Consider the following 113,384-nt stretch of genomic DNA (forward strand, 5'->3'; position numbering starts at 1 on the left):
CAGACAAATGTTGGCCTTAGGCTAGACAGGCTGGTAGATCGAAAAGTCCACTCAACTCCTGTCTGGACCAGACCACACAACAGGTTCTAGTTAGAGTAATCTGTCCTCTCTTTCCACACTTAATACCTTCCTTCCAAACAGGCGTTTGCATTACTTCTTCAGCTGGAAGCAGAGTGAGTCACACAAAGAAAACTGGCTAGAATGCTCATGGAAGGATTAGAACCTACCCCCTGGACTTCCTGTGGACTTGGGAAAGTTTCAGGGTCACATAAGCCACAAGAGGACTGGAAGAAAATAAATGTGAGTTTGAATGCTGCAGGGTAAGTAGAGGTCAAGACACTGCCAGAATGGCACATTCAGTGATAGGGGACCCAAGAGAGGCCAGGGTGGTAGAGTCTGCATCCGTCAACAAAGCCCTTGAGGTCAATTAAGTGGCCACAAACCAGCTCTAACTCTGTAGCTCTGACTGTGAGACTCAGACGACCACCCAGGGAGAGGAATTAGAGATGGGGGGCCCTACAACTGGCACTCACTGAGAAATCCAAGGATTTTCACTCCCACTGTCTTCAACATGGGAGTCAAAAGACTTCAGTTACCTAAAGAATCACACCAACTCAAAAATAATTTCTGCAAGCTTTCTGGTTGTTTAAAAACAAGGAGACTTTAATTTATATAAAACAAAACATGTATATCACAGCTGAATTACATTTACTGTACAAAGAAATAAAAAGTCAAATAGAACACAGGAATGGTACAAGTGTCAAAACAGCAGCCTAAGAATAGTGTTGATATCATAAATGCCAAAACCTTTCAATTCCTCAAACCTTTCCTCCCCATGCCACCCCACTCCCAATCCCCAAGTCAATTGTTTTGTTTGAAACTTCCAAAGAATAGATCCCATTTTGGCAAAGCATCTGTAGGATCTTTCAGGTTTGACTTTTAGCACAGAAAAGCTAGGGAAAGGGTCAGAAACAGGAGAAAGAGGTTATAATGAGCCTAAACTATCATCTCATTTCCCTCTGCTGCTATAAAGGCAAGAAACCCAATCCCTGTTCCCACATATCAAACTGCAAATCAGTTAGTAGATGGGTGTTTCCCAAAATTATAGAATGATAACGACTCAGAATTCCCCAAGAGGCAGGGAGAGAATCTGTTCCAGAAGAGGCTCCCCAACTCCAAAAACAATTCCCGTGGCTATTCCAATTCATTCATTAGCCCATGTTTCCCTCACTATTCGGTTTTGAAGATGATGATTGTCTTCTGCTCCACTGAATTTGATGAGTTGATGGCTATGGAATTCTTAAATATTGGCAGCCTTCATTTCCTAGGAAGGCCCAGTAGGAGACCATTTGCCCATAAATGCTAAGCATATTTTACCCTGCCCATTAATTGCATGGGTTTCTAAAAAGCAGTGGGACTTGATTTGGGAAATTCATGTTTGGGATTTGTTATGAAGTCTTTGGAGAAAGGGAAAGGAGATGAAGATGCAACTAATACACTGAAGGATGTTCCTGGCCAGCTACCACCAGCTGTCTGTGGTTGCCGAGTGCTGTCTATGCTCTTGGAAAGGTAGGAGCAGCTGCTGTTTGTGGCCACACCAACACTGAATTGGGAAGAGGTAGAATACAGCACTGATGTGACTCAAGCCCAACACACCTCCCAGGCACAAATGTGGATGAGACAGAACTCGGCAGGAAAGGCTTAGGGAGAGTAGTGGGAGGAGCACAAGAATCAATCACAAGCTGAGGGCAGTCAGAGTCAAAACACAACAGGATGGGATTTTTTGGTCACCAGCCTTTTGGTGACTGGGATGCACATTTAGTTCTTAGGAGGCATCTTCAGTGGTCCTCATGGACCAAACAAAAGAAGCTATTTCTGTGGTTTTTATAATATATATCTCCTAAATTCACTCCACAGAATCTAATGAGTTGATGACAAATCTATTAAGCATTGAAAACAGGTGCTCTTGGTTCACAGTGCACCAGATTACAAAGAACTCAAATCTAGCCTGCCTGTAAGCCAGCATCCAGGGCTTTGTGTAGACTTGAGTACTACTACACTATTCACTGACGTAGGGCTTTTTCATATGGTTGTTATGCTTATTCTATTTTCTGATTGGCAGCAGAGAAAAGCATATTTTTTAAGGAAAAGGAGTGATAAAAGTATTAGATTAGTATGCTGAGGCTGTTGGGAAAATCAAGTCAATTTTATGCATAATTTACAAAGAATATGTGGCAAGCACAATTACAGTCATGAAGACGGACAGAGTCTACTTCTTTGTCAGATGGAGTACAAGAGTCCAGAATCATGGATTCACTATCTCTGCAAAAGATAAAAGGAGCTCTACTACTCCTAGGTTTCCCTTAATCAAGTATTTAACAACTTGGAAATAGCTTAGGGACTTTCATTCTGGAAAATGCTGCCACAAGTTTCATCTACTAAGCAACAAATGTGAAGACAGCATTGCATTTAATGAGATAATGATTTCCATGGCCAGTTTGGAGCAGCACATTTCCCCTAGAAAAATAACAGACTGGGTCATGGGAGCATGTGAGAAAAGTGTTAAAATAAAGGTACACTGGAGCAACCCCCAGATTTTTTTCTCTCTGTGAAACCTTTCAATTTGGAGGCCTGCTGCAGCTCTCATGCCTTCAGAAGCAGGGAGTGACATATGATGGGTGAAAACTGAGAGGATGGAGCAGAGCCAATGAGATAGGGAAGCTGTAAACAGATGAAATCCAAAATGACTCCAGAATCGAGCCCTGTGCTTCTCTAAGTGCACACCTCTCAGCTTCAAGTGACTGTGCTTTTACTCTCTTGCTGTGCCCACATTACCCAATACTGTACGACAGAGGTGAGGAGACCCACAGGAGCAAGTGGGTCCCGGTGTGTTCACACAGCTACCAAAAAGCAGGCAGAGGATGTGCAAAGCAAAGCAAACTCCCAGTCAGCATTCCCCCCTCTTCCTATTGGGGTCCTGTTTTCCCACTGGGGTGAAGTGTATTCAAAGAAAGAACATTTCAAGCTTTAACAGTAAATTCCTTATTATCTTTGTGGAAAGAGTACTCAAACATCAAAAATACTTGCTACTGCAAAACACCTGTATCAGTTCATAGCTTTCCTTAAAGTGTTTTCATTTCCCCTTAGCAGATGCACTAGTAATGAGTGCAGTGCTTTATCACATGGCTGCATAAAGGTTTCCCTGACTGCTTTTTAAAAATTTACCCAAAAAAGTGAGATATTATATATACTTCTATATAAATAAGTGAAAAAGGCAGGCAAAGCTTCCTTTAAAATCCTTAACAGCCAGCTCCCCAAGAGCTTTTTTTTTTTCCTTTTGGCAACAGCAGTACTATCCACCGCAAATCTGCCATACCCCAAACCCTTTCAGTCTTGTTTTTTGTATTTTAAATCAAGGACCTCTATAGCACCGGCAATTCATTTATGAGTTTATGGGTTCATGCGATAGCACGGGTTCCCCTCACCACACCCTATGCCTTTCTAGTCTCCACTAATCCATTCCTTTTGAGACTAGCTAAATTGTTTTCCCTCCCAGCAAGCATAATTTTTTTTCACCCCCTCTTTGTCTAAGTGAAGAGGAAATCCCAAAGCTTTCTGGGTAGGGTGTAGGGTCCAAGTCTTCCCTGCCAATGACATGGGATCCAGCCACCCCAAGACTCCAAGCACACCATCAGGAACGTTCCCTAAGTGAAATACCCTGGCAAGAGAGTAACCAAGGAATAACAGTGGGATCCATTTTTTTCTTTTTTCTTTTAAGAGAGTTGAATGTGCAAACATTTGTACATGGGTGGGTGGGTGTGGGTGTCTTTACGCTCACTGAGTTCTTTATTTTGCTAAGAGATCTTGCAGTTGCTTCGTGAGCAGTTCTGTGGGGGGCTCTGTGGAGGACGGATGGATTTAGACCTCTTCAGGCTATTGCCTTTGCTGCTGCTCCCACCCCCGCTACTAGCCAGGGAATATGAGCGTCCATGCATCATCACTGCATTCATCCCATTGGCCATGGAGAAGGATTTCAGGTGACTTTTGATGGTGACAGGCAGTGGAAGCTTGTCAATAAGATGGACTGGGGTACAGGAAACAATGGCTCGACAGCAGAGGTCCTGTAAACTGAACACTGAGGGAAAGCCAAAACAGAAAAGAAGGTAAATTTCTAGGATTAGCAAGGTTACATCTCCGGTATGTAGCAAAGACGTTTTTTCCCTCTACAGAATTAGCAAATGAGTGATAAAATTATCTCATTAAAGGGAAAGAATTTTTGGACAATGAAAATGAAGTTAAAAGAACATTTGAGTTTAACTGGTTTAATTTGGAGCAGTGGTAAAGTGAAAGCAACAAAGAAAGCAGAACAGAAATGGATAAAGGAACATAGTATCATAGATTTGGAGCTAGAAGATACCTTAGAGTTCTAGTCCAAGCCATTTTTACAGATGAGGAAAATGGGACCCAAAAGTGGTTAAATGTCTTGCCCAAGTTCACAAAGCAGTTAAGGGGATTTCTAAGTTCTTTCCAGTTCTAAAATCTTTGATCATAACACTCAGTGATAGAGCCAGGAGGTTAGTTCAGGCCCTCAAGCTCTAAATCTAGCCCCCCAATTCCACTGTCTTTTTTAGAGCTAGACCTTGAAGCAAGATTTTCTGAATCTCAGACCAATGTGCTTTGTGCTATGACATGCTGCCAAGAGAATATCCCTTCAGCCCACTTACTAAAGGAAAGTGTTTATGAAAAGCAACAGGAGAGCTTCAATTGTCCACTTGATGGCACCCCTCTCCTGGTCTGCTCAACAATAGAAAGGAATAATGAAAATTATTACTGGTTCTGAGAAAAGCTGAGGACAACACTGAAACATAGCTTTGCTGAAAAAAAGGCTTTTTTTCCCCTGGACCTGCAGTATTTTCTTTAAAACACTGGCTTTCAGCCTTCTTATCTTATTATTTAGGAATTAATCTATGTAAAGAGATTATATACAATAGTCTTTTTTTTCTACCAAGACACAATAGGTCCTAATCTCTTTTCTAGACTTAAGAAGTAATTGCTTATTGGAAAAATATCAACCAAGTATTTTTTCTTGCATAAGAAACAATTTTGTGGCAACCCTCAATTCTAAATTAATCAAATGTTTAATTTATTTAGGCTAAAGGAAACAGAAAACCTGTGTGCTGCCACCCAGAGGACAATGGGAATACCTACTAGTGTCAGGCAAAAAAGGACTTCTAGGTTAGTACAATTTTGTAGCCTTCTTATAATTTAGGAGGACTTTAAATGGACTGAATATGCCATTCATTATAGGGGTCCTTGATTTTTACAGTAACACATTCCTGGAAAGAGAATTACAAACATAAAACAGATATTGTTTTCCCATAGGAGCAATGTTGTATTTGGAGCTTATGCTCTGACCAAAGATTTGGGCATCAAATTAGTCATAGGGTTTTTTAAGATGGATGGAATCTCAGATTACCTAGTTCAACAATCTCTTTTTGTAGCTAAGGAAACTGAAGCCCAGAGAGGTTAAGTGACCTCCAAATTCCATGTTCTTTTCACTACATCATTGCGATGTTCAAAAATATCACAAAAGTAAATGTGTAATTATAAATTTTTATAATTTTAGATAGTAAAATACATAAATATACTGTACAAATTGATGAAACTCAAGGTGCCATGTACTATACATACGTACAGAGCACACAAAACTACAACTGTTAAAAATCTGATTTAAAAAGAATGTGCTCATTATAAATAAACATCAATCATTCCATTTTGCTTTCTTAGAAATGAGAATGACTTTTGGGGGACTCCCTTAACACAGGGTGGGGAGTAAGGTATGAATTGCAGGGTCTGTCTTTCAAAAAAGGAAGGGATGTTTTAATTGATGTCTTTTTCTTTCCTTGTTGTACACAGAAACATTTGAAATTAAAGCATAGACCTGAGAAGTGTACTTAAAGTTAAGATCATTCTTTAAAAACACAAAAAACAAAAAACAAACCATCTAAATGTTAGAAGCATTTATCCTAAGGACCCTGGTTATTAAAGGTTTGAAGAGCAGAAGTCACTTCAATCAGGTCTGCTTAGCCTCGTTCCTTTGGTCTCTACTTCAAAGCCCCTTTACTGCCCTGCCCCCGCCCCAATTATCAAGTGTAGCTATAAAGGAGGAGAAGAGTTACAAAAGGGCAGCCTGAGGAGTCGATGTAGATGGGTGTAAGAAGGGCAGTCACTCTCCTTTCTCTGAGGAAGGTGAAGGTACTGTACATAAACCTATGGATCTCAAAACGGCTTCTTTGTTCAATTTAATGTTTTAAAAACACTTAGCTGAAGCGACCTTTCTACACATTCCTGCTCTACGTGAGAATTCCCGTGAAGGAACAAGAATGAATACAGAGAAGGGATGGAAAGCAAAGTGTAGTTGGTATGAGACAGCACTGCAGTAACAGAGCAAGGCAATTTCACAAAACTAGGCCATTGTTCACATTGAAGAATGTGACAATTTGTCAACTAGAGGTTGCTATAGCCAAGCTCCCCTCTCGATACCTAAGGAAAGCTGCCCCCACCCCACTTTCAACCCTTATTTCAACTACAATTCCTGAAGCTTTCCTCACCTCTGTTAGGCCTCCAGATCTTCTCCATGCCATGTCGCATGAGAACAATCCGGGACAGTTCTGTGAAGGACTCAATCACATTGAAGTTGCACAGCGGGCTGACCTCAAAGAATGTCATGCAGTTCTTTTCAGCATAGGAGCGGGCTTGCTCTGTTGGTACCTGCCGCTTGAAGGCCAGGTGGAGCCTATTTCCCACCAAAATTCGGGGAACACCAGGAGCATGCTGTAGGAAGAAAAGAGAATTCAGACCTGTGTCAGGCAAAGAAAGGACTTGGCACTGGGGCATAAAGAAGGGAAAGAGGTGGCTTCAGGGACAGTTTTACTACTAGTGCAAAGCATGAATATTTTTCTGGCAATTTCATGTCTAACAGAAGTTGAGAAAAGTTTTTCTCTTCTCTGGTTCTCTGGTTTAGATGGGCTGTAGGAGAGAATAAAATAGATTGACATAACGGGCTATACAAGCCAGACAGTTCCAAATTCTGCTTCATTAAGATTATGGTCACTGGAGGCCCTTCTCAAGGGTGGTAGTGATAGTAGCAGCATCTTCCCAAATTTACTATTTTAGAAAAATCTGAGCTTTTCCTCATGTTTCTGTATCCAATAAACACATATTTACCTCATCGATTTCCTTTATCCATCGATCTATGCCATCAAAGGACCAGCGGTTTGTGATATCATACACTAGAAGAATTCCCTATAATGGAGGGGAAGAGGAGAGAAGATTTAGAAATTCCTACTCTAATCAGGGTTAATACACAAAGAAGCATTTACCTTGGTACTTACTCAGACACCTCAGGGAAAAGAGATTCCCATGATCTTGGTAACCAAAGAAAAGGTCAAAAGTAGAATACAGTCAACACTCAATATATGCAAAACTTCTTCCTATTAATTAGTGGCTGCTACATTGCTCCGCTGGGTAGAGGCCAGGAACCTTATATTTAATGGTAAAAAATAAGATTGCCTATTTGATTACATGTTATATCTCCCTAGTAGTTTAAAGTCCTTGAGGGTTTCCCAGTGCCTTGCCCATAGTAGGTACTTAGTAAATGTTTGTTGACTTAAATTGATACCCATGAAAAAAATATGAACCAGGCAAGGGAAGAAGTAGTATTATGGCCTTTTTACAGGTGAAAAAAAGACTTACAGAGATGATTTTCCCAAGGTCACAAAGCCAGTTCCAGTGATTTTTCCTCTATACTACTGTGCCTCTTTTCTTTACCCCAACAGAAATGGATAAATCATCTGGCTCTAACTTATCCACACCAGCATTCCTCTCTACTGACATACATAAGCTTCTTGAAGGTAGGAGTTATTTCATTTTTTCACTTTGTACCTCCAGCATCTAGCTTATCGTAGGCACTTATTAAGTGCTTAATGACTGACTGACATAGAAATGGGAGAGGATGGGGACCTCAACTATATCTTCTATTATCATAACCAAATTTACACCTTTAAGAGTTGAGTCCCCCTTCACTGCAGAGGAAGGGGAATATGGGTGAGGAATACCACGTATACTGACACCGTCAAATGAAGTGTTCGTTTTGCTGAACTTTATTTTAGTCTCTTTTTTATTCTTTGTCATAAATATGAATTGCTTGTTAAGTTACATAAAATTATGAAAATCCTAAGCTTATTGGAAATATCTAAAAGGTACCTTTTGTAGTCTATGTGAAGTTCTCTTGACTTAGTCTTAATTATAAAGAAACAAATTCAGGAAATAAAATTTACTGCTTACTTAGGCAGGACTGACCTTTTCCAAATTATTTTCTAGACTGAAAGCATTTGTGTGCATATACATTCACGCACATGCACACACACACACACACACACACACACACAAAATCAGAAAGGAAGGCATTAGCAGTGCCCGCATGTTACAGAGGCTCCCAAAGTAGGCGATATTACCCTCTGGTGGGCACTGGAGGGATGGGTGGTGGTGGTATAGTGGCCTCGAGTGCTAGTGGGGTGAGTGAATAAAAATAAGGGGTCAGTGGAAGCATAAGAAAAGAAGAGAAGATAAAGAAAAACTGTTCATACATGTTTCATACGTTGTGTAACAGGGTTAAAGTCATAGTGATTAGAAGAAAGTTAGTAGAGGGGGGCAGGGCCAAGATGGCGGCTGGAAAGCAGGGACTTGCTTAAGCTCTCCCCAGGTCCCTCCAAACACCTATAAAAATGCCTCTAAACAAATTTGAAAGATGCAGAACCCCCAAAATAGGAGAGGGAAGCAGGGCTCCAGCCCAGGACAGCCTGGATGGTCGCTGGGAAGGGTCTATCGCACGGAGCTGGGAGCAGAGCCCAGCGTGAGCCACGCCAGGACCAATCAGACTGGGAGCCAGGCGGAACAGGCCCTAGGACCCTGAATCATTGAGCTGTGGCAGTTATCAGACTTCTCAACCCACAAACTCCAAAGACAACAGAGCAGGTTAGTGAGAAAGACTGCTGGGGCAGAGTGAAAAGGAGTCCATGGTCAGCTACCACACCTGGGGGTGGGCAGAGGTGATACAGCTGCTTCCAGAGCTACAGCTGCAGTTGCTTCAGGCCCCAGGCCCACCTGGTGGGAGGAATTAAGCAGCCAATCAGAGCAGGAGTGCAAAGCCTGCTTTGCCCTGACTGGATCTGGGCCACGATCCTGGCTGGCAGCTCTTGGGGGAGATGGAGCGCTGGTGTGGCAGACCTTGATGTGTAGAAGTAGCTCTGAAAATAGCAGCACAACCCCTCAAGCTTGGGACAAAGTATTCTCTATAAGCAGTCACACCCTGACAAAAAGCTCAAGGGTCAAGTAGTTGTCTGGGACCACAAAGAGGCAGCAAAAACAGAGTCAGATTCAGACTCAGACTTTGGGATCTTTCTTTAGTGACAAAGAAGACCAAAACATACAGTCAGAAGAAGTCAACAAAGTCAAAGGGCCTACACCAAAAGCCTCCAAGAAAAATATGAACTGGTCTCAGGCCATGGAAGAGCTCAAAAAGGATTTGGAAAAGCAAGTAAGTAGAGGAAAAATTGGGACGAGAAATTAGAGTGATGTGAGAAAACCATGAAAAACAAGTCAATGACTTGCTAAAGGAGACCCCAAAAAATACTGAAGAAAATAACACCTTAAAAAATAGACTAACCCAAATGGCAAAAGAGCTCCAAAAAGCCAATGAGGAGAAGAATGCCTTGAAAGGCAGAATTAGCCAAATGGAAAAGGAGGTCCAAAAGACCACTGAAGAAAATACTACCTTAAAAATTAGATTGGAGCAAGTAGAAGCTAGTGACTTTATGAGAAATCAAGATATTATAAAACAGAACAAATGGAAGACAATGTGAAATATATCACTGGAAAAACCACTGACCTGGAAAATAGATCTAGGAGAGATAATTTAAAAATTTTTGGACTACCTGAAAGCCATGATCAAAAAAAGAGCTGCCTGTAGACATCATCTTTCAATAAATTATCAAGGAAAACTGCCCTGATATCCTAGGGCCAGAGGGTAAAATAGAAATTGAAAGAATCCACTGATCACCCCAAAAAGAAAACTCCTAGGAATACTATCGCCAAATTCCAGAGCTCCCAGATCAAGGAGAAAATACTGCAAGCAGTCAGAAAGAAACAATTTGAGTATTGTGGAAAAACAATCAGGATAATACAAGATCTAGCAGCTTCTACATTAAGGGATCGAAGGGCTTGGAATATCATATTCTGGAGGTCAATGGAGCTAGGATTAAAACCAAGAATCACCTAACTAGCAAAACTGAGTATAATGCTCCAAGGCAAAATATAGACTTTTAATAAAATAGAGGACTTTCAAGCTTTCTCAGTGAAAAGACCTGAGCTGAATAGAAAATTTGACTTTCAAACACAAGAATCAAGAGAAGCATGAAAAGGTAAACAAGAAAGAGAAATCATAAGGGACTTACTAAAGTTGAACTGTTTTGTTTACATTCCTGCAGAAAGTTGATGTGTGTAATTCATGAGGGTAGCTGAAGGGAATATACATACAGACAGAGGGCACAGGGTGAGTTGAATATGAAGGGATGATATCTAAAAAAATAAAATCAAATTAAGGGATGAGAGAGGAATATATTGAGAGAGGGAGAAAAGGAGAGATAGAATGGGGTAAATTATCTCAAATAAAAGTGGTAAGAAAAAGCAGTTCTGTTGGAAAGGAAGAGGGGATAGGTGAGGGGGAATGAGTGAATCTTGCTCTCAACAGATTTGACTTGAGGAGGGAATAACAAACACACTCAGTTGGGTTATCTTACCCCACAGGAAAGAAGGAGGAAGGGGATAAAAAAGCAGGGATGATAGAAGAGAGGGCAGATAGGGGGAGGAGGTCATCAAAAGCAAACACTTTCAAAAAGGGACAGGGTCAAGGGAGAAAACTGAATAAAGGGGGACAGGATAGGAGGGAGCAAAATATAGTTAGTCTTTCACAACATGAGTATTGTGGAAGGGTTTTGCATAATGATACACGTGTGGCCTATGTTGAATTGCTTGCCTTCTTAGGGAGGGTGGGTGGGGAGGGAAGAGGGGAGAGAATGTGGAACTCAAAGTTTTAAAAACAGATGTTTAAAAATAAAAAAAAAAGTTGTTTTTGCATGCAACTGGGAAATAAGATATACAGGCAAGAGGGCATAAAAATCTATCTTGCCGTATAAGAAAGTAAGGGAAAAGGGGACGGGGTGGGGGATTGGGGTGACAGAAGGGAGGGCTGACTGGGGAATGGGGCAATCAGAATATATGCCATCTTGCAGTGGGGGGGAGGGTAGAAATGTGGAGAAAATTTGTAATTCAAAATCTTGTGGAAAGCAATGCTGAAAACTAAAAATATTAAATAAAGTCATAGCGATTACATTATATTCCAAGTAAACACACAAAAAGCAGCGGTCAAGTCCACTCACAGGTCTTAAGAAGCAAGTGCTGGCAGGTGAGTGTGTCACACATTGTTGGGAAGCCCAGCACACACTGGCAGGAATGCGCGTAAAGACTTGTTTACAATACGATACTCTACAGTTACAAAATGCAACATTGTGTCATCAAACTTTTAATGCAGGAAAAATTCCCACAAATTTACAATAAATTATTAAATTTAAGATGTGTCATTTAAAAAAATTTGTATTTTTTGAAATTATGGAAATTTTAAAAAAAGCTAAACGGTTAAAGAAAGTAGATTTTTTTAGGTGGGCACTGAGTAATTTTTTTTAAAGGGGAAGTTGGCCAAATAAGTTTGGGAACCTTTGATTTAGAAGGTGGTGCTTGAGTTGTCTTGAAGGATGCAAGGGATTCCACCAGGCAGAAATCAGGAGGGGGTGTATCCACGGCATGTAGAGACAGCTTGGTGGTTTTGGATAGTGTTATATCTGGAGCAGCAAGACCTGAGTTCACATCTGTCCTCAGACATTCACGAGTTGTGTGACTGACCTGTTTGCCTCAGTTTCCTCATCTGTAAAGTAGGAATAATAATAGCACTTATTTCCCAGGGCAACACTGAGGTCCTTCTTATTTGTTTGGAGGCAACTTGCATTAAGTGACCTGCCGGGGTCATACAGCTAGGAAGTGTCTGAAGCTGGATTTGAACTCAGGTCCTCCTGACTCCAGGGCAGCCACCCTATCCTGCAGAGAGGGCCTCATCAAGAATGAATTGTATAAGGGGAACATGGACTGACGGGGCTGAGCCAGGGCTGGGGTGCCATGGAGAGCGCAGCACGGCAGAGTGTCAAAGGTGTACGGGATTCTATTGTGCTAGTGAAGGCAGCATCAAGCTGGATGGGCAGACGAGGGAGAAAGGACACTGGCAGGGTAAGGGCAATAGGGAAGGGTCTAGAGGAAGACATTGACTTTGGCTAAGAGGAAATGACAGAGGCGGGAAGCAAGGTTTTAGACAGAAAGGGAGAACTCTAACTTCAATACTTTGTTCAGAAATTTTGGTCTCCAAAGTCCCTTTCTAGCTCTAAATCCTATAAGCCAGAAGGAGATCGGAGTGATGATATACTGGTGGGTGTAGAGAGGAAGGTCAAAGGAACCAAGAGGATCAAAGAACTTCAAAGTTAAGGTGTTCAGTCACTAACTTGACTACAGTTACCTCCTTTTCATAGATTTAAAAAAAAAATCAGCCGTCATACACAGAATCAGTGAACGGCACAGCCAAGAGAGAATCTTTTCCAATTCCGGGTTGTAAAGTATTTTAAGACCATATTTGTTTATGGCATTAATAAGTGCAATGTTTAATCTAGTAGCCTAGTAGTGTCTTGTGGCTTTTCAATACAAACGAAAACCAATTTGAGCCCCATATCTCTCAGATTAGAGAACTAAATAGGAGGTCCCAAATCTGCCAACTGTATATGCACAGAAATATTTCTCAAGAAGTCAGGAGAAAATGCTCATTACATTTTCCAAAAAGTATCTTTGAAATATCCTCGGGGGGCGGGGGGGGGGGGGGGGCGGGGCGGAGCCAAGATGGCCGCATGAAAACAGCGTCTTACCGGAGCTCTCTCACAAGGTCTGTCAGATTCCTTTAAAAAAGTGAATTTAAGCAGATTTGAGAGAGTTAGAAACCGCAAGCAGTCTGAGTGGGGCAAATTTCCAAGCCAGGAGAGTCTGGGAGAGTCTGAAAGGCCGAAGGCACGAATCTGTAGGCTCGGAGAGCGCTGGGAGTGCGGAGCTGCTCCAGACCAGAGCGGAAGCTGCCGGCCAGGAAACCCATGTGGGAGACAGGCTGGGAGAAAGCTGGGCGCCCGAAACCTGCGGAGATCCCCAGGCCTCCCAACACAGGACGGTAGTCTGTGGAAGCCACTACGAGAGGCAGAGCAAGGCCACTGACTGGGTTTCCGACTCCTGAAGCTTGCAGCCCAAAGGAATGAAACGCGGTTTCTTGAACTTCGGGGAGACATAATGGCCAGGTAAATGGCTCTAATCCCTGACCCCCTCACCCAGAGAATTCCTCGGAAAAAATAAAAAAGAACGCTGGAACAGAGGAGAAAGAAGTGGGGCTTCAGTGGTCAAATAGTAGAAGTTCATTGGTCCCAGAGGGGCAGAGCTGGCAGGGGTCAACACCAGGAACCCAGATGTAATCTTGCTCCCCCAGGGGAAGTGCCAGACATCAGCTCAAACAACAAACAGCTGAGACCATTGCTGAAGAGCAACAGTGCTGGAGAGCACCCATAGGGAGTGAGATGTCAGGGAGCCAGACCCCTCCCCCACACCTCAGGAAACTGAAGGCTATAATTCTAGACTCACAATCCCCAGAATAAGAAAGCTGGGACAGAGAGCTCTGAGTCCCAAAGGCAGAAATTTGTTGTAAAGCCAGGAAAAGGCAAACCAACATGAAGAAGAACAGAAAAAACCAGAGGACAATAGATTCTTTTTATGGAGACAGGCATGATCAAAATATCAATTTGGAAGAGGACAGCAATGACACTATAGATACATCTGATACCTCAAAAGATAATGTGAACTGGTCTCCAGTCCAAAAAGCATTGCTGGATAGGGAGGTAAAAGAAAACATGGAAAACATGGAAAAGTCCCTAAAGAATAAGACTGGTGAAATGGCCACAGAGATTCAGAATCTAAATAGAGAAAATGACACCCTGAGAGGTAAAATCAACCAACTGGAAAAGGATACTCAAAAGCAAAATGAAAACACTAACTCATTAAAAATTAGAGTTGAGCAAGTGGAAGCTAATGAATCTATGAGGCACCAAGTAGTAAAACAAAATGTAAAGAATGAAAAAATAGAAAAAAATGTGAAATATCTGATTGGGAAAACAACTGACCTGGAAAATAGATCCAGGAGAGACAATTTAAGAGTTATTGGCCTACCGGAAATCCACAATGATAAAAAGAGCCTTGACAGTATCTTTGAAGAAATTATCAAAGACAACTGCCCAGAGGGGAACCAGATCAAGAAGGGAATAACATACCCTGATAAGTTTAGAAATCTAACTTGTCCTACGGGAAGTAGGAGGGGAAGGGGGGAATAAAAGGGAGGTGGGTGGTCAGAAGGGAGGGGAGAAGTAGCAAGTGGGAAAGGGTAAGATAAGGGAGGGGAATAAAGAGGGAGGGTAAACTGAGGAAGGCAGTGGTCAAAAGCAAAACTTTGTTGAGGAGGAGAAGGGGAAAGGGAGAAATAAAAGCACAAACAGGGGGAAATAGGATGGAGAAAAAGACACAGATAGAAACCATAACTGTGAACGTGAATGGGATGAACTCTCCCTTAAAACAGAAGCGGATAGCAGAATGGATTAAAAACCATAACCCTACAATATGCTGTTTACAAGAAACACATGTGAAACAGGGGGATACACACAGGGTAAAGGTAAAGCTGGAGTAAAATATATTGCGTCTCACCTAAAGTAAAAAAAGCAGGTGTAGCAATCCTAATCTCAGACAAAGCAAAAGTAAAGATAGATTTAATTAAAAGAAATATCCTCTAGGAGAAGGCGGAACCCCTCCAAAACAAACAAACAAACAACAACAACAACAAAAAAAAAAACCACCACCACCACCACCATAGGATTAAACTAAGAAGAAAGGACCAAATGTGAACTCCTTTTTCCTTATTCTTTTCTCAATTAGAAACCAATAGTAAAGATTGTATGGTAGAGGTCTAATCTCCTGGATTTAATTCTGTTTTAAGGAAAATTCATAATGGAGGGTCCAGAACCCTAAATTGTACCACCAAAGTTTGTTAATAAAAAAGCACACTATATAAAATTTTAAAAAATACAACCCCATGGAAAATTGGAAAATGGGAGGGCAGAAACTGGGCATAGACCAGTATCTTACACTATATACCAAAATAAAGTCAAAATGGGTTCATGATTTAGGAGTAAAGGCTGATACTATAAGTAATTTGGGAGAGCAAGGAATAGTTTACTTATCAGATTTATGGAAAAGAAAAGAATTCATGACCCAACAAGAAATAGAGAGCATTACAAAATGCAAAATGGATAATTTTGATTATGTTAAACTGAAATGTACAAAAAAAGCCAATGCAACAAAAATTAGGAGGGAAGCAGAAAATTGGGAGAAAATCTTTACAACTAGTATCCCTCATAAAGGCCTCATTTCTAAAATATACAGGGAACTGAGCCAAATATATAGGAATACAAGCCATTCCCCAATTGAGAAATGGTCAAAGGATATGAACAGGCAGTTTTCAGAGGAAGAAATTAAAGCTATCTATAGGCATATGAAAAAAATGCTCTAAAGCACTACTGATTAGAGAAATGCAAATCAAAACAACTCTTAGATACCACATCTCTCCTGTCAGATTGGCCAAAATAACAAAACAGGAAAATGATAAATGCTGGAGAGGATGTGGGAAAATTGGAACACTGTAACATTGCTGGTGGAGTTGTGAGATGATCCAGCCATTTTGGAGAGTAATTTGGAACTACGCCCAAAGGGCCACAGGAATGTTCATACCCTTTGACCCAGCAATACCACTTCTAGGGTTGTATCCCAAAGAAATCACACAAGCGGGAAAAGGACCCATATGTACAAAATTATAGCGGCTCTTTTTGTGGTAGCCAAGAATTGGAAATCAAAGGGATGCCCATCAATTGCGGAATGGCTGAACAAGCTGTGGTATATGAAGGTAATGGAATACTATTGTGCCACAAGAAATGGGGATGATATGGACTTCATAATAACCTGGAAAAACCTACACGACATAATGCTGAGTGAGCGGAGCAGAGCCAGGAGAACATTGTGCACAACCACAGATACATGGATTCCGTGAGGACCAACCCTGACAGACTTTGTTCTTCTCAGCAACACAGGGTGCAAGGACAACTTGAAAGGACTCACGATGGAGAACGCTATCTACATCCAGGGAAAGAACTATGGAGTTTGAATGCAGATTGAGGCATACTTCATGCTCGCCTTTTTTTCTTCTCTTTTGTTTTTGTGGTTTTTTTGGGGTTCTGTTTCTTCTTTCTCATGATTCATTCCATTGGTCATAATTCTTCTCCACAACTTGACTAGTGTATAAATTAATTCAATGCGAAGTTATACGTGGTAGTTATATGAGATTCCATGCTGTCTTGGGGAGGGAGGGGGGAGGGAGGGGAGAAAATCTGGAACTCAAAATTATGTAGAACCGTGTGTCGTAAACTAAAAATAAAAAAAAATACAACCCCATGAAAAAATGCTCCCAATCACTAATAATGGATCCATCAACCCTCTGTCAGAAGGTGAGTAGCATACTTCATAATTGCTTCTTTAAGCCATAGCTAGTCATTCTACTGATCAGAGTTCTAAAGTTCTACCAAGTTTCTTTGCTTCCTTGCAATGAGTTTTCCATGTTATTTCATATGCTCTTCAGTTACTCTGTGAGGTAGGTGGAACAGGCTTTCTCATTTACAAATGAGAAAAATGAGGTTAGGAGGACAGAAGTGATTTGTCTGTGGTTACACAGATAATGAGGTATTAGTTTAAAAAAAAAAGTGTTTTTCTGACTCTAAGTCTAGTATGCTCTTTCTACCATTGGTTCTGCCTCCCTATATTCTCAGAGATTGTCTTTGTAACCTGAAGATGGATTACAGCAGGGAGAAGGATTTCTACCCCAAACTGAGTTCAGACTATAGCAAGAGTCCATGATAGTTCTCCAGTTAGGAGAACAGCCTCTAAAAAAAAAAATGGAGTAGGAGACAAGAGGGCATGGAAGATCATTAGAAGATTCAGATCATAATATTTTTCTTTCTTTAATTCCAGCTTTACCTCGAATTTTCATTTGTTTAGAAGACAACCACCATTGTGGTTGAACAAACACCACCATTACCCTCCCCTAAATAAGGCTTATGTGATAGTTTCCTATTATATTTGCTGGTTGTTTTGTTTTTTTCCTTACCATTAACTTTTAAATTCATTGAAAACATTAGTCTCAATATAATGCAGGTTTCAAATTTAATAGCAATAACAAGAATAATATAAAACTTTATTCATCCCCAGTGATCAAAAGGTATTCTCAGAATCACACAATTTTAAAGCTAGGTTACTCTGCACGACCTTTTCTTTTTACAAATGAGGAAACTAAAGTTCAGAAGAGGGGGAATCACTGCTCAGGATCACACAGCAAATTACTGGAAGAGTTGGCTGTCTTAGTCCAGAGCTCTTTTTGCCGTATCATGGGCACTGGTATCATTTAAAGAACACATTTCTATATGAAAAACAGCCAAGATAGATAGTCCACAGAGAAAGGGACTACATCTTATATCTCTCCATATCCTCAATTCCTAGAACAAATACCTTGAACATCATAGCTGACATGTATTTCAGATGATAATGATATATTTGCGCTCTGCTTATTTTTAGGTTTTGGTCAGCTTAGACTTATGTCAGATAGGGTACTCTACATGCTTTAACGCCAATTCCAAAATGGGTTAGCACAGCTACTCTGCAAACCAGCTGCAAGTTCTTGGTAGCCTGGTTCACCACACTGAACTCTGCCCGCAGGGGCACTGTGGGGATATTTATGCAGAGGTGTTCCTGGGTTTTCAAACTAGAAACTTAGAGAATAGGATGTCAGTCACTTCAGGAGCATTTTACTGTGAAGCCTTCCAACAGTTCAGTGGATTAAGATTTGCTACAGGGACTTTTCTGTCATATCCCTCAGAGACCAATTACTCAGAATTTCAGAACTTTGGGATATTTCCACTCTACCATGGTATCATATTCGCTTCTCTCTTCCTGTGCCCCAAATATCTGAACATTCACACTGTGTCTCAGGAATAATTTTCTGTGAAACTAGCAATGCTAACTAGAAAGAGTCATCTGTAGTCAGTGAAAACAGATGAACAAGTTCTTTATTATACACAGTTCGAGAAACAGTTTAGAAGTAGAAAAATAGATATTCCTTACAATTTTCTCCCATCCCATAATTCTACTTTGAAAACAGAATTCAAGAAACAAAAATCAGAGTAAAAACTCATGCTATTTTTTCCACAACTCCATTCAATATACATAGTTTCAAAGTTGCCATCTACTTTAACTTCTCTATTAACAAAGATGGCAAAAGGAGAAAGTATGGCCCACTGTAAGTGTTTTCAAAGATGACTTTTTCCATTTTGGAAAAGAAAATCTTACACTCCCATCCACTTAGAGTTTCCTCTAAATCCTGGGGAAATTCACATCTAGTCCCTGAGGTTCTGTTAAAATATAAGCCAATGGACATAAATCTACCACTTTAGGTTCCTCTTCTATGCTAGCACCAAACCATTAACTCAGTATAGACTAGGAACATGTAGAGGTCACATCTTAGAAGCCTATTCAAAACCAGCTGGCTGTAGAAATATTATTGCCTGGGGTGGGGGTGGGAGGGGGGAAGAGAACCCTTATGGCCCAAACATTGAAGATGTTGGAAAAAGAACCACAATTGGATTGATTATCTCCTTCAAGCACCTCTCATATTCTGGGAGCATTCTAAAGTCATTTCTATGTTTCTAGAGCCTAACTGCTCACCTCTTAACTAACTAAAGTACTTTATCTGCTTCCCCCTACCTTCAGCAATCTTTTAGATAAACATAAGCTCAGGCATTAGAAGACTACTGGTGGCAGACTTTGCAACAATAATTTGGCGGTTATTTGGAAATGCTAGTTCCTACCCGCAACACGTATCTTAATTCTTTAAGCCAAGTTGGTTGGTTGGTGTCCTTCATTTCTCGAAGAGGACCAAAATGACATCACTAAGCTAGAGTCAAGTTTCAGTGTGTTCGACTGTAGCATATTAAAGTCAAGTGTAACAAGCCTCATCTTATGCAACATTAAGGTTCCTAGTGCCATTGAGGTTTTAAGCAGAAACATTTGTAAAAATCCTAGACAAAGAAAAGGTGATAGTTAAAAGATGTGAATATTAGTCAGAATTTGGCAATAATACATGGTGGGATTATAGATTTCTCAAAATATTCCCAAGGAATAATCTGAAGATAGCCATAGGTCATCTATGGTTAATAAATTCCCAGAAAAAATTTGTTACCAGAAGAAACCTACTAAGCAATCTAAAAACTACTCTAATCATCCATCTATACAACTAATTCATTTATATTTTCTTTAATTATGTTCCTATGTTTTCAATAACTAACAAGGTATCGTTAAGAATTCCAAAAAAGCACACCTAAACAGGACCATTATTGGTTCTTTTAATTATTCATTATAAGTCTCGAGGAGGTTATTTTTTAAACTCTTGATTTCTTTTTTCCAATGAAGAGGCATTTATTTTCCTTCTCTTTCACCCCCTCCCACCCTTCGCCATCAAAATAACAACAACAAAGGAAAAACAAATTCCTGCACTGTCCACGTCTAAAGGTGTATGTCTCATTCTGCACCTGAAGTTCAGAGAAAACCTTAATCTCCAACAAACTCTTTTCATTCTAGCCAATGGTTACAATGGAAGCAGTAGAAATAGCACCAAAAACCAAAAACTGGGCTATATACAGATAGGCCAAAAGAGATGGTCTTTGCTAGAGGCAACACTATCAGTCATTTTTGTATATCTCCACTCCTCCCACTTGAACCTTCCTTTGTAACAAGGGGAAATAAAAATCAGTTAAGCAAAACCAATGGACACACTGACCTTATTTGACAATTTAAAGCAAATTTCATACCCATAGTCCCCTTACCTCTCCACTGAAAGGAGAATGGGGTGTAAGACAAGATTGATTTTCAAGTTAACTAAAAAGGGAGGGAAAAGATACTAAATGTTTGGAAAAATTAGCTTAGTATATATAGGGTGTCAGTTATTAGAGAAATTTTTCTTCAGCCATCAATAGAATCATAGAATCTTAGAATGGAAGCTGGAAGGAATTTCAGAGGCAATCTAGTGCAAACTTTACTTAAATAAGAATACCTTCTATTTTATACCTGACAAGGGGTCATCTGGACTTTGCTCGAATGTCTCTTTTGAGGAGGAACCCATTACCTTGGGGAAGCCCACTCCACCTTTGGATAGGTATCTCCAATAGGAATTTTTTTCCTTATTCAATCCTAAATGTGCCTCTTTGCAGGGGCCAAGCAGATTAAGTCCTTCTTCCACTGGATAACCCTTTAAATACTTGAAGATAACTATATCCCCAGTTTCCCCAGTCTTCTCCTTTCTAGGCTGTTCTGGTTCTCATATCTGGAGCTAAGCCTCTTTTACCGGACAGTCCCTTCAAGCACTTCAAGACAGCTCTATTGTCTCCCCAAAGTCTTTCTTTTTGAAGACCATATATCTTTATAATCACAAAATTGGCTGAAAAGTACATAAAATACAAGATGTCATTGTGCTCACTCTTTGTCGAATACAAGAAAGCAACTGATTCAGTAGAGCAAAAACTAGCATAGTACTCCCTCCTCCAATAAAGTGTTGTACATACTGTTCTAGGCAGGTAGTGTTATGTGATTACTGCAGCTTTACCTCATGATTTGAGGCAACTGATGTTGGAATTTCTGCCTGTGGAAGGCCAAGTTCTTAGCCTGCCTGTTAAAATCCAACAGTTTTTCTTTCTTCTCTTAAACTTTCGCAAGAAGCCTTGCTGTGCAGATTTTATCACCACTTCCATTCTCCCAACATAATTTCTTACAGGTATTTCTTGCAAAACTGGAAGTAACGGCCTACCCAAATAATAGCCACTTATGTCCAAGGCTGCTGAAGGTGTTGAATGCGAGGCAAGGCAAAATTGTTCAAAAGATTAAGGATGAGTTCAGCAAACCTGTCCGCAGCTTCTGTCATATGCACCCATGCCCTATCAGCACTCTCCAAATCTTTAAGAATAGAATAAAGGTGAGACTCCTACTGATGAAGCAGATCAAAAGCAAGGCTCTTTTCTCTTTATAAAAGCAACCCAATTTCAAATGGCATTGATGCCAAAGATTTACCACTTTCTTTCCTTTAAAGAAGTAGGAGCTCCTACTGGTGTGCATACATGAAGACTCTACACAGGCTCGGGGGGAACATACGGTGATGGTCCAGCATCCATTCTCATCACCTTGTAGCCTGTGTTATATCCACTATTAAATTTCACCTAGACACAAAGATTATATGTTGGGCCGTGCCTTCACTTTTTAATGGCATGTTAATAACTACATAATGATTCCTTTAGAGAGTACTTGCTTATAAACATGTGTCACAATAAAAAGGTTTCCTTGAAATCTCTAAAAACAGAGATGACTTGTTTGAAAGGTCTCTGAATACTAATATCAAATGAGGCACAAGGAGACACAGCTTTCCAAAGGTCTTTACCAGTGTCATGGGTGATAGTCAATGCAGATTGCAAACTGAAGATTCCAAGATGCTCCTGTTTGTGGATAACACTGTACCAATTCTATCAAGCCAAGGAACACTACAGATCCTCCTTAATGAAATCTATAATTACTCAAGGAAGGTGGTCTTAACTCTCCACAAAGGAAAAAAAAAAAGCAAGTAGATAAAAATGCTTGTTCCCCAAACACTAATGTTGGACGATGAATGGGACCCAGAACTGAAGGGAGTTGAATTGCATTTGGAAGACTGCAGCGGTTTTAAGGCTTCTCTCTGAAATAAAAGTGAATCTTAACATAAATATTTTTGTGGTGATACTATATGGCTAAGAGTAGTGGAATACCAGTCTCAAAGAACAGAAGTTTCAGGTCACCCCCAAAGCAATTGGGAGGTTGCATGGTAGGCATGAACAGGCCATAACATATTGTTAATGAAAGACTGCACAGAAAAAGTGGCATAAAAGCTATCCCAGAGAAACATCTTCTTGGAAAAGATGAGCTAGTCATGCAGGAAAGTAAGGCATTACTGATGGACAGCTCAACGTCCCACTGGTTTGTGAAAAGACCTAGAAGAAGGCCCTTACCATATTGTCTAGATACACTGTGAGAGGAGAACATGGGAAAGAATCATTCAGGATGAGGTGTAATTAGAGTGCAATCTGCACTGCTGGAAGTAGAGCCACACTGACAAGACTATAGAAGCACTAAAGTACTACCAAAATGTTTCTGTCCTGCCCACTCCTTCCATTAAGGTGCTAACAGGCAATTCAAACTTAACTGCAAAACAAAACTCCTTATCATGCGTTCTCCCCACACCCTGTTTCTGCAAAGGACACCACCACCCTCCTAGTCAACCAGGTTCACAATCCCAGTGTCATCTTTTACTCCTCATTCTATTTAGCTGACATGACATGTCTAATGTGTTCGCAAATCTTGTTTCTATCTTCACAGTATCTCTCCACTCTAGATGAAGCTTTCAGTATTTCTAGCCTGGAACTAGATCATCAAATGCAAGAGCATTTAATCCAATCCACCCCCCATACAGTTGCCAATGTGATTTTCTGAAGTGTATAGGTGTGACCCTATTCAATGAGCTACAGTGGCCCACTATTACTTCCAGGATCAAATACGATTGGCGTTTAAAGTTCTTCATAATCTGGCTCTACCTTTTCACTCTTCTTACACTTTACTCCATTTGCTGACCTCTATATAGTCCAGTTACAACGGCCTCTTGATAGATCTTTAAACACAAGAATCCACTTTTGCCCTGGTTGCCTCCTCACCTTCACCTCTTCGTTTCCCTGGCTTTCTTCAAGATTTGGCTTGAATTCTACTTTCTACAATTTCCCCAGGTGCTAATAATGCTCTCCCCTGAGATTATCTTCCACCTACTCTCTCTGTATCTTGTATATCTAGTATTTATATGTTATATATTTATATGTCCATGAGGACAGGGCCTATTTTTGTCTTTCTTTGTATTCCTAGTGCTTAGCACAATGCTTGCCACATAGTAAGCAGAAAAGGAAACCTAAATTTGGAAGATATGGCAGAAGCAGGAGTAGAACCCAGGTCTTTTCAAGTCCAGAGTTCCTTCCACTAAACCAGAATTTACAAGGAGTCTACAGCAACTTAAGACATTGAAGAAATATAATTTTTTAATTAATGCCTTTTGTTATTACACTACATCCACTTTCAAATCTATTTCTCCTTCCCAACAAAGCCAGCCTCCCTTTGTAAGCAAGATTAAAACAAAACAACCAATTAGCACTGGCCTCATATGATCTTATATGCAATTCTCCATATCTGTAGGCCCCTACTTCTATTGAAACTTAGTGATAAAATAAATTAAGGGAGACAAGCTATTCAGCATCTAATGGGATCTGATGTTAAATAATACTTGTCCTACCTACTTTACCAGAGTGGTTGAGAACATCATTCCTTTTAAAGTTCTTTGTAACCCAGTCCCTTCTTATCTTTATAGTCTTCTTACACTTTATTTTACTCCTTGAACTATACAAACCAGCCATACTGTCCTGCTGTCCAATTTGTACATGAGCCTTTGCACTGGCTGACCCACAAATCTGCAATGTTCATGTTCCTCACCTCTACCTCTTGGAGTCCCTGGTTTCCTTCAAGTATCAATACAAGGGGCACTTCCTCCATGAAGCCTCTCTTGGCTCCTCCCCCGACCCCAGGTACTAGGTTACCTCTTCCCAAAACTAACTTATATTCATTTTTATATATTCTGAATATAAATTTCTTGAGGGCAGGAGCTATTTCACTTTTATTTTTGTATTTCTAAGTACTTTGTACAATGTATCACATGTAACAGCACAATAAATGCTTGGTTATTGGCTGATTTGTAAACTATAAAATTAATATAGATGTATTATTGTTGTTTTTATTGTTAATTGGTTTTTAAAAGTTTTATGAAAAAACATAGTTAAGATTTTCTTAGCAACTCATCTTGAACAGTATTTGGGAATAAAGGAACTTAAAAAACTCAAGACATCTGAATAGTTTTTCTGGTTACTTTCCCATGACTTACATTACTGATGAATGCAGAATGATTATGTTGTTCCCAGCACAGGATAAAGGCAGAGATAAAAAAATAAGCTTGAGAACTCAACTCTTCACATTTAACTAAACAGCAGGTTTATAAATAAAGCTGTCCATTTTTCCAATACATCTAATCTAGAAAATAAGATAATTTAAATTTCTCAGAATGCAAGCTATGTTAGGTCTTAAGGCTAAACAGAGTCTGAATACCAGTTGCCTGATCTCTTTCCCCAAATTTAATAGAGTCTAGGCCCTAGTACAAAAAAGACATATATAGTAGCCTATATAATAAATAAGTCCTCTATGGGCATAAAATTTCTTAGGGATTTTTGCCTTTGGTTATAGAAGTGTATCTGGTACTTCAAAGCAAAGAAAAAAACAAGCATAAACTTCCCAAATTAAAAAATCAATCCCCTCTTATACACTTAATTTAGGCTTCCATTTTGTGGTATTTTGGAGTCAAGGAAACTTAGAGGCCAAAGTCTATTCACCTCATTTTGCAAATTAGGAAACTGAGGCTGAGATAGTTTAAATGAATTGCCCAGGGACACCAGCTATAGTAAGTATCTCAAGGCAGCATCTGAACCCAGATCTTGCTCACATCAAGTCTAGTACTCAATCCACTTTAAGACAGCACTTCCCAAAGCTGGCTCTCCCCATTTTGGCTTTGCCGCTTACTAGTTCAGGGATCTTGGAACTGTAACTTCATCTCTCGGAGTCCATTTCCTCGACTATAAAATGAAAACGATAGCACCTAACCAGGCATTTTTGTGAAGATGAAATGAGACGATATGCATATAAAGAGTTTTGCAAACTTTAAAGTACTAAGTAAATATCCACTATTATCATTACTAGGAGAAGTGCTACTGAGTACACAGGTATCAATTCAACAAGCAGTAGGGGAGATGTAATAGACAAATGCATGAGAGGTACAAAGAAAGTGCAAGAGGGAGGGGAGACACAGGAGGCTTTCATGGAGAAGGCTGTGTTGGTCAGCAAAATGGGCTCTTAGGTGCTAAGCCCCAGGCCCAAACCCCTATTAGGTGTAAAACCTATGTGGGTGTGGATTGGTAACTAAGGTGGGGCTCAAGGTGGGGCTAACTCAGGGGAGGGCCTAGTTTACAAATGAGTTTGAGTGATAGGTTTGGGACATCAGAGGCTCTTAGACCACGTGGGTTTAAGTCGCCTCTGTGACAATTCTAGGTCACATGGGTGAGTCGAATGTGTGACTCACCCCTGACCCTGAAAAAGATATAATACCAGAGGTTGGCTTTCTTTCCTTGGAGCTCTTACCCACAGCAGTGGTGGTGCCTGTGACTCTGGGCCAGCCCTTGTTCTGAGCTCCCGGGCTGAACCTAGATGTTGGTAACTATGAATCTGTATTTGGTCTGTCTGTCGATGTTTGTAATTTGTTTAGGGCTCTCACTCTTGGTGGCACGGGGCAGAGACTCCAGGAAGCTGTAGCTAAGGGCTCTCCAGCACGTAAACCCGGATGTTGGGACTTTGTTAAACTCTGGTAACTATGTATTGGGATTTGAATCAGACAAGGTCTGTCTGTTGATGTTTGTACTTTGTATTTTGCTCTGAAGGTCAGGGTGCTGGTTTTTCCCCCTGAACTAAGTGAATGATATTTGTATGCTGGATTAACGTAAACTTGTCAACCCCTTAACGTTGCTTTCCTTACTAAAGCAGATCAAAAGAACCTGTGCTTTTGCAGTGTGTTGGCAGCTTTCTGGGTGCTGGTTGTTGATGTTGAAACAAAGACAGATTTTGGGGTTGGGTTTTTAAAAACAGGTAAGAATTCAACAGAAGGAAAGAAAAGAACACAATGTAGACATATGAAAAGGTAGGGATGGAGCCAAATATGGGAGCATGCATTGAGGACTCAGAGGAGTACAGAATATATGGAAGGAGGTAGTGTGGAGTGCCTTGAATGCCATTCTGAACTTTACTCAAGCAATAGGGAGCCAATGAATGATTTTTTCAGTGTGATGATAAGATCACATATATGAAGAATATTATAATAGCAATGTGATATGAAAAGAGGAGCAGAAGTGAAGTGAAAGCACTTGGGAATGAGGGCTTATAATTGGGTGGAATCAATGAGGAGAGAAAAGGAACACATTTAAAAATCAGAGGATCTAAGAAGCGAAAAGGACTTAGCTGTAATCTAGTCCAATCTTGGTAATAAAGATTCTCCTCTATAATAATGTTGACATCAATTTCTATTTGAATCATCTCCAGTAAAGAGGGACCCATACCTTTCAAGGTGGCCAACTCTCCTTCAGGCCAGTCCTAATTTTTAGGAAGTTTTCCCTTCTCATTTCCATTGAGCTAAACTCCGCTGCTCTGTAATTCCCATTGAGTACTCTTAAGTTACCTCGGGAGTGAAACAGAGCAATTAATCAGTGCCAGATCCTCTACAAGGTTCTGGGGAAAAAAGGAAAAGAAAAAAGTCTTTTCTCTTAGCTTATCAGAGAAACACGTCTAATCACTCTCCCCTCTGACAGCCCTTCAAATACTTGAAGACTATGTTGTATCCCCTAAGTTATCCCTCTTCCAGACTTAACTCTATCCCTAAACATTCCCAGTCCTGCATATGATCCTTTGTATGACAGACTACTCCAGGTCATCTATGTCCTTCCTAAAATGTGTTGTCTAGAATTGAACATAATACCCCAAGTGAAATCCAATCAGGGCAGACTACAACAGTATTATCACTACCCACATTCCAGACATAGCTGGAGTTATTTCAAACAGAATTGACTGAACTTGGTGAATGATTATAAGCAAAGAGGAAAGAGTAGAGGATAACACCAAGAATTAGTACATGAGAGACCAGGGGAATTGACAGAAAGAGGAAGTCAAAAAGAGATTAAAAAAAAAAAAAGGCTTGCAACAGTTCTATTCAATCCTCACTCTTCTCATTATACCCCAGAACAGGTCTTTACTACTACCTTTCCAAACTATGGCAATAGTCTCTGGAGTCAAGGGCTGTGCCAGTATACTGCAATACCCTACCAATATAAATCAGTCAACAAGTCAGTTGGTAATTATGCATTTATTAAGTGCTTAATATGTCTTGGGTACTGTGCTAAATGTTGGAGATATAAAGAAAGGCCCCCAAGTGATACTGCTCTCAAGGAGCTCACATTCTAATGGGGGAGACAATATGCAAATAACTATTTACACAGAAGACATATCAGAAAGAAGAGTAGAAGGAGTAAGGGGATGGGGAAAGGTCTCTAACAAAAGGTAGGGTTTTTAGCTGAGTCTTGAAAGAAACAAGAGGGCAGTGAGGAAGAAAAGTGGAGGTGAGGAAAGAAAGCATTCCATGCATATGGGATAACCAGGGCAAATTCATGGAGTCAGGAGATAAGAGTGTCCTATGTGAGTAATAGCAAATAAGCCAGTGTAGGTATAGAGTACACAGAGATCTGCAAAGTACATAGAGATCTTTTCTCATCCTTCTCAATCTATCTGCTGCATCTGATACCACTGACCATCCTGTCACCTCTTGGATATTCTCTTTTCTCTGGATTTTTGTGACACTATTCTTTCCTGGTTTGCCTCCTACCTGTCTGACTATTCCTTCTCAGTCTCCTTTGCTGGTTCATCATCTATATCATACTGCCAAAACTGTGGATGTGGTTCTGTCCTGGGCTTACTTCTCTTCTCCTTTTGTATTCTTTCTTTTGGCAAGCATATCACCTTCCATGTGTTTAGTTTTTATTCTATACAGTTGACTCCCAGATCTACAAATCCAACCCCAGCCTCTCCACCCAAGATTCACTCTTATATCACCAATTGTCTATTGGATGTTTCAAACTAGATGCCATGGAAATATTTTTTTGTTTAAATTTTTTTTTCAATTAACAAAAATTTATCATTTCACCTTCCCACCTAACCCACTCATTTAAAAAGAAAAACACCACCCTTGTAACAAACATGCATAGTCTGCCTAAGGGCTATAAAACTGTGCATACTCTTTGACCTAGCAGTACCACTTCTATGTCTGTATCTCAAAGAGATCATAAAAATGGGAAAAGGACCCACTTGTACAAAAATATTTATAGCAGCTCTTTTTGTGGTAGCAAGAATTGAAAATTGAGGGGATGCCCACTAACTGGGGAACGGCTGAACAAGTAATGATGTATGAATGTAATGGAATACTACTGTTCCATAAGAAATGGTGAGCAGGCAGACTTCAGAAAAACCTGGAAAGACTTACATGAGCTGATGCTGAGAGAAGTGAGCAGAACCAGGAGAACACTGCACCACAGTAATAGCAACACTGCAATGACCAACTTTGATAGACCTGCATCTTCTCAGCCATACAACACTCTACGACAATTCCAAAAGACTCCTGATGTCTGCACATCCAGAGAAAGAGCTATGGAGTCTGAATGCAGATTGAAGCGTACTTATTTTCTCTCTTTTTTTTTTCCTTTCTCATGGTCTTCCCCTTTGGTTCTAATTCTTCTTTACACCATGACTAAGGTGGAAATATGTTTAATATGAGTGTCCATATATAGCTTATATCAGTTTGCACACTGCCTTGGAGAGGGGGGAGAAAATTTAGAACTCACAATCTTATAGAAGTGAATGTTGAAAACTAAAAACAAAAAAAAATTTTTTTAAACCATGGATAGTCAAGCAAAAATTAATTCTCACATTGGCTATGTCGTGTGTGTGTGTGAGAGTGTGTGTGTGTGTGTGTATCTATCTCAATCAAATATCATTACCTCTCTATCAAGAAGTAGGTAACATGTTCCATCATGGGTCCTCTGAAATCACGGCTGGTCACTGTATTAATTAGAATTCTTCAGTCCTTTAAAGCTGTTTGTCTTTATCATGTTTTTTTTTTTCCTAAACTTTTCTGTTTCTGCTCTCTTCACTCAGCATCAATTCATACAAATTTTCCTTAGTCTCTCTAAAATTATCCCCTTCATCATTTCTTACAGCACTATAACATTCCATTCCATTTATACCAGAATTTCTTTAGTTGTCCCTGACGGATACATCCTTAGCTTTCCAATTCTTTGTCACCACAAAAAGAGGGCTACAAATGTTTTTGTACATATGGGTCTTTTACCTCTTTCTCTGATCTCTTAGGGCTCCCCAGAGACATCTTAAAACTCAAAAATGTCTAAAACTGAACTCATTATCTTTCTCCCAAAGTCCATGTCCTTTCCAATTTTCCTGTATCTGTCAAAAGCACCAACAGACTTTTGGTATTTCAGGTGTGTAATCTTGCCATTATCCACGACTCCTTACTGCCTCATTCACATATCCAAATCAGTTGCCAAATCTTGATGTTTCTGCTTTCTCAATATCTCTGCTAGCCTACCCCTTCTCTCCACTGTCACAGCTATTACCTTAGTTCAGACCATCATTACCCCTTGGTCTGGGTTAACAGCCTAATTGGTGTACCTTAAATATTTCATCACTTGGTCCATCCTACATTCTACTGTCACATTATGCTTCCTTAAGTGCAGATGTGACCACGTTGCTTCTCTCCTCAAACAGTTCTAGTTGCATAATACTATTGCCTTTAGAATAAATTTTCTTTTGTTTTTATTTTAAAGTCCTATACAACCTGACCCCAGCCCACTTTTACAGCCTTATACTTCTCACCTTAAACTTTGCAATCAAGTGAATTGGCCTTCTCTCTGTTGCTAACTCACAACATTCTATTTCCTATCTCAATGCCTTTGAAGTGGCTGTCCTCAGTGCCTGGAATACACTTGCTTCTCCTCTTCATCTCACAGCATCCCTTTCTTCCTAAAAAAATGCACCTGCATGAAGACTTTCCTAATCCTTTCAAGTTGTAGTGCCCTTCTTCCTAAACTATCTTCTTTGTCTTTTGTGTATATATATTTTTTTGTGTATACACGTGTATTAATTTTACATTTATGCTGCATATATTTTGTATACTTCTCATTTCCCTCAGTAGAACGAAAAGTTCATTGAGAAAAGAGATTGTGTTTTATTCTTTGTACTTGAACCCCCATAACCTAGAACAGTGCCTGGCATAGTAGGTGCTTAACAAATACTTGCTGATTAAATGACTGAGTGAAGCCTGGTACCCTTTGGCCCACTAACACCACTACTAGATCTGTATCCTAAATAGATCAAAGAAAAGGGAAAAGGACCTATATGCACAAAAATATTTATAACAGCTCTTTTTGTGATGACAAAGAATTAGAAACTGAGGGGATGCTCATCAATTGGGGAATGGATTAACAAACTGTGGTATGTGAATGTAATGGAATACTACTGTGCTGTAAGAAATGACAAGTAGGATGGTTTCAGAAAAATCTGGGAAGACTATATGAACTGATGCAAAGTGAAGTGAGCAGGAGAACATTGTACATAGTAACCACAATATTGTAATGATGATCAATTAGCTACTCTGATCAAGACAATGATCCATGACATTTCCGAAGGACCCATGTTGAAAAATACTCTCCACTGCCGAAGTGAGATCCAAAGTCCTGGCTTGGGGTGAGAGTACTATAGCCTCAGGTTGCAGGCATCCTTAGCTAGAAACCTGGTACAGGTTCCTGTCATTCTGACTCTGTAAACAGCTTCAGGCTTCCATAAAATATGCTCCTGGGATGGGCTTTTCTGTTTGGACCTCTTTCCTACTGTCTGCATGCTTTGGGAAGTCTCTTTGTATACACTTGGGCCGGTAATAGGAAGTAACTTGTTTCTTCTTGAGTTTCTTGATCATTACTTTGTTTAATGATCTTTTTTCATCCTTGCTGGAGTAGTTGAGATAACTATTCTGCTTCTATGAACTCTGAAACATTGAGGAGTCTCTCTCCTATGGAATGAACCCTACTTTTTAGGGCTTTTCACATGAATAAGAGCTTTATATTTTGCTAAAGGCTTTTTCTGTACTTATTGAAACTATGCCATTGAAAAATTTTCTTACTTATATGATTAATCATACTAATTTTTTCTTGATGCTGAACCAGCCTTGGAATTGTAGGTACTAGTCTAATTTCGTCTTATTTTCTAGATATATTTCTTTTTTTTTTTATTTTTGGTCTTTTTTGGAGGGGGGAAGGCAGGGGTTAAGTGATTTGCCCAAGGTCACACAGCTAACTAAACGTGTCAAGTGTCTGAGGCTGGATTTGAACTCAGGTTCTCTTGACTCCAGGGCCAGTGCTCTACTTACTGTGCCACCTAGCTTCCCTAGATATATTTCTATATGGTCTATAAAGGATCTTACTCAAAATATGTGCATCAACATTTATTAGTGGAATTGGACTAAACCTCTTTCTCGGCTTTGTCTCTCTGGTTTTATTATTTGGACAATCTATATCTGAGAAAAAGTTTGGGAGAGTACTTTTTATATCTATTTTATAAGAAAAATTTTCATAGCATAGCTACAAATTGCTTTTTTAAGCATCTGATAAAAAAGCATTTGTAAATCCACCTGGCCCAGAGGTTTCCCTCCCTTTGGCAGTTTACTTGCTTCAAATATCTTTTTTGTTTTATTTTTTTCTCTTTTGACAGGTTGGGCAGTCTGACCTTATTAGCCAAAGGCAGGCCTGGCACCTTAGGTGCTCTTGGGTGGGCTTGTTTGCTTTTTCTTCACCACCACTGGTTCCTGGCTTCACAGGATGCCTTGCAGAGGTCTTCCTGGTATTTATTCTTGTGATTGACGTGCCGGATGCTGCATTTTTGCTGATTGTGGTCTTCACGTAGGATGTAGCAGGCTTCCTCCAGCCTGACCTCCGCTTCAGCACCGCCACGATGTCCTTGCCATCGGCAGCCAGCTCCATGCCCGCCGTCTTCCATTGCAGAGAAACAAGCTTCAGGCCTGGAGGTTGCTGGGCTTCGTGCTGGACGTCTGCTTGTTATGCTTGATGAGGAAACTGGAGCAGGTCCAAAGGACCACCTGCTGCAGCTGGGCTGACACGTTGGGGGCTCCTGGAGACGGAAAGGGCCTTCTTTTTGTTTTATTAGCTTGGATATTTAAAATTTTGTATGCTTGCTTTTATAAGGGAAAGATTTCCATCCAATAAACTACAAATCCTTTCATTTGAAAGAAATGTCCAAGCATATTTGTAATCACATTAAATGATGCAGTTATACTACTACTGATGCACATCTCTAGTAAAACGGCTGATTTTCAGAACTCAAAGAAGTAGAGCAAGCTAGTTTACACACATGTATCCATCTTTTCTCCTCATGCCATATAGGAAAAAATGGAAAGGTACTCTTCCAGGAAGAAAACAGCACATCTTACACAAAGCATTTCAGTGAAAGGATTTTATTCCAAACTGGAAAACAAAAAGGTACCCACAATAAAAATCTTTTAAACAAAATAAGCTTCCTGGCAGAAATCTCGGGCAAAGAAAGAGAACTATGTGCCTTGTGTGTGTTCCTTATTAGTCATAACTGTCTTCTGATAGATGTAGAACCACTCCTACCAAGGGGACTTAGAGAATAAACTGTCTGGCTCCCTTCCTCAAGCAGATATTTCAGATACTAGAATGTATATAGCAACTTAACAGTATGGGAAAATGTCATAAAGAAAATTTATCAAACTCTTCCCAATGCCCAAATAAAACAGAAAGGAAGTAACAAAAGTGTTGCTCTGCAGAACAGCAAAGAGAAGAGGGTTGTTGCAGCATGTACCATGAGCCTTCTTTCCTCATGTTTGCCTTACTTATCTGTCAAAAGCACATGGGTTCATATGATATAGCCCCACATACTGTCAGTCACAGACATTATTGTGTTGATTTATTTTCAGTTCAAATTCCTTAGCAGCACTGAAGGTGTCTGAAGATAGGTTATTCACATATGTTTCAATTACTTCTCTCTCTCTCAGTCTCTCTCTCTCTTTCTCCTTCCTGCCTCAAGAATTTAAACAAATTCAATCATGAAAGAAGACTGGAAATGAATGATATCTGTCATGACAGAGATGAATGTGGGTGAGAAAAATGGCTTCAACATAGGTGTTTAATCCCTGGAGTAAAACCACAAAGTCGGAGTGTTTCCAAGTAAATTCAAATGATTACTATTTCACTCAATTTGGCACCAGTAAAAAGCAGCACTTATAATGGAACTGGAACTATATTATAAAAAAAACACTGAGCCAGTTAGTTATTGATCTGAGAAAACTCCATCCATTCTATGGAACTATTTATATTTGTATTCCCTCGCTCACTAACTGCAAAAAATCAAACTAGATGGTGCTTTTGTTAACAAACCTTTTAAATGAGTCTTGAAAACTAGCACAGACCTGCAAGTCATACCCTGGAAAGAAATTAGGCCAAACTTACAATTAAGTAAGACTAAAGACATAATTATTAAAATTTCAAAAGTGAATTAGGACACTAACTCTGAACGTCAGACTTTAATACTGCTGCTGTCTAACAATACTAGTTAAGCATGGTAAGCTGCTGAGTATTATGCAGCTTATTTTATGGTTTATATTTTATTATTTTCCCAATTACATGTAAAAACAATTTTTAACATTTAAAAAAAAATTCCAAGTTCCAAATTCTCTCTTCCTTGCCTCCCTGCTCTTGAGAGGGCAAGGAATTTGATGGACTACACATGTGCAGTCATGTAAAACATAATTTCCATATCAGCCCTGTTGCGAAAGAAAACACAAGCAAAAAGAAAAAGAAGATTATCAAGACAAATGAAGTTTAAAAAAGCATGCTTCAATCTGTATTCACACTCCATCAATTCCTTCTCTGGAGACAGATGCCATTTTTCATCATAAGTCCTTCAGGATTGTCCTGGATGGCTGTATTGCTAAGAACAGCTAGGTCATTCACAGTGGATCACTCTACAATATTGCTGTTACCGTGCAGAATGTTCTCTTGGTTCTGCTCACTTTACTTTGTATCAGTTCATATAAATCTTTTCAGGTTTTATCTGAAAGTATTCTGCTTATCATTTCTTATAGCACAATAGTATTCTATTACAATCACATAATACAACTTATTCAGCCATTCCCCAATAGATGGGTATCCCTTAGTTTTTAATTCTTTGCCACCACAAAAAGAACTATGCAGCTTATTTCAAAAAGGTTATAAACCTTTTTGAAGGCTCCTAGTTTTTAGTATAAGTGTGCAAACAAAGCAAGGAAAAGCGTAAATTAGATGGACTGCTATGCTCTGTTGTATGTACTATTAATTTAATTATAAGCATGATTTGTAAAGGTAGCCTTGATTCATAAATTTAGGCATGGTTTACTAAAAGATTATCCGTCTTATAGGATTATCATTGACCCACAGATACACTGGTTCAATTTCTGTTAGTTACAAGCAAGTCTGTTAAAAAAAAAATCTCAGTCTACCAAAGCCCTTTTGCATTTCAATCTGAGGTTTAATTTCAAAAGGCTTAGGTACTTGATCATTTTAGTTAAAGGCCTAACTTTGGGGAATTAGCTCCTTTTCTGTCCTAGGCCACTGAAAGGTGTTAGAATATTATTATATAATATATATATATTATATATATATATTATAAAATATATTATTACATATACAAATAATTACAAAATATATATAAAATATATATAATAAAAATATTATAAATTATCATTATAATATTATATCTCACCTAAGTCCTGTTAAAAAACTGATGATAAAATTCTGCTGACACATCTGCAGTGTGTTAACAATTCTGATACTGAATTTTCAAACAACAGAGAAAGATTAAATCTACATTTCTTTTGCCTCCATTTCATTTCCTCATTATGTACTCACTCTCTGGAAGTAATATGTGGAGAATCTGAATAGCATTATGTCACAGAAGCCCTAAGGAAAAGAGTTTAAAGAAGAGGGGTAGGGGTTTTTTTTGGTGGTAATGCATAGATTTTATTCAAATATCACTGTATCGGGACAGTACAAAGCCAAAAGGGCATGCTCACCCCCTCCCCTTCACTGAAAGCTCCCCAAGGAGGTGGGGTATGGGGGCCTGGTGAGAGAACAATGTTACAACAACATGAAAGTTCTGGGCCCGAACCACCCCCAAGGCTCAGCACACACTCACCTGATCCTACAGCCAAAGTTAATTTTGAACAGGGTTAAGAGCTCTCTGATTTCTGGACTCAGGTGTCCTGTTGCCCTAGCAGCTTCTGTAATAGGTTTCTGATATATACCTTTCCTCTTATGTTATATCTCAGTTTCAAAAATTTAGAGGAAACGGGGCAGTTTGGAAATAGATGCAAGATCTTACAGAGGTCAAGAAATATGAGGGGAATATGAGGACTGTGAAAATGTCACTCGATTGAGTAATTAGAGGGTCATTAGTGATTTCTCTAAGAGCAATTTCAGCAAAGGAATAAAGGTAAAAACCAGAATGCAGGGATTAAAGAATATATCAGAAGGAAATGAATGTAGTGCAATGCTTCTTATACACATTCCCTCCTTCCAACTACCATAGGCTTCACTTTAATTTCAGATCCTTATCTCTCATTAGAATTATTTTAGTAGTTTTCAAACTATTGTCCCTTACCCGATCTCTTCCCCGGTCAATCTATCCTACGAAATTTAATTGAACATTTATTAAGTACTTACTGTGAGTTATAAGGTTTGATAAAGAGTAAGATATAAGTTTTAAATAAAACATGGCTCCTCCCCACACAGAATTTACAACCTAGTATAATAAGTAACAGCCAAATTCCGAAGTCCAGCCCACCAAAGATCATCACTCATAACTTGGCCACAGTTTAATTTTATAGCCTTATCTCATTTTGTCTCTTAAATGTACCCATGCTTAAGGCAAAATGGACTGATTGCTTGCCATTCTTTGAACAGTTTTGGTTCCAAAATCACTGAGTTAGTTTGCTTTGAATAGACAAACTTAAAATGTCTTCCACTAAAAGACTAGCTTTAGTCAAAAAAATGAAATGATTTAGTTAGTTAATTTTTTTTTAATCATGAACTTGACAAACATGAACATTTCCATATACAAAGGACAGAAAAAGAGGATTGGAGATTTGAGGTCAAGGACTACTTATCATTTTTTACTTTGTATCCCACATGAGAAGCAGAAAACATTATATACAGTTGGTCTATGTTTAACTGAATTTAAAGCATTTTACTGGCATCTTTAAATGTATTTATGCATTATTTTTTATTGTAATTATTTGCATATGTAATGGTAATGTAAATTTGAAGATCTTTCCCACCAATTAATAGGCCCATGTGATCTGCTTGTGTCACAGGAAGCCTAAGTCACATGTTGGTGGGAGGAGCTTGCTGAAGGAGAGGAATAGGAAAGGGTGGAGTAGGAAATGCTCAGGGTAGTTAGAGCTGAGGGAGAGAACAGAGTAAGGCAAGCAAGCTGTGCTGTGAGTGTGTTTGTGGGAAGGTTATGGGATGGCGAGGCTCCATGCTGTGATACTGTGTTTTAAGTTCTTCGCCATTATGATAAAGTGGGCTTACTGGTTTGGGAATGTGGTTGCTACTTTGATGGACTGGACTCATTGGTTATGGGATTTGGTCCTCTGGTATCTGAATAAATGTTTTACTTCTTCTGCCTTCTATATGGAGAGTCTCTCATATTTTGTGATAGAGAACTACACAGGCATATTCACAATTATCGTCAATGTTGTGTTTATTTTTTTGCTGATAGATTATGTCATATCCCCCAGTTAAGCAGTAAATTCCATGAGTAGAGACTTTTATCTTCTCTCCTCTGGCCCAATTCTAGCCACAGAAGAGGTACTTAATATAGAAGTAACATCAATTTTAGTAACCCTTCCAAAATCTGCTATATTTTCCACTACAGAATTGAATTTGAACCCATGTCTTCTAATTCCTAGACTAATGCTTTCCCCAAATAGATCACTGTTTTTAAAATATAAATTTTGGCAAATTTAAGAGTAAAGAAATATTCAGCCAAAATTCCAGGTTATCTAGATTTTAACAAAGGGTCTACAATCGAGAGTTTGTGACATCAACTTGGTGTCAGTGGAATGAGAAAAAAAAAATAAAAGGATCAAGAGAAGATGAAAGAAAAGTGAAGAGGAAACACTTAATAGTAAGTCACCAAAAACTAATACAGATTAGTAACCATACTTTTTACTTTTGTCATTAATGGCAACTAGAGGTACGTGGCTAAAACATCCTACTCACCATTAGCTATTATTATTCCTTGAACACTAGTGAAGAGAGGAACACTCATTTGAAAAGAAAACCTCTACTTGTGACAGATTGTCTGCATAAACTAATAAACAAAAGAATGTAACATTTTTAAAAGAGGATTAAAACATGTACTTATATGGCTTAATATTGTCATGCTAACAATTCAGATAAAAAAGAAAACCCCTAGAAAAATCAATGACAAGGAAAAAAATTCTAGTTTTACCTGAGCACCCCTGGAGTAGGATCTGAAGATGGTGCAAAACCTCCCCTGACCAGATGTATCCCTGAAATGCAAACAGAATTCAGAAAAGTAACTATACAGAATACCTAAAACCCTGGCCATTTTTCCTTTTTCATTGTGCTCAACAGGTAGGAGGGTTCTGCCTCAATAAACTAGAAGGATCAGAGGTAAGTAGATGGTACAATGGATAGATCACTGGCCTTAGAGTAAGGAAGATCTGAGTTCAAATTCTGCCTCAGACACTAGCCTTCCTTTCCTCAGCTGTAAAATCAGGATAAAAACATTACCTATCTTACAGACTTGTTGTGAGGATCAAATGAGATAACATATGTAAGGCACTTTGCAAATTGTAAGGTGTTATATAAATGATATCATCATCATCATCATTATTATTAGATCTTATTTTGCATTTAACTTCATCGAAATTTTGCAAGGTGTTAAAGATTGAAGGTGGAAGATTTCTTTGGAAGGACTAGCATACAAAAGACGGGGACTAGCGCTTGTCTATTTGTTAATGATGACAAATCTTGTCAATAGACAAATGCTGTCACTAATATTTGTACCACCTACCTCACATGATTGACTTGAGCAGACTTTATAAATTATGCATATAAGCCATTATGAATTACTGAATGAGAGATATAGTATAGTTTGGAGGCAGGAAGATGGAAGATTTCTTTTCTAGCCCAGAGATGAAAGGTTTTATTGTGTTCTAGTAAAACTATAATTAAGACAAAATACACATATTACTTCCATTTTTTTCCTTTGCAGGTTTATGCTTTCCTTTAATGTTTAACTCTGCCTGAATTTTATTTAACACATATCTAGTAGCATCTGCAGCAGCTACTTACTGGAATACAGTTCACTGAAAGTCTAGCTAACTCCATGGCTCACATTCTCAGAAGCTGCCATGAAATATTTATTGTAGTATGGCAATGCTTCTTTTAACACATACTGTATGTCGCAGCAGAGATGAATTCCTTCTCTGAAGTGTTAATAAGGAATAAAACTATTTTGTGCTATAAACATCAAACTGTGTCAAAATGATTACACGGACGAAAAAATCTAGCCCCGTGATGAATAAAAACAGTTTCTGAGTAGTTAATAATTAATTAGGTTAGCTGGCAATCCATAAATTGATGGTCACTGGTTTTGCTCCATAACCAAAGGCTCCAAGAGACACCCTGAAAGGTTTTAAATTCCTTCTGAAAGGCAACTCCCCCGACAAGTGAAAATCAACCCTGATTGGTGGATGTTTAATGAGGAAGTAGGCTAAAAGTCGTTAGCTCCTCCTTCTGAGGGCATGGCTTGATCATGAGACTTAGCAGCCTCAAGGCACGAGGTGGGGGAGGGGACACCATCTCCTTTTAGACCTTTCTGGCTAATTTTCTCCTTTTATGAGCTGGGTTGCTCTGAACTCTAATGGAGGGAACCAAGGACAAGGCGTTCCTCCTCCAAGCAAAGGCTCAACCAGACTGAAATTACGTCTCCCAGGTGGGTGAGGGCCAAAAATGAAGGAACATGTGCCTTGAGGGCTAGAAACAAATCTCATAACTATTTATTTATCACCCATCTATTTGTTAATGATGACAAATCTTGTCAATAGACAAATGCTGTCACTAATATTTGTACCACCTACCTCACATGGTTGGTTTGAGCAAATAGAGGCTGACTGACCTTTTCAGGAGTTGGGTTTAAGGGTGGATCACAAATTAATAACAATATAATATTAATTTCTCTCACTCCCTTTCCTAACTAAAGCCTTCTGAATAGGCCAACAATCGGCACTGACCAATTGTCACTATGTCAAATACAGATGTCTAAATGATGTGACTGACTTAAGGTAAGTTACTTAACTGTCCTGAAACTAGCTCCTTACAAATGTCTATGTCCTTAGCTGCTTAAAGACACATCTTTGGAAATACAGTCCCCCTTAATTTAAAAAAAAAAGTTAAAATTAAGAGGGGCTATAACTTTTTTCAAGGGATGATACTCTGGGAAGGGATGAAAAGGATGCCAAGATTTTGAGTTTGTTCTCTCTTTCTACCCACCCCTCCTCAATTAGATTTGATCTCTTCAGCTCTAAAAATCCTAGGATTCTAGGAAAAAAAATCATCACTTTATAGAGAAAAGGGGAACTGGGTCTCTTAACAATAAAACCTTTGAAGACTGGTTTCTTCAACAGAAGTTCTGGTATTACATAATATGTTTAAAAAACAGGGACTTGTTTTAAATGGGCTCATCTCTACATAAATTAATCTAAATGAGCCATCTTCTTTTATGTATGTATCTTTACTTTTATCACCTAATGAAATTAGGATATAGTTAAGTATTTTAAAGCTTTATTTCCTTACCTACCAATTCACCCAATCTTCCAAGGTGTTATACTGCCAGTGAGTCAGACAAAAGAGCTTTCAACTAACTTTGTTCAGCAATATAAACTCACCAAAGTTCCAGCTTGACCCGTCTGCCATCCAGTAAAATTGTAGTTGTTTTATAGTCTATCCCTGTAAAAACAAACAAACAAACAAACAAAAAAGAAGAAATAAAAATCTGAATGAAGAGAATGGGGCAACGAGGGAACTAGAATAAGTCAAGAAGCAATGCTTACTAAAAGCATTACCATTCTGCTGGATCTGTAAAACTTCATGATGACGTAATTTTATCTTAGTGCTGAGTAGAATGCTGAAATAGTGAAACCCCGCCTCAGCATGGGAAGAGACCTTGCCTCTCCTACCATCCACCCCACCACCCTGCACCTCTGCTGAGAAAGTAGTGATAAGAAATTACATCAGTAGACAGATACCTGCAAGGTCCTGTTTATCGAGCTTTTACTCCCTTTTTGCTGAATACCAGTCTCTGGTGTCACGCCTGTCTTTTTGTTCTTTGTTCTCTGTTGCTGGGAAAAGATTCTACGTTTAGAATGTGAGCTCCAAACCCAGTCAATGGGAAGAAGAGCCAGTGGGGGTGCGGGGGGTGGGGGACCAGACCCCTCCGTTAGAGTCTATATAACTTGCTTTGAGCTGTAGCTGTATGCCATACACACACATATGCTGGCATCATCTTGGGTCACGCTGGGGTGTGTCCTTTCTCATGAAAAAGTAATGAACTCCTTTTTTGTCTTTTCTCAAGAACAGTCTCTGTATATTTTTAATGTGAGTAGTGGTCTCTGACCCATGCAGTACTCAGAAAGAATTCAGGATTTGGAATTAAGAGGACCTAGGCTCTGCTATTTACCATCTGCAAACAAGTTGCCTCACTTTTCTGGACCTCAGTTTCTTCACTTAAATAATGAGAGTTTTGGACTGGATGAGCCATAAACTTCATTTTCAGCTCTAACTTTGCCTATTAGCAGATACTTCCTCCTCTATTCTCTCCCTCCTCTCCAATGATTATGTTTGGAGCATGAGGGAGCATAAAGGGATAAAATGGCAAAGTCTCATTAGAGAGTATGTTTGACTCTGATACTCCAACTACTTACTTTCATTATTTTTCTTTAGACAACAAGCCTTTTTTTTACACCACCCCTCCCTCTTAAAAAAGATATCAACAGAACAAAGTCAGTCTCAAAGACGTTAGTGGGAACAGAAGTATCTGGTAATTATTCAACTTTAGATTAATTTACTGTAAATTTAGAAACTCCCTGGCAGCTTTTAGTTTTAGGGTTCCATATTGCAAAGTTTAAAAGCTCAATCACTTTTTTGACCTTTCATAACATTTGGTCCAATAGGCCTAAGGTCATATTCGTCTTCTTTGCTAACATAATGCTTTACCATCATTTACTTATTTTTAAGAACAACCATATAGTTGGAAGTTCTACCTACTTTGTTGAAATCTTCCCTAACATTGAGACCACTCCATGAACTCTCATATCACTTATTATCTGTACCACTCATTTACACTTACATTGCCTTACATTATATTTTTGTGTCTGGTCTTCATAGCTATACTGTGAATTTCTTCAAGTGAAGTGTCTAATATTTTTTACATTGGAAAAGACATATTTATTAAGGAGAATAATATATTTCAATGGGTCTTATTTTACAAAATACATTTTTAAAAAAGTAAAAACATGCCATCTTTCTGTAACTGATAGACTTATCAGGCAAAGTCCTTCCTATGGCCCTTGAATGATCTCAGACAAGGTGTCCAAACTTATGGAACAACAAAACAAGCAGTCAAAATCTGTTTATTTCACATTTGTTTCCCATACCAAAAGACACCAGCTTGATTTATTTCTTTAAAATCAAAATCTTCAAAACCATACATTTCATAAACATTTAAATATGCTCTTTTCACTAGGTTCAGCCACTTCACACTTATAAACAGCAGGACACAATAAGAATAGAATAAATGAGATAGAAAGAGAAACTCCATTTAAAGTTACTGTAGACACTATAAAATATTTGGGAATCTACCTGCCAAGACAAACCCAGGGCCTATATGAACATAATTATGAAACACATTTCACACAAATAAAGGCAGATTTAAATAAACAGAAAAACATCAGTTGCTCGTGGTTAGGCCAAGCTAATATAAATAAAAATGACAATTTTACCTAAATTAATTTGCTTATTCAGTGCCATACCAATCAAACTACCAAAAAGTTACTTTACAGAGCTGGATAAAATAATAACAAAATTCATTTGGAAGAACAAAAGGTCTAGAATATCAAGGGAATTAATGAAAAGAAATGCTAGGGAAGGTGGCCTACCCATGCCTGATATTAAACTGTACTATAAAGCAGCAGTCATCAAAACTACTTCGTACTGGCTAAGAAACAGAGTGGTGGATCAGTGGAATAGGTTAGGTACACAAGACACAGGAGCCAACGACTACAGCAATCTACTCTTTGATAAACCCAAGGAATCCAGCTTCTGGGCTAAGAATTCGCTATTTCACAAAAAACTGCTAGGAAAATTGGAAAAAGGTATGGCAGAAACTGGGCATAGACCAATATCTTATACCATATACCAAAATAAAGTCAAAATGGGTTCATGGCTTAGGAATAAATGCTGATACTATAAGCAATTTGGGAGAGCAAGGAATAGTTTACCTGTCAGATTATAATATCAATTAAGTTGGGTGTCTTTGATTGAGTCTTACTAGCTGCTAAACCCCAGGCCCAAACTCCTATCTACTAGGTACTAAGCCTATGTGGGCGTGAAGCCCTCAGGGTCCTAAGGGAAGTTGCAAAGACCAGAACCAATAGTAGGAGCCTGAGTTCTGGTTGCTCAGATGATGTTGGATGATGGCTAAGGAGTGTATAAAAAGAGACAACAGAGCTATTTGCTTGAGGCTCTCATTCTTGGAGCTGTGTTGATGTGGAAACTCTGGGCAGCTGTACTTAAGAGCCCTCTAGCTGGTAAACCCGGATGTTGGGACTTTGTTAAACCCTGGTAACTATGCATTGAAATTTGAATCAGACAAGGTCTGTTGATGTTTGTAATTTGTTTGTATTTGCTCTGAAGTTCAGGGTGCTGGATTTTTCCCCTGAACTAAGTGAATGATATTTGTATGTTTGTAGCCAGAATGGACTTTGTTTTCTTTGAATGACTCAGCTTGCCTCGTTGAGCTTCCCTGGACGCTGGGGCTTGCTCTTCCGGGGCAGGACCAGAGCTTCCTGTGTGATGAGTCGTGGCGCTGGCTGAGGGGAGGTGTGTTAACGTGGTCTACGCTGGGGGAGGGGCCGAGTCAAGAACCAATCAGCCCTGGTCGTTCAGGCGGCGCTTGATGATGTCAAAAACTCTATAAGAGGGGAGAGGACAGCTTGAAGATCCTCCTTTTCCTTTTCCGGTTGGAGCCAGAGACGCCTACAGCCAAAGCTGAGCTGCCGGTAGCAGAGCTGACTAGAGGCTAGTGGGTAATCTTCTTACCATAGAGGGGAAGCATGTATACGATTTTGCCTTATACCACCTCGCTTCTCTGTGGCCTCCTAGTTACTCTTGTGAGGCGGACTTATTGGGCCTGGAAGCTTTTGATGAAAATATCAAAATGGGGACGCTGGTTTGTGGGATTGTAACTGTGGAGTGTAAATACATGCTTTAGTTCTCCTGCCTTCTGCCTAGAGAATTCCTTATATCCTGCAGTTCCGGACCTTTTAGGCACATATGAGATTCTCTTTGAAATCATAAATTCTGCCTTTCTAATATATTTGGCAACAAGGTGGATGGGATCGCTAGATATAAGATCTCTGTTCAGAAGCAGAAGAACTTCAGAGGAAGAGATGAATATCCCAGGGTGGGAGGATCCTTTTTATTCCTCCTTAGCAAAGGAATTGGCTAAAAAAGCCGGACCCTGTGAAAACTGGGAACCAAGGCTACAGAGAGGAGATCCTAAGGATTTGGAAAGGTGTTTACAAGAGGTTGGAATTCAGTCAGGGGCATCACTATCTAGGCAAAGCTGGATAGTGTTATCAGCCTACCGGCTAGTATATGAAAGATTGAGATTAAGTGAAAGAGATGGGGGCACTCCTACCCCACAGCAAGAACGGGAATCTCAGATAGCAGGAGAACAAATTGCTGCTCAAGAACCCACTGACTCAGATGAGAACTTTTCTATTAATGTGGCTAGGAGCAACAGGAGGCCAAATAAGCCAAGAGTGCATCCCAACTCAGCCCAGACCAAGCCTGACTGCCTGCTTTGTCCTTGCCATGGTGGCAGGGGAAGCGAGTGGGGGGAAAATGAGACAGTGTTAGGGGCTGAGACAGAAAACGCTACTAGGGTTCAGGACATCCCTCGCACAGAGAATGGGAGATGGTTAAATACTCAGACAAGCGTTCGTCCCGTAGAGAGGAGGAGGACAGAAACCAGAGGTGGCAATTTAGTTACGAGGGAATTTCAGGAAGATTTCTCACCACAAGAGGTCACAGATATTTTGAGTAGATTCAGCCAAAGAGTAGGAGAACCATTAATATCTTGGATGGTAAGGCTCAGTGATCAAGGGGCCGGTGGAATATTAGTAGATAAGAGGGACTGTATGAGATTCATAGGTATCAGCCACGATCCTCTAGTTCAGCAAGCTTTTAGGGAACATCATCAGCGAGGAGATGATGCTAGCAGGACTACTCTGTTGGCATTAGCTGCTGCGGGATGCAATAAGAGATATACTAATGATTCTATGTGGCCCACTGAGCAACTAACCCTGGGCCATGAAGTGATATTAAGGCCTGGAATTCCAATTATGACTTGGGTAATGAGTACCCCAGTTTCTCACAGAATTGGACATGCACAAGAGGCGAGCATAATCAAATGGAAGTGGTATATTCAGAATAGGTCCAGAGCAGGCAAAAGTGGAGTTTCTGCTTTACATGAATCGGTGGCGAACATTGGCACTGAGAGAAATGAAAAACCCATTGAATCTAAGCAACAGATGGTGCCATCCTTAGTGAAATGGAATAATGGGTATGATGGACTAAGTGTAGAACAGAAGAAACACGCTTGGTTTACTGACGGGACAGCAAAATATTTAGGACAGAAGAGACATTGGAAAGCAGTAGCCTATAACCCCTGTACTAGGCGAACTCTGGAAAATTCTGGGATAGGGGGAAGTAGCCAATATGCTGAACTGATGGCAGTACATCAGGCCATCAGAATGGAGAAGGGAGGACAGTGTCATATATTTACTGATTCATGGGCGGTAGCTAATGGATTAGCTACTTGGATGCCTATATGGAGGAATCAGAATTGGGAGATTCATGGCAAACAAGTTTGGGGTAAAGAGTTATGGGAAAATATATGGGACATGTCTTTGGTTACGGATTTGTCAGTTTTTCATGTTGATGCTCACGCGACCCTGACCACACCAGAGCGTGAGTACAATGCACACGCGGATCGACTAGCAAAGATTGCCACTGAATGTATTGTCCCTACTCCAACTCCAACTGATGACTTAGCCTTAGCAAGATGGGTCCACCAGACCTCCGGCCATTTAGGGGTCCAGGCCACCCACCGATGGGCACAGGATCGAGGTATCAGTATCTCTCATGCGTTGTTAAAACAAATAACAGAGGGGTGTTGTATATGCCAATTAGAAAAAGAACGAACTCTTCCTAGGATAGTAACTGGAGAAATAGCAAGGGGGAAAGTTCCAGCCCAAATTTGGCAGATAGATTATATTGGCCCACTACCCCAGGATAAAGGATGTAAATATGTATGTACGTGTGTTGACACCTATTCAGGTGTTCTAGTGGCTTGTCCTTATAAGGATGCAACTCAGAAAAACACCTGTAAAACCCTAGATATTGTAAGTTTATACTATGGAACCCCAATGCAGATTCAAAGTGACAATGGGTCACATTTCAAGGGCAAAGAAGTGAAAAGATATTGTGTGTTGAATAATATAGAATGGATATATCATATTCCATATTACCCACAAGCATCTGGGCTGATTGAAAGAATGAATGGATTGTTGAAAGAACAGCTGAGAAAATTAAGCTCTAATAATTCATATCTACATTGGAAGGATAATTTGTCTATTGCCTTATGTAATTTGAACAATAGGCCCTTAGGGGGGAGTACACCTCTAGCCAGAATGATGACCCCAAATTTGCAGATTAGAGAACAGCAAACACGTGAGATCCAAAATACTGAATTTTGGACTGTGAGGGAAGATGTCCCCCTACCATGTCCAGGAACACCTGGTTCGGCAGGATATGATTTACATTGTATAGAGAATTTTAGGTTGAATAGGAAAGAGATAAGAAAAACCCCTACTGGAGTATGTATGAGAATCCCCAAGAATCATTTTGGACGGATATTACCTAAACCAGGATTAGCAGCTCAAGGAGTACATGTATTGGCTGGAGTGATAGATTCGAATTATCAAAAAGAAATTGTTGTGACACTCCAGAATTTGGGTGAAAAACCTGTACAATTTGGTAGGAATGATAGGATAGTTCAAGTGATTATTATCCCCTGTGAAAAAATACCCTTTGTGAAAACTGACCCTCCTCCCAGAATAACTACTAGAGGGGCAAAAGGGGCTTGCTCCATTGATAGAATAAAGTTGGGAGCTAAGGTATGGGTAAAACGGAAGCCAGATGATATTCCAAAGGCTGCAGAAGTCATAGCCCATGGGAAGAACAACACTGTAACAGTTGTCTATTCAGGGGAAGATAATTACCAAATCGTACCCCTGAACCATATATTTTACCTTGAATAGGGCTATAATATTAGATTCACGGACCCCACAGGTATGGCTAATGCTGGTAATTGACACAAGCTACTCAGAGGGAAGGTGACTTTGTGTGATTAACGGATAAAAGCTTGTACATCTGGGGAAAGTCTGGGAGGACAATCCTAGTCTATCTAGGATGGGATCCTCCTGGTTTCCCTTGTACATCCGGGGAAAGGCTGGGAGGACAATCCTAGTCTATCTAGGATGGGATCCTCCTGGTTTCCCTTGTACATCTGGGGAAAGGCTGGGAGGACAATCCTGGTCTCCATCTAGGGTGGGATCTTCTTGGCTTAGTTTCCTCATTTTGTTCCGTTTAAAAAGAAACATTTCCCATCTGAGTTTGGCTCTGATATTGGATCTCTGCATAACTGAAATTTCAACTAAACTGGAGATGATTTTATTTAAAGGATAATAGCCCATACTTGCCTACTCTTTTTGTTTTCTGTTTTAGTTAACCTTGTCGCTAGTTCTGTCTCCTGCAGGTTTAAGCACCCTGCAGTTTCCGGTGACTGCCTAAGTACATAGCATTCTTGGAATTCCTGCCAGCTCGCTAAAGAACTGAACTCTGGAATGGGACTCTTTGGGGCAGGGACACCTCTACATCCAATTTCAGCAAGAAGAAGCTATGGAAAATGAGACCTTCACCCATTACCCCAAGATTTTGAGCCCCAATTGTTTGAGGGGGGGAATGATGATAGTATTCTGTGTACTTATTTTGTGTTATCCTTGCTATATTGTTTTATTGTTATGATATTATTGATCCTATGTAATGGATACAAAGATCTAGGGGTGGACATTTAAATTATTAATAATTATTTTGGGATGATTGATTGAAGAGATTATCTGGCTGGGATCTAGGGGTGGATCACATTTGAATCGTAAACCAATATTTGGGAATGTCACTGAATGATATGTTTTGCTTTATTGTGAATGATATGTTTTAGTTTCCTGCATAATTGGATCACAATGTTCTAGGATATATAATTTAATTTGAATTATGATTGGATTGTGCATCCTAGAACATTGTGAGGGGTGGAGTGTAGCCAGAATGGACTTTGTTTTCTTTGAATGACTCAGCTTGCCTCGTTGAGCTTCCCTGGACGCTGGGGCTTGCTCTTCCGGGGCAGGACCAGAGCTTCCTGTGTGATGAGTCGTGGCGCTGGCTGAGGGGAGGTGTGTTAACGTGGTCTACGCTGGGGGAGGGGCCGAGTCAAGAACCAATCGGCCCTGGTCGTTCAGGCGGCGCTTGATGATGTCAAAAACTCTATAAGAGGGGAGAGGACAGCTTGAAGATCCTCCTTTTCCTTTTCCGGTTGGAGCCAGAGACGCCTACAGCCAAAGCTGAGCTGCCGGTAGCAGAGCTGACTAGAGGCTAGTGGGTAATCTTCTTACCATAGAGGGGAAGCATGTATACGATTTTGCCTTATACCACCTCGCTTCTCTGTGGCCTCCTAGTTACTCTTGTGAGGCGGACTTATTGGGCCTGGAAGCTTTTGATGAAAATATCAAAATGGGGACGCTGGTTTGTGGGATTGTTACTGTGGAGTGTAAATACATGCTTTAGTTCTCCTGCCTTCTGCCTAGAGAATTCCTTATATCCTGCGGTTCCGGACCTTTTAGGCACATATGAGATTCTCTTTGAAATCATAAATTCTGCCTTCCTAATATAATGTTCGATTAAATTGAGAATGTTAATCCTTTCACATTGCTTTCCTTAGTAAAGCAGATCAAAAGAACCTGTGTTGGCAGCTTTCTGTGTGCTGGTTGTTGGTGGGTCCTACACCCTAACAGCAGCTGCTAGTGGAATTGTTGCAAGACAGATTTATGCGAAAGGGAGGAATTTATGACCCAACAAGAGATAGAGAGCATTACAAAAGACAAAATGGATCATTTTGATTATGTTAAATTGAAAAGTTTTTGTATAAAAGCCAATGCAACAAAGATTAGGAGGAAAGCAGAAAACTGGGAGAAAATCTTTACAATCAGTGTCTCTGATAAAGGCCTCCTATCTAAAATATACAGGGAACTGAGCCAAATTTATAGGAATACAAGTCATTCCCCAACTGAGAAATGGTCAAAGTATACGAACAGGCAGTTCTCAGAGGAAGAAATTAAAGATATCTATAGGCATATGAAAAAATGCTCTAAATCACTATTGATTAGAGAAATGCAAATCAAAACAACTCTTAGGGACCACATCTCTCCTGTCAGATTGCTTAATATGACAAAACAGGAAAATGATAAATGCTGGAGAGGATGTGGGAAAATTGGAACACTGTTACATTGTTCGTGGAGTTGTGAACAGATCCAGCCATGCTGGAGAGCAATTTGGAACTATGCCCAAAGGGCTATGAAAATGTGCATACCCTTTACCCCAGCAATACCACTTCTAGGGCTGTATCCCAAAGAGATCACAGAAGTGGGAAAGAGACCCACAGGCACAAAAATATTTATAGCAGCTCTTTTTGTGGTAGCAAAGAATTGGAAATCAAGGGGATGCCCATGTATTGGGGAATGGCTAAACAAGTTGTGGTACATGAATATAATGGAATACTATTGTGCTATAAGAAATGGGGAAGATATGGACTTCATAATAGCCTGGAAAGACCTACATGATCTGATGCTGAGTGAGAGGAGCAGAACCAGGAGAACATTGTACACAACCACAGATATATTGATTCTGTGATGACTAACTTTGATAGACTTGGCTCTTCTCAGCAACACAAGGCTCAAAGACAGCCCCAAAGGACTCATGATGGAAAGCTACAGAGTCTGAATGCAGATTGAGGCAAACTATTTGCTCTCTCTTTTTTTGGTTTTGGTTCTTCTTTCTCATGATTCATTCCATTGGTCATAGTTCTTCTTTACAACTTGACTATGTGTAAATAAGTTTAATGCGAAGGTATATGTAGAACATGTATCAGATTTCATACCGTCTGGATGGGAGAGGGAGGAGAGGAGGGAGGAGAAGAAAATCTGAAACTCAAGAACATGTAGAACTGAGTGTTGTAAACTAAAAATAAAAATTCTAATTAAAAAAATAGAATAAATGCTTTAACAATATGAAATCTTAGACTCTTAGCCAAAAAGCCTTTCATCTATGGTTTAAACAATATGGAAGTAGATACTAACAATTCTTCCTCAACATCAATATCATTCTCTTGTGATAAACGGAAGGCACCTGGCTAACACTTCTCTCTCTCTCCCACTGCATCCTTCCCTCACCCCACCCCCCACACTTTGACATCAAAAGTGCTCACAGATTACTGAGTGGCCATATCCATGAAATTTGAAAGATGTGCCTTCTGTAGATGTAAATATAAGGATTAAGTTTTAGTAACTGCAACTTACCCAAACATCCATATATATATATAATCATAAGTGTACTTAAAACATGGCATGTCCTAAAGAATAAATACACAGCTCTCCCTTTGGAACAGGATACATTTAGCAAAGTGATAAAAACAAAAGACATCAACACAATTTTTAAAAGAGACATATTACTATTTACCAAATAAATTTGCCAGGGGAAAGCAAACTTCCAAATGTGAAAATCCATTTTGCCAGCAGCATAACACAGAGTTAGCATTAGGAAATGCTTTAATCTCTTACTCTTGAATGGAGAAATCTATATCAACAAATCTTATATGATTTGCACATATTCTTCTCTATCAGGGAAAGTTGTGCAAGGCAACATTTACTTTACAGACATAAAGGCTTTTTTGTGGACACAAAGGATTGCTACACCCTCTGAATGAGAAGTATTCATTAGCTTCAACTGCTTCCAACAGAGAAGTGGTTGATTAGAACTTATGTTTATGCTTTCATTTACAACAAAACAATAGGAAGGCCAAAAGGTTTTGCCAAAAAGAGAGAGTATAACTTAGATGTAATAAAAGGAGGCTAGTGGGAAGTTCAGCTGGTTCATGTCCACCAATCTGCGCTCGCTTTCTGTGTCTCTCTCTCTCTCTCTCTCTCTCTATCAGTGCTTGACCAAGAAAATCTGCTTCCCTACATGCAGCTGGATAAAGTCAGAAGTGGAAAAACAAATGCATCAAAATATCGTAAAGTGTTTTGAGGCCCTTTGAAGAATAGTATAAAATAAGCCTCTTCCTAGAATAGATTAATGAGTCATAAAGTTTCTCAGCATGTTTCTTATACATATCGAAAAAGAAATTTCCACTGTACCTTATTTGTGTTTTTATTGTTTGCCTTATAGCAAAGAAAAATCCTCGAAGGAGATAAAATTGACTTCATGGATTACAAGGGTTATGTTATATCCTAATTTCTAAGAAAAGGAATGTTTTGTTTGTGTAAAGTACCTTGGGGTTATCAAGTTAAACAAAATAATAAAATTTTAAAAATTCAACCAAACCACACCAAATAATTGCCAAATAGAATGGCCTGCTAAATTTTACCAAGACTCAATTCTGAGCAAGCATAGAAATAAACACAAAGCGACTCTTCCTTTAGCTATACATTTGCAAGATACATTGGTCATTAACTTCATCTCCTACTTTATTTTGAAATGAGCACAGGTTAGGTAGAATTCTGGTACAGAGCAATACATCTAAGGAAAGGATTTAGTTGCTAAATTTTGCAGACAACTGGAATGTACAGTAGCAGTCACTGGGTTCCTGAACTAGATATCCTTTCTATATTTGGAATAAGCTTTTTGGAAGTAAGGCACTCAATTCTTGAAGAAAGACTCCTAAGGTTTTGGGGTTTTTTTTGCCTATTGTTCTTACCATTACTCAGCCATCTACTAATAGCTATAAATTTTATTGCCAATAAAACAAATAGTTTTTTATTTTCTAAGTAAGGTCAGAAGTGGTCTGCTAAAGGAATTCAAGTGAAGCTCTGTTATAATGCTATAAAAAGCCATGCAACCTATTATCTTAAATTCTAACTATTCTTAGCATTTAATCACACAGAATGGACAGTTTAAACATTATCTTTAATTAGACACAAGTAATCAGTTTGGCCATGCTTTTCTACATAAAAATATACTCTTAGGTTCCTGGGCCCCACCAATGACATAATAAAAGAAGTTCTTACATCACAAATGACAGCTTGGTTTCATCACTCAATGCTTTCTCAGTGAAGGTCCCTCTAGTTACTTCTCTTTTTGACAGAATATATTAGATGGCATATGGCTAGTTCAAGAAGACTTCTGCATTACAGAGGTGCCAAATAGGCCCAAAAGATCTCTGCTCAGGGACGCAGTAGAACAGGACATTTCAGTATGTTCAGGGAATCTTAAAGTTGCTAAAATGCAGGCTGCACTAGGAAACAGCGGAACATTATTAGGAGACACAAAAGCCAAATTGTTTTGAAATGCCATGTCCAAGGGAAAAAACAAAGGAAACTGGTTGTAGAGCAAGAGGTGCCTTTTTGCTCTTGCAAAGGCTGATGAAGCACCAGAGATTTAAATGAAATAGGAGTACTTCCTAGTGGTAACGGCTACTAAATATTATACATAGTGAAGAAGGTTATGACATCTCTTATTACACTTAGTGAAGAAGGTTATGACGTCTCCTTTGGAGTTTTTTTGGCAGGGCAATTGGGGTTAAGTGACTTGCCCAAGGTCACACAGCTGGTATATGTGTCATGTGTCTGAGGCTGGATTTGAACTCAGGTCCTCCTGACTCCAGGGCCGGTGCTCTACTCACTGCACCACCTAGCTGCCCCTCCTTTTGAGTTCTTTAAAATGGCTTTCATTTCTGTTATACTTAGCTCCACATAAAGTATTTCTAGAGAAGGGTTCAAGTAAAATCATAAAGAAATCTAAAACTCACTGTGTTTCAAACTTCTCAGCAGAATGATTCAGACTATTTTCCAAGTAAAAGAAATTGGACAATCAATCAAAAAGGCTTTATCAAGCCTTTGATATATAGGAGGCACATACTATAACTAGTTAGCTCTTGACAGCTTAAAGCATGGGCTTAAGAACTCCATTCTCTTTCTAAAGAGTGCCTGGGCCCAATTGGAGTAAGGATAACTGGAGTTCAAATTCGACCTCAGTTGCTAGCTGTGTGACCCTGGATAAGTCAAACCTCTGTTGGCCTCAGTTTCCTCATCTGTAAAATGGAGGTCATAACAGTACCTACCTCTTAGGGTTGTTGTGAGGATCAAATAAGAAAATAATTGTTAAGTGCTTAGCACAGTGCCTGGCACACAGTAAGTGTTAGCTATTATTATTATTGTTGTTGATAGGGATGAGGATATAAAAAATTATAATCTAAACTGATATATTAGGAGTCCTTGCTGGGTACAGACTATGTTTGATTCCCTAAGACCTTAGCTGTAATTTTGGAATCCCTCAGCTCTAGCTAGAACTTGGTGAATTTAACAGTTAACATATTCCAAATCTTTTTTTTTTTTTACTTCTTCCCCTTACATATTCTGTGAACACTTCTGACACTAAAACATATTTCGTGGGATTGCAGAATTCAACTAATCAGGCCATACACTATCACACTTTTCTCGGACTTCCCATTTAGATTTGGAAAGAGAAGCTGTTATCAACAGACTCATTTCCTAATTTACCCTATTACAAGTCAATACTGTGTCCCAATGATGTGCGGGTTCAATAAAGCCATAGGAACCAATGTTCCCATGACTCAATATCTCATCAACATCAAAACTTTGAGAGGAATAGGAATAGGAAGAGTGCTTATATCAGGGTTTGAACTGAAGAAAGGTTTTCATGCATGCTCAAGCACAAGAGGACACTGCTGAATAAGAGATTCAATTTAGTTCCTGACAACTACGTAACATCTTTGTTTTCCTCCTTTCCGATCCCTATCATACATATGGATAATTTGTGGGCGAACTATAGTCCTTTGGGTTGGGGCTGGAAAGAATGAGTTGAATAATTTGACCCACTAGTTAATCCCTGCCACTGACTCCATCCCTGTTCCCCTTACTTCTAGTTGGGACAGCTGCACTGAGGCTGATTAGGTCTTTTTCTTTTCCTCTCATCTAGTTGACAGGGCAAGTAAAGCAATGTCTCAAAACCTCATTGTTGAAATAAAATAAGAAAGTAATTGATGTGACAGGCTACAGTTTCTTCTCAGTCCTGAAGAACTGCACTGTTTGCACATAGTAAAACAAGCTCCATTTGTAAGTCTTCTAATAACTGCCCATCACCATTGTTAAAGTACCCATGCACCTTACACGAAATATCAGAAGGTAAAATTTCAAACTCCAGCCAGTCAGATGGTTTACTTCAAATGAAGACCAACTATTCTCTACTGTCTATAATTAGAAGTTAATTTTCATCTGGCTAGATGAATCAATCACTTCACCTTAAGAAATCCCTTTTGCAGTCTGCCTCAGAAAAAAACAGTTATGTTCTGTATCTATCACTAGATGTCGCTATTGGAAAATAGCTCTCAGCTTCTGTGCTATTTTCTGTTTCCTCACAACATAAGCTTTTTCTTACCTTCCCCACCTCCAACCAAAATGCTATCTGCTTCTATTCTGGAGTGACTTTGGGAAAAACAAAACTGCTTATTTAGGTAGTATGTTTAAAACTGGCTTTTCTGTGAAAGTCTGAGAAAGCAGTATTAATCAAAGAATCAGAAAAGTCCAGAATTACAGCAAGAAGAAGACACCTTTATCCTCAAACATATTTCCTCTGAGGCAGGGCCAGACCACCTAAACTTGTGGGAAGAAAGAGCCATTTGCCAGATAGCTCACATCCTTCCTCATCGCATTACGGTCCTACATTCTTCCCTGGCCAAATCATCTTCCTCGACTATAAAAGGAACGGGTTGTTCTAGATCAGGGTAACACTGAATACTATAAATGGACCTACACAATGTGTATGGGTGCTTCTATAGGTCTATAGTTGGGGAGAAGTACAGGGTCACCAATAACTACCAGTCTGTCTACTGTCTGGATCAGGGGTTCCTAACTTGCAGTCCAGAAGCTTAAAAATAATGTTTTGACAAATATATTTCACCATAATTGGTTTCCTTTGTAATCCTATGTATCTTATTTTAAACATTTAAAAAACACCATTTTGAGAAAGGATCTATCTATGGGCTTAACCAGACTGCCAAAGAGGTCCACAACACAATGAAGGTTAAGTATTCATGATCTAGATCAGAACTGTTAAAGTTGTGCTGACCAGATTGAAATGTAACTGAGACATGTTTAATTCATAAAAATATAATAAAACACAAATGATGTTGGTTTAAGGTTTTCTCAGTCAATGTGTAGACCACAGGGATCTCTATTTCAGTCTGACACCACAGATATAGATGATCTAAGTTTCTTTCTCTCTAGCTCTAGGATTCTGATTCTATAAATGAGCATTTTGGTTCTACGGATGCTTTCCTGAAGAGTTCTTCTCCTGACTTCTTTGTCTTTCTCTTACCTCCAAATGTTCAATGGTTATAATGTAAATTTCTCCCATGTTCTCCCCTCATAAGCTATTACAAAGAGTAACTACTAATAGATGATACATATGGTTTATTGCAACACTACTCACCACCCAGTTGTAACCTTTTTACACATATGAGTTTAAATTTTTAAATCTTTTGAGTTCTGCATATGTTTTGTTAATTTGGGAAGCAATTTGAACATAAGGTGCTCTAGACTGTTACCATAGTCTTCCTCTATGTACACTGCGATGTGGCTTCTCATACCTTCTTGGCTAGTACACCACTCTTCTCCAACCCCCGCACACCATCCCAAATATATTCATGACAATCTACACTTGTTTTATATCCTTTTCATATTACAAGTCCCAAGAGATAGGAATTACCTTTTGTATGTATGATAATGCCTAGCACGTAGTTAACTCTTAATAAAAGTCTGTTGATAGACAGATTGACTTGTCTCCCCATTAGAATGTGAGCTCAAGGGCAAGCACTGTCTTTTTGTATCCACAAGGCTTAGCATAGTGCCTGGCACATATGTGGGACATATAAGTACTACACTGGATTTGGATTTTCTAAATATATATTCTACAGCAAAGGAGACGGAAGACCCTCTTGAAAGAAGGTGGCTTTAGAAGCTGGGGAGACTACAAAAAGTTTCATGAAGTAGATGGGATTGTGAGCTGAGTCTTGAAGGAAGTCAGCGAACTAAAAGGCAGGGGAAAGGGAGCAGGGCATTCCAGTTGTGGGAGTGAGCTAGTATGAAGCCAAAGAGTCATGTCAAGGCTCTGCAAGCAGGCCAGTGATATTGTAACCCAGTGTATAGAAGAGTAAGGCATGAGAAGACTAAAAAGGGAGGAAGACACCTGGTTGTGAAGAGCTTTAAATAACAAACAAAAGAGATAATATTTGATCCTAAAGGTAACAGAGAACCACTGGAAATCATTGAGTGGGGGGAATGACATAATTTGGCTTACGCTTTAGAAAAACAATGCTGGTAGCTGAAAGGATAATGAAACAGAGATACCAGTTATTGTTGCTGTTTGGTCTCAGTTTTCACAGAGGACCTAATGACATCACAGGGTGATGTCTTGACTCGTGGGTGAACTGGATTTAAGTGAGGCAGACTTGCACAAAATCGCCTCACTCTCTGTTCCAGAGTCACAGAAGTCCAGTGGCAAGACAAAAATCAGGACTACTGAAAATGGCCCAGGATGCAATGGATAACCCTGGCATCTTTGATGTCCGACTAAGCTCTAAGCTCTCCACCAGGCCTGCTTTAGCCACTCATTCCACCAGCGGGAAGTCTTTACATGCACTTCCCTAACTCACTGATGGGTTTGTGGTCTGTCAGTTACCCTCAACCTAGTTAGCCCATCTGCTGAGACCGTTTACTAGGGTGTGGCTGCTGCACATGCTACAGTTTCTTGAAGCCACAGGTGCTAGGTGGACACCGAAAATGAATGATCAACCCTGAAAAGGGCTAAGCAAGCCCTCATACCAGAGGTGCTAGTCCTCCTATAAGGTTATTGAAACAATCTGAGAAAGAGGTGATGACAGTCTGAATCAAGGTTGTGCTGTGTGCATAGCAAGAAAGGGACACAAATCAAAGATGTTTTGCAGGAGGAAGGTCAAGGTTTGGCAATGGATTGAATATGTTGGAAGTGAGTGAGAATATTAAGGATGATGCTGACATTGCAAGCCTGAGTGACTGAGAGGATTATGGTGTCTTCAATAGTAATAGGGAAGTTGAGAGGAAGGGAACATTTGGATAGAAAGTTAATGAGTTCTGTTTTGGACATGAAGAGTTTGGCATGTAGATGGAATCTCCAATGCAGGAAGTACAAAAGAAGTTGCTGAAGTGGGGTTGGAACTCAGAAGAGAAGAATAGGGCTGGATACACAGATCTAGAAATATTACAGTGAAAAAGGATAAAGGCTTTCTAAAAAAAATTATAAAATCATCTCGGTCTTACCTGATAACTGGCAGATGTCTATTTCTTCAGATAGCAGACAGTAATTAGCCCAGAAGGTGTTTTGTCTAGGACTCTGGGGACACATAAGTAGTGCAGTGGATTTGGGCTTTCCTTAGCTACAGAGACTAATAATGATGAGGATGACCCACTCAGTCCCCAGGGAGGGAACCATCAGACACAAAGGGATAGATTATTCTTGCTAAGCAACCTAGTGCAAGCTGCATTCTTCTCTTTTTGCCAAGAGATAAAAACACTGTGCTTAAATAACTGATCTACTACTACTAAAAAGAGAAGTCAGACAAGGTAAGATCCTGGAACATAAAGCTTCATTTGTGAGACAGAAGTTCACTTAAAATAGAGCATATGCAATGACACCTGCTCTCCCTGACAAATAAGAAGGATCAAACTAGGAATGATGAGGATATTTACTTAAAAGAAAATTCTGGAAATTACTGACTGGGATTTTAAATATCAAGACTATACTTAAGCTACCAGGAGTTAATTTGAAACAGTGACTCAGAAAACTTTGACCATGGCCATAAAGAGAATCAAGTCTGTCTCCTTTTTGCCTACAATTCCTCTATTTATCCAATTGGTATTATCAGAATTAATAAACTATGCTTTAAACCTTTTAAAAGTTAATTTTTGGTTACTGTAAAACATAAACATTAATTCCAAAGAGGCTGACATGTCTCTTTAAAATGGCAAGAAATCAGGTCAATAAGAAAATTGTGTTTCACTTGGGGAGAGACCAATATTCATGATAAAAGTCTGGTAAGTTTCCTGAGTTTACAGCAAATACATTTCTCCAGTTAATTTTATGCAACTTATAGGCAAAGAGGCAATCTGTGACTTCTTTTTCCTCACTAAATTTAGAAGTATCAGATCCATTGTACATTCCTTCTAATACTGGGGAGAGGAAGGGTGTGAGAGGAAAGCTGCCTGAACTCCCAACTCTAATAAGCCAGTTATTAGATCAGACAATTCTCAGGCTGTTGAGCAAGAGTTACAAGAACCAATTCATTCCCTTTCCATCCTTCCCTTCTCAACCCTGCTCTCCCCATTAAGGACACAACTTAAAATCCTTATACTCAACCCCCTTTTCCATAGTATCTCTCAACTCCTATAACAGAAAGAAAATGCAAGTCTTTGATGGAATTTTTGGAGAGAAAGCACAACAGATAGGGAGATGCTGAAATAAAAGGCATGGTGGTGGTGGTGGTGAAAGAACTACCAGTTTCTAAAGTGGAGGGTATTTAGCAGTGACAGGGAGTGTGCTTACACATATGCATTACAGAACAGGCACCAAAACAATTCTGAATTCTACCAGAATGAGGGTAGAATCACTGCTCTACAGAAAATCACTTCTCTATTTACAAGACAATTCCTGCTTCTATCATGCATATTAGGCATAGCTTTTTCCCCCTTCAGTTATCTTTTAAAATTTTTATTATTCTAAATTTCACAAATACCAAAAAGGAACATTATCACACTCAAAATACAGAAAAAGAAGCTCATATGTGAACCAAAAATCTCTTATATACAGCTTGCTTTGAAAAAGAAAGAAAAACACTATCCTTTTAACAATTAAGGGTAGTCAAGCAAATCAAATCCATACTTTTGCCACATCCAAAATTATGTTTCATTAGTCAGGTCTGGTTCTAAAAGAGTTATTTCTGAATGGCAATATTATAGTTTTTAAAAACAACCACTACTAGGGAAGAAATTCTAAACAGTAATATATCTGCTCAAACCAGACATCTTCTGAAACACATCTCTTTGGTCCAACAGTCTTTTTTTTTTTTTTCTTTTTTTTTGGTCCAACAGTCTTAATCCTATTTAGCAGCTGGGGAGAAAAACCACTTCTCGCAGAACCTAGCCAGGTCCAGCCTATGCCCTCTGAATAGCTAATAAAAAACAGGGCACATATGCTGTACTTGGAAACATGCATTCTCTAGGAGCCAAATCCTCAGGGAAAAGTTGCTGTAATTGTATGCATTCGATTCAAGCTGCCAAAAGGTTCCCCTCCTCCACTTTGCACAGAACATTTATTAAAATGAACCTCTCTCGTCTTGATACTGAATCAGTAGAGTCACAATTGCATCCCTGCATGTTGAAATCAGACAGGATTATAGGGGTTCATTTCCCACCTGCACTCTTTTTTATAGATTGCAATCCCTTGTCACATTCTCAACCCTCTGATTAGAAGTGCTAATGCACGATACTAGCTAATTATAAAACTGGGGAGACCTATTCAGCAAGTGAAATCTGGTAGTTAAAAGCATTAAGCATGGGTCATTGGCTAATTCTATATGATATGAGTTTATAGACAAATATCCAAAATTTGAATGTTAAGAATGAATAATCACTTGGAATTCTTCCTTGGTGAATGCTGATGATGGCATGCTTGTCATTTAGAGGTCACTTGTGAGCCATTTGGGTGCCCGAGGCAAAGGATTTCAGAAAGGAGCCAGATGGTTCTATCTGATACACTTGGATTGTCCAACTCCCTCCCCAAAAAGAATATGCGATTTCAAGCACAGTTTAACCATTAAAAACAATATCATTCCCTTCAAATTTCAATTCAATTTAGTATTTTGTTATAAATGGAACTATTTCTTACAGTGCATGAGATGCTTACTAGCAAAACTGGATATCATTCAACTAGTTAACCTAACACTAACTAAAGCTAAGCTTTCCAAGTACTTCACATTACTAATGATAGTCTCCCCACAAAGTTTGCTCTATTGTCCTGCTGATTAAAAGCTCAAGTCTTCTCTTTGCAACGCTGCTCTTGGAATCCCAAAAGCAGGCAGTTACTAAGGTATTGCCTAGAAACAGACTTCCACAGATACTGCAATTTTGCATGTTACATAAAAACAGCTGAAAATATCCCCCAGTGACTGTGAATGTATTACTAACAGTATTAATGCCAGCAGAACAGCTCAGTCTTCGACAATAAAAGACACAAACAAAAAAATTCTTTTGGCAGGAAGGGGAAGTAGAACATAAGAATGTCAGATCTGCATACAAATAGGCTTGGGTACTGGCAGAAGTCCTATCCCAGCATGTAGGTAAACTGAATGATCAGTTAGGTCTTTTCCCATTTCTGGTCCTTATGTCTATCTCCATCTTTTCACATCAGAATTAGATTTTCAAAACAACAACAAACTGAAGGGGCTAAGAACAGGTACAAGGCTTTATCATAGAAAACTCTTCCCAGATAAAACCACATCGTGGCAGTGATCCTCCTCACCTTCATCAAATGCTTATCAAACATCTCATTTTTCTAAGAGTTACTTGAACCATTCTGCTGTACAACAAAGGCCAATTTTAAAAATGTTAACATCTTTATTTTTTTGAGTAGACTATAGTATAGAATATAACCAATGAAGAACCCTGAGGAATAAGAGTAAAAAGAATCAAAGAATTGTATAATAGGAAGACACAATGGACTGGTGAAGTGGAAAGGAAGTGTGACAGAAAAATAGGGCACCACTAAACAACAGGAAGAAGCAAGGAATGTCTCCAGAGCATTGGGTAAACCCTTTGGATGAACTTTTGGGGGGACATGGACAATATTTAGATAGGGTATGCAGGCATGGATGGATCATCACCTGTTATTATTGGAGGCAACTTATACAGTCCCCCAATAATATAAAGGGGTGGGGGTAGGAACATTTTCTACTCATCTTTGGGGTTAAGCACGGTCCTTTCTTTCCCTATTCTTTACATTTAATTTTGAGTATTGTTTTCCTGGTTCTAACTACTTCACTCTGCATCAGTTCATATTAGTCTTTCTATGTACCTCTAAATTTTTCATAGCCATCATTTTACACCATGCAACATTTCATTATATTCAAGTACCAATTTGTTTTGGCCATTCCATAATCAATGGACATGTCCTTTGTTTCCACTTCTTTGCAACCAAAAAAAGAGTGCTGTTATTAATATTTTAGTGTATATGAGACCTTTCTTGTGCCTTTGACCTCTCTGGGATACATCCGTAACAGCAAAATCCCTAAGGTATTAAAGGCTATGAGCATTTTGGTTATTTTCTTAGAATAACCGCAAACTGTTTTTCAGAATGGCTAGACAACTCTAACAATAGCCTGTTAGTGTGCCTGTCTTTCTACAGTGCCTGCCTCACTGACTATTTCCAACTTTTTGTTATCTTTGCCAATTTTGGGGTTATGAGGTAAAACTTTAGGGCTATTTTACTTTGTATTTCTCTTACTATTAGTGATATGGAGCAATCCTATATATGGTTGTTAATAACTTGTGATTCTTCTTTTAAGAACCCTTTGTTCTAATCCTTAGACCACTTGTCCAAAGGGGAACAGCTCTTGGTTTTATATGTTTGGATATATATGTGCATATCCTATACATTACATATTTTGGATACGAGAGATAATTTGATATGAAGATTTTTTTTTCTATACTACAGCTTCCCTTATCTTAGTTACAGTGATTTTGTTCCTATAAAAGTTTACCATTTTCATGTAAATAAAATTATCTATTTTATCTTTTGTGTTTATTTTGATGCAGTATTAGATTTTAAAACTCTCTATATCAAATACTTGTGAAAGGTATTTGATGTGGTTCCTTTAAAAAAATGTTATGGTTTATTACTATTCAGGTCATAGGTCCATTTTTGAGCTTATTATGTATGGCTTGTGATATAGGATGATGGTTTAGACCCAATTTCTCCCTGCTTTCCAGTTTTTCCAGCAGTTTTTGTCAATAAGGAGTTCTTTTCCAAGTAATATATATTAGGCTTACCGAATACTAGGCTACTGAATTCAACTGTTAGGTGCTTTCCTTTAGGCAAAGAGTTTCACTATAAGTCTTAATAAATGAAGTCCACCACTTCTGTATTATACTTTTGTGCCAGGCTTGTGATGTTTCCCAAACTTCTCATCAATTTCCCCTTTCTGTCAAGATGGTCCAGAGCTTATACACTGATTACAAAACTGCTTCTGATGTTGACTGTACTGATCACACTCAAATGTTTTCCATCATACCTTACCCCTGACTTCCTAATGTAAATGTACCTTTAGAAATATATATAATGCTACTTGACCCCACCACCCCTCCTCCTTTTAACCAATTCTTTTGAAGTAAGGTATTACCTTTCAGAGCTATATTCCAGATATGGGTCCCATACCAAGTCTCACCAATACCTATGAGGTCAAATTTGTTTCCTTATATTCACTATGCTCGTCACTCAAACTTTGTACATTTGTGTAAAGATAGAAGGGGCCCTGACTTCTGTTGCTAACTCCTTTCTTGGATTTTGTTTCCTCTGAATTATTGAGTCACTACTACTATTCTTCATCCTACATTTTTGCTACTCTCTAAAATATCTTACTTGGTAAAAAGGCAGTTTTCTCTTTCCCCTCTCCTTTTAAGATAACTTCAGGCAAGTACTCCACAGTATGGCCACAAGTCTATCACTCCTGTATTTTAAGCAATAGTCTAGAAATCAAAAAACCCATGACCAGCTGTTCATTTTCTAAATTTGCCTTTCTTTTCTGAGGCCCCTATCTTTGAGTGGCAAGAGTGATGAAGACATCATTTGTGCCCCTAAGGTTTTCAGTTTTTTTGCCCAATACTTCATAATACTTAGCAGGGTTTTCTAGATGCCTTTTGCAGTATCATTTGAGCCACATGAATCACCAGAAAAGGACAATTGATAAGTCTCTGGAGGTTCTCTTTCTCTTTTTTAATTTTGAAAATTTTAACTTAAAACACCCCAAAAAGAGCATTTCCATACACAGAGCAGAACACAAAAGAGGATTTTATATGAAATCGTAAATATCCATTTTACAATGTTTTTCTTGGTTGAGTATATAATAAATTCTATACATTATTTTCAAAACTGTCTTGCTTGTCTGTTTTCTTCTGTTCTCTTCTGTGCATTTAAAAAAATATTACAATAGCCCTCTTCCTGGGGGCATTACTATTAACTTGCCCTCTCCAACTAAAACCAAGAAAAGGAAACAAACTCTTGTAACAAATAAGTATAGTCAAGCAAAATGAATCACTATAATGGCCACATCTAAAAATATATGGCTCTGCACTTTGTGTCTACCATCTCTGTCAGAAGGTAGATAACGTGTTTCATCATAGGTTCTATGGAAACATTGATAATTATTGTATGGGTCAGAGTTCTTAAGCATTCAAAGCTGTTTTTATAATGTCCTTATATATAAACTGTTTGCCTTGCACCATTCTGTCAGTTCATACTACCCTGGATTCTCTGAGACCATTCCTTTCATTATTTCTTATGGTGCAGTAATATTCTATTACACATTTACCACAATTTATTCAGCCATTCCCCAAATGTCTAAGAGGTAAGCTAAAGCACCCCCTTATGGTCAAATTATTTTCTTTTCTTCTCCACCTTCCCCTTTTTCCTCTAGTCTTCTTTCCATGATCAAAAATTGGTTTTTTTTTTTTCTGCTTACACCTATTCCTCTCACTCGGCCTCTTAAACTCTCTTCCAATTTGTTTCCCTGTTGAGTTTAATGAATTCTAAACCAAACCATTCCCTTAAGGCACTTAAAGGTGGGGAGGGGAATTAGACATCATGTACATTGATAATTAATCATAAAAATATGGGCCTTAGAAAAGACAGGTTCCACTGTCATTGCTGCCACTTATTCTATGTATGACTTTGGGGGCAAGTCATTTTACAGCCTCAGTTTCTTCCTCTCTAAATTGCTAATGAAAATATTCATACTATCTACCTCACAAAGAACTTGTTCTGAGGAACAAATGAAAATGTATTTTGTGACCATGAAGTGCTAGACAGGAAAGTCTTCTCATTTGAGAACCCTCTACTACAAAAACATATTTTATCTGCGCTGGTCCTTAGAGACCAAACTTCAAGATATTAATGAGAGATTTAGTGGCTCTGGTGTGTCTAGCATTCTGGCCATCTATGGCACTGACTCATGCATTCTATAAACTAAACAGGTTTCAGATATTTGAAAATGTGCACTGCATAAGTTTCAACCAAGGATATTCTGCCTGTTATTTTCAAACCATGCTCCGTGCAACACCAATTCCATAGGATAGCTCTAGTGCAGAGGTTAACCCTTTTTGTTTAAAAATAAAAAAAAAAAGAGGGGCAGCTAGGTGGCACAGTGAGTAGAGCCCTGGCCCTGGAGTGAGGAGGACCTGAGTTCAAATCCGGCCTCTGACGTTTGACACATGTGCTAGCTGTGTGACCTTGGGCAAGTCACTTAACCCCAACTGCCCTGCCCCCACCTTTGGCATCTGGTAAAACCTATGAGACACTTCTCAGAATATTTTAGGATGTATAAAATTTCTTGGTCACATAATCAACAAGATAGGAAGTTAGACATTTTCTCCAATCCTTACAGCTTCTCAAACATCTCCAAAATATGCATTTTGCACAAGAGATAAAGCAATTTTAACTCTCTTCATGATCTAAGACACTGAGAACCCAAGAGAGAACAATTCAGTGAACTAAGAGCAGAGAAGACTACATAAGTACCTAACACACTCAGCTCAGCATCTACTCCCCCACTGCCTACCACACTACAGCTGACCAGGGGCTTACAACAGAACCCAGCTAAACACCCCTGCCTCCCTACCCTCCCCTATTTCCAGTCCAGAGATTCAAACTATGAAGATAGGGGAGGAGAGAAAGAGAAGGAGAAGAATCATCATTTATATAATGACTATGCACCAGACATCATGCAAATATTGTATTGTTTGGTCCTCAAAACAACCCTGTGCGGTAAGTGTTATCATTATTACTATTCGGAGGGAACTGAGATTAAGTGACTTGCCCGAGGTTACAAAGCCGGGGATAGTAAGTGTCTAAACAAATGAAGCTAGATTTGCATTAACGTCTTTCTGACCCCAGGGCCGAGCACTCTCCACTGTGCCATCTCGCTGCAGGAGTTTGTTCAGGCTGAAGCCAGTGTTCTGTCCCAAAACAGCTCAGTCAGAGAACTGGGAAAGAGGGAACTGGGGCAGGACAGAAGTGTGCGGCTGTGTGGTATTCCGCCGTGCCCGAAGAACCCAGCACCCAGCTGAGGCCAGTTCTGTCTGCCCAGAAACCACTTAAGGAAGTGCTTCACGAAGGCTGGTGAAGCAAGAATTGCCTAGTATGGGAGAGGTTGAGGTGGCTTTGAGATCCAGCTTTCAGAGAAGATACCATCAAAGGAGATGGACTGAAAGAAAAATAACTGAAATTTACCAAAGATCGTAGGAGGAAGAAAAGTCAGTTCAAGACTTTGAGCATAAGGTGATAAACAACAGAAGACCTTAATATCTGAAGGCAATATGGCCTCCAGATCAAGCAATCAGGCATCTATGAATAAATATTGCAAGACAAAGAAAATGAATCAACCCTTAAAGAGGCAAAGGATCCTTCGGACTCCCAAGAGAGTACAGAACCAGAAAAAGATATTTTTGAGTGGCTTAAAAGAAAAATAACTCTAAAAGCAGAATATGTGCCTGCACAGCAGAAATAGTTGGTAAAATAGAAAAACTTGAAACCATAGTGGAAAGTCTAAAAAAGGAAAGAGTATTACTTATTGGAAATGCAAATATACATAGGAATGAAGGACAATGTGGAACAAGTAACAATAACCTGAACACCCTAATATAAGAAATAATACAAGAAAACTACCCAGAACTTCTGAACACAAAAAAAACAAGGTGCCAATCAAAAGAATCCATAGACTGCATCCAGGAAAAAAACCTCCGCCAAGACAACTCCAAGATACATTAGTGGTTAAATATAGCAATTCTACTGACAAAGAACAAATCTTGCAAACAGCAAGGAGAAAGACCTTTATGTAAAAAGAGAAAGAATTCTGAATAACACAAGATTATTCTGTCCCCACCAAAAACTCCAAGAGGGAATGGAATGTGTTCTGAAGAGCAAAGTAGCTCAAGATGCAACTCAAGATGAAAAAATCTGAGCCAGTGAAATAAAAAAGATAGACAGTTAAAAAGGGGGTTGAAACATGCACAAATGTATAAAATACACAGGATTACAAAGGAAGTCATTTATATTGAAAGTTATTTTTAAAAAATTTTTAATTCACAGATGCTGAGTTAAGAACTCCTATTCTAAGGGATCCCAGAGATGGAAAAGTGTTAATAATATAATCCACCTATTTCAGAAAAACTTGGAAAGACTTACATGAATTGATGCAAAGTGAAGTGAACAGAACCAGGAGAACATTGTACACAGTAATAGAAACGCTGCGCAATGATCAATTATGACTACCTTAGCTCTTCTCAGCAAAATAACGATACAAGACAGTTTCGAAATAGTCATGATGGAAAATGCTATCCACATCCTGAGAGGGAACTGATGGAATCTGTGGGCAGACTGAAGCATATTATTTTCACTTTATGTTTTTCCCTTTTGTTCTGTTTCTTCTTTCAAAATATGACTAATGGAAATGCTTTACATGATTGCACACATGTAACCTATATCAAACTGCTTACTGTCTTAGGGTGGAGGAAGGGGAAAGAAGGAAGGAAGAAAATTTGGAACTCAAAATTTTATTTTAAAATGAATGTTAAAACTATTTAAAAGAAAAAAAAATTAAAAACAAATATGATCCATCTTCAAATATTACAAAATACAATACACTTTTCCTTACAGAAAGTTTGTGAGATAAGTAACCATCCAATGTTACATGGTAAGTAAGTCATAAAGGCAGATCCCTTGACTTAGTCCAACAATCTTTTCAACCCGTAAGGATGCCTCTAATGGTGTAGCACACTCATTTAACTTTGCTATTTAGGTCTTACCAGAAAAGAAACTGGGATTCTGGGTTATAAACCATAAAAATTAGATACATGAGAATAGTGCTCAACTCTCATGGTGCCCCCAATCTCTACTCCACCAATACTGGTATTAAGTTTCCCAATTTTACAGTGCCACCGAATCATTCTTTAGGAGTGAACTAGTTTAAATGATGAGTCCCTGAAAGAGAAGAAACTGAACACCAAGCAGCTCCCAAGTTTCAGGAGAGTGTGTAAGTCACTCTACCAAACTGCTGACTGAATCTTAAAGGGCAACAATATCATTACCTAAATTGCTAACTCAGTCACCTTTAAAAATGGTTTTGCAGTGAGTATAAAAGAAAGCAATATTGGAGAAAAAAGGAATTAAATAAGGAGGAAATTTCAACTTTCATCTTTTGGGGAGTAATACTGTTCTCCAGGAGTCATCATCTTAGAAATTTGGAGCTGTAACTATGAGAAATCCATTTCCTTGCATAACACTTTGATTCTACTGGGAAGTAGAAGCTGTTAAAGAGGGCTGTTCTAAGAAGATGGAAAAACAAAAAAGATGGCCCTGCTCTGGGCCTGGAGTGAACATCAGGAAGGGGTGTCTGTCATCTCTCTGCAAAGTCCGTTTTTGGCAGCAGGAAAAGACTTAATACCTTCTCTGTGAAAATCTAAGCATGTTTTCAGGTTTCAGCATAGAATCAAATTTTCAAGACCACTTTGGTCATGAGGCTGTCCATTTGTGATTTTCTATCAGTTCAACTATCACTTCTCAAGCCTATCTCTCTCTCCTCTCAACTCTAGTCCTATATCTCTAAATGTCCATGGGACATTTTCACATTGGCACCAGAAACTAAGCATGTCCAAAACTTAATTCATAGCCCCTCAATTCCGCTCCCCACCCCAAACCTTTCTCTTCCTCCAAATTTACCTCTTGCTTTTGAAGGTGACACTCTTATTACTCAGTTTCCTTTGGAGATGACTGTCACTCAGGTTCATAACCTGGGAGTCATCTTTGACTCTTCTGCCTCTTTTGCCTCCCATCCCCCACCTCAAATAGTTGCCAAGTCACTATGATTCTATTTCCACAACATTTCTTACATCCATCCCCTTCTCAACACTAATATAATAACACCACTCTAATTCAAGCCCTTAAGATCTATCATCTAGGCTATCATAATGGTCTAACTATTATACTCTTTATCACCATTCTCTCCCCTTTCCTTTTCATCCTCTAAAAAAACTGCTTAGGCATAGAACTGACCATGCCCCTGATCCTCCATTCAATGGAAACTGCTGTCTCCAAGATTACCAATGCCCTCTTAATAGATCCTGAGAAAAGGCTGTTGGATCCAGAAATTATGAGAATCAGATCAGAAGATCAGAAGCCAGAAAGCAGAAAGTATGGATTATTCTTCTGAGAGCTTGGCAATGAACAGGATAATAGCCTGAGGGAATATCAAGGGTCAAGTGAAGGTTTTTAAAAGCTGAATCACCTTCAACATGTTTGTAGGAATTAGTGAAGGAGTGAAGAGAGGGCGTGAGGAATGATCAGGCTGAAGAAAGGTCATCTCTTCCTCAGCAATAAAAGGAGGAGAATATATGAGTAAAGATATAAAGGGATTTTGAGATATCAAGTGGGAAAGAGCAGAAATCTCATGGTGAATGACCTCAATTTTCTTAGTCATGTAGGAGGTGAAGACATTTTTGAGAAGCACAGGGGCTTGAGGAGCCAAAAGGTTTGGAACAACTGTTGAGGGGAGTGGGATAGGGTCAATTAACCTTTTAGAGCTATGAGGAACTGTAGAGATGATCTAGTCCCATTTTGCAGATGAAGAAACTGAGGCCTAGAGGTGAAAATAACTTGCTAATGCCACAACTACTTGGTGGCAGAAGTAGGACTATAATTCAAGCCTCCTGTCTCCAGTTCAATGTTCTTTCCACTCCATTATTCTGCTTCTCAGAAAGGAGCAGATGAGAAAAAGGATTAGGGAAGCAGCGAAAAATTTTAAAAGTGCTAACAGTAGAGACAGTCCACCTTAATCTTCATGCCTTCCCTCTGAAACTTTAATTTATCTTGTCTCTATCTGGCTTGTATGCAGTTGTTTGCATGTTGTCTCTATTAGACCATGAGCTCCCTGAGAGCAGGAGCCCTTTTATTTGTTTTGTTTGTTTGTTTTTGCCTTTCTTTGTATTGTCAGTGCTTAGCTCTGTGCCTGGCACACAGTAGGCTATATAATAAATGCTCACTGACTTCCCATACTATCTGTGTGATCCTAGGTTGTCCTCCCCCGATTCCAGTGCCGTATTTGGAGCAGGGGGACTGGACTATGTAGACTCTGAAGTTCCTGCCAGTCCCAAACTGATGACCCTAGTGTGTCCTAAAAGTCAGTGGAGAGGTACACAACATATGTGAATAGGCTTCAATATGTCACAAAGAATTTCACAAAGCAATATGTTACAAACAAGATATTACAAGGGAGAAGTGGTATAAAGGAGGTCATCACAGAAATGTATAAGCTGGGAAAAAAAAGGGAGACTGACTACATAGAGAGTTCAGAGGATAAACAAGAGACAGCCTTGCATACTCCACTGGCATTCAAATATGTCCAGAAAATTTGAGCAAAGTCCACAAGATATTGAGTCTGGTGATCCCTGTGGTGATCTTATGGGAGGGCACAGATGAAGAGTTGCACGGGATGGGTAGCCCTGAAGAGGTCATAATTTGCTTCACTGGAATACCTATATTAATGAAACCACAGATCCAGAGTGTTAAATGGCACATAAACTATTAATAGTGGCTACTAGAAAATGTAGTAGGATGCAAAGATTTTCATTCAAAGGAAGAACAAAGCATATCTTATAGAAAATAAAGCAAGTTAGCAGCATCCTAACAATGTTGCACCTTTTAAATAACATTAACAAAAAATGACACACTGAAAAAAAAAGTACACAGTTCCTGACTTGGGACATCACAGCTAATGTGTAGGACAAGTGTACTGCTTTTCATTTTTTTTGAAAGCTCATATAGTGTCATTAAATGACTTGAAATAAAGCTCAAAATATTCTACTTGTGTTTCTCACTAAAACTTCTAGAAACCTAAATAAGATGAAGATCTTTCTGTATGAATCTATATAAAATTTCTACCTTTGAGAAGATGATTGGTATTTGCATTTTTCTAAATTGGAACTTCTGTGACACTGCAAAGCTGAAATTATCAACTGATGACCACCAGTGCCAAGTGGTACAGTGACATTTGCAAATAGCTCCTTTTTCAATATTATTTTTATAATCATCACCATCATCATTTCTACCGTGGCTTAAGGTTTATAAAATGTTTTCCTAAAAAGTCACTTTCCATACAATAGCAAAGCATCATTATCTCCATCTTACAGATACGTGTGCAGAGATTTTGAGTGATTTGCCTACAGTTACAGACTTGGTAAGGTACAAAACAGGGACCCTTTCTGACAAAGATTCAGCATCTTCTATCTGCTTTATATGATCATTTGCATCTTTGTACAGATTGTGAAACATTCTGTTCTTAAAGGCAATTTACTAGGTCATTTCTTCTGTGTGACTTTATGCAAGTCATTTAACCTTTCTGGGCCTCAGTTTCCTTATCAAAAAAAGGGAGGTCAGACCAACACCTTATGCTAGACTCCACAATATATTCTAAATGGATGTGACCTTTGTATTAAAGATTATACTATGAAAACATTAGAAGAGAAAAATGATGATCTCAAGCTCCCTTAAAGCTCTAAGTATATGATCCCGTGTGACCTTACAATCCTTCTCAGCTCAATTCCTGGTTTTTGACTTCCCTCTTAAATCCCCTAAAAGACATCATTTTCCTGAAGTGCTATGGTGTTTAAGAAACTGGCACAGCGTTCCTGACATAAACGTTGAGACTGTGCAATTTCATTTTGTGCCAAATACAGAAGAAACTCATACTAACAATAAACATATGGGTAATATACATATCTCAAAAATCTGGGATGTTCAAACATTTTCACATTTATTTTCTTAACAGCTGAACTTTTATAACAATTCCTTTTCTAATATTAGAAGAATAATACTATGATATTTCTGAAGGCTTTCGTTGCTGGTACTAGAATATCAAGTGGCAGCATCACATAGTTGAAAGAACGCCAAGTTTAGAATTAAGATTATTTGCATTCAAATTCTAATGTCCCTACATCTGTCATGTAATTTTCAGTGTTGGACTACACTTGAATAGGAGATACTCTAATTCAGAAATACAATCTTGGAAAGATCCCTACGCAGGTTCCGTAACATTCAAAACTCAAATGCCTAAAACATCTTGTTGATAAGTTAATTTAGGAGAGAAAGGGCTAAAAAAAATACCATATACATTTACTCAGGGCTGTTATCTCACTCCTTAAAGGAATAAGCTTGAAAAAAAATGACTACAAATCAATTACCAGGACCAAAAGTGAATACTGGGGCTTTAATTACTTGATTTCCTATCCTTCCTATTTCCCTTTTCCCACTAACTTTCCTCTACCTCCCCAGCAGAATATTTTGTAGTGGAAAATAACTGGAAGCTAATAAGTGGGTGCCTATCTCCAAGAAAACAGCTGAACAAATTATGGCATGTGGGTAATGGAATATTATTATACCTTAAGAAATTATGAAAGGGATGGTTCAGAGAAACTTGGGAAGACTTATATGAACCAATGTAGAATCAGGAGAACAATTTATATAGTAACAGTAACACTGAAATGACAAACAACTATGAAAGACTTTTTTAAAGCTCGGATCAATGAAATGACTAGTCACAATTCCAGAGAACCAAAGAGTAGATTTATTTTACTTCATTATTCAAACTTGTTACAAAATAGGGAAAACGAAGAGAAAAGGTAAATGACAGCAACTCAAAAAAAAAAAAAAAAAAGGAAGCCGATGTCAGAGGGACAGGTAAAGAAAACACATAGAAGAATGCAGAGGGAGTTTTAAGGGAAATACGACAGTTTTAGAACATGCTGAACTGAGGTTATTTACTTTAAAAAAGAAGTTGTACATAAGACTCATAGGTTTCACATACAATCATTTTTTTCTGTTAAATTGTCAGGCCTCAACTTCTTCATTTGAAAATGATGAGTTAGAGCCTCCTAAGAGGTGTGATGGTGGCTATATCACAATTTTGCACTCCGCTACAGGGAATACATAACCAATACAGATAATCCAAGACTTAAAGAGGCTCACTCTGCCAAGCACCCATATGTTTTTACCTATGACTTTTACGAAAGAGAGCGCACAAACTATTTCACATAGTGTACTGTTTCTCAACATGCTCTAGGCAAGTAAGCCCTGAGCTCTAGACCTCAGAAGGCATCTCCTTACTCTGTATAGCTTCTTTCCCAGGAGTTGCTATGGCTCCCAAAACTCAGGCACAATTCATTTCCCAGAGTGCAGCTGGCTATTTCATCAGTCACAAAGGCCTTTTTACAACAAAAGACTGCTTGCTCTGACACTATCGTTTAACTCCCTGGAAGTCTGAAGTGATCTCCGTCATTGTCCCTGCTGATGTATCGCCCCCTCTTAGGGATATCTTAAATTTACTGATTAGTTATTATTCTGTTTGTCTGATTTATGATAGACAGTATATTGGAGTACACATATTACATATTATTTTTAATTGTTCAAATAGCCAATTTAATATAGATTTAGTAGTCACTTCTGGAAAAGGGAACCATGGTCAGGAACATAATCCCTAATTATAACATTACTGCGATGAAAATAGGAAATCTGACATAATTTTGAACTCCTTTTTAAAAAATAAATTTTTGTGGTATTTCTTGTTTTCATATCACAGTAATTCTTGGACATAGGCTTCCTGCTTCCCATCTCACTCAAATTGAACTTTCTCTTGTAAAAGTGCTAAAGCAGTTGAGGCAAAAACAACACCAATATAGTGACTCTTAAAGAACCTTCTCAAAGAACATTATATAGCCTACTCACTCTACAGACTCAAGGCTGGAAGACTTCAGAAGACAGGTATTCTGTATCTCATACCCCAACAAAAATCCCAAGTATAACATACCCCACAAAGGTTCATCCAGCCGTTGCTAAAGGATCCAATAACAGAGAGGCTATCCAAGGCAGCCCATTTCTGCCTTTGGGTGGCTCTAATTCTTAGACTTTGTGTTATAGGAACACAAAATCTGCCTGGACTCTCTGTACCTTCCACCCACTGTTCCCTTATTCTATTCTGCGGAGTTCAGCAGAAACAGTCTAATCCATTTCTATTCCTTCAAATATTTGAGGACAACCACATTGTGTTTCCCTAAGTCTTCTCTTCTTCAGGTTAAACGTTCCTAGATCCTTTAACCAAAATTCATGTGACATGGTCTCAACATTTCAACACCCTGCCGGCTCTTCTGTTGATGTTCTCCTGCTTATTATGTCTTCCTAAGATATGGCCCCAGACACGCTTCCATCTTCTCACCAGGCTGAGAAGTTTTGGGTTTCCCTTGTCTAGCAGAATCATTTCCCAAGATCTCTGGTTTGGCCCAGACATCTTTTTCAATACAAATGTTCTCTGACCAGAAACGTGGAATATACCACAATCTCTAAGGAATCAAAATTACTGGTAACTGGGCTATGTGCGGACTGGAGCGAACAGGATGCAGCATGTTTCTAATAATAACTTATGCTCAAGAAGTGACACATGAAATATCATTAAGTAAACATATGACCAGAAAAGAACGTAAGCCAGTGATGTGGTGAGAGTGAAGGATGAGAGATGGAGAGCTGGCATGTCTCCACAAAATGTAAAAAGACCTCAAAGAAGACATCCAAAATGTTGGACAGATCCTCTTTTGAGGATCTGTCCAAGAAAACAAATAGGATGCAGAGGAGTATAGATCATAGCTCTAGAATAGTCCAACCCTCTCATTTTAGAGATGAAGAAATCGAGGCCCGGAGAGGTTAAGTAACTTGATCACACAAATAATAAGTGTCAAAGGTGAGTTTTGAACCCAAGTGCACTGACTCCTATCTAGTGTGCTTTCCTCTTTACCACAATGCTTCCCATTGGCTGTAGCCTGCACTAATGAGATAACGTAAATATTAAAGTACTAAGTTATAGTAACATCTCACTTGTCTGGCAAACACAACTATCCAGAACACAACAGAAACCAAGAAGCAAACAAAAAATGCTTGAGCAACTCTCCAAAAGTTCACATATTAAATTTTAAGTTTGTTACTCACAGCAAAGTCCTTCAGACCCTCACTTAAGAGATCTATTCCCTCTTATTTTAGACAGTTCTAACAAATGTGGTTATCTAGTTTCTAAGTCACAGCAGAATAAAAGCAGCAAATTAGAAAGAAATGAGACTGCTAAAAGTAGGCCCAGACGACAGCAAGAAATGTCATCTGACACTGAAGGAAGTGACGAAGTATTAAGAGCAAATACACACACACATTTGCTTCTTTAAGAGGCTTTGGAGTCTTGAAGAGTGACAGTTTAACTGCCATTCCTTGAGGAGTTAGAAGGGAGCATATGAGTTTTAACTTTGATCTATAAAGAATCTGAGGAGTGGAAGTTTTAACTCAATCTGTAAAAAGACTGAGTTTAATTGTTATCCTGGTGAGATGGTTAAGTGGTGGCTTGAGAGAAACTGACAAGGCAGACAGGGTGTGCAGAAATCTTTCCTTAGAGAAATGTTTTAAGTCTGCCTTGTGAAGAAATAGAGAATTTTTTTTGAGTCAATAAGTAGATTGAAGAGTGTTGACTATGATTCTGGAGGATTACCACCCATGGCTGGAGAGTCCTATGAAAGGACAGAGAAAACTGAGATTTTCTCTCAGTGTTCCCTGAAAGAAATGAGTTTAATCCTCATATTGGAAATAAGTAAGAGGATTGTTGAGGGACTGGATGAAATTTTTGACAGGTGAATGGTGGCACTGTGTTGTAGAAGCAAGGAGATGTTAAGACTCACATTGACTCTGGCTATGATCTTTTTCATAGCTAAAAACGTCAAAAACATTTTTGTCTTTGTGTTATTATTAGTTATAATAAGTTGAATGGCAAATAACATTAATATTTATTTAAGCCTAGGAGCTAAAGGCCTTGATAAACAGCAATGACTAACTGCTAAGGGACATTTCTACAATTTAAGTTTTAAGTAATAATAAGTAATGTTTAATAAACTGTAGTGGAGGCTAAGAGCCAATTAATACATGAGGTCACAGTTTTAATATAACTCAATAATAAGCAAATAGCCAAATATACCCTTGGGTTACTCCAGAAGTTGGAATGATGAGAACAAATACAGAAATGATCAAGTAGCCAGCTGGGCCAAGGGGTGAATCCTTCACATAGGTCACATGAACACCAAAGTCTGCTACAAAGTATCTCAAAAAGCATAGCAGTCTAGATCCGGGTGGCGAAGCCCTTTAATAAAAGGATTTGTTTTGTAAAACTTGGACTCAGTCAAAAGGCTGTACCCAAAGACCTAGAAAGTCACAGGTGGCCTTGAAGCCACAGGTTTCCCACCCCTGGTCTAGACCATTTCTAACTCACAGCAAATTTGTACTCTACCTTTGGCTCCCTGTTAGGTGAGCTCTGCACTTTATTTTGTTGGGGGAGGGGGCAAAACTTCCATGTAATTTCCTTTAGTCTCCTCCTTATGCCCCCTGTTCAGGTATGTTCACTTCCCCTAAACCCTACTCCCTTTTCAGCTCCCCTCTTAGTGTTCTCCTCCCCTATTAATATGTAAGCCCTTTGAAGATGGCAGCTGGAAAGCAGAGACTCACTTAAGCTCTCCCCCAGGTCCCTCCAAACACCTATAAAAATGGCTCTGAACAAATTCTAGAGCTGCAGAACCCATGAAATGGCAAAGGGAAGCAGGGCTCCAGACCAGGACAGCCTGGATGGTTGCCGGGAAGGGTCTATCGCATGGAGCTGGGAGCGGAGCAAAGCCCAGCATGAGCCACGGCAGGGCCAACCAGACTGGGAGCCATGCTGAACAGGCCCTAGGGCCCTGAATCATTGAGCTGTGGCAGTTATCAGACTTCGCAACCCACAAACACCAAAGACAATAGAGCAGGTTAGTGGGAAACACTGCTGGGACAGAGTGAAAGGGGTTCAGGGTAAGCCACCACCCCCAGGGACAGCAGAGGTGGTGCAGCTCTGAGGCTGCTTCCAGAGCTACAGCTGCAGTTGCTTCAGGCCCCAGGCCCACCTGGTGGGAGGAATTAAGCAGCCAATCAGAGCAGGAGTGCAAAGCCTGCTTTGCCCTGACTGGATCTGGGCCACGATCCTGGCTGGCAGTTCTTGGGGGAGATGGAGCGCTGGTGTGGCAGACCTTGATGTGTAGAAGTAGCTCTGAAAACAGCAGCACAGCCCCTCAAGCTTGGGACAAAGTATTCTCTATAAGCAGTCACACCCTGACAAAAAGCTGGGAACATGAAGAGGCAGCAAAAACAGAGTCAGATTCAGACTCAGACTTTGGGATCTTTCTTTGGTGACAAAGAAGACCAAAACATACAGTCAGAAGAAGTCAACAAAGTCAAAGGGCCTACACCAAAAGCCTCCAAGAAAAATATGAACTGGTCTCAGGCCGTGGAAGAGCTCAAAAAGGATTTGGAAAAGCAAGTAAGTAGAGGAAAAATTGGGAAGAGAAATTAGAGTGATGTGAGAAAACCATGAAAAACAAGTCAATGACTTGCTAAAGGAGACCCCAAAAAATACTGAAGAAAATAACACCTTAAAAAATAGACTAACTCAAATGGCAAAAGAGCTCCAAAAAGCCAATGAGGAGAAGAATGCCTTGAAAGGCAGAATTAGCCAAATGGAAAAGGAGGTCCAAAAGACCACTGAAGAAAATACTACCTTAAAAATGAGATTGGAGCAAGTGGAAGCTAGTGACTTGATGAGAAATCAAGATATTATAAAACAGAACCAAAGGAATGAAAAAATGGAAGACAATGTGAAATATTTCATTGGAAAAACCACTGACATGTAAAATAGATCCAGGAGAGATAATTTAAAAATTATTGGACCACCTGAAAGCCATGATCAAAAAAAGAGCCTAGACATCATCTTTCAATAAATTATCAAGGAAAACTGCCCTGATATTCTAGAGCCAGAGGGTAAAATAGAAATTGAAAGAATCCACTGATCCCCTCCTGAAAGACATCCCAAAAAGAAAACTCTTAGGAATACTATTGCCAAATTCCAGAGCTCCCAGATCAAGGAGAAAATACTGCAAGCAGTCAGAAAGAAACAATTTGAGTACTGTGGAAAAACAATCAGAATAACCCAAGATCTAGCAGCTTCTACATTAAGGGATCGAAGGGCTTGGAATATCATATTCTGGAGGTCAATGGAGCTAGGATTAAAACCAAGAATCACCTAACCAGCAAAACTGAGTATAATGCTCCAAGACAAAATATTGACTTTCAATAAAATACAGGACTTTCAAGCTTTCTCAGTGAAAACACCAGAGCTGAATAGAAAATTTGACTTTCAAACACAAGAATCAAGAGAAGCATGAAAAGGTAAACAAGAAAGAGAAATCATAAGGGACTTACTAAAGTTGAATTGTTTTGTTTGCATTCCTGCATGGAAAGATGATGTGTGTAATTCATGAGACCTCAGTATTAGGGCAGCTGAAGGAAATACACACACACACACACACACACACACACACACATACACACACACACAGAGGGCACAGGGTGAGTTGAATATGAAGGGATGATATCTAAAACAATAAAATCAAACTAAGGGATGAGAGAGGAATATATTGAGAAGGAGAAAAGGAGAGATAGAATGGGGTAAATTATCTCACATAAAAGTGGCAAGAAAAAGCAGTTCTGTAGGAAGGGAAGAGAGGGCAGGTGAGGGGGAATGAGTGAATCTTGCTCTCATCGGATTTGACTTGAGGAGGGAATAACATACACACTCAATTGGGTATCTTACCCCACAGGAAAGAAGGAGGATAGGGATAAAAAAGGGGGGACGATAGAAGGAAGGGCAGATAGGGGGAGGAGGTAATCAAAAGCAAACACTTTTGAAAAGGGACAGGGTCAAGGGAGAAAACTGAATAAAGGGGGACAGGATGGGAGGGAGCAAAATATAGTCAGTCTTTCACAACATGAGTATTGTGGAAGGGTTTTGCATAATGATACATGTGTGGCCTATGTTGAATTGCTTGCCTGCTTAGGAAGGGTGGATGGGGAGGGAAGAGGGGAGAGAATTTGGAACTCAAAGTCTTAAAAGCAGATGTTCAAAAAAAAAAAAGTTGTTTTTGCATGCAACTGGGAAATAAGATGTACAGGCAATGGGGCATAGAAATCTATCCTGCCCTATAAGAAAGTAAGGGAAAAGGGGATGGGGGGGGAGTGGGGTGACAGAAGGGAGGGCTGACTAGGGAATGGGGCAATCAGAATACATGCCATCTTGTAGTTGAGGGGGTAGAAATGGGGAGAAAATTTGTAATTCAAAATCTTGTGGAAATCAATGCTGAAAGCTAAAAATATTAAATAGATAATAAAATTTTTAAAAAAAGATGTAAGCCCTTTGAGGGCAGAGACTGTCCTGCTTGCTTGCTTATTATTTGTAACCTCCATGTTTGGCACAAGGTAAGTGTTTAATAAACACTGTATCATTGGGGCAAAGAGTCCTAATACACTTCAATGGTTCAAAAGAATCACTGTATAAGCACAATACAATAATTGATACAAAATGAAGAGCCTAGACTAGATAATTTTGAAGATTCCTTCCAGTTTCCTCCTCAGAATTACTGTGAAGATCAAATGAGATAATAAATATAAAAACACATTACCTGTACCATGTAACTTTACAAATTATAAGTGCCATAGAAGCATATAATTATAACCATAAGTCTGTTCAGCATATTAGCTGTTTTCCCGGTGGGGGGAGGGAGAAATACACTATTTGTTGTTATAGAAAATCACACAAACCAACAAGAAATTAATTCCAAAGCAAGTGAAATGAGAAAGTTCGCTGGTACAAACGGTTGACCTTGATCTAGGAGGTTTTAACTATATGAGGATTATCCTACATAAGCATGGTGGAAAATTGGGACTAAAAGGGATTCAGCAGCTACGAGGTATGGGTCCATGAGATGGGGAAAAAAAAATGGAACAACTCTGAGACTGCCTCCTAGGCCACCTGACAGTCAATCTGAAACGAATACAAAAACTTCTATGTCAAAAAAACATCACCACTGAAGATGTCAAATTCCCTTCATCTATCAACATAGATGACTTAGTATTTTTTTTAAATCTGCCTGTCATTTGTCACTAAACTTGTTTTTTCATTTGTAAAATAAAGTGTTTGGAAGTCCTTCCAGTTCTAAATCTATGATCCTTTGACCTAATAAGTCATAAAATTAAAGATGACAATTACATGGAGAATCTTGTTTAGGCAAAAATCTACATAGTTGTACCATCCCTGCTGAAATAACTTTGTTCTGAAGTTCAGGATCTTCCTGAATAGTTATTGAGTAAGTAAGGTATGGGAAAGCTTCTGATTCTCATTTCAGAACTCTTTCCTCTACATGTAAAATTAAATGTTCAATCAAAGACTGGATAACCATCCCTCAGGGATGCTATAGAAGGACTTTCACTTTGAAGGACAGGCTAAATTAGATTATTTTTAGGGTTCCTTCCAGATCTAATATTCTATTATTGGTCTCATAGTTACAATGGATTAGAGGGAAAAGAGACTAGGGGCAATGAGATCAGTTAAGAGGCTACTGTCATCATAAGATGAAGACATGGACTAAGGTGCTGGCTATGGGAGGAAAGGCAGTGTAAAGTAAGAGTCATGTAAGAGTTGGCTAATTGAATATATTGTTTCTTTAAAAGAATTATCAAAGATAGGTTGGAATATATCAGGGAGAAATCATTCAATAGCACTGTTAAGCTAAAAGCAGCTCTTAGAAGACCATTTTCTGAGTTACAAACACCAAAGAAAACAAGATCATTATACTTCTTTACAACTCTAAACTGGTTACTAAGAATAAACAGTCATTAGTAGTCTAGTAAAAGGTTAGTCAATGATGAACGCTTAATTGGGCATTCAGTATGCTTAAAGCTTGTTTTAGATGTGGATTAGTATCAAGGAAAAAGACCCCATCTCTCCCTTTACTGAGTTTATAATCTAGTGGAAGAAAAACAGAACAAACCCAAATAAAAACCACAATGAAATTACATTAAGAGAAAAGATGCACAATGAATTATGGCTATAAAGACATTAACCATTGCGGCAAAGGAGTAGCTAGGTGACTGAGTGATCACTACCAAATAGTTTAATGAGAAAGACTTCTTCAAGCGATGAGTTGGTTCAGGAAGAGAAAAACAAAATGAAGATCAATTTAAATATTCTGCAGAATTTCCAAAATTGCTATAGGTGAGGTTCAGCTAGTATGCCATTATTTGTCCTCACAAACATTCTTAAACATTGTCAAGTCACAAAAATTCTATTCACACCACAAAATCTGCATTAGCCTTGTTCACAATAGTAAATGTAGCCATCTTTCTACTGCTTTACCCATCTGAACTTCTATTGCTTACCAATTAGCTAAGCTAAGAGGACATAAATGTTAGAGCTCTTGTTAGAGCAAATTAGTTCCCTCACAGACGTTAATTCCCACTATTTCTTCTTGGCTCTGGGCATGTGGGTTGGGTACTTATTTTCCTTGCTTCCATAATGCTAGTTTTAAAGATTCAGAAACCAAGGTACGTTGCCTTCAATGTGCCTTAAAGTCAACAAGTGAATGACTGAGGCAGTGATAAAATCTAAATGAAACCAGGTAACATGGTTTCTGGACAACTGTAGAACTCTTTACAAATTCAATAGCTATGAATTAGAGCAATTAGAGAACCATTTCTGCTACATAAATACTTGAGAATCAAACATCTGATCAACATTGTGTTTGCAAAAATTAGAATTTGTCCTTGAACACTCAACGTTGTCCAGAGAAGAATACTTAAGCAGCGAAAAACAAGCAAACAAGCATTTATCAAGAACTCACTATGTATCAGGCACTGTGCCTTCAGGACACAATTTTTCCTTTCCTATCCTCCAACCTCACTGTAGGTTTTAAAAGCAATCTTGGAGGCAAAGTGTTCTACTTTATCCAGTAAGATTCCTATGTTTTAATCCAACCCAGAGCCTGAGTACTAAAAAGCCATCTATTACTCTGGTCAAGAAGAAAGAAAAGCAGACTCTCTGTCAATCATCATCATCATCATCAATAGTTAACATAGCACTTATACTACATGCTAGGCACTGTGCTATCTCATTTGATTCTTACAACAGTCCTGGGAGGTAGATGTTATCCTCATATCGTGGATGAGGAAAATGAGGCAAATAGAGGTTATTTGACTTGCCCAGGACCACATTGCTGGTAAGTGTCTGAGATCACATTTGAACTAGTCTTTCTGACTCCAAGCTCAGTGCTCTATTCACTACACCACTTAGCTGCCTCACAAGTCATAAGTCACTACTCTGTATTTAGAACAGCAATCACAAGAGAAATACATGAATTGAAAAGGTCAAAACATGGAAGATTACCACAGAAATAAAAAAAAATAAAAAGCATTTATTGAGACTATTCAATTCTCAAACATATAGAACTAAGTCAAATTTACAAAAGAGCCATTCCCCAATTGGTAAATGATCAAAATACATGAACAGTTCTCAGATGAAGTAACCAAAGCTATCTATAGTCATACGAAAAAATGCTTTAACTGACTACTGATTGGAGAAATGCAAATGAAAATAATTCTGAGGTATAACCTCATACCTATTAGATTAGTGGAAGGGATGTGGGGGAAAATATGGGGCATTAATGCACTACTGGTGGAGTTGTAAACTGATTCAACCATTCTGTAGAGCAATTTGGAACTATGCCCAAAGGGCTATAAAACCATGCATACCCTTTGACCTAGCAATACCACTACCAGGTCTGTATTCCAAGAGATTAAAAAAAAAAAGGACAAGGACCTAAATGTACAAAAAAATATTCAGAGCAGCTCTTTTTTCATGGCAAAGACTTGGAAATTGAGGGGATGCCCATCATTTGGGGAATGGCTGAACACGTTGTGGTATGTGATTATGATAGAATACTATTGTGCTATGGGAAATGATAAGCCGGATGCTCTTGGAAAAGCCTGGAGAGACTTGCATGAGCTGATACAAAGTGAAATGTACTATATACAAAGTAACAGCAATATTGTAAGAGGATCAGCTGTGAATGACTTAACTATTTTCAGCAATCCAATGATCTAAGACAACTCAGGACTTATGAAAACTGCTATCCATCCCCAGAGAAAGAACTGATGGTATCTGAATACAGACTGAAGCATACTTTTACTTTATCTTTCTTGAGGGTTTTTTTTTTGGTTTGGTTGGTTTGGGGTCTATGTTTTCTTTCACAACATGACTATTATAGAAATGTTTTGCATGACTACACACGTGTAATTTATATTAAATTGCCCTCTCAATGGCAGGGGAGGAAGGGAGAGAATTTATAACTCAAAGTTTTAAAAACAAATGTTAAAAAATGTTTTTTACACGTAACTGGGGGAAAATAAATACTAAATAAAAAATTTTTAAAAAGAAACAGAAACAATAAAATAAAGACTACTGATTCACTGACACAAAATACTTAAAAATGATGATAAATTCTCAATAGATGCAGAAGTCTTTGACAAAATACAGTACCCATTCCTATTAAAAACACTAGAAAGCACAGGAATAAATGGAGCTTACCCTAAAATGATAAGTAATACTATGTAAAACCATCAGCAAGCACTATCTGTAATGGGGATAAGCTAGAAGCCTTCCCAATACAATCAGGGGTGAAGCAAGGATGCCCATTATCACCTCTATTATTTAATATTGTACTAGAAATGTTATATATTGCAAAGAGAAGAAAAAATGTAAAGGAATTAGAATAGGCAATGAGGAAACAAAACTATCACTCTTTACAGATGATATGATTTTACACTGAGAAAATCCTAGAGAATCAAGTAAAAAATTACTTGAAATTATTAACAACTTTAGCAAAGTTACAGGATACAAAATAAATCCACATAAATCATTAGTATTTCTATACACTGCCAACAAAGTCCAGCAGCAAGAAATAAAAAGAGAACTTGACACACTTACTAGCTGTGTGACCTTGGGCAAGTTACTTAACCTCAACTGCCCTGCTTTCCCCCCTGCAAAAAAAAAAAAAAAATTAAAAAAAAAAGAGAAATTCCATTAAAAATGACCATAGGTAATACAAAATACTTGGGAGTCTACTTGCCAAGACAAACCCAGGAACTATAGGAACACAAATATAAAACACTTCACACAAATAAACTCAGATCTGAACAATTGGAAAAAATATTGATTGCTCATGGGTAGGCTGAGCCAATATAATAAAAATGACAATTCTACCTAAATTAATCTACTTCTTCGGTGCCATACCAAACTATCAAAAAATTATTTTATAGAGTTAGAAAAAATAACAAAATTCATCTGGAAGAACAAAAGCTCAAGGATATTAAGGGAATCAATGAAAAAAAATGCAAAAGGTGGTGGTCTAGTCATATCAGACTTCAAATTATACTATAAAGCAGTAATTATCAAAACAATCTGGTAGTAGCTAAGAAATGGAGTGGTAGATCAGTGGAATAGATGAGGTACAAATTACATTATAATAAATGACCACAAAAATCTAGTATATGATAAACCCCAAAATTCAACCTTTTGAAATAAAAACTCATTATTTTCACAAGAACTGCTGGGAAAACTGGAAAATAGTAGGGCAGAAACTAGGTATAGACCAACATTTCACACTGTATACCAAAATAAGGTCAAAATAGGTACATGATTTACACATAAAGGGTGATAGCATAAGCAAATTAAGAGACCATGGAGAACTTTATCAGTCAGATTTATGGATAAGGGAAGAATTTAAGACCAAAGAAAATATAGAGAGCACTACAAAATGTAAAACAAATAGTTATGACTATGTAAAATTAAAAAGTTTTTGCACAAACAAAACTAATGTAATCAAAATTATAAGGAAAGCAGAAAACTAGGGAAAAAAAATTTTGCAACAAATATCTCTGATACAGGCCTCATTTCTCAAATGAATAGAGAACCAAAATGTATAGAGAACTTGGTAGAGAACCAAGTCAAACTAAAAAAAAATTCAAGTCATTCCCCAATTGATATATGGTCAAAAGATATGAACAGGCGGTTTTCTGACAAATCAAAGCTACCTTAGTCATATGAAAAAATGCTCTAAATCACTACTGATTAGAGAAATGCAAATTAAAACAACTCTGAGGTGCTACCTCACATCTATCAGAGTGGCTAATTTGATAAAAAAGGAAAATGTTGATGTTGGAGGGCATGTGGGAAGACTGGAACACTAATACACTGCTGATGGAGTCGTGAACTGATCTGACCATTCTGGAGAATAATCTGGAACTATTCTTCAAGGGATATAAAACTGCATACCCTTTGATCCAGCAATACCACTGCTAGGTCTATACCCCAAAGACATCCAACAAAAGGGAAAAAGATCTAGTTGTACAAAAATATTTATAGTAGCTTTTTTGTGGTGGCTAAGAAGTGGAAATCAAAGGGATACCCATCAATTGGGGAAGGGCTAAATAAGCTGTGGTATATGATTGTAACAGAATATTATTATGCTATAAAAATGACAAGCAGGATGATTTTAGAAAATCCTGGACTTACATGAACTGATGCATAATGAAGCAAACAGAATCAGGAGAACATTATACTCAGTAACAGCAGTATTGTTTGATGAAGAACTATGAACAGCAATATAATGATCCAAGACAATCCCAAAAGAGTCATGATGAAGCATACTATCTGCCTCCAGAGGTCTGAATATACTGAAGCATGTTATTTTTCCACTTTCTTTCATTTTTTTTTCTTTTATTCGAGTCTTCTTGTACAAAATTACTAATACGGAAATGTTTAACATAATTGCACATGTATAACCTATATCTGATTGCTTACCATCTCAGGGAAGTGGGGAAGGTAAAAGAGGGGAGAGAGCAACAGAATTTGGAACTTAAAACTTCAAATAAAAATGTTTTCAAAAAATTTTTCAATGATGATAAACTGAAATATCAATATAACTAATTAAACATGCTCTGTAAATATTTGTATTTAAATGAAATTTCAACTTACAAAATATACTAATTTTTTTGGCAAATGCCAGTTTCCACCAGTTTTCTTTACTAGTGAATAAATGGCTCTACAATTATTTATGTCTTCCTTTGTTTCAGTCACTATGATTTTATGGATGACTTTACAGAGCTCACATGTATTTATAAGTAGATTAATTCACAAACATTTGATGTCTTTTACTATTGTAAATGAAGCTTTTTACGACGTTCTTTTGATCTTTATTGCCAGTAAATAAGAATGATATGAGTTAATTTTGCATCATGAAACTGCAGATTAATTCTTATGCCATCTTCTTTCTGTCTTACAACTGCTAAAATTTCTAACACAATGTTAAACAGAAGTGATAAAAATGGGCATCCTTGTTTTTAGTGAAAATATTTCTAATGTTTGTCAATGGTGATATTACGATGGCTCTGGAACTATAAATGCGTTTTGGATTTTATCAATGGCCTTTTCTGCACCTACTGGCTTGAACAGCTTTGTTTATATTATATTATACTGGTGGTTTTTCTGATACTGAAAAAAACTTACATAAGCCGCCTTGATCACAATAAAAAAAATTTCCTAGCATAGTTGTATGTTGTGAGCTAATGTTGCACTTAGTATTTTTCCATTCACTAAAATGAGTCAATATGGCCTACTGAAGAAAGGACTAATTAGCCTTGGAATCAGAAAGACCTGAGTTCAAGTTTTGCCTGAGATACATACATACCATCCATGTGACCATAGGTACGTCAATTAACTTCTAGGTACCTCCAAGGTAACTCTCTAAGACTATAAATCACAAAGGAGTTGAAGATCTATACTCATGGAAAGAGTTGCCATACCAGAAGCTCCTCACACTAAGGAAATCATAGGTCCAGTCAAAAAACCATTAGGGACATTTGTCTGTAATTCTTTTTTTTTTTTTTAGTGATATCTTTGCTAAGGCTTTAAAATGAACATTATATTTTCCTCACAGAAGGTATGGAGACTGTTCCACATTTCTCTATATTCAAAAACAATCCGAGGACCCTAAAGATTACTTGTTCTTAGAAGTTTTAAAAGAATTCACCTGTAATCCTGAAATAGGCAGGTTTATTTTTGTGTGAGGTAACTCATTGATGACTTATCTTATTTCTTCTTCCAAGACTCATCTTTTAAACTATGAACTTTCTGTTCTTAGTTTATTTAAAATTTATGTTTTTTCAGCTAATATATCACTATATGTAGTATTCTCTGGTTGTTTAATTTTGTTTGTCCCTTTTTCATTTGTAATTTTATTTTTTTGCCATCTTCTTTAACTAAGCTTCCTATTAGTTTATCAATTTTATCAGCTATTAAAAAGTTCTTACTTTTAATGAAATTAAGTTCTTTCATTTTCTCTCCTATTTATTTCTGAGTTTAATTTTATAATCTTTATTTTACTTTTCTCTGGGCTATTTCTTCAGTCCTTGGGTATGGAATACTGCACATGACATAACTGATTAGTTTTATGAAACTTTTTTTTCTTTCTTCTTAGTTTTCTTTATTCATTATTTATAATAAATGGCTTTCTGGGAGAGGAAAGTTATAAAATGAGAAATGCAGGTAATAAAAAAAACAGAGATACCAATAAAAACTATTTTAAAAATTATAAGTGTCTTAAGTATTTTATTGTTACTAATTTTAAGTGAAATAACATCCCCTTATGATGACTAAATAACTGTTTTGAAGAGAAAATCAGATGGAAACAGAAGAAAGCACTGTAAGTGAATACAAAAGTGATAGCTTAAGCAGCAGAAAAAGACACAATTCATATGCAATATTTTTTATTCTTTTTTTGTATATAAAAGTGTTTGCTGATGGCTATACGAATTCTTAAAATTAAAAAAAAAATACTCGCACAATGTAACACTTAACTGATTAACAATAAGGTCAAGTATAGGAAGGGAGGAAAGTATGAAATGGAGTTTTTCCTATGGCTCATAAGAAGGTAAAACATTGATTTCAATTAATGCTTGAAAAAAAATTGCAAGTAGCAATCAATGCTGTGATATTTTCAAAAACTTTGCAACAAAAATCAAGTTCTCCCAACACATATATCATGAAGTTTTTAAAGTTATGGATAAAAATTGTAAAAAAAAAATAGATCAATAAACAGTTCTACCAAAATATTTAGAGCAGCATTTTTTGTCACAGCAAACTACAAACAAAGTGGGTACTCACAGGCTAGGGAGTGGCTAAAGAAATTTTTGTACATTAATGTAATGAATTCTTACAATGAGAAATGATGAATAGATGAATTCAGAGAAACCTGAAAGCTGTGCATGAACTGATACAGAGTGAGGTGAGTAGAACCAGCAGAACAATTTATACAATGACTACAACACTGTAAAGTGAAACTGCGGAAGACTTAAGAATTATTAACAATGAAATGGACATTCACAAGTCTGCAAGACTGATAACGATTCATGCTACCCACCTCTTGGCAGAGAAGTAATGAATTAGAGGTGAACCAGATAAGTTTTCAGACACAGTCAGCACGCAGATTTGTTTTGTTTGACTATCTTTATTATATAAGGAATGGGATTTTTTGGGAAGGGATGGAGTAGTATGCGGGGAGTTGGGAGGCTAGTGATAGTAAAAATTATTGAGTTATTTTCAGTCGTGTCCAATTCTTTGTGACCCCATTTGTGGTGTTCTTGGCAAAGATAATGGAGTGGCTTGCCATTTCCTCCTCCAGCTCATTTTACAGATGAGAAAACTAAGGCAAACATGGTTAAGCGACTTGCCTAGAGTCACACAACTAGTGTCTGAGGTCCAATTTGAACTTGGGTATTCCTGACTCCAGGCCTGGTGCTCTATGTGGTACAAAATGGTAATACATTTATAACTGTACTTGAATGATATGCAAGATAAGAAAATTTCTCTCATCTATGTATATACATATACACATATATATATACATATACATATATATGTTGTTTTTATGAAAAAATGGGGAGGCATGAGTTTTTTGGAAACAAAGTTTGGAAATAATTGTTGTAAGCAACTGATTGATAGGTTTTATTTCAAGGTCCATTCTGTAACTTTTTAAACAAGATACTTCAGGCCACTTATTGTTAAAAAAAATTATAAATCTGATTTGTTTTCTGACATTTTCTTCTTACTATTCTTAATGTTTCCTGGAGCAAGTGAAATTTATCTATAAGTATTAAAATTAACTAATGAAGAGTAATATTTCCATTCAAAAAAAAAACTTGTCTTTTAATTCTCTGAGTTATAATGCCCTTCTCATTATAAATAGGGATTTTGCACTCAGTATTATCATCTCCTTTCTATTCTTCCACCCCTTTTTTGTTATTAGCTTTCATAGTTGGCCTTACATCAAGTTCCCTTGACTACAAATACAGGATCCTTTCCTTCCTACTTAACTGCCCACCAAAGATCTGTAAATCAAATTAATTTGTTTCTATTACAATTAGAAAAGATTGTATTTAAAAATCAAAGTACAGTTATTTAATATTAAGTTTAAAGAACATTACTTTTGTTTAAAAACGTATCCAGATAATTTGGAGTCCCTTCTCTGATTATATAGAGATCTCTTCATTCATGGATTTTTTTTCTTTTCAAACAATATGGTCATGCCTTCAGACCGCGAAAGGTGGGGGCCGAGGCTTATGTTTTGAAGATGTGCATATTTTTGTGCAATTTTCTTGTTTTTCCTTCATTGTTTTTTAAAGTCTTCATGATATTCTAATAGCCATTTAAAAAATTTAAATTATTATTTTTCTCTCAATAATTGGAGCTTTTTTTTCTTTGTAATTCTATAGTTCAACAACTGTGTTTTGGTGAATCAGGATAAATACAGTCAATTCTGCTATAATGCTTATTTTGAAAACATGAATTTGTTTCAATGAGATATTTTTATATTATGGAATGATCTGAGTATAACACAAATTTTATGTTTGGTTATACTCAATTTTATCTGTGGAAAAAAACATGGAGAGGACATAGAAAAAACTATACTACTTCACAATAATTTACAAGCAGTCACCCTTCCAGCACCCACTTCCACAAGCAACCTTCAGGTCTTTTTCAAGGCAAAGTGCCATTTATTATAGGGGAGCCTTCGAATTGGCTGGCAGCTACTCTATTTTACCAGCCTAAGCCCTAAGAGAATGGGGACTCAAGCCTCCACTTAGCCATGTGGATACTACCACTATTTATTGTAGTATTTTTAAGTATTCTTAACCATTTAATATGTGTAAAATTGTGCTACTGTTTTTATTACATTCCTATCTTTTTAGGTGTCACTGATGTTTCTGAGTGTTGTACCCTTAACTCCATTTCTCCCAGAAGTTCTGTGGTCTTCATTACACAATTTTGCATAGCTTGGTGATTTCTAGCAACTCATCTGTTCCCTTATACAACTGAATGCACATGCTCCCTACTTGCGTTTGTCTGATCTAGTCCTACTTGGCAGCATTTCTGCCAATAAGCTTCTCAGTGTTTAGCTTGTTTTTTTTTTCATTGTCATCTCAGGTCATGATAAATTTGTTTAATCTTCTTCATCTTCTAAATCTGTTATTTTATCCAGCATAACATATGTAAAGTACTTTGCAAACCTTAAAGTGCTATATGTGAGCTGCTATTATTACATGTTATTACTTGCTTTTTAAGTTCTATTACATCTTATACTTATACTACTGATCTTTGCTTAACATTATTTGTTTGCTAATTCCACTGACGTTTTTTGATGATGAGTCACTTTACGATTTCCCTGTTTTTTCGTAGTAGGTTTTTATCTGAGTTAGTCTTATTCCCCGGATTCCTATAATGTTTTTAAAATAAGTTTTATTAATAGCTTTGTTGATACTAATAGCTTTTATTAATAATCAATAATTATTAATAATTTTTATATCATCTTTTAGTTATCTCAAGTATACTTTTCCCTCCCTGAGAGCCATCCCATATAATAGTATTTTTTAGAAAAAAAATTAAAAAAAAAATCAGCAAATTGACCAATACATTGAAAAAAGCCTGAAAACATGTGCAATGTATAACAACTGTTGGCCTCTCAACTGAGGGTACCCTTTCATTTCTCTTTATTTGAGTCCTGCTAGAGCTTTATAATTTTGTTACACTTACTTTTTTTTTTTGGTGTGTAGTTGTTCTTTCCATTTACACTGTATTCTTGTAGTTTTTCTTGGCTTGGCTTACTTCCCTCCTCATCAGTTTATATAATTCTTTCTATGCTTCTTTGTATTCATTCCTTTAATGTATTTAATAACTAGTTTAATATATCACAAGATCAGGACTGGAAAGGACCTTGGAGGCTACCAACCCATCCCCCTCATTTTACTGTTGAAAAAACTGAGGCCCAAAGAAATTAAGTGATTTGCCAAAGGCCACAGAAGCAGTATCAGATGTAGAATTTGTATCTAGACTGATTCTAGAATCAAAGCTCTTCCCACTGTACTATCCTAATTATCAATGCTTTAACTTGTAATGGAAGAAATAAAAAGGTAATAAAAGAAGTAAACCTCTGTGATTAAGTGTAAGGTAGAATAGCTACGGAAGGGTGGAATTTTGGTCAGGCTCTATAGTAGGAGTGGAGCCAGAGATTCCTTGTGACCCAGACTGGTAGGGTGGAGATACAGGCAGTGAGGTGGTGCAATGGAGTCTGGATGACCTGAGTTTGAATCTCACCTCAGATACTAACAGTTTGTGACCCTGGACAAATCACTTATCTTCTCTCAGCACCAGGGCTAGAGGTGGAAAGGTCACTGCAGGTTCTGGGACTTTGGAGCAACCTGGCTCCATATGCAAAAACGACAACAGGGGAATTTTCAAATTGTTTTTCTTTTCTTTTTCTTTCTTTGGGAGTGTGTGTATGTAGTGGTAGAGTACTGGAATAGAGAGTATTTGGGCAGAGCTGGCTCCCTTAGTTTCTTTGTACTATGTCATTTTATAGAAGTTCCCAGGAAAAACTTTATTCTCCAGCCTTACCTAGATATCAGACCCCTATTTGCACTGTCATTGATTGCTTCAGGTTCTAAAAAGGATGATCAAAGTGACTCATGCACTTGTGAAGCAGGAGAGATCAAAACATGTTTGCATGCCTACCTGTCTGAATGAACAAGCTAAACAAGGTTCAATTTATAAAGTTATCTGACTGCAATAAAAGAAAAAGGGTTGGTTTCAGAGAGCAGCACTTAACAGAGTGTTTGCCACACCTTTCAGAGAAGTCAAGAACCTTCCTGGTTGCCTTTTGCTCCCTGGGTGGGAGGGCACCGTATATGTTTACACACTAAAAGAAGAAACCTAGAAACATATTCTGAGCTTTCTTTCCCTCCTCACTCTTAACTGTTCTGATGGCAGAATGGCAGCAGTGAGGCAATTACGGCAATACTGAGAAAATAACAGGTGTTCGAGGGCATAAAATAAAGCTTTGAAGCCGGATATATTCTTTGGCAGAAACTTCAGATTCTTTTCCCCAGAATTTTCTACTACTTCATAATTTCTCCTAAGACAACACACTATGATACCCTATAAAGATACTTAAAGTCTCAAACTGAGAGAAATTTAGTTCACAAATCTATAACAACTATGAGTTGACATTTATATGGAGTGTCCCAAAACTCTTAGTGCAGTGTTGAGCTTTAATAGTTTAATACTATTGTTGTGAAGCTTTAATACGGCACTAAGACTTTAGGATGCCCAGTACAATACTTTTACGGTTTAAAAATCATACAAATACATACATTATTTCACTAAAGCCTCAAAACAATACTGTTGTGACTATCACACGCATTATTACATTTTACACATAATAAAACTGAAGCTTAGAGAGATTTAAGTGACTTGCTGTGGGTCACATACTATTATGAACTCTCTTCAATCGACAAAGGAAAAGAAATACAGCATAATACTGAACAAGCTCCCACCCTACTCAGTTTTTCAGCCAATGGACAAAGGAGAGAAAGCAATATAAACAAGGACCTCTCAATAAGGTAAGGTAACAAGGAAATAAGAAGGCATCCTAGAAAACACTGTACTGATCCAAATATAAGCCAAGCCTTAATATAGACTATACCCCTACACAGAATCTCTTTGAAAGACTACACATACACAGAAAAATATCACTTATAAGTGGCCCTCAGGTTTTCTACAAGCCTAATTTGAAGAGAAGATGTGGCCTATATTCACCCCAGTATGGTACACCTCCCTCAAAGGCAGCCGGTCATCTTGGGTGCAGCCCTAAGAATTAGATTGTTCCCATGCTTCCAGACAGAGAGCTAAAAGGTAACAAAATACAGAGCAGACATCCTTATAAACACTGGAATACAGCTAACCTAGATCTTCTATTTTTTTCCAAAGAATTGTTTAATCAGTGGCGATAGCTGTACCATCCTATATCTTTTAACTCAGTTCAGTGGAGTCCACAGTATAAGGGAAGATCTACCTCCATTACACTTTATATCTCTGTCTTTTCTGCTATGTGCTAACAAGGAGACCAGCATTAAAGAATGGCATACGCTACCTGTCCACAAAACAGTCATCAATTCACCATAACACTGCAGGATCTTTTTGCCTTTTCCAATACAGGCAACTTTCCTCTTGGAAAGTATTAAAACATTGACTCTTTTTTTGTTCCTTACTATTACTTTGTAAATTTTACACAAGATCCTTTCCGCATTTCAGTTCAGGGTTTCATAGGAAGTGTGGTAATTAGGCTTACAATATAAACAAAAAAAGACAAATGAGGAAGACTGGTTCAAGGGTTTGAAAAAAACTCATTGCCTAGAGATCATAAATTCTGTCAGCTCTAGTTAGCTCTATGGGTACAGCATTGTGCCAATGAAGTTAAGATTGAGGGTCTTACTCCTAAAAGAAAAAATTAAATAGAAAAACAATATGTTGCAGAGAAGATACACGCTCAGGTTGGAATGTATGAGCTCTTCGGTTTCTAATACTACTAAGATTCTATTATTTCTATTCTATGGCCAGAAAGAAAACCCATAACCTTGGGCACCTGTCTCATAAGTGAAAAAATCATTCACTTCATAGGCCACAACTGGGAAAAAAAACACTCGAAGCATAAATCCTACTGTGGAATCAGTAGCATCACCTTTGAACCTGAAGAGCCTATCATAAACTTATATTTTAATTAATCAGCAGTTAATATCACAGACTGAGGATCCCAACTGGGACTCTCCTAAGCTTCCGAAGGAACTTCTCAGTAGTCCTAACACTTCTTCCTCCCACCTAAAAAACAAAAAACTTAGGCTGATTAAATCAGAAAAAAATGATTTCCCTTCTTATCCTCCAAAGTGTTTCCTCCAGGTTAGGCTTAAGAATACATTTTTCTGGAGACTCTTCAAAGGATATCTGTTGCTTCAGTCCCCACTGAACCTATAGTAGGAAGAGGGCTATTTAGCTCCAGTACACTCAATCCCAAAATCCCGATGACTACTAAAATGTTAGAAATGAAGCAGCAATATAATCTGTTATTTGAAGGTCAACAAATTAGCAAATAGTCAATGCTATAAATGCTCATAAAAGACTGACAAAAAAACCCCAAACCACAAACCTTTAAGAAATAAAATAAGAAAAAGGGTAGGGGGGCAGCTAGGTGGCACAGTGAGTAGAACACCGGCTCTGGAGTCAGGAGGACCTGAGTTCAAATGTGGGCTCAGACACTTGATACACTTACTAGCTGTGTGACCTTGGGCAAGTCAGTTAACCCCAACTGCCCTGCCTTCCCTCCCCCCCCCCCCCCCCCGCAAAAAAAAATGTTTAAAAAAAAAAAGAAAAAGAAAAAGGATAGGGGCAGCTAGGTGGTGCAGTGAGTAAAGCACCCACCCTAGAGTCAGGAGAACCTGAGTTCAAATCCAACCTCAGGCACTTGACACACTTAACTAGCTGTGTGACCTTGGGCAAGTCACTTAACCCCAACTGCCCTGCCAAAAAAAGAAAAAAGGTAGATTGGAAAAAGTAAAAATTTTTTCAATAAAACAGTATTTTTTAGAACCACAAAAAAACTGCACTTGGAAAAATTCAATACTGACTAGTCAACATAATTGCAGAGTCATTGGAATAATGTACCCATTCCAAGTGTTACTGGTTATTCTGGGTTTCACTGAGTTATTTTTAATTACTTAAATTAAGGAGGAGGACAAGCACTGATTGACTTATTGAATTTATTCGGTCATAAAATTTAAGGCTGGAAGGGACTTGGAGCACCTAGTCAGAACTCCTCATTTTATAGACAGGGAAACTGTAGCCACAAGACTTTAAGTTACTTGCCCAAATTCAGTAAAGTCAAGATTCTAACCCATGTCCTCTGATTTCAAATTCTATGTTCTTTCCTCCACATTTAATTTCAAACATTTCCTAGCCCTGAAATCTTGTTGTAAAAAAAAAGAGTGCTAAAAATACCAAGATAGGAAGCATTTTTATTCAAGGCACAGCAGGCTGATTTCCTGAACACTAAGTATTTTCACACCTGATGGAAACAGTTTGCCTGTATCCATCTGTCATATGTATCAAAAACACACCCAACAACAACAATATGCTGACAACTAGATCTACACCCTGCCACAACCATGTCATATGACCCTAACTAATGGACGACAATAGGACTACCATAGAACCTGGGCCACAATCAGATGACTGACACAAGATGAAATTCCACTTGACACATTCAGACCCCTTCACATCTTTCTAGCCATTCTCCTTTTTTCCTTAAGTGCCCTTGGCCCATCTTTATAGAACCTGGCAGTTCAGTACAGGTGTTTAATATGAGACTTTAAAATCCACCTTCTGCTACCCAAAAGAATACTTAAAGCAAAATCTAGACCTCACATTACTGAATACTTGAAAGGGACTCAAACTGTTATTTTCAAGACTGTAGTTCGCTCTAAGCAGCTCTGGCCGTGTTCAACCTCTCCACAAGGCTTGAGACTTTACTTTAAAATGACAAAAGATGGGAACGAATTGCAATCACCATAGATCCCTCACAGTGCTCAATAGTGTTACATTTAAACTACTGTGAAGGGATGAAGGCAGCACCAATTGTCAGCTCTTAATTACAGTCTTTAAAACTATAGTAAATGGTCTGTCACAGTTTCCATTATAAAGCTTGATTTCACAGGAGGTAGATGGATTAAGCTGGTACTAATGTACAAAAGAAAAGCCATAATAGCTTTAGATGGGACCTACTTGTAGAGGACTGATTATACAAGGTGTCCCCAAGTCTTTTGGAACACCCTATATATTAGTTGATACACAGCAGGAACCAAATAGTTTTATTGATTCTCTGCTTACACCCCTTACTAGCATATTTGGAGTAGACAACACTAAAATTAAAAGTAATTTTCCTGAATTGAAAGTCTATTGTGGGCTATAGATACAGTGTCTGTGATGAAGGCAAGGTTGTAATTAAATTTAATATACATTAAACATCTATTGTGTGACAAGCCTGATGCTTAAGGACTGAGTCAAGATACATAGTCTGGATTACAATTTACTTTTGAACTGATCTTTAGGAAAGAAAGGGTTTAAAAAAAAAAAAAAACAACTCAGGAAGAAGAGCTAATTCTAGTCCCTGATAGCTGAAACAGCTTCCTGGATGGTTACAAAACAAAAACCTAAGCCAAGACTGAGTAGTTTAAACATATATAAACAGCAAAGATCTGAAGCTGTAACCTGAGCACAAACTAAATTTATCTTACTGTTTTTATACTCCCTAATTACTACTGCAGTGCAGTTTGACTAATCCTCCCTCTTCCCCAAGTCCTTACCATTGCTGTAGGCGTAGGGGGATTCAGATGCTCCATCTTGAAGGCTCTCCAGGATTTCTCCCTTTCCAACATCACTATCTCCTACCAGCAGGAATTTGAGCAGATAATCATAGCTCTTCACAGGGCTGCCCTGGGTCCCCATTCTCCCTCTCATTAGCAAAGAGGCAGGATCTGCATACTAAACATGCAGCCACATAGACACAAGAGCACAGGTTCCAGCTTCCAATCTCTAAGAGACGATCCCCTGAGGGAGTAGTTGTTGTCGAAGAGGGAAGGTGAAAGCCCAGGAAATATTCACCCTCTCAAAAGGAACTCGGTGTCCTGTTCACATTCCATTATTGATCTTCCTGGTAAAAAAACTCCTCCATCCTGACATAAAAGAAGATGCCAACTAAGTTATTAATATCCTTTGTGGAGCACCACAAATATGTTCTGCCAAACTACCAAACCCAACATATGGCCTGAGAGTCCTGTATATGATGCTGTTCTCTTTGCTAAGCAGGGTGAAGTTGAGAGAGGTAAAGGTGACCACAAGAATGGCAAGAAAAGGAGTCAAATTTATTAGCCTGTATTTCAGGTTTTCACTTTCACTGCTCCCTCTCCTTCTTAAAAAGAGGTTGTCCCTGAAATGATTCAAAGAGGACAGCATATTTTATATATCTATCTATATATACATATATATATGTAATATATATGTATACACACACACACACACACACACACACACATAAATACCTCTATGCAGGACAAAAACAATCTAGAAAGACACAATCCAAACCTAGTAATACTAGGCAGGTCCTAACCACCCTCTTTACATTCTCTTATAAGGTTTCCTCTTCCCCCAGGCTCAGGTCTTTGCTTTCCTTAGCTTTTTTTTTGGGGGGGGGGTCCTCAAATACAAAGACAAGGGATCTGCTAAGATTTGGCCTCCCCGATCGATAAAGTAAATAATTTAAATTCATGCCCATCTTCCCGCAGCTGTGTCCCCCACCCCCCAGTTCATTGTTCATCCCCACCCCACCTCTGCGCTTCCCTTCCACCAGCCGCGGGTGAGGGGGCCCCGTGCCCCTCGAGCCCAAGGTTTCGGGGGCTCGGAAGGAGCCCGCGAGATGGGGGGGTCAGGTCCTGAGGTGGGGCTCCCTAGTCCTTTTCCCTGAGGCGGACCGGCGGCTGTGGAGGCTGGAAGGCTGCCTCGGCCAAGACGCACCTGCTCCTTCTCAAGAGAGACCCGAGGCGCGGCCCAGCCCGACCCGGCCTGGCCCACCGCCGATGTCGCCACCTCCTCTCAGGCCCGCGCCGGCTTCCTTCCCTCCCCGGGCGGCCGCCGCCCCGACGCTAGCCCGGGGCTGAACGCTGGCTGACTGGGTGGGGGCCGCCCCCTCACGGCGAGAAGGGAGGAGAGTTGGGGGGATCCCGCCGAGAGGGGGCCAGGGAGGACTGAGCACCCGGGGAAGGCTGGGCGGAGTGTCTCCAGGCGGGCTCAGGAGCCGGTTCAAACGCGGCGATGAAACTGTTCCAGGGCCGCCACAGCTTCCAGGACCCACTGCCACAGACACTCGCCGCCTCGCCGCCCCGCCCCCCTCCTCGGCCACCTCTCGCCCACAGCCTCCAGGCTCCGCCTTCTAGGAGTCCCGATTGGTCTCTCGCCACCCACCCTCCACGAGCCATTGGCCCGCTGAGCCCTCCATCACAACCCGCCCGAGCCCGCCCAGCCTACTTAGTAAGCTCCTCCCTCTCTTTACCCACTCTGGTTAGGCGACCAACCAGAAACTTGTGGCATTGGGTTTTTTTTGGTTGGGTTTTTTTTTTTTTTTTTTGCACAAGCTTTCCACTGCGACCGCCGGGAGAGGGATGGCCCTCGTTGTAGGAAGACGCCCTCCCCTCCGGGAAAACTACAGATCCCATCAGACCGCCGAATCTCCTTCTCTCGTGAGGCACCGGGGAAAAGCGAGGCGCCTTGCTCACTGGGAATTGTAGTCATTTGCAGCCATCCTATCAGAAGCCGCGTACGTGGCCTGGCCAATCGGCGCTCAGAAAAGTTACGGGCGGCGGGACTTCCGGTATTTGCTTGTGGTCTGTGGAAAAAGGTAAATAGAAGCTGAGGAAATAGGGAAAATCGTTCTGCGAACCGTTAAGGTTAAGGGCGACTTCATTCCTTCGTCTTGGGGGAGTTACTGGGGTGAAGAGAGACTCAGTCCTTGTCTTGGGAGAGGCCTCAGTCTGCTGGGGGAGGGCACCGCCTTTTCCCCAGGGTAGCTCCCAGCATGAGGCAGGAGACTCGGGGATTCTTCATTCTGAGAACCTCAGGTTCGAAGGAGGAAGATGGAATAGGAGGTAATAGCCATCTGTCATTAAACAGTATTAAGCGCGTACCATGTGCCACGCGCTATGTTACGTGTTTGAGGATACAAAGAAAGGTAGAACACAGTCCCTGGCTCTCAAGGAACTCATGGTCTATTCGGGGAGACAACAAGAAGTACACAGGATAAATTGGAGATAATCAACAGAGGGAAAGTACTAACGTTAAGGTGGAACATCAACACAAGTGACCAAATTTTAAACCTTGTTGACAACCATCCCTAACTGTGATGAGATTGGCATCAACCTATTCAGTACTGGGAAACGCCCAAGGCAGATGGGGGTGGGGGGGTGGAGATGGCTGGAGTAACGGGCCCTGTGCCAGGTCTGATTGGTCCAGGAAGGAAATCTCGAAATGAGGCTTTTGGGGAGGTGGTGATGGGGGAAGAGTAGAATTCCAGATGGTGGGAATGGCAGTAGCAAGGATTTAAGACCCGGCCAATGTGATGCGCTCCGTATTAGAACTTTGCAGTTGGCAGGAACCTTGGAGTCAAGTCAAGTCAAGTCAACAAGCAATTAAACACCCGCATTGTGTCAGGCACCGTGCTAAGCTGTGGGAATACAAAGAAAGGCGACAAACACAGAAAGCGCTAGAACCTTAGACGTCATCTAGTCAAGTCCCTCTATTTTGTACACTAAGAGAACGAAGTCTAGAAAGAGGAAATTATTTCCCTGGGGTCACACCTTGCTTTAGTGGCAGAAGTGGAACCGGAGTCTCCTGACATGTATTCTCTTCAATCGCGTGTCACAGCTCTGGGTGGCTGACCTCGATGCCAAGTTCCTCCTCACTGAAGGCATTTGACAACATGGCTGAAAACGACGTGCTAAAAAGCATGGGAGCGAGCGCACAGCCACTGGTGACTGGGAAGGCAGGAGAGTACTACTCGTTATCCAGAACCCAGGCCAGCGTGCTGTCATGAAATGGACGCACGATAGGGATGAACTTCTCTGGTCAACCCAATTTTGACAGAGCCCTTGTGCTGCCCTCATTGTTGTATGCCTGTGAAACCTGGACAGTATACCAGCGCCGTGCCGGGAAACTGAATAGCTTCCATTTGAATTACCTTAGGGAGATTTTAAAGATCACCTGACGGGATAAGGTATCAGACAATGAAGTCCTTTTTCAAACTAAATTGCCAAGCATTCAAATTCTACTTCAGAGAGGGAAACTCCAATGGGCCGGTTATTAGAATGTAAAACATATGCTTGCCAAAAAGACTATTTTATGGAGAACTCACACAGGGCAAGTGTTTACATGGTGGTCGGAAGAAACTGTACAAGGACATTCTCAAGGTCGCAAGATCTTTGGAATTGATTGTGTGACATGAGAGACACATGGTGTGCTCTCATCAGAGAAGGTTCCGTGCTCCATGAGCAAAGCGTGCAAATTTACAGCCCCAAATGTTCCCATGGACTATTTGTGCCCCACCTGTGGTAGAACATTCCAAGCTTGTGTCAGTCTGATCAGCCACAGTCCGACACATTGTAACATAACTGTAGCATAGTGATGTCATTTTGGTTCTGAGAAGGAAGGACAACAACCGACCAACCAACAACCACAGCCTGGGGGGCTATAGCAAAGATGATGAGAAGTGAAATTAACTCAACAGGCATTTATTAAACACTTACTAGACTCATTTACTATACTAAGTGCTAGAGGATACAAAGAAAGTAAAAAAATTCCCTTCCCTCTGGGAGGTGTGAAAAATGATTATTAATAACCAATATCTTGGAGATTCCCCACCCCCCACTCACTCCCTTCTTCCAAAGTCCTAATTTTAGGTTCAGTTTTCTTCAGCAGGACATTACTGATAATGTGATGCATTGACAGCCTTCACCCAAGCTAGTTTCTGTTCCATTCCAGCTTGGGTGGAGACAGATTCTTTTGTCTAGATAGTTCAAGACTGGGGGTGGTCTGGTATAGAGATATTTTTTTTTCCTGTCCAGAGTTGAAACATTGATGGAGTAACATCAGCCCCTGTTGGAAGGATATGTAAACTGTGCAGCCTGACCCCAAAGTGAGCTCATTTCCAAACTGGCTCCCTTGCATGGGCAAATGCATGCCGCCTGCTTTGACAACCTAATTCTCTTTGTCTATCTGAGACTGAACTCTGAAGGTTGACAGAGGTCACACTTTTTGCGGGGAAACAACATGCAAGATGTTCACAGGGCATATTAGAGGTAATCTCAGAGGGAAGGCACTGGCATTAAGAGGGATCAGGAAAGACTTCCTGCATGCAGAAGATGAGACATGAAGGGAACCAAGAGGTATAAGGAGGGAGAGAATTCCAAGCATGAAGAACAGCCAGTGAAAATATGCAAATTAGGAAGGTGGAGGTTCTCTTAGAAGGAAGGAGACCAGGTGTGGAAGGGAGTAAAGTGTAAGATGACTGGAAAGGCAGGAAGGGGCCAGGTTGTTAAGGGTTTTAAAAGCCAAACAGTTAATTTTATATTTATTCCAGGAAATAATAAGGAGCCAGTGGAGTTTGAATGGAAGGGGAAGGGTTATAGGGCATTGACATGGTCAGATCTGCCCTTTAAGGAAGATCATTTTGGCTGCTGAGTGGACTGGAGGATGGACTAGAGTGAAGAAAGACGAGGCAGGGAGACCAACCAGAAGGGTATTTCAATAGGCCAGGCATAAGATGATGAGAGGGTGGGGTATGTAGTGAGGCTCAACTGCTGTAGGAGTGTTGCCCCCTATGACTTTTAGAATATAACAGATACCATTGGATTATCTAGACTGCAAGCTTTACCCTTGGGCTTTAAAAAATAATAAGGCTTATAGTAAATTAGTGAGTTGAATCCATGGTTTGGACTTCTAAACATTACAAATAGCTCAGATTTATTTAACCCTTTGTGGTTTACAAAGTATATTCTTTACAACAATCCTTGAGCTAGATAGTAGTGCAAGTGTGATTTGCCCAGAGTCATAAAGCTAATAAGTAGCAGAGCTGTTTCTTTAAATAGAAATGTTTCAATAGCAAAAATATATAAATGAAAATTTTAAAAGGGACTTTTGCTTTCCCCAGCGAGCTGCCTTTACCTAAAGGGGCTAAATGCAGGGAATAACCCTGATTAAAAGTAATAACAGTTAACACCTCCATGGCATCAACCTGCAGTATTCAAAGCACTTGGTCTCTATTTTTCAGAACTTTCTTGTGAGGCAGGCAGGAGGCAACTAATGTCCCCGTTATACAGATGAGTTAACTAAGGACCAAGGTCACACCTTGAGTCTGTGGCACCTTCAGGGCTAAATCACAGTAGTCTGACTAGTAATTTTATAGGCCTCATTAAGGGCCTCCTTCAGACAAAGTGTATTATGCTAAGAGGTGGGGAGGCCTACTTGAATACACAGTGGGAGGGGGAAGGGAATGCAAAGATTTAAAAATGGTCTGTTTCAATATAAGTGAACTACAAAAAAACAAATATTAAACTAAGAATTAAATCCTGAACAAAGATGAAATATTTACAAGGCAAAGTGTATTATTAAGGCAAAAGGTGAATTGAAATATATTTAGAGAGGATGCCCAAGTTGGGAGAAGTTGTCATTTCACTAGATCAGATCAGGAAGGCTTCCTGGAAGAAGTCATCTTCATGAAGGCTTCCGGTCCTTGCAGGCCCACCTCCTCAAAAAGGCGATCTCTCCATCAAATTTCTCTGCATTTTGCTTGAACCTCTCCTCTGCCTTAATGTCATTGTTATTTTAGCTATTTGCTCTTCTGTTCCCCTCCCCCACGCCGTCTGCCCCCATAAAATTAAAGCTTTTTGAGAACAGGACGGGGACTGTTTCATTTTTGTTTTGATATTGCCGAAGTGTAGAAGTGTAGGACAGTTTCATGCATTTAGTAGGCACTTTAAAATGTCGAATTGAATTGAGGTGGGCTTTCAAAAGTAGGGATGGGGGAGAGGTAGTATGAGCCAGGAGATTTTCCTTCAAAGGCTTTTATAGACTTATTTTCACATCTCCATGCTAGAGCACTGGACTCGAAGTCAAACCTGGCTTCAAGTTCCCCTTCCAACACTTACTAGCTATGTGACAAATCATTTAATGTCCCAGAGCCTGTTTCCTCTTCTGATGATAACAATGTAATGCCTGGCTCACAGGATTGTTTTGAGAATCAATCAACAAGTACGCATATGTATATGTATGTGTGTATACATATACATACACACACACATATACACACTCCCCACATATATTTCTGTCTACACACATATATATATATATATATATATATATATAATACACATACGTACACACACATGTTGTATTAGAATATACGTTTCTTGAGAGGAGGAACAGTTTCATTTTTGTCATCGTATCCCTAGCAAATAATGTATAAATGTATATGTGTATACACATGCATGATTTAAAATGAGGGACCCTCTATGAGTCAGTAAATGCCACTAAATCAAAGCAAAAGCATTTACTAATATGGCACAGTAAAAACAGTACCTAAAAAATATCGTTCTCCCCGCCCCCCCACAAACCTGGGGCACATTTTCCCATAGATATCCACAATGTTCACGAAAAGAGTGGGCATAAACTTAGAGTACAAAGGTAACAAGTGAGACATATGTTTAGGAGACTCATGTATCCTAAGGCATCTCATGCGTCTAATATTGCAGGGACCAGATGTGTGTTCTCCTCCACCCCAAGGCATAGCATTTCTGCTGGGAAGGTGGCTTGGCTGGGCTCTTTAGGTCTGATTTTTCTGAAATTTGATTCTTGACCAGCAAGGCTAGTTGTCTCTTGAATCCATAGTGGACCCTGTTACTTGCTGCCAGAGGTCTCTCTCCTTGAAGCTGCTTCCTTCCTTAAATGCTACCTATCTTGTATGTCTGTGTCTATCTGGAAAATATATGTCTCTGTTCTCTACCTCAATCTCCAAATTACTTCCTACAGGATACTGGGCTCTACTATAAAATGCCATGGACCATATGGAGGAAGAGGGAGACAGAGATGGATAAGAATTCCCTTCTCACTCCATAAAGTAATTGCCTCTTAGACTTTTGCTTCTTCTTTGATGGTTGACTCCCACTCAGACTGACCACAGGGCCAATCTTCAGCCAGAAAGTAGGCTCATATTTATAGCTCATTTTCTGCTCCTTACTTTCTACAATTATAAACTGGGCTGGTGGGGGGGGGGGGGCGGGGATACCAACTCTCCCCTCCCCCCAAGTAAAAAGTAATTTGATGAGTAGTGGTGTTGCAATAGTGTATATGAGGGAGAAATTATCAAATTCGATAATGTATGTAAAGCACTTTGCAAATCTTAAGGCACTAGAAGTCATTATTGTTAACATTAATTAAGCTACTACTATAGGCAGAAGTATTGAGCTAGGCGCAGGTAAGATAAACAACACGAAGTACCTGTTTCTCTCCCCAAGACTTTACAGTCTCCTGGGACTAAACAAATGGTTTGACAGTACCAGGGACTGAATATATGCTCTGAGAATCTGCCTAATTATTCTCCTTACCTCCATTTCTTTCTCAGGGATTGGTAGTGAAATAAATAATACCTTTGTTACTGTGAAGGGCGGGCAATCTGACGCCCTCTAGCTCTACTCAGAATCCTTATGATTCTAAATTATTGGTTGCACGTCCCTGAACCGCACTCCTTACGAGGCTTCATATGTCAACTCCAGCCTTGCCATGTCCCAGTCCCACTCTTCCCTATTCTTCTAGGGTGCTTTCTGGAATAACTTGTTTTGTTGTTAACAAATTGACCTCCATATTGACCTGTCTTCCCCCCACCCCCATTCCTTTGAACATTTTCTTATTTACTTGTAAGTGTACGTGTTGTTCGCTTTCAGTACAATGTAAACTCCTTGAGAGTAGAAATTGTTTTATTTTTGTTTTTGTGTCTATAGCACCCTATCGTATAATTGGTGTTTAATAAGTATTTGTTGAATTGAATTAGAACATGTATAGAGGGTCAAATTTTTTGATGTATTGGTTGATTTTGCTAAATTCTTTTCTCCTATTTTTCTTTTTTCTCTTTTAAGAAAATCTTTATTATAAAGGATGGATCTTGGAGAATCGATAGGTGGGGGGGAGGGATTTGGAACTATTTAGGTGATGTAAAATCAAATAATAACAAGACATTTTATTTTTTAAAAAAAGGGAAAATTGAATAGGATGGGGAGAGAAGATGTCCGTAGTACAAATTAGAAAATGGTAAATCCAAGAGGATTTATCAAAGAGGAATATAATGAATCAGCCAGTCAATGAACATTTATTAAGTGCTAATATGGCGCTATGCTAAGCTCCTTGGATGACAAGAAATGACAAAATGACAAAAGCAAATGACAATCTCCGCTCTCAAGGAGTTCAGTCTAATGGAAGACACAACATGCAAACAACTATAGTCACACAAGCTTTATACAGGATAAACTGAAAATTATAGAGGAAAGACATTAGAATTGAAGAAGATTGGGAAAGAATTACTATGAAAGGTCACATTTTAGCTGGGACTTTAGCCAAGAGGTGAAGATAAGGAGAGGGAGCATTCTAGGAATGGGGGACAGCCAGTGAAAATGCCCAAAGTTAGGAGATAGAGTATCTTTTAAAAGAAGTGTCAAGGAGGCCAGTGTCGCTGGATTGCAGGGGAGCTATAAGGTATTAAGAAAACTGGAAAGGTAGGGGACAGGTTAGGAAGGGCTTTGAATGCCAAAGAAGATTTTATGTTTGAACGTAGAGGTGATGGGGAGACTCTAGAGTTTATTGAGTAGGGTGGGGATGGGGGTGTGACACGGTCAGAATAGCAATTTAGGAAGATCATTTTGAAAGCTGAGTGGGGGATGGACTGGCATGGGGAGAGACTTGTGACCAGGAAACCAATAATCTAATCCAAACCAATCCAATAAACATTTATTAAGCTCCTGCTAGGTGCCAGGCACTTCCCTAAACACTGGGGGTTCAGTTAATGAAAAAGACAGTCCCTGTCCTCAAGGAGCTTTTAAAAAGTTCAGTTTCTGCCCTTTACAAAGGAAGGCATTGAGGGGCCTTTGGTACAACACCCTCCAGCATTGATTCTGAGGGAAAGGAGGCTGAGGGAGATCGTGTTAGTCAGCAGTTGAGTTAGCAAGGACGAGATTAGAGTTGATGAGCTTAATTTGGGAGCGGCAGTTAGTTTTGTAGAGTTGAAACCAGGAAGAGCAGCAGATATAGAGCAAAGAGTCCAGGAAAACGGCATTGCAATAGTCCAGGCATGAGGTGATGAGGGCCTCCACCAGTGGTAGAGGAGAGACACTTCACTTATACATGTATAATTCTGCTTCTGAGAAAAGTAGTTGCTGATTTGTTTGCTTTGAAAGTTTACTTGTCTAGAGCCATAGGTATATTCACATTTCTTTTTTTTATTAATTTTTTCAATATTCAAACATTTATTTTTTCTCCATCCTATCTTCTCCCTCTAGATCTTTATAACATATAAACCTAGTCAAGCAAAACAAATTCCCATGTTGGCCATTTCCAAAATTTGTCCCTTATTCTGCTTATTAGTACATCGCTGTTCTTTCAGTAGGTGGCTAACATTCTTCATCATTGGCCTCTGGAATCATGTAAGTCTTACTAGGTTTCTTTGAAATGTCGTCTTTCATAATTTCTTTAAGTATAGTAGTTTAGCATTCATTTGTCACAATTTATTCAACCATTTCCCATTTGATAAGCTCTTCCTTAGTTTCCAGTTGTTTGTACTACAAAAAGAATTACGATATTTATTTTTCTTTTATCTCTTTAGAGTATAGGCCTCGTAATGGTATTGCTGGGTCAAAGGGCACAGCTTAGTAACTTAGTAACTTCTCTCTGTAGTTTCAAAATGCTTTCCAGAATGATTACCAATTGACAGTTTCACCAACAGAGCATCAATGTACCTGCTTTCCTTCAGCCCCTCCTACATTTGTCATTTTCATTTTTATGAACTTTGCCAATCTGATGGGTTGTGGTAGAACTCCAGACTTCTTTTAATTGCTGTATCTAATACTGATTTGAAATATTGTTATATGGCTTTACATAGCAATTTCATAATTCTAAGAGAAACAGGTACCCTGAATCTGAGTTCTGAGAGAGTTGTTCCTCCTTTTGAATATGACAAACTGTAATACACTAAAACAATATGGACACCAGAACTATTGTTTTATTATTATGAGACGAATGTGATTTATCTGAATATAAATAGAATGTAAGAATTTAGCTTCTAATCATAAGCTAAGGTGAGGTCATTTGTAGAGACAATCAGAGTCTGAATTCAGAAATGTAACCCAGAGAGAGAGGTGGAAGGACAGATTACTTACTGTACTAGCTGAACTTGAAGCTAAAAGTCAACTATAGGGGCAGCTAGGTGGCGCAGTGAGTAGAGCACTGGCCCTGGAGTCAGGAGGACCTGAGTTCAAATCCAGCCTCAGACACTTGACACATGTACTAGCTGTGTGACCTTGGGCAAGTCACTTAAACCCAATTGCCCTGACCAAAAAAAAACTATACTTGCTGTTCAATAAGTCCAGATGAGCAGAGGGGAAGAACCTGGAAAAAGAGAATCAGAGGAGTTACCCTGATGATTGACTGGTTTGGCTGAGACATATGAGACATAGTCCTCTGTGAGGTGTTGGTTAAGTACAGCACAAATCAACTCAGCCTAGCAGTAGAAGCATCTATTGAACACAGAAGGCACATTTATTAAGGAACTTATGTGGATAATTTTTGAGATAGAAGACATCGAAATTTATGATACCAGTTATGAGCTATCCAAGGGACATGAATCTTACTTACGGGCCTACTTGGAAGGTTTCCTAAAGTGTATGCCTCCTTCCCCACAGACACTGAGTTTGGAAAGTATGGTCTAGGATTCTGTGTGAATTGTGATGGATTATTCATGCATTTGCTTTAATATGTGAGTATCACTAAGTAAATGATTATGTAAGATCTAAATGCATCATAATTGTGAGTGGTTGGCTTTACATAAATGGAAGGACATTGGTGGGGGCTGAAGAGCTAAGGTGGTACAAGGGGAGTGTATTTCCCCACTAGACCTGCTAGTGTAAGGACAGATTGGAGTGAGCAAGCCAATCTAGAGAGTGTAAGGGGCCCATTTCTTAAGAAATACACTAGCAGGTCTAGATTCCAGGGAATCAATGGATTTTTTTGAGGGGAGGAGGTTGGCTTTTAAGTTTTAAAAGCTTATATTGGAGCATTAAGATTTCTGTTTTGGTGTTTAGTTGGGCTTTTTGTAAAGTTTTATTTCTAGTCAAGTCTTCAACAAGCACTTTTTTTTAATTAAGATTTTTTATTTTTAGTTTACAACACTCAATTCCGCATGTTTTTGAGTTTCAGATTTTCTTCACCTCCCTTCCCTCCCCCTACCCCCTCCAAGACAGCATGTAATCCAATATAGGTTCTGCATACACATTCGCGTTAAACTTATTTACACAATAGTCAAGTTGTAAAGAAGAATTATGACCAACGGAATGAATCATGAGAAAGAAGAAACAAAACCAAAAAAAAAAAGAAGAAAAAAGAGATCAAATAGTTTGCCTCATTCTGCATTCAGCCTCCACCGTTCTTTCTCTGGATGTAGATAGCTCTCTCCATCATGAGTCCTTTGGAGCTGTCTCTGAGCCTTCTGTTGCTGAGAAGAGCCAAGTCTATCAAAGTCAGTCATCACAGAAGCAATATATCTGTGGTTGTGTACAGTGTTCTCCTGGTTCTGCTCTGCTCACTCAACATCATATCATGTAGGTCTTTCCAGGTTATTATGAAGTCCATATCTTCCCCATTTCTTATAGCACAACAGTATTCCATTACATTCGTATACCACAACTTGTTTAGCCATTCCCCAATTGATGGGCATGCCTTGATTTCCAATTGTTTGCTACCACAAAAAGAGCTGCTATAAATACTTTTGTGCATGTGGGTCCCTTTCCCACTTGTGTGATCTCTTTGGGATATAGCCCTGGAAGTGGTACTGCTGGGTCAAAGGGTATGCACATTTTTTATAGCCCTTTGGGCATAGTGCCAAATTGCTCTCCAGAATGGCTGGATCAGTTCACTACTCCACCAACAATGTAACAGTGTTCCAATTTTCCCACATCCTCTCCAGTATTTATCATTTTCCTGTTTTGTCATGTTAGCCAATCTGACAGGAGAGATGTGGTACCTAAGAGTTGTTTTGATTTGCATTTATCTAATCAATAATGATTTAGAGCATTTTTTCATATACCTATAGATATCTTTAATTTCTTCCTCTGAAAAATGCCTTCAACAAGCATTTATTAAGTACTCACTGAATACTAAGCACCATGTTTAGCAATGGGGATACAAATATAAGCAAAAAGGAAATGTCTGCTCCCAAGGAGTTATGTTCTAATGAGAGAAGACAACACATAAAAGGAAGGTGAAAAGTGGGGCATGGTGGTAAAGGCCAGATGAAGGATGTCTGTCATACATCCTTGCTCAAAATACAGGTTTTAGGAAAAATTAATGGGAGAAAAGAGCCTCACTAATGGGAAGTGACCTTTTTTAGCTGCATGTTTAATTCATCCATCTGTTGTTTCTTTCTTTTGTTGAAGGTAGTTAGCAATAAATTTCCCCTAAAGACTACTTTGTTTGCATCCCCCAAATCTGGTATAATGTTTCACTGTTGTCATTTTCTTTGATGAAATCATCTATTGCTTCTATCATCTGTTCTTTGTCACACCAATTCTTCAGGGTCAAATTATTTAGTATTAATTTTGATCCTTTATTCAAAAGCCTTTTATCAAATGTATTATCATATTTTTGTTAGAAAAGAATATATTTAATATTTCTGCTTATGTAATTTGCAAGGCTTTTTATGTTCTACTTGGTCAGTTTTTGTAAAGATGCTATACACGTCTGGGAAATATATGTGTGTACATACATATTTATGGGTGTATACATATATTTCTGATGATTATTGAATGGAAATAGAAAAGGATATATATGTTTCTATTATATAATATACATATATCCCTTTCTATTATATACAGATGTATGTATTCACTTGTGTGTATATATATCCCTTTCTATTCCTATTTAATAATCATTGGTTACCCATCATATTAAATTTAAAAAAAATTCAATTCAGGACAATAATTTATTATTTACCTTTTTGTTAGATTTGTATAAGTATGAAAGAAGTACATGGAGGTGCCCAGTTATTATAATTTTTCTTTCTATTTCTCTCCATAAATCAATTTATTTTTTCTTAAAATATGAGAATTTCCTTGAAATGTTGTATCATTCAGTAAATATATATTTAGTATTGATTATAACTCATTTTCTATGGTGTATTTATACATAATGTAGTTTCTCTATTACAATCATGTCTATTTTTGCTTTTGCCTTGAATGAGATCATGATTGCTACTTTTTTTAGTCCACCTAAAGCATAATAAATTTTGCTCCAGCCCTTTATTTTAACTCTGAGTGAATCTTTATGTTTTAAGTGTGTTTCTTGTAAACAACATATTGATGGATTCTGCTTTCTAATACTTTCTGCTATGCCTTTCCATTTTATAGGTGAGTTCAACCCATTAAAATTAATGGTTATTATTGTTAATTATATATTTCCCCTAATTCTATCACTTTATACTTTTCCCTCTCCTTACTCCCAACCTATTTCTTTACAAATAATATGGTAACAAGAGAGTATGTGCCCAACACTTGCTTCTTCTCCATTACCCCTCTTCTTTTCATCCAGACCCCAATCACCTTTTTACCCCCCCCCTTTTTTTCTTTCCTTTTAATCTTCCCTTCGTGATCTACCCTCCAAAGTTGGAATTTGCTTTACCTTCCTTATGTTACCTTCCTTCTTAAATTTCCCTCCCCTCTCCTTTTTCTTGCCTGTTTCCCTTTTTAATTTAATGCTTTCCTACCCCAAACTCTTTGTGGGCGTTTTCAACTTTCCTTTGCCAGGTTCAGATAAAAGTAAGGTTCCTATGATGCCCACTTTCCCCACTCCTTCCTTCATGTTTTTAGAATCCTTTTTCTTAAGTATCCTGATTATATGAAATAAGTTCCATGCCTTTATCTCCCTTTCTTCTCTGCTGTATTCCTTTTCCCCTCCTTTTCTTTCTTTACTTAAGATAATCTAAACAGAACAAAACTACTCCCAGACCTTTTGTTGGCTCTATTTTACTCTCTCTATGACCCTTCCAGACATTAGAATTCTTTCCCAATTAGAATGTAAACATTTCTCCATCGGATGTTTCTAATTGCTTCAGTGTATTTACCTTTCTAGGTTATACCTGACCAATGTGTTTGCACTTCAGGAAAAAAATTCTATTTAGCTCTGATCTTTTTGTCAGGAATGCCTGGAAATCTTCTATTTCTTTAAAAGTCTATTTTTTTTCTCTATAGAATTATGCTCAGTTTTTCTGACTGTGTTATTGTGGATTGTAAGCCTTGTAATTCTAAGCTGTCCTGTCCTCTACAGTTACAGTTGTCTAGTCTGTATTTCTTGTTTCCTTTTGGAATCAGAGTTTTGTTTGGTTAGTTATAATTTTCAGGGAATCCATCACTTGGGTAAGGCTTATTACTTTCTGTTCTAAACTATTTTCCAACTCTTTCCTCCAGAGCTTTAATTTCATTTTTAATCTCTTATTTCCTGGTGGAAAATCCATTTTTCCCCCTTCGAGTATCTGCTTGCAGTTGTTAGGGAGTTATTTTCTCTTTACAGGGTAGATTTTGAGGGCTCTTTGGATTTATAATAATTGATCAATGTCTGCTTCCACTACCTCATTAGCCTTAGGTCTTGTGCCCCAATTGAGGCAGTTGTGCCAGCTTCTGCCTCCTGCTATGCTTTTGAGTGGGGCGGTAGGTTCTGTTTGGTCATGACCTGCACTGACCTCCACCTCCTGGCATAGGGTCCCCTTGGATTTTTGAGGTTCAGAGCACTGGATCTTCAGGGCCTTCTGGAATATCTCAGGATAGAGTGATAGGGACCTTGGAGCCCAAGTACCTGGATTTTACTGGTCTGAATGCTGTTACTGAGCACAGGCTCACAACCACACTGGTTGCTGCCCTTCCCAATCACTTCCAAAGTCCGTGCTGTAGGTTCCCAGTCCCTTGGGGTTTTCACCAAGGGAGCCTTTTGTTCTTTGTGCCTCCAGGTACAGAACCTTGAAGGCTCCATCTGTTTCTAGCTAGTCTCTAGTGTAGGCCTCATATGGCCCACAGGCTGCTTGCAGCCAGTTCAAGGATTTTGAGCAGCCCTCGAAAAATGTAGAGGGTATAAAATAAAGATGTAATGAGTGTTTATCTGTGCCCTGCTTAACCCATCTTCCACTAGGCATTGTTGTGCCCATCATGTAACTTGGCAGGTGGGTTGCCACTGGGTACTCGCTCATGTTGTGTCACATGACCTGAGGCAACAAACCATCATCATCAGTCTGCTCTAGTCAGAGAGGAAGGAGAATCCTATCTTTTGGCTGTGTTTTCAGTCGTTACTGACATTGAACGGGGACAAAGTGAGTACAACCATGTACCAATGTAACTGATGCCCACTATGTGATGAGCAGCAAGAACTCAAGGGCTTCTTCTCCTCCCTCGCTGCATAGCCTCCCTCCAGGTTTCATGAGTGTCTGGAGCTGGTGACTTTGTAAAATGGGTGATAAAAAGAAACGGAAGATCAGTTCAGAACATGGAGTGTTTAATCTGGAGTAGACAAATAGATACTTGTTTACTTATATGAGAGACAAAATATTGTGCCTTGTTTGCCAAGAAGTAATAGATGTTCCAAAGTAACACAATCTTCTACGCCATTTCTAATCAAAACATCCTCACTGAAGCAAATTGGACACCAATGAAAAACGAAGTGTCCAAATTATTGAAAAATCTCATTGGGGAACAATGGTTTTTCAAGAAAGTAAACTCAGAAAATGAGGGGGCTACTAAGGTTAGTTTTCAGATTTCTAAAGAAATCAATTTCAAACATTATTCTAGAGTATGATAAACTGATTGCTAACAAGAAGTGTAATACTAATTAACTAAATGTAAACAGTAAGAAGACTTGAAAAATGTATTAAAATTTGTACCACTTAGCAAAGTAATTTTTTAAACATTAATGTGATTTCATGATAAATAAAAGTCTTAATAAGTGTAATTAATTGATATGAATTGAAATTTCCTTTTTTAAAAATATAGTTTATTTGCAAAATAGTTTAATCATTAATTATCCCTTTACTTGGAAAGTGAGCTGATAAAAACCTATCTGTAGCCTGAAGAAGTTTAGCCTATTTTAATTTTGGCTCCTACTTACTACCAAATTATGAAGGTCTTCTCTAGTGTATTCCAGGAGGCTATAGGCTTATTTGGCTAAGAACTGTCATCATCTTCCATTGTAGACCTCTTTCCCTATTTGAGGATTATTTGTTGGTGCTGTTCAAATGCCACTGTCTTCAGGAAGCCTTTCCAGATCCTCAGAAACTTCTCTAACTTCATCCTCTCTCTCCTCTCTACACATATTAAAATGTACCTGTATTCTCTCCTATTATTATTGTCTCATTTTATAGAGGAGGGAAACTGAAGGACAGGGAAGTTAAGTGACTTGCGAAGGATCGCATAGCTAGTAGATGTTTGAGGCCAGATTTAAACTCAGGACTTCCGGATTCCAAGTATATCTACTGGGGCCATCTACCTGCCTCCCTAGTGAGGCACTCACTCCTTGCAATTTGCTGCTTTGCCCAGTTCAAATCCACTGAACAAGATGCCCCTCCCCCCCCCCCCCCAGTTAAGTTCATCGCCTCTAATCTCATCACCAAGTTGCTAACTCAAGCCTTGACACCACCTCCCTCCCTCCCACAACCCCTTGGGAGTTCCAAAGGACTCATTTTTTGGCTCACTCTAATTCAGTATCTGCTGCTACAGGTTTCAGTTCCACTTTCAAGATGCCCCCTTTTCAGGTTAAGCTCATCA

The 113,384-nt window shown here is 38.8% G+C and overlaps 1 protein-coding gene across 2 annotated transcripts; it reads right to left on the reverse strand.

Moving 5' to 3' along the window:
* Positions 1 to 639: 639 nt before the first annotated feature.
* On the reverse strand, positions 640 to 97,780 carry RAB40C (RAB40C, member RAS oncogene family). 2 transcript variants are annotated; one of them, XM_036738590.1, is made up of 7 exons: positions 97,297 to 97,780; positions 96,090 to 96,458; positions 40,205 to 40,265; positions 37,741 to 37,801; positions 7,228 to 7,305; positions 6,612 to 6,834; positions 640 to 4,135 (listed from the first exon to the last, which is right to left on the reverse strand). In XM_036738590.1, the coding sequence occupies exons 2-7, from the start codon at positions 96,241 to 96,243 to the stop codon at positions 3,855 to 3,857; spliced, it is 858 nt and encodes a 285-aa protein (XP_036594485.1). In that variant the 5' UTR covers positions 96,244 to 96,458; positions 97,297 to 97,780; the 3' UTR covers positions 640 to 3,854. The 2 variants fall into 2 exon arrangements, with proteins under 2 accessions (XP_036594485.1, XP_036594484.1); XM_036738589.1 differs by lacking the exon at positions 97,297 to 97,780 and adding an exon at positions 97,111 to 97,171.
* Positions 97,781 to 113,384: the final 15,604 nt, after the last annotated feature.

This window comes from Trichosurus vulpecula, chromosome 9, assembly GCF_011100635.1.
Source record: "Trichosurus vulpecula isolate mTriVul1 chromosome 9, mTriVul1.pri, whole genome shotgun sequence".
Classification (NCBI taxonomy): domain Eukaryota; kingdom Metazoa; phylum Chordata; class Mammalia; order Diprotodontia; family Phalangeridae; genus Trichosurus; species Trichosurus vulpecula.

What these genes read in the sequence shown, in the direction of transcription:
- RAB40C (XM_036738590.1), bottom strand. Translation starts at nt 96,243, where the DNA reads ATGAGAGGGAGAATGGGGACCCAGGGCAGCCCTGTGAAGAGCTATGAT. An exon ending in CCCCTACGCCTACAGCAATG is followed by an intron (nt 40,266 to 96,089) that starts GTAAGGACTTGG and finishes TTGTTTTTACAG; the next exon opens with GGATAGACTATAAAACAACT. An exon ending in CCTACTCCAGGGGTGCTCAG is followed by an intron (nt 7,306 to 37,740) that starts GTAAAACTAGAA and finishes CCTCCATTATAG; the next exon opens with GGAATTCTTCTAGTGTATGA.